This window comes from Toxorhynchites rutilus, chromosome 2 (genome assembly GCF_029784135.1).
Source record: "Toxorhynchites rutilus septentrionalis strain SRP chromosome 2, ASM2978413v1, whole genome shotgun sequence".
Lineage (NCBI taxonomy): Eukaryota > Metazoa > Arthropoda > Insecta > Diptera > Culicidae > Toxorhynchites > Toxorhynchites rutilus.
In genome coordinates, this window is record NC_073745.1 from 159,603,196 (window position 1) to 159,725,091 (window position 121,896).

At 39.5% G+C, this 121,896-nt stretch overlaps 1 protein-coding gene across 13 annotated transcripts; it reads right to left on the reverse strand.

Annotated features, from left to right (window-relative positions):
* Window positions 1–14,019: 14,019 nt before the first annotated feature.
* LOC129769663 (potassium channel subfamily K member 18) lies at window positions 14,020–109,120 on the reverse strand. Of its 13 annotated transcripts, none has more exons than XM_055772064.1 (11): window positions 108,955–109,120; window positions 79,145–79,247; window positions 78,401–79,065; window positions 77,867–78,014; window positions 76,378–76,535; window positions 55,420–55,521; window positions 55,104–55,234; window positions 36,631–36,767; window positions 36,425–36,548; window positions 17,307–17,411; window positions 14,020–14,552 (listed from the first exon to the last, which is right to left on the reverse strand). In XM_055772064.1, the coding sequence occupies exons 3-11, from the start codon at window positions 78,537–78,539 to the stop codon at window positions 14,448–14,450; spliced, it is 1,149 nt and encodes a 382-aa protein (XP_055628039.1). In that variant the 5' UTR covers window positions 78,540–79,065; window positions 79,145–79,247; window positions 108,955–109,120; the 3' UTR covers window positions 14,020–14,447. The 13 variants fall into 13 exon arrangements, with proteins under 13 accessions (XP_055628039.1, XP_055628042.1, XP_055628041.1 ...); XM_055772067.1 differs by having other exon boundaries at window positions 78,401–79,062; window positions 79,145–79,264; XM_055772066.1 differs by having other exon boundaries at window positions 79,145–79,264.
* Window positions 109,121–121,896: the final 12,776 nt, after the last annotated feature.

Below are 121,896 nucleotides of genomic sequence, written 5' to 3' on the forward strand. Positions count from 1 at the left end.
TTCCTGAAGCAGAAACACCCCCTATATAATTTCCTATTCGACAGATGTAAACGTTCCCACCGACCAGCGTTCGTTTTTCAGCTAACCAAAACGAAGAAAACTTTTATTTCTACAAAAACGCAATGATACTTTCGTTGTCGATGGTCACTTAAGTGAAAACAAAGGAACTTTTCAACAAGGATTTACTCTCAGACATTCAAATAGTACTGCCGTTTAAATAGTAGAAGTCAAACAAATAAATGGTTTGTACACCTAAAATTAACATTTTCATTTGAGCAAAAATCGGTCAAAAATATTTTGCAAAAATCGAAGATGAACCAAAACACGTGTAGGAAAAGCAGTTGTCAAAAATTAACTGAACTTTCAAAATAGCCGTACTTGTCATATTGTCATATAGAGATATGAGTACTGTTACGGTTTAAAAATAAAAATAAACCGCCACAAAAAAACGAACTATTGAATCTATGGTAAGAATGGAAGAGTGAGTTCTAATCCCTTAATCTTACTAACACTTACTCACATCCCATGACTTCCTACCTACATGTAAGGCATTGCATGCTGCATCGCGAATTCAAAAAATAAAGAATCTTTGTAAAAAAATTAACAATCCTTAACAATGATTCCTCACAATCGACAGAGAGATCTTTAGTCTAAAGGACGATAAAAGGAGCTTAAGATTCATATGGAGAGAGAGAGAGAGAAAGCGGATAGAGAGATAGGAAGGAGGAGAGAGGTAAAAGAGGGATTCGAGCCGTAAAGGAAGATTTGGAAGGCTCGAATCGGTCTTAACTCACGGACCGTCGAAGAAATTATACCGAAAAATCGACAAAATTAAAGTTGTACTTTTTGAGTGAAGTGCGAGTGACAATAAGGGAAGAAGGAGTTGCACGTCCTAGGAACCGCACAAGCCGGGCGACCTTCACCCTCCTCGTTGGATTCAAACGACGGAAGAGGTACCTCGGAGAAAACGCCGGTGGTCAGCGAGCCCCCAACGTTATCGCTGCTCCACACGTATACGGGTGAGTCGGTCGAACGTTTCGGAGGTTGCAGTGCGGTGAGGTCTGGTCGAGCCTAGCCCCCGCTCATCGTCACTTGGACCGATGAGACCGATCCCCGTGTGCGGGCACCGTGAGTAGAATAAATAAACCCACAGAAACCCTCTCTCTGTTATCAACCAACATACTCACCTGAATTCAACCTGTTCCTGTTCGGCCGCAACGATTTTCTAACCTACTAACCTGAAAAGAAAGAAAAAAATATATAATAAATTTAAAAAAATATACTTACCATTCTGTTCTTATTACGATCATATTCTCATCATATTCTCATCATATCCATCACCAACAGCTTCCGTTGTATTCGTGAGTCCACCTCGTTCCTAGGTAAGAGCCGACCCTGAGGTAATTATACAAACCAGTACCACTGAGCTAGCCATAACTTACAATTGGCGATCCGCGTAAAGAAAATATTCTGAATCCATCTGATTCAGAATATTTTTAACCAGTTCGGGGGAGACTCACGAATATTGCTTAATCTTCGTGATTGAATTCAGTTTTCAGTTGAGTGTAAAGAGGAAAAGATCAGTTCGATCGTTTCGCGAAAAGGCAGAAGAAAAAACTGCTATCGGAAAAGGCAGAAGCAATCCGGTGAAATATATTGTTTTCAGGCAAAGTGCTACGCTAATACGAGTCAAATTGCGTGGTTCGATACGATATTACGATTTTATGCATTTTTAAGCATTGTGAAAACTTGTGAGAAGCAGTAGAAATCGCATTCAGTTGCATAGCGAGATAAAAGTGATTTTTCTTTGGTGTGTTTCTAAAATACCCAGATCAGCGTGATCAGTGTGAGTTAATTTTCAATATTTTGCCTCCGTATAGTGAATTATAGCGATGGAGAGCAATAAAAAGATCGAAGGCCTTGGTGATTTACAGTCAAATTTTAGTGATCTTCGAGTCGAGTTTTTGAACGAAGATGAATTAAATTATGAGTTACGGATAAGAGCAATAGTTTGTGAAGATGGCGCCCAAATGGTTAGAAAACGAGGAAATCTCAGAGAAGCTTTAAAGCACGAGCGACAATCGAATACAGTATGGCAGGTAAAGTACAAGTTTGATCCCGAAATCGATTATTCTAACTGTGTTGAAAAATTTAACCAAGTGGTTAGCAGTTTGACTGGGGCACAAACAGCTCCTCCGCATTGTCAGTCAACGTTATTGCATTTAGGTGTACGAATTGGTAGATTATTCCCACACGTAGATGAAGTGAATCAGAGCAACTTGAATAGAATGCTCGAAAAAGTTTGTGAAATGTTAAATAATTTCTATTACGACAAGCGTGACCGTCAAAGGACACTGAGTTTGGGAAGTGATGTGATCTTAGCAGATTTCCTAACAATTCCGGTAACTACAGCAAATTCACTTCCAAATATAAACGTTGCTCATGTACCCGTACAGAATCCACCAGGTGAAAATGAAAATGTAATCGCGTTATTAGATCCCGAGGATGATGATCTAATACAGTGTTTGCAAAGATTAGGTTGCATTGATCTTTCCAATAGTTCAGGTGATGTGAAAAAGGATGTTCGAGATGCCATGTTAGCGTTCGAACATGAACATTATTTGTTGAGAACCTACAAACAGAAAAACCAAGCGAAGCTTATTGCTCAACCGATATCCACAATACCTACAACACAAGCGGTCAGTGTAACCACTACTTCTAATACTCGAATAGTGAATTCACCCACTACTCTGGTGAATGTCTTGAGTGATCCTAGAGTAACGACATCAGTTAGCGTTCAGAATTCTCCAATAGCGAATACGTTTCATCAGCTTAGCATTCCTGCAACCACAGCAAATATTTCATTTCCAATAGTTTCGATTCCGTTCACAGCACCCAATCACTTCGGCAGTTATATACCTGTGACTTCTGTGTATGGTTATCCCACTCCAAACTCTAACGCTTTTTGTTTGGCAAATTCAAATCACACAGGAAATTATCATAATATGTATGGATCGAATTTGGCGGGATTTTACAATCCACATTATCAACATTTTCCATATTACCCACCGCAGGTACCGCAGACTATGCCTATGTCGATTAGTTCGGCCACACCGCAAGTGTTTTCTGATTTACCGATTTTGAACCCAAACCCAGTTGTTCCAACAACACTGATTCCGAATATTCATCCGATTCCATCATCTTTGCCTCGTATGCCGATTTCATCTCAGTCATCGTATAGCCACAAATCGTTGCCTGTTTCCAAATGGAAAATAGACAAATAAGTGGGAACAGATCAAGGCAGCAATTTAAATGAGTTCTTGGTGTTGCCTGTTTCCAAATGGAAAATAGACAAATACGTGGGAACAGATCAAGGCAGCAATTTAAATGAGTTCTTGGTGTTGGTCCAGCAGCTTTCGCTCGCTGAGAGAATCTCAGAGCAAGAGTTGTTTGACTCTGCCTTCCACTTGTTTACTGGTCCAGCTTTGAACTGGTTCATGTCTGTGAGTTCCAAGGGTCATCTGAGAGACTGGACTCACATGGTTGAAGAATTGAGGAGAACTTTTGTTCATCCGGAGTTGGATTCTCTAGTGCGGTCAAAAATATACCAACGTCGACAACAAAGAAACGAGTACTTCCAAGATTATTATTACGACATGGAAAAGCTCTTTAGGTCAATGACAACACAGATGAGTGACTTTGAAAAGCTTGATGTGTTGAAACGTAATATGCGGGGCGACTACAAGAAATATTTATTGTGGAAACCCACTGAGAACCTACAACAATTAGTTGATGCAGGTCGTCAGATTGATTATTCAAATTTTTCCCTTTACAACAAAATGTTTGGCTCTGAAAAGTCAACCAATGTTGTGCATGAAACTAAACCTGTAAAGCAGGATAATAGAGATCCAAATAACTCACGACCGTATAATAATAAGCAGTCAGAGTTTAGGAAACCAAAACCTCCGTTCAACAATGATACTCCACACAATTATAAGAACAATAACAAACAAAATAAGGATCAATTTAAATCAAATACGAAACCAAAAGTTTCGTATGATAATGATTTTGATTCGAAAGCTCCAGTAGGTCAAGAAGATCCTTTAGAAGGAAATTCAAATAACATTCGTTCGTTATCCAGATTGATTGCAACTCATAGACCGCCGGGAATTAATCAGTGTATTTTTTGTAGATTCACCAACCACACCATTGATGAGTGTAGGTCAATTAGAGGTCTTTTTTGTAGAATGTGTGGATTTAAAGGGTTCGACACCCAGCACTGTCCGTATTGTTTGGAAAACGGTTTTCAGACGATCGAAAGTCACCAATCCTCAACTTCGTAGTCGTAAATTCATTGGATCCCCCTCTGAATATTGAAACCTAGCAATGAATTAAATATATTCTGAAATTGTCAGATTCCGAAATTACGAATTATTTCGAATTCAGTTTCTAATTATAATAGGGCGTATGCTATTTTTAAATTTTTCTAGCTGCAAAACGTCAATATGGTCTTAGGAACCATCATTATTCAAAACATCTTGAACCAGTTCAGATTAAATTTGGCCATCATAAATAAGAGGCATAATAAAAATATAAAACAACCGAGCACAGTTTAGAATTGCAATGCTAAATATGCTCGGATAAAATCAAAACATAGTTCCTCATTATACGAAATCGAGGACTTGACGAGAAATTATCTCATGTAAAACCCGGTTATTTTATCAAATAACGTGGGTAAAATTTGTTGCGTTTAGCATTTGGGGGTCTGTCTGAACAATTAAAACGTTCATGACTAACATAGAATCCACAACTCTTCAAATTCATTGAGTTTTCACTCATGAATAAGTTATGGCCTTTAGACAATTGTGTCTAAAGCAGCATTTTTCCAATTTAGAATAATTAGGTTCTAGATTATATCGATTGTACAGTTAGTAGTAAGATAGGATTAGGTCTGAATGCGAGTTTGTATGAATGGGATAGGATTAGTAAAGGGTACCCGAATGAATGTGATGATGAATGAGTGAAGTTTTTCGGTTAGGTAAATTGGATAGAAATTTCTGGAGCAATAGATATACTCCAAAGATGTTCCTCACATGTTGAGGGAGTACTAAAATTTTCTTTGCTGTAAAGCAAATTCAGAAACTGGTATTCACAATGCATGAAAATGTCGAAATGGTATCGTATCGTGAATTAAGCTGAAAAAAAAATAGTTATAAATATTTCGAGTCTTAGTATCCATTGATTTCTGATAAATTGAAAATAAATCATGAAGATTGACGGAAAATTGGAAAAAAAATTACTTTTCATAATTTTTTTTCTCCTAAGAGTGGGATAATTGTTACGGTTTAAAAATAAAAATAAACCGCCACAAAAAAACGAACCATTGAATCTATGGTAAGAATGGAAGAGTGAGTTCAAATCCCTTAATCTTACTAACACTTACTCACATCCCATGACTTCCTACCTACATGTAAGGCATTGCATGCTGCATCGCGAATTCAAAAAATAAAGAATCTTTGTAAAAAAATTAACAATCCTTAACAATGATTCCTCACAATCGACAGAGAGATCTTTAGTCCTAAAGGACGATAAAAGGAGCTTAAGATTCATATGGAGAGAGAGAGAGAGAAAGCGGAAAAGGAGATAGGAAGGAGGAGAGAGGTAAAAGAGGGATTCGAGCCGTAAAGGAAGATATCGAAGGCTCAAATCGGTCTTAACTCACGGACCGTCGAAGAAATTATACCGAAAAATCGACAAAATTAAAGTTGTACTTTTTGAGTGAAGTGCGAGTGACAATAAGGGAAGAAGGAGTTGCACGTCCTAGGAACCGCACAAGCCGGGCGACCTTCACCCTCCTCGCTGGATTCAAACGACGGAAGAGGTACCTCGGAGAAAACGCCGGTGGTCAGCGAGCCCCCAACGTTATCGCTGCTCCACACGTATACGGGTGAGTCGGTCGAACGTTTCGGAGGTTGCAGTGCGGTGAGGTCTGGTCGAGCCTAGCCCCCGCTCATCGTCACTTGGACCGATGATACCGATCCCCGTGTGCGGGCACCGTGAGTAGAATAAATAAACCCACAGAAACCCTCTCTCTATTATCAACCAACATACTCACCTGAATTCAACCTGTTCCTGTTCGGCCGCAACAATTTTCTAACCTACTAACCTGAAAAGAAAAAAAAAAATATATAATAAATTTAAAAAAATATACTTACCATTCTGTTCTTATTACGATCATATTCTCATCATATTCTCATCATATCCATCACCAACAGCTTCCGTTGTATTCGTGAGTCCACCTCGTTCCTAGGTAAGAGCCGACCCTGAGGTAATTATACAAACCAGTACCACTGAGCTAGCCATAACTTACAGTACCAACATAATGCCACAAAAAATCTAGAATCGAATATACGTAAACCGCGTAAATTTGAAAATCGTGATACTTTTTGAACAGACCTCGTATTTTACCTTCGTCCTAAAATTGAATCCATTGTAGCAGATATGGAATCCGATCTAGCGGCTCTCATGGAATATTTTAGCGGCAATCATCTCACATCAAACTTTACTAAAACAAAGTATATAGATTTTCATTTGCCACGCACAAAAATATGTCAACATCAAAAGTCTCTCAGAAACTTGTCATTTGAGAAGGTCACAATTCGTTATTCGAAAGTCGTGATACTTTTTGAACAGCCCTCGTAAAGCTGAATCATCTGAAAAAAAATCTTGGTATACCATGAAGTTTCAAATTTCCTAAATCATTTCTGGATATCAAATAGAGTAAAGGACCTATATTGCTTCCTTGAGGAACTCCCATGCTAATTGGGCGTAAGTCACTGCGAACACCGTTAAACATAACGAACTGTTTTCGATCCGATAAGTAGCTTTTCATCAAATCATTAGCAACTCCTCTTATACCATATCTTTCAAGCTTTTTCAGCAAGATTTCATGATCTGTCAAAAGCTTTTTTAAGATCGATAAATAAGCCACCTATGATCATTTTCTGATCAATGTTACAGATCAATTCATCAACGAGTTCGATAATAGTAGCCATTGTTCCACAGCCTTCCCGGGAACCATATTGATATTTGTACATAGCATTGTTGGTACGCAAGAAGTTTACAAGCCGTGAAGTTAACAGTTTCTCCAAAATTTTGTTGAAAACAGGTAATGTTGAAATCGGTCGATAGTTCGAAGGATCGCAGGAGTCTCCGGATTTAAATACTGGATTTAAATAACTCTGGCGATTTTCAAGGCGGTTGGATAAAATCCAGTTACGATTAGTTTATTAAAAACAAATTAATGATCTCAGAAAATTGGTCTATCTTTGCTTTTATCAGTTCAGCAGGAAAATTATAATAGCCTTTGCTTTTTTTTAACGTTCATTGTTTATTCATTGTTTATTCATTACTATCAACAGGCCTGAACATGAGTGCCCTAATGATATCTAATAAATTTATAACTTAAAATACTTAATCTACTTACAACTATGCCTAACTGGAAAGAGCGGTCAAGAATGCCTTTCTTAAATTTGCGCGAGATAAGTGAAAGTCATAAGATAAGTAACAGCGGTTTAATACACGAGACATACTCGCTACGGGTTCGTTGTAACCGTAGTTTGTGCGAGAGTGAGGAAGGCAGAGAAATGTATGTGAACGCAGGTTACGAGGGCGTATATTAAAATCGATCGACTGAAGAAGATCAGCACAATCGGAAATTAGATCGGATATAAAAGTTGCCTTCGCTACATCTCGTAACGTAAGCTCAACAAATCGAGTCCGATCAATTTACAACGAAATGTGATAAAATTATCGATGGTGGAATTCTCAATTGCCCTTCTCTCATGTAACAATTCAGCTCCGGGGTCGGACAAGATTAAATTCAACTTGTTGAAGAATCTTCCCGACTTGGCAAAACAGCGTTTGCTGAACTTGTTCAACAAGTTTCTGGAGCTGAATATTGTCCCGCATGACTGGAGACAAGTGAGAGTGATAGCCATACGGAAACCCAACAAGCCGGCTAGCGATCACAACTCGTATAGGCCGATTTCAATGTTATCCTGTATTCGTAAATTGTTAGAGAGAATGATTCTACTTCGTTTGGACAAGTGGGTCGAAACGAACAATTTGCTGTCAAATACGCAGTTTGGCTTCCGCCGAGGTAAAGGGACAAATGATTGTCTCGCGCTGCTATCTTCTGAACTCCAAATCGCATTTGCTCGCAAAGAACAAATGGCTTCCGTTTTTCTCGATATCAAAGAGGCATTTGATTCAGTTTCCATGGAAATTCTCTCAGAGAAGCTTCATAATCGTGGACTTTCACCAATTCTCAACAATTTCCTGTACAATTTACTGTCAGAAAAGCACATGATTTTCTCTCATGGCAGCTCGAAATCTTCTCGTTACAGTTTTATGGGCCTACCACAAGGCTCCTGCCTAAGCCCCCTCTTGTACAATTTTTACGTCAATGATATGGATGATTGTCTAACTAGAAACTGCACGCTGAGACAACTTGCAGACGATGGAGTTATTTCCATCACGGGTACTAATCCCGTCGTTCTGCAAAAGTCGTTGCAAGATACCCTGAACAATCTGTTCACGTGGGCCCTCAAGCTGGGTATCGAATTCTCTACGGAGAAAACTGAAATGGTCGTTTTTTCTAGGAAGCACGAACCCACCCAATTCCAGCTTCACCTATTCGGCAAAACGATCCAACACTCTATGTTTTTCAAATACCTGGGTGTATATTTTGATTCTAAGTGTACCTGGGGGAGACACATGGCGTATTTGAAACAGAAATGCCAGCAAAGAATCAATTTTCTCCAAACAATTACCGGAACATGGTGGGGTGCCCATCCAGGAGACCTCATTCAGTTGTACAAAACAACGATATTATCAGTGTTAGAATATGGCAGTTTTTGCTTCCGATCAGCTGCCAGGATTCATATTCACAAGCTGGAGAGAATACAATATCGTTGCTTGCGTATAGCCATGGAGTGTTTGCATTCGACGCATACGATGAGTCTCGAAGTTTTGGCAGGAGTACCCCCGCTTACTCTTCGGTTCACAGAATTATCCTACAGATTTCTCATCCGTTGCAAGATCATGAATCCATTGGTGATTGATAACTTCGAAAATCTACTCCAACTGACTTCTCAGTCAAGTTTTATGTCTTTATATCATGAGTACCTTACCCACGACGTGCACCCTTCACAAGGCATCTCCAACCAAGTTTGCTTCCCTTACTTCTGCAATTCCTCTGTCATTTTTGATCTGTCCATGCGACAAAAAATCCATGGAATCCCAGATCACCTACGCTCCGATTACATTCCGCCGATATTTTCGGCAGAATATGGGAAAGTTGGATCTAATAAAATGTTCTTTACTGACGGTTCATTTATAAACGGGTCCACTGGCTTCGGCATCTTCAATGAAAATTCCAGTGCCTCTTTCAAACTCAAAGATCCTTGTGCCGTGTATGTCGCTGAACTGGGTGCGATATATTACGCATTAGGGATCATTGAAACATTGCCCATCGACCACTATTTTATTTTTTCAGACAGTCTCAGCTCAATAGAGGCAATCCGCTCAATGAAAGTTGATAAACGCTCATCTTATTTCCTAACAAGAATAAGACAACTATTGAGTGTTTTGGTCGAAAAATTATTCAAGATTACCTTAGCATGGGTTCCCTCTCATTGCTCGATTCCGGGGAATGAGAAAGCGGACTCGCTAGCTAAGGTGGGCGCTTTAGAAGGCACACTTTTTGAAAGGCAAATTGCTTATAATGAATTTTTCCACATTCCTCGTCAGTATACGCTCGTAAGTTGGCAGCGCATGTGGAGTGTTGATGAGTTCGGTCGTTGGTTACACACGATTATCCCTAAGGTCTCGACGAGTGCATGGTTCAAGGGATTGAATGTAGGTCGTGATTTCATTCGCGTGATATCTCGGATATCACGCGAATGAAATCACGATATCCCCGTCCGGGATATCTTAGGTAGCCGGGATCCTGATCTTCTGCTTCATCTATACCTGTTCCTCAGAAACGCGGATGTCAACGTTTAATGATGTTTCCTTCGTTGTGCCCCCGTTTCATATCCCTCCTATCCGATCGATAAACTTTTACTTAGTCGCGGCAATACATACACACACTCTTTACAGATGCACGGGCCGAAGGTTGTGCAGTCCACTGATGATTCAACAAGAGCCAAAGGTTGTACTGCTCATGACAACTCTACACGAGCTGATGATTGCGCCGGCTAGTGACCATTGTATCCTGGATTCCTCGAGTCGAGAAAGACGCACCACGCTAGATATGGGGTACAGACTAGGGGGGCGTTGTTGATTAATGGTCAGCTGCATCCCAATAGGAAGTATCCCGTGTCGGGCACACGTACAGAGCATCGAAGACTGCAACATACCAATTATGAGAACACATGTAATACTAACCTCGAGCCAACCGCGAGTAATCGGTTACATATTACTAACATAGTTGTAAGACAAAAATTGTCAAAATATTGGACTCCCGGCCCCGTCAGGCTAACGCCACATGTGCCTTAATAAAATATATATTTTGGGGAAAAAAAAAATACAACGATCCTCATAGCTGGGTAAGTTCGAAGGATCGCTCCTGGGCAAGGTGCGTAGGGTGAAACGGCCGAATTTCCGCTGGATCACCTTAAGTCGCTGGACACTATTTTGGTAGTAGGGAGACCATACTATGGTAGCACTAACGAACAAAAAAACGGAATCGCAAAGATATATGCATTAATGGTTAGGAAATATTTTTACGCATCTATCAAAATAAATAAAATTTAATTTTTCTTGGTTAAAACAATTGAATAGTTGTGAAATATCAAGCATTATCCAAACGCGCTAAACACCACGTCTTGATTGGCCCGATTTGTGAGCCACAAATTGAACCGACCGAAATTAGCAACCCGAGTAACAGCGGAATATAATTTGATTACAAGCGAAGCATTTCGTCGTAAATTACAGAAAATTGAAAGAATTCTTATTTTCCTATACATCTGCCAATTAATTATGCTTAATTATCTATGTTGTCAATAACGAGCAACTAATGTATAGGCACATTATTTATATATCAATGTGAATCCGGCACGCGTGAATCATTCGTTCTACGGACGATATGGATAGAGAGAATATTGCAATTTAAGCTCCGCCCGTTTTCAATTTATTGAGTATAAACAATGAATTTGCGATTTCGGATCACAGCATTCACGGCTCATCACTCATCCAGCTAGCGATCGGACGGTAGGGAGGCTTTCCAAATAATCATTCTAAAAATCGGGAGTTTATTTTGGTTGTTTTTTTTTTTCAATTGGCCTTAACGATATTACGATTGATCTTGGGAATTTTGAAACATCTATGATTCAAAACTCATCAAGTCACACTCTCACTCCAGCTAATAGACTGGAGAATTTCTTAATGCTGATGTATCACACAGCGTTTTAACTCGATGCAAAGGGAGAATTGTAGAATGGAAGATAGATATCGCACACAGTGGTGCAATTTTGTTGGGTGGAGACATCGTATCGATTTTCATAGCGTCTAGCGGACATTGCTTCTGTATTTTTGCATCACATCAATTTTGCATCCGTGCTGAGGTGTAAGATTAAAATTTCAAAAATGAGAGCATTACGTTTGGGCTGCAAGGTTTGGATAGTTAATATCTCTTTGCCGGCTGAATGAAGTGGTATGAAAATGAATCAATTCAAAAGATAAAAATATGAGTGATGTTTGTTACTTATTGACCCAAAAACTTGTTTCAATAGCTTAAAAACTGCTTTGAAAGCAAACTATTGGAATTCAAAAATTCCTATATTTACAGATTTTTGGGATTTCAATAGTTTCCAAGTCCATTTCAGTTAAGATTGACCAGCAGTTGATGCTTGTCATCGGCTGGCAGTGAAAGCACTACAAGTATTGTGCTCGTTCTGGTCAACCTCAGTTTCTATTTTACTACTGTGTTGAATGGACGTGCAAATTTTTTCACCTTAGAATGTGCACGAAACAAGTGTAGTGCAAAGCTTGCAAAAACGGTCAGAAGCATAGCAGAAGAGAACTATTGAATAGAACGAACCGCGTCGGTTTCCATACTGTTAGTTTGAGATTGTTTGTGTATGATTAGATCACACGTACAAATTGTTAATTTGATGCCGTATCAAATAGACAACGGCGGTGGGGACAAATAGATAATCGCTTGGGGCCGCACTGCGTCTACCAGGAGAAGAATGTTCGCGGTACTTATTAAGTGCATTACGTGCATTGGTAATCATGTATTCCTCTCACCAGAATAAGAATGAAGTATAATTCAATCATCTTCAGCTGCTTCTACAAAACCACCAATCGACCCCTTTCAGAACCACCAAAACTTTCGACTGAAGAATGATTTTAATAATTTAAGAATGTGTTCGAATTTATTGGTGATGATGATGACGATGTTATGAATTGCAGAGGCTTTAAAATTTATCAGTTCATTTGCCCTTAGCCTTGGAAAAGGCCAATTTGGAAAGCTGAAATAAACACTCGTATTTGTGAAAGCCTCGCTCCCACTGCCTGGATGACTCATAAACCGTGAATGACTTTTACTGGATGGACAGTGTAAATTTCGTGAATTCAAGCGTTGTTTCCAGGCTCAAAAGTGGCATCAAATCATCAGCCGGCTATGAAGAAGGTATTTTTCAGTGCTGAGAGCTGTGTTCTTTGGTGGAAAACAGGATGTGATTTTTTTCCGCAACGGTTGCTGTCGCCACTACCACTACAACACAACCGATTCGGTTCGGATTTTCTGTTACCGTTCTGCGCGTTTTTGAGGGCGTTGTTTTTGGGAGCGTTGAAGACATAATTTTACTATAGAATAATTAAATTAAATTTTTAAATTCGCTTAAATTTGCGTTTTATTGCTTCGTGAAGTGTTCGTAGCCGTCACCCAGTGAAAGCATTTATTCACCGGCCATTGCCAATGCTACCAAAAAATTTGTTCTCGTCAGCAATAATTTCGTAGTCCTACGTTAATAATAAAATCGTGCCTCGGACAACAAAATTTTTTGTTTCTTTTAGCTTTTGCGACCCGCGACACCATAATTAACGTGTGTTTGTGGCTCCCTATGATAAAAAAGATTAATATAACTGGTCTAGAGGTTGGGTATTCTTCTTATTGAGTTATATAATATCATTTTTATATAACACATAACACAAAAACACATTGTTTAAAAAATGTATATCTTATGTTCACGAAAAAAAAATAGATCTTGTTGATCTTTCGTGATCTTACATGTTATGCATCAATGCTCTTTCAAGGGATTTATTCCAATTAACTCCGAACAGTACGACACTCATACCAAAATTTAATACGATTACATAGGGTTTAATGGACAGCCCTTGGTTTAGTTCTACGTCTCTTCGGTTATGTCCCCGACATTATTCACCCGTCTTTTTTAAATCTAATCCTAAGTGAACAGATGGAAAAGGTTCACCACGTTGCTTTTCATACCATCAGATGAAGCGTTTTATTTATTTTTTATTAAACCACATCACATTGTTCTTTATGCTTTGCCCAAGGTTGATAATAATGACGGTGGAACAAATATGTAATCGCCTGTGGCCAAAGTATGTGGCAGCTGTGAAAAATATTGCTGCTATAGTTCCTAATTTTAATTTCTAGAAGAAGAAGAAGATGCATGCATTGCGCACTGACGGAATGTATCGCGACATATAGCCAGTTTGTGTATCGTTTACGCGACAGCTAGTATGAATTATGAATCGACTATCTTTAAATACTTCTATAAGCCACGTGGCTTTTCATTTGCTAGTTGCTACTAAAAAAATTAGAGGAAAATAAAATCAAATTTAGATGTGTTCTTAAATAACATTCGAAGTGATACACAAGCGATTGGATAAAATAATTCTGTAGTTCTACGGCAACAATGCGGTCGTGTTCTGGATATACTCAAGGACTGTGATATTTCGTACTGTATTTTAAACAACATGTGCTGACATTCTTAGTTTTGTTTTCTTCCTTTGGAATGTTTAACAAATGTTTGGATTCGAATTTACTTCATACGTTAATAACTAAACTCTAAAATTACTCACTCTCAAAATGTAATTGGCGAATAAAAAAAAATCGAACGAAGATTATTTACATCGAGAAATAAGTAAAAAAGTATACAGCTATCGCGCATTGTCTTTAACCGCTCTATCATCTAAATAGCCTAGAATATAGCAGTAGACGAATTCACGTAGAACGTGATTCCCGTGTTGATTCCAGCAGCCTTCTCGACATCAAGAGCACATATCCCACGCACGGAATTGTGTTGATTTATTTGTCACACTAGCACCAACATCAAATCTCATTGATTTGTTATTTATGCACCTCTCTGTCTCTCTCTCTCTCTCTCTCTCTCTCTCTCTCTCTCTCTCTTTCAGCTCTCGAAATCCTCCTCGTTGACTTGTGGTGCGGCTTTCCGACACTGGAGGCATCCACGGACGCATTTCTTTAGTGATCGTATTTTGTAGATTACTTGTTCCTGTGAAAAAGACCATATCATCAGTCAAAAGGACAGGTAATGAAATTCGGCTATATCTGGCGAATGATAACGGAAATATAGTCACGTATACTGATTGAGCTAAGGGAATCAGAAACATGAGGTTGTCTTTTTTGCGATATATCATGGCTTATTGCTATGTTCTCGGGGATGCACATCGTAATTCCAACTATAATAAAGATTTTATGGAGGATTCTTTACCAAATATGTTAGAGCTGCAACCTTACTCTTGTGAATACTACATTTGGTAAATTGACAGGTTGTCTTATTTGACAACATAAATATTACACTAGAGACCAAACCACAGGAGGTAAATTCAATGAGATCATGTAGAATTACTTTTCACCATAGTTTTATCAAATGTGCTGGCCACATAAAAAAGATTTACGTTGCGAAGAAAAGACAAAATCTTGTGAAAACGCGCTTTGATAACAACTTTTACTTTGAAAAATATTACTTTATTCAACCCTCACATGCACCATTTTCAATAGTTTGCACTCTATTTCTCGGGGACACCGTTGCTGTTGACTGGCGAAAATATTTCACTTCCATGGCTGGATGCATTTTCCCCTTCGGTAAAGGGTGGGCGAAAGGAATTGATTTGCATCCATTCTCATCAGCAGGTGAGCTTCGGTTGGAAGTGATATGGCAGCGAGAGAGAACAAAGAAAATAGCGCTTGCATGCACGAATAACTCTTGAAATCCCTACTGTGGAATAAAATAGGAGGGAATGAATCAGGAACTGATGCATTATCGGCTGCATGTGCTCTAAACTTTGTTGGCGAAGTGAACCAAATCAAGGATGTTTGGTATTTTTGTTCAATTCCTCAGAAGGTTCAATCTTTGGTGCGCAGTAATTTCTAAAACTTTGTTTTGAGCCACAAGAATGCAGCGATTTAGGATTTGCAATATAAGTTAAAAAATCAATTCGTTGTTGTTAGAAATTTTTGTTGAGAAACTTTTGAAACAAGAAGATTATGAGCCGGTTTACTGGATCGTTCTAAGATTCAATAGACATGCTGAGAAGCGAGCAATACGGCATATGATAGTATATAAATGATGCCGTGGAAATAACTGCAGCTTCATCATTAACCCATCTAGACATTTTACGGTATCCTTGCCTCAAATGCTTGTTCGAATCAATTTAATTGACCTGCCAAGTTTTGATGCTTCTATAAGAAGTAAATCATTATTCTTAAGATCTGAATGCATCGTCTGTAATGAATGGTGATCTGAAGGAGAACAAAGTGTGTGAGATCGCACTTCTCACTTCTGTGTAATGAAATATGTTTCCACGACATTTTCCGTATGTTGTGATGATTATATGTACACTTAAATATAGAACTAGATTGAAGGGGTTCAAAACCTGGAAAGCAGATGGTGTTGTTAGTTCCAGAGTAGAGACTAAATTAAATTTGTAGAAGTATTGGGAAAGCACGGATCAAAATTTGGCATGAAGTACAGGGTGGGCTATTTAAAGTGGAAGGATTTGTTTTTGCAATAGCAAAGTAAAGAAGTGGAATTTAAAATTTTTTTTTTTTGAAATTCATTTATTTTGGTCCAAAGAGATTTGTTCTAACTACTTTTTGATTATGATATCTCGTAAATGACCGCCTCTGGCCTTGACCGCAAAATGTGCCCTTTTTTCGGCATTTTCCATCACTTTGCCCAATGTTTCGGCCGATATGGCAGCAATTTCTTGTCGGATATTGTCTTTCAGCGCAGCCAGGGTCCTTGGTTTACCAGTGTATACCTATATCCCCATAAAAAAAAAGTCAGGAGGCGTCAAATCAGGTGATCTCGGTGGCCAGTCATAATCGCCGTTTTTCGATATTAATCTTCCGGGGAACATTTCGCGCATTAATTTGGTCGTGGCAGCCGCTGTATGGCATGTAGCGCCGTCCTGTTGGAACCAGTAATTGTCCAATTCATTTTCACGAACAAATGGCAATAAAAAATCGGTTATCATTGTCCGATAACGCTCCCTATTCACGGTTACCGTTACTCCATTTTCGTTTTCAAAGAAGTACGGGCCGATGACTTTATCGGCATAAATGCCACACCACACAGTAACTTTTTGGTCGTAAAGAGGTTGCGTTTCGATGAATTGAGGGTTTTCAGTAGCATAAAACCGACAATTTTGTTTATTCACTCCTCCATTCAAGTTGAAATGCGCCTCATCAGACATTATGATTTTTTGCCAAAAGCCACAATTGAGAAGTTATTTTGAATGTACAGCTGAACAATTTCAGCGCGTTGTTTAGGTGTGTATTGTTCCATGGTTAAAATTGTACTGAAATGACGCTTCCAACGCGGTATGACATTTGTTAATCTGACATCTCTGTCAAAAGTTATGGGGTTGCCAGATGCTTCCACTTTAAATGGCCCACCCTGTACTAGTAAATTGTTTTCTGGTTTTTCAGAAGTTATCCAAGTGATCAAAATATACTCATTTTAACCGCAAGAAAGTGAGCATTGACGATTTTTTTTATATACTATCTGTTTTTGCTGTTCCATAATCTGCGCTTGAATTGTGAGTGCATCACTACAGGTGTACACATTTCAACAAAAGTTTTCACAAAATAGTGTTATTGAATCGTTGCAATGCGTTAATACTTTATGAAGAAAATAAATGCCAATAACCATTAAAGAGATGACAAATAACTGCTGGAGTATCCAGCTACGTAGCTACATGGTACTTTTCGCTGGATCGAGGGGAGAAAAGATAGAACTCACCTGCATCAGATTAAAGCACATGGCTATCAGTGCCATACCAAGCAGTAGATAAATCGCACAGAGTATGAAACTGATTTCCATCTTCGTATCACCTTTCGTTTGCAGCTGTCGGGAAGGGAAGAAAATAAGAAGAAAAAAAAAGGTGAAATGGAGTTCTGTATCTGATAGCATGAGATCTTGTGTAAATGAAGCACTAGAGGAAGCATACGTAAGAAACACGACAGGTGGACCATCTTTGTTTTCACAAACACTGAATAAATATAAAACGAGAATGCTTGATGAATGTATGTGTCTCACTTGCAAGTTTCCAATTAAAATTAATGTGTTGTTTACGATAGCTGATGATGTTGGATTGTTCAGTCAATTTTGTATGTTATTGACATAGTCGGCGATTGTGCGTGAATCTCAGACACTATTTGGCTCAATATCCGCCACATGCGTGGGGGTATCTGATAGAATCGATTGTCATTTGGATACTAACGAATGCGATTTTGAACATGGTCATTTTATGGGTAGTTCTCAACAATGATATGTTTATGCATGCATTCTGTATTCTTTAGAATAACCATCATATTATTCGTTGAAATCTAATAAAATTAGCACGTAGTACTCCGGACAGTGTAATAAGCTTCAATAAATAAAGTGCAGTATCGGACCTTTTTTTTGTAGAGATTCCACGATGTCGGGACCATTTTTATTTTCAATGCCTTTTTATACAGAAACGAACCGTAACCGCAAACCTCACGTTCATACGCTTGGAGCACACGAGGGTTGCGCATCAACGCTCAGATTATGTTTTCCGTACAACAATTGGTAAAAAAATATAAAAAAATATATATAGGCAACCCGATCCGATGAGGATCATTTTTCGCACAAAACCAGATGTGCATAACACATAATTTCTAGGAGAACCTCAACATATTTTTATTCGAAGTAATCGCCGTTTGATTCTACGCAATGAGCTCATATCTCAGGCAAATTTTGGATTCATTTTGAATGTTTGACGTAGAACTACGTCTAACAGGAATATATGGGGGATAACATGAAAATCGTAACACTAAACAAACACAATAATGAATGATTTCGAATGCTTATAACTCGACCTTTTCTTAATACAAAAAGGTATTTCAATCTTCCAGTCACAACCGTTTTGCTCCTGACGCTAAATGTGTTCAAATTCCAAATTCCATCTACTGTCATACCGAAAAAAAATCCTTTGTCAATTTTTTGACAAACATTATATGGGACATTTTTTGAAACGTTGATTTGCATGGGAAAATACCCTATGCAAAATATTAGCTCAATCGGACTTCATATTCTAGTCCAGGGTCGATATCGACCCCCTGTGGTCGATGGTTTTGTTGATGGTTGCTTTGCTTTTCTTAAATTTTCCGTCAATTTCATCTTTGACGCCTCTCCTTGAGCCGATACATAGTTCTTTACTTTCAAAATAGAGTCCATCATTGTGGAAGCCAACCGATTTCAGAACTTGGTTTTGTTGGCATTGTGAAGCGAGAATATTCACTCAACACACGCTGATGAATGTGGAACCAACAAAATGTGGAACTTCAGCAGGAATGGAGAAGTAAGGTGAGCTTTAATATGGTTCAATATTCTTAAATATCAAGCTTCATGACTCAACGATAAAAAAAAAACAAAGTTTATCAGTAAGAAGGTAGACAGGGAAAATGAACTGTAATTAATTTAACATTTAAATTTGAATTTGAAAATATATCTATAAATTCTGTATCTTTGCAGAAAATCTGTAATTCTGTACCTGAAATTTGACGAAAAATGTGTAGAATACAATACATATATTCTGTATATGTGGCAACCCTGAGAATGACTAATATCTTAGTAGAAAATATTATTGCTGTACAGGCTGGAGAGTGATCATTTCAAGTGTTCGGAATATGAGTCTGTTCGGAATATGAGCCAAAACTGTATATGTTTATTTAGTTCTATGATGAAAACTAAACAGTTTTAAAAATCAGGTTAAAAAAACCAGAGGTGCAAGATCGTGTAATCAACAAAAAAAAAATAATAAATAGAAAATGGTGTTCAAGACAAGACCGCATTGGGAATAACTCGATTTTTTTTGCGCAGACAGGTCAAACTGTGCTATTAGAATGGCGGATGAAATTGACGAAGTTCGCTAGTCGGTTCGATTTTGCAGAATGATTCCTCGCCGTTCAAGCCTAGCCAGGTATTATACTTAGCAATTTTTGTAAATGTGCGTGCAGATCTTGCCTTTTTGTTGACATTTCCGCTTGAACCTCCGATTTGCGATGCCATTTCGGAGTAATTTCAGAAATAACTAATTAAGCAAGGCTCTGTACATTTTTATTGGGATACTAGCTGACCCGGCAAACTTCGTCCCGCCCAAAATTTGTGTTTTGTTATCAATACCTTCAAATATCCACGTTTTCTTACTATGAGCAAGTTCATGAATCCAATCGCAGAACTGTTCATTGATTGATCTTTTAATCGATCCCGTTGAATTTACCTTTTACTATAAAATTCCAAGTATTTCTAACAAAACTCATCATTTTAATATCGGCTTATTTTAAGACACAATACTCGTTCAAGATTTTTCAATCACATGTTTCTCCGTTACATGGAATAAATGTTTTATACAGAAAATATGATAGAATAAAGACAACCCTAAATCGTTAAATTCCTTCCTCGAGTTCTGCTCTTATCAACACATCCGGCGGTCCTATTTTTGGTATAGATAGAAGAAGATATAGGAGTGCGTTTCATCAGACTAAAATCCATTTCCAGTTTCGAACAAAGATCAATTTCGCTAGCACAAACATCAAATGGACTAACAGCCCCAGTCACTATGTGATTGTAGAACATATGGTAATACAATTTTCCGAACTTTCCCATTTTCCTTCAGAGTTTTCCGAAAATTTTCAATTGTCATGTTTGGTTGGAATATGCCCTTCCCCCTTAGAGAAGAGGGAGGAGTATCCAACCACTGTAGTAACATTTATTGCACCCTAAAACCGCCACATGCCAAATTTGGTTTCATTTGCTTGAATAAGTCTCGAGTAATGCAGAAATTTGTGTATCATTTGTATGGCAGCCCCTTCTTAGAGAGGGGGGTGGAGAGTCTAACCACTATAGAATCATTTATTGCCCCCTAAAACCTTCTTCTTCTTCTTCAATGGCACTAACGTTCCTAGAGGAACTTCGCCGTCTCAACGTAGTATTACTTGCGTCATTTTTATTAGTACTTAGTTGAGATTTCTATGCCAAGTAACACGCCTTGAATGCATTCTGAGTGGCAAGCTCTAGAATACGCGTGATCACAGTGCAAGTCGGAGGAAATTTCTTTGACGAAAAATTCCCCCGACCAGAACGGGAATCGAACCCGAACACCCGGCATGTTAGTTGTGACGCTAACCACTCGGCCAAGGGAGCACCCCCTAAACCCCCTAAAACCTCCATATGCCAAATTTCGTTTGATTTGCTTGATTAATTCCCGAGTAATGTAGAAATTTGTTTTAATTTGTACGGCAGCCCCCCCTTAGAGAAGCGGGAGGGGTCTCAAACTATCACGAAAACCTTCCTCGGCCCCAAAAACCCCTACATACCAAGACAGACAGACAGACAGACAGAAATCCATTTTTATATTGGGTTGGGGAAAAAGAAATGTCGTATATTGTCAATATATGGCAACACTTGAACATATCTTGTGTTGTACTTATCGCATCGGGTCATACTATACGGCTATTTAAAGACGATAATCTGTGCTACAAGTGTCGTTTTGACAATGTTGTGATTGTCCTTTTCAGTCTCAAGTTATAACGCGTCAAAGATGGAGTCCACCAAGCAAGATATTCGCCATATTTTACGCCATACGACATTTCTTTTTCCCCAACCCAATATATAGATGGAAAATGAACAGCCACAACATTCCTGACAATTCAATGGCAATGAATAAATGTGAATGAAGTCTCATAATTCGAACTTTTAAGAAAGCTCAGATAGAACAGAATGAATATGAATGAACACATATGTAAATTTGTTTGACGTCGAATGAATGACAGCAGTGTCGAAAAACGAAATAAACGCGTTACGCTGATGAAAATATATTTCCAATATTTCTTAACAAGTTCAATATTTCCAAGCCCTGATGAGGACTGATACCAGAGGAGAATCGATCGATGCTCCATCAATGGTTGGTCGTCATCGGGGTTTTACAGCTCACTCAAAGTTACAACTGCGTAAGGTACTGGACATTCACTGCGTGATTCACAGACAGCATTTAGTAGCAAAAAATCTGAGCCCTAGATCGCATCAATCTTTACTATATGTTATGAGTGCTATCAAAAATCTTCGAAGCAATTCTTTGAACACTCGTTTCGCAGACAGGCTCGCTCAGCTACGATGAAATATTTACTCGGTTACTTCTACACGCTGGAGTTTGCTGACTACCAAGAGTCTCTTGCATAGCAAGATCAGCTTTTTTGAATTTGTGTTTCAGCTGAAACAATATCAATAATGTCGGTCTTTCTGACAAAACCTTCAAAACAAAATTTGAGCAGAAGAGAATATTCACAGTTTCCGCATTTGTCAAAATAGGATAGGATTTCAAAGAAATTTGGCTATGGGGGTCTAAGGTATGACTTAATTCTGGAAAAGGGGTCTCTTGCCCAAATGAGTTTGAGAACCCCTGTTCTAGTCGAAGATGTCAAAATTTGAATTCTTTGAAACCCGAAAAATCACTCCAAGAGAGTGGATTTTTGACAAAAACAAATCAAGATGACATTTGCACGTGTAATATTTTTTTTCATAGATGACTGGTTTATTGGTTTTAATTTGATATGTCGATCATAATTTTTTTTAAAAGTCATTTTTGGAAAATTGAAAAATTATAACCACAAAAACGAAAAAGACATCTTGCTGATTTTTGTATATATTATGTAAAAAACCTCAGCTTTCTAGAAAAAATACAGAAAAATATAGCGCCCTTGGTCCCGAGACCATGTAAACTTTAAAAAAGAACAAACACAACCAATAATTGCGAAAACAAGACCCTTTTTTTTCAAGGTTGATTTTTTTTAAAAAAAAGACTAGTTCATTGGTTTTGATTTGATATGTCGATCATCTGAATCGATGCAGTGGTTCTAAAGTTAGGAATGTTATAAAAATATCATTTTCGAAACAAAGGGGAAAAAGTTGATTATTGTAAATGTGCACTCTAATGATTAGCATGGAATGGTTGATTCACCTTTCGATATTTTTGAATATATTATTTTTATTGAAAAACTTTTTCAATTCAACAAATTTTAATATATAGTGGTGCGATGTCGAACTCTCATGAAGATATGCTATTTTAAAAAATTATAAAATTTTTATATTTTGATAAATCGTAACAATTTAAGAAAAGTTATATGAAAATGGAATCCACTTTCGATTCAACATGAAAATTTATATAGAGCAATTACAAATGAAATCGACAAATAACAAAACATGAGTATTTTTGATTCGAATGAAAGCTTGTATTCCGTTTGTGCTGGAGGAAATATGAGTTTTCCACAGCATTTGGAAAATTTTGATTCAAGTGTATTTTTTGTAAAGGGTGTGTCGATTTTAGTAGGACAAATCTAAATGATAATTTATATCTAAAAAACTATGAGTTGTACCGAAACAGTGTCTTAAAAAGAGTTATGGAGTATTGATGTTCAATGGTGAAAAGAATATACACTGAGAAAACAAATAGTATTCTTTTTTTATTAACGAAAAAAGCTTTAATTTGCAATATCTAAAATATGTATTTTTTTTTCATATGAAATAGACGTCATGTAGAAAATTTAAAAAATCAGTCCAAGATAGTAAAACTATGTTCGACAAACTTTGTGGAACATCGATTTTTTATGAATTTTCGAAGCTTCGAATTTTTGTATGTTAACAATAATTTTTTACCTTCGGCTTAAGCTTCGAGTAACCGGTCATGTGCTGTGAGCGTCTCCGTTAAAGCAATGTTTTCGGTTACCGTTGGCTGTTATTTTTTTTATCGCCCGGGTGTGCTTTTTTCGCGCGTTTTCGCACTGTTCGAGTTATCGTAAAACGCAGTGTGAACTCGGAATTAGTGAGAAAAGCAGAATCATCAAAGCCTGCCAAGGCCAGCCGGCTTTCAGTTTTCGCCGATTTGTCGCCATCGCAATCGAAGTCGGACATCGGTGCTCAGTTGCACGCACACAATACCAGCGCGATTCGCTGCTCACTTACAGCAGTGTGAAGGAGAGCATCACTTCTTAGTGGTGTGTGATAGTGCCGAGCGCTCAAGCGCTCCGATTGAGAAGCAAGCAGCGGTTGCCAGTTCATCAGCACTGGGGTGCATTGTGAATGGCAGAAGGAGGGGGAGGATCTCCAGATATGGAGATCTCTGATGATGACTCCCCTCTGGTTGAAAAAACTAATAAAGGAACAACGAAGACACTTAAACGCGTTCCTACATCAGAGGATGTTTCGTCCGGGGACGAGTCTGCTAACTCTAGCAAGCCACCCACCTAAAAAACCTGCAAATATCTCCTCTCCAACCCCCCTCGCTCCTACCCCAGCTCAGATTTCGCCTCCCCATCCTGTTGTCCCCGATCCCCTTCAATCCTCGTCATCTCCTTCTCCTCCTGTTGTCTTCTCTCCACGTGTCAAGGTCTATCCTGAAGATGCACCTGGAACTGGTCCGTGGGTTGTTTTCTTCAGGCCTAAGCCAAACGGAAAAGCACTTAATGTTATTCAGATCATGAAAGATCTGGCAAGATACTCCTCCGTGACAGAAATTTCGAAGGTTAGACCGACCAAACTGCGTGTTGTCGTAGCTGATTGGAAAGACGCAAACGGTATTGTCGTCGACCAGAGGTTTACCCTGGAATATCGTGTCTACGTGCCTTCCCATGACGTAGAAATCTCGGGGGTGATAACCGAAACGGGTCTGACGTGCGAATCAATTATGGAAGGAGATGGCAGATTTAAAAAGCTGCTTTTGATTAGGGTTAAAATCTTAGAATGCCGACAACTCGGCAAAGTCTCCCAGGAAGGGAAAGAATCGAAATTTACGCCGTCCGACTCGTTTAGAGTCACTTTTGCTGGCTCCGCCCTCCCTGACTACGTTATGGTGGACAAATTGAGGCTACCGCTGCGACTCTTCGTGCCAAAGCCCATGACTTGCTTGAAATGCAAATCAGTTGGTCACACAGCAGCTTACTGCGCCAACAAGGAGCGCTGTGCCACTTGCGGAGAGCAACATGTGGACAAATCCTGCAGTGCGATTGAGCAAAAGTGTCCATATTGCGGAGGAACTCCGCACGTGCTCTCGGCTTGTGAAACTTACAAGAGTCGCTGGGAGAAGCAGAAGCGCTCTTTAAAGGAACGCTCGAAGCGCACTTTTGCGGAAATTTTGAAGGGCGCTTCTCCATTGGTCCAACAGCAACAACCTTTAACCGCAAACAATGTCTTCGCTTCGCTGCCAGTTGACGAAATGGAAGCGGATACAGCTAACGAGGGCACACCGTACATCTTCCAAGGGAATCCCCGGCGCAAAAATGTGACCACTCCCAAAGTTCAAGGACAAGCCCCTCCGGTTATACCCTCTGTTAGCATGCCTAAAAAATCGAGTGCAGCGGACAAGCAAAATCAGGTTCCTCCTGGCTTCCGTGGGAATAATTCACCTTCGAACGACCCAGCACTCGAAGGGACATCAAAAACCCCAACTGTCCCTATTTTACCGTCAAGTTCAACTTCCCAATCGGGATTTATAAAGTTGACTGACCTTGTGGCTCAAATCTTCACATGCTTTAATGTTTTTTTTTTTTTTTTTTTTTATAGAGGTGAGGAACGCTCTTCCAGCATTATCTGGGAAGGGATAACCCAGACGTCGAGTGGGGATCGCACCCACAAAAACCAAGCCCTCTACTCGTAGCCTCATTCCCCCCGGGACCACATCTAGGCGACTACTTCAGGGGGCGGCTGTGCTCATGCACTTCACGAGTTTTCAACGCTAACTAGCGTTGATCCTTCCCTTTTTCTCTATACATCTCATTTACTTTTCCGTTGTACTCCGCCACGCACATCCGCAGCACAGGCTTCTTTTACCCGTCGAGACGTGTACCGATTAGGAATTGCCCTCCAACTTGACGCGCAACCCGTCACAGTCACCCTCGCGGGGTTTCTCACCTGTCGAGACGTGAACCGATTAGGAAGCGCCCTCCATCTTGACGCGCGCCCCGTCACAGCCACCCTCGCAGAATTTCTCTTCCCAACGGAGCGCCGATTAGGCAGTGCCCTCCAACATAACGCGCACTCCGTCACAGCAACTCTCGTGGGGGTACCCACCGATTTGATGATGCTCTCCTAGGCTCTCGCTCCGCCGAAACGACCCTCGCAATGTTCCTCTCTCAATCCACCAACAGGCATTGCCAGCATTTTCTTGACCCTGCTCTCCAGATTCCGCTTTCCCGTCGAGACGTGTACCGATTAGGAATTGCCCTCCAGCTTGACGCGCAACCCGTCACAGTCACCCTCGCGGGGTTTCTCACCTGTCGAGACGTGAACCGATTAGGAAGCGCCCTCCAACTTGACGCGCGCCCCGTCACAGCCACCCTCGCAGGATTTCTCTCCCAACGGAGCGCCGATTAGGCAGTGCCCTCCAACATAACGCGCACTCCGTCACAACGACTCTCGTGGGGTACTACACTTTGCAACAGCCCTCGCATTTGTTCCTCTTCTATGGTCAGGGGTTATTACTACGCTGGTCGGCCCTCCACATCCGCTGTAGCTCGGACATGATGTGTATGATTACACTGTTCACAGCGTTCCAGGTGCCCTCGTCGCGACACATTTTCTCTACTATGTTCCCGGCATGAAGGGCAGGCAGCCCCTCGCGTCTTGCGGTGAACCTGGGACACACAAATACCACGTGTTCTGGTGTTTCCTCCACATCTTCACACTCCGGACAGAGTGGCGACGTTGCGTGCCCGAACCGGTGCAAATATTGCCTGAAGCAGCCATGTCCAGACAGGAACTGTGTCAGATGAAAATTCACCTCCCCGTGCTTCCTGTTCAGCCAGGTCGATAGTACCGGTATGAGCCCATACGTCCACCTGCCTTTCTCCGCCGTGTCCCATTCCTGCTGCCACTTCAAGAGTGATTCTACTCTCGCTGTTTTCCGGATACCCCTGATTTCCTTTCGTCTGTAGCACTCTCTGTCTTCCGCCAGAGTGATGCCAATAGGGATCATGCCGGCGATAACGCAGACTGCCTCCAACGAGATCGTCCTATACGCGCTCGCAACTCGCATCGCCATGAGCCGAAACGTACGGTCCAGTTTTCTACGATTCCGGTGGGTTTCGAGAGCCGCCGACCAGGCTGGTGCTCCGTACCGCAGTATGGACGAGGATACAGCAGCCAGGAGACGCCTTTTGCTACTGCAAGGTCCTGCGTTATTCGGCATTATTCTCGCTATCGCGCTAATGGACTTCTCTGCTTTTTCGCAGACTCAGTCGACGTGGTTGTTGAAATTCAGCCGGTCGTCGATCATAACTCCCAAGTATTTCAACCTACACTTAGAAGTTATCACGTGTTCCCCGACTGTGATTTCCGCTCGCTGCACGGCTTTGCAGTTACTCACCAACAATACTTCCGTTTTATTATGAGCAATCTGCAGTTTCGCTGCTTGCATCCAGTTCCCTACTGAGACGATGGACTCGGTTGCAAGCATCTTCACCTCTTCGAGTGTCTCACCTGCCACTGTGAGAGCGATATCATCCGCGAAGCCCACGATCTCCACGCCTTTGGGAAGATTCAGATTCAGTACTCCGTTATATATTACGTTCCAGAGCGTTGGGCCCAGGATAGAGCCTTGTGGTACTCCGGCCGTTATATTCAACGTTGTCTGCCCCGTGCTCGTCTCGTAGACTAGGACGCGGTTCTGGAAGTAGCTTCCTAGAATTCTGCACAGGTACCCAGGAACCTTCATACAGTGTAGGGACTCGGCAATGGCTTCCCAGCTAGCGCTGTTGAAAGCATTCCTCACGTCGATCGTTACTATAGCACAATGTCGGTCGCCCTTCCGCTTTTGCTGTGACGCCTTCTCTGCCTTTTCAACCACTGTCCGGATAGCATCAATGGTGGACCTACCTTTCCGGAATCCAAACTGCATCTTTGACAGACCATGGTCACTCTCCGTACATTTCGTCAGTCTGTTGAGGATAATCCTTTCCAAGAGTTTCCCAAGAGTATCCAGCAGGCATATAGGCCTATAGGATGTTGGTACCCCCGGGGGCTTTCCTGGTTTTGGCAGCAACACTAACTTTTGGATCTTCCATTTCTTAGGAAAGTGACCATCATCCAGGCATTTCTGTAGCACTATCCTGAAAATGTCCGGGAACGCCTGAATCGCCGTTTTCAAGGCCGCGTTGGGGATTCCGTCGGGGCCGGGCGCTTTGTTTACCTGCAGTCTCTTCGCCACTGCTACCAGTTCTTCACTGGAAACTTGAGAACGTTCGGTAGCTATTTCGGCGTACGGTGTCGGTGGCCATATCGTAGGATCATGCATCGGAAATAAACCCTCCACAATGACCTTCAGCTTCTCGGGACACGATTCGACGGGCGTCACAGGTCCTCTGATCTTCGCCATCACGACTCGATACGCGTTGCCCCATGGGTTGGCATCTGCATCTCGGCACAGCTCCTTGAAACAGTTCGCTTTGCTCAGTGTAATTCCCCGTTTCAAGGCGGCTCTAGCTGCTCGGTACACCGTATTTCGTTCCTCTCTATCAGCGCTATTTCGTGCTCTCTGAACGCGTCTTCTGGCTTGAAGACAGCTAGCGCGAAGGTTGCGAAGAGAGTCGTTCCACCAGTAAGCTGGGAGTCTTCCATTTTTTGGTACAACTTTCCTCGGCATGGTAGTGTCGCATGCTCTCACCAGTAGATCTGTCAACTTTTCTGCGTTCCAATCTGAAGCTCCGCTAGCTAGACGAAGTGCTTCGACGAAAAGGTCATTGTCGAAAGCATTCGTCTTCCACTTCCGCTCACCGCTTGTTGTCCTCCGAACTAGCACGTGGTTTCGTTGACCGATTCTGTACCGGATCGCCTGGTGATCACTGTGCGTATACGACTCGCACACTTTCCACTCCGTACTCGCCAACAGCGACGGACTGCAAAAAGTAACGTCGATGATGGATTCGCGCCCATCTTTCCGGAAAGTGCTAGTGGTACCTTCGTTCAGTAACGTTACTTCCAGTTTTGCTAGAGCTTCCAGTAGACTGTACCCTCTGATGTTGGTGCATCTACTTCCCCACTCCACCGCCCACGCGTTGAAGTCGCCTCCAATGACGATCGGTGTTCTACCGATTAGTTCCTCGGTCATTGCGTCTAGCATCTGGTGGAATTGCTCAGTTGTCCATCTCGGGGGTGCGTAGCAACTACACATGAAGATTCCATTAATTTTGGCGATTACGAAACCTTCATGTGAACCTCCAACCACTTCCTGGATAGGATATCTGCCCATCACCTGTATTGCAGCAATCCCTAAGCTATCCGTCGCCCAGCTGCCATTATCACGGGGTACTCGGTACGGCTCCGCTATGATTGCAACGTCGTATTTTGTCTCTGTTGTCGACTGCCACAACAGTTGCTGAGCTGTGTTGCAATGGTTCAGATTGATCTGAATTATCTCCGTTACTGCGATTCTGCTAACGCCTTCTTATACGAGGGACACTTGAAGCTTCCTGTCGCATGGTCGCTGCCGTTCTCTGGTTTGCAGAGCAGGCATTTCGGTTGCTTCGTGCAGTCTCTCGCAACATGCCCTTTCTCACCGCATCTCCTGCACAGTTCAGACCTGTCGGGGCCTGTGCAGCTTCTTGCCTGATGTCCAAAGCCCATGCACTGGAAGCATCTCTCCATCCGCTTGGCCACCCGGGGCACCATCTTCAGCGAGCAAACCGACCAGCCAACTTTTATTTTGGTCGTTTCTACCATCTTATTGGCTGCGACTGTTGAGAGCCGTATCGACGCCGTCTGCGTGCCACCATACGCCTTCCTTCCTGGTGTATTGTCCAGCTTACACTGTTCTATTAACTCGCGCCTTAACTCCTCGTCTGTCGTGATTTCGTCGAGATTTCTGCATTCGACCACTGGGATTCCTGGGATAGAGCCCTCACCTTCGCCTCCTCACCGAGCGACTTCGCAACCAGTTCCTTGAAGGCTGAACTTTTGACCGCCGGATCCCTCTTGAGCTCGAAGAGCATCTCTCCTTTCTGGGTGCGCCTGGTTTTCACCACATTCTCTCCCAGTTCTTTCAACTCCGGATCGTCTCTCACTTTCCGCAGGAGTGATGCGTAAGTCACTCCTTCCTTCACCTCGACGATCAGAGCATCTCCCTTACTTCGCTCGCGTCTGGGCTTGGTTTTTTTTGTCTCCTGCACACCTTTCTTCTTTTCTTTTTTCTTCTTCCGTTTCTCCGTCTGTTTTTCGACAGTTCGCCATCCACTGCCTTCACCTTCCTTTTTGTTTTCCAGGTTGTCATTTTTAACCTTCTTCAGGTCTTCTTCATCCCTTGGGGTATCCCTCTTCCTTTTGTCCGATCGTGGGTTTCGTGGCGTCTTAGGCGTCTCCTGTATCTCGACGGACATCTTCTCCCTTGCTTCAGCGAGTGCTTTTTCAACAACCTCTGCTCGCGTGATCATCTCCTTCTGTTCGCGGTCAGCAGCCGTAACGGCGGATTTGATGCTTGTGACTAAATGTTTGATCTTAGTATGGACATTGTTTTTGTCCTTAATGAACTCGTAGAGCTCGTTCACTTTTTTCTTGACCTCCATCAAGCTTGACCTCCCGACCTGCAGCTCTTCTAAAGAAGTGGTGGTGTTGGCTTTATGCGTTAGCACTTGAATCAGGCTAGTCTCTCCTTGTTGTGGATGCTGTTGGTGTCCTATAGGATTCGCTATGGCTGCCTGGTTGCGAATTGGTGATCTTTGGAGCTTACCGCTCCTTGCGAACACGCTCGCCTCTCCCGTTGGTGTGTCTTCATTACCGTCGTTTCGTCTGTTAAATTGTTCGATGGTATTCATGTCTGTTGGGTCCCAACTTCGGGCCGCTATCTCCGCTCGTTGTACATAGTCGCTATCAGTGATCCCATGGTTGTCTATGCAAGCAGTGAGGCCATGCAGGGGTTGACACGGTCCTTCATAGGGACCGTGTTCAGAGCCAGATCAGCGCAAGTCAGGAATGTGACATCTGACGCCTAGTACCTAGTGCCTGAGCCTAGACGAGCATCGAACGTACCCGAAGACTTGCCAAGTTGTTACCGGGACGGGGGCAATCGCACTATTAGCCTACACGCCGTTTCAGGAAGGTGTCACCCTTCCTTACTCAGGGAACAGGATAGCACGACTGTCAGCCTTTTGCGTCGTGTTGAAATCGTTTCCGTATCGTGTCCGTTTTCTATGTCGTAACCAGTATGTCGTAATCAGGATCTTACTGGCGTCAATCCTGATGTGCTTGGCACTCCTTTCGTGGCTCCTGTACACGGTATTTCCCCCGTGCAATCTCCAATAGGCTTTACCGCGCCCTTACTCGCGTTGTCACCCGATTAGTCGCCTCATACGACAGGGACAGGGACCAAGACCCGAAGTGCTATTCTAGGCCGGCAACTCCACGGCTTTAATGTTCCCGACTCCATCAGAACCATTGTCATATCAATGCTTCCAGTATTAAAGACAATTTTGCAACAATTGATGCAAACATGGTCCCTCCTTGCAATGATTATCTCTCTTGATGTCTAATTCAAATAGAGAGGTCGGAGATATCACTGTTTTACAGTGGAATTGTCGTAGTCTTATCCCTAAATTGGATACATTCAAATTTTTAATTCATAAGTTCAATTGTGATGTTTTTGCTCTGTCCGAAACTTGGCTTTCTTCGCGAGATGATCTCTCTTTCCACGATTTTAATATTATACGTTTGGACCGTGATGACAGATACGGAGGGGTGCTATTGGGGATCAATAAGTGCCACTCATTTTTTCGAATTGACCTTCCACCTATTGGAGGGATTGAAGCTGTTACTTGTCATGCAAACATCAGAGGAAAAGACCTCTGTATTGTCAGCTTGTATTGGCCTCCGAGAGCTGCGGTTAGCCGCAAGCAACTTGTTGACATGTGCTCACTCCTTCCTGAGCCACGATTGATCTTGGGAGACTTCAACTCTCACGGAACTGCCTGGGGGGAACAGTACGACGACAATCGTTCACTGTTGATATATGATCTTTGTAACAGCTTCAATATGACACTTTTGAACACTGGGGAAACAACACGTGTACCTAAACCTCCTGCTAACCCAAGTGCTCTTGACCTCTCGCTCTGCTCGAATTCACTATCGTTAGATTGCAAGTGGAAGGTATTCCAGGACCCCAACGGTAGTGATCACTTGCCAATCAAAATTTCCATCACCAATGGGTTGAATTCTTCTGAATCAATAAACATGGCATACGACCTCACAAGACACATTGACTGGAAAAAATATGCGGACGCGATTGCTCTAGCCATCAATTCCAGAGATGGTTTGCCTCCATTGGAGGAGTATAACTTCATTTCTCGTTTGATCTATGACAGCGCGGTTCGCGCTCAAACGAAACCCATCCCAGGCTCCACTATTCGTCGAAGGCCTCCCAATCCATGGTGGGATAGCCAATGTTCCAAGCTTTATCAGGATAAATCGAACGCATTCAAAGCTTTTCGGAAACGTGGAACCATTGAAAATTTTCAATCGTATTTGGACCTTGAAAATCAATTTAAAAACTTGATCAAAGGGAAAAAACGTGCTTATTGGCGAAATTTCGTGGGAGGTTTGTCACGAGAAACGTCAATGAAAAAATTATGGAAAGTGGCTCGAAACATGAGAAATCGCTCTTCAACGAATGAAAGCGAAGAATATTCACATCGATGGATTTTTAATTTTGCACGAAAGGTTTGTCCCGATTCCGCTCCCGTGCAAAAAATTGTTCGAAATATACCACAAGATAGGTGCGATCTTGATTATGAGTTTTCGATGGTAGAATTCTCTCTTGCTCTCCTTTCTTGTAACAATTCGGCTCCAGGAACGGATAGAATTAAGTTCAACTTGCTGAAAAACCTCCCTGATGTGGCGAAACATCGCTTGTTGAATTTATTCAATCGATTCCTGGAGCATAATGTTGTTCCAGATGATTGGAGACAAGTACGTGTTATAGCTATTCAAAAACCCGGAAAACCCGCGTCCGACTTCAATTCGTACCGCCCAATAGCAATGCTGTCTTGTATACGGAAATTGTTGGAGAAAATGATCTTGTTTCGCCTTGATCGATGGGTTGAAACGAACGGCCTACTCTCAGATACACAATATGGGTTCCGCAGGGGCAAGGGGACGAATGATTGTCTTGCGTTGCTTTCTTCAGAAATTCAAATGGCTTACGCCGGAAAAAAACAAATGGCTTCAGTATTCTTGGACATAAAGGGGGCCTTTGATTCTGTTTCAATAGAGGTTTTGATAGACAAATTACACTCTCGGGGTCTGCCGCCTCTATTGAATAATATGTTATATAACTTGCTTTGTGAGAAGCATTTGAACTTTTCTCACGGAGATTCGGCAGTAAGTCGGGTCTCTTACATGGGCCTCCCCCAGGGCTCATGTTTAAGCCCCCTTTTGTACAACTTCTATGTAAGCGACATCGACAATTGCCTTACACAAAATTGCAGCCTAAGACAACTTGCAGATGATGGAGTGGTCTCTGTCGTAGGATCAACAGAATCCGACCTACAAGAACCCTTACAAGATACTTTGAACAATTTTTCAACCTGGGCCATTGGGCTAGGGATCGAATTCTCCACGGAGAAAACAGAGATGGTGGTTTTTTCTAGGAAGCATAGACCAGCAAAACCAAAGCTTCAACTTTTGGGTAAACCGATTACTCATGCTATGTCATTCAAGTATCTTGGGGTCTGGTTCGACTCCAAATGTACTTGGGGGGCCCATATTAGGTATCTGAGTAAAAAATGCCAACAAAGAATAAATTTTCTCCGTACAATTACCGGCACATGGTGGGGAGCCCATCCCGAAGATCTTATAATGTTGTATAGAACAACTATTCTCTCAGTGATGGAGTATGGCAGTTTCTGTTTTCAATCAGCTGCCAAAACACACTTAATTAAACTCGAGTGAATTCAGTATCTTTGTCTCCGTATTGCGTTGGGATGTATGCCCTCAACGCATACCATGAGTCTCGAGGTTTTGGCAGGCCTACTCCCACTAAAAGATCGCTTCAATTTATTATCTCTTCGGTTCTTCATCCGGTGTAAGGTCATGAACCCATTGGTGATCGGAAATTTTGAGCGGCTGATCGAGTTAAATTTTCACTCCGGATTCATGAGTTCATATCATGAATTCATCTCCATGCAGGTTGATCCTTCTTCGTATATTCCCAACCGTGTTTGTTTCCCTGACTACATCAATTCCTCTGTGCATTTTGATCTGTCCATGAAGCAAGATATCCATGGATATTCAGATTACCAACGATCTTCGATGAAAAATATAGGGGTATCAATTGTGATAATATGTACTTTACTGATGGGTCCACTATAAATGAGTCCACAGGATTTGGAGTGTTCAACAAATTTTTTAGCACCTCACACAGTCTTCAGTATCCTTGCTCAGTGTATATTGCTGAATTGGCAGCAATTCATTGGGCGCTGGACAGCGTCGCCTCACGACCTGTTGAACACTATTACATTGTAATGGATAGTCTTAGCTCTGTCGAAGCTATCCGTTCAGTGAGGCCGGAAAAGCACTCGCCGTACTTCCTTGAGAGAATACGAGAAATTTTGAGTCCTTTATCCAGACGCTGTTATGTCATTACCTTTGTGTGGGCCCCTTCTCATTGCTCAATTCCGGGTAATGAGAGGGCTGACTCATTAGCAAAGGTAGGTGCGATTGAAGGCGATATTTATCAGCGTCAAATCGCCTTCAATGAATTTTACTCTTTAGTCCGTAAAAATACCATCGCTAACTGGCAACGCAAATGGAACGAAGATGAATTGGGCCGGTGGCTTCACTCGATTATCCCTAAGGTTAGCCTCAAACCATGGTTCAAAAGTCTGGAAGTCTGAGTCGGGACTTTATTCGCACCTTCTCCCGACTCATGTCCAATCACTGTTCGTTAGACGCGCTACTCTTTCGTTTCAATCTGGCCGGCAGCAATATCTGCGTTTGTGGCCGAGGTTACCACGACATCGAACACGTTGTTTGGTCGTGTGAGGTGTATCTTGTTGCCAGATCGAATTTAGAGAACTCCCTTCGGGCTAGAGGAAGGCAGCCCAATGTGCCGGTGAGAGATGTGTTGGCTCGGTTAGACCTTGATTACATGTCCTAAATATATGTTTTCCTTAAATCTATCGATTTAAGGAAAACATATATTTGTGTGATTATCCTTATATCCTTATACCCTCCATTTCTTCCTTTGTGAGTAATTGGTCCGCTTGCTATAAACAGGAGAATGAAATGTAATTTCACAACAGATGTACGAATAGATTTAAGAATTGAGTGTGTGTGATTATCAACATTGTAATAATTTCCTTATACCCCATCCTATTCCTGAGAAAAATATGTCACCCTTTTAATCTCGAGTCCACCGCGAGTAATCGGTTTCCCACATTACTAACCATAGATTTAAGAAAATTGTTCATATATATAGTTTTAAAAATATATTTAAGATTTCGGCTCCTTTAAACTTATGTAACTGAGCCTGTAAAAATAAACGAATTTATAAAAAAAACAATAATTTTTAAACACAAATTAAGAATCCTCATGTGATTATAAACAAAAATCAATCCTAAGTGTAGCCATACTCGAGATATTTAATAAAATATTTCTAATTTATTATCTGTTATATAGTTTATGTTTGTTTAATATGTTTGTCGTGTAATACCGTCATGTTCATGAAATTTTATCAACTTGCTTATAATTTCGAACAACTTTCCCGAATACATCATTATGTTAAAAATATAAGTTCAGGAGTTACGTTGAATAACATTTGAAGACATGTGAGTTAACACAAAACATAACGATATTAAAAAACCTTTTTTCTTACCTCAATGCAAACTTTTAACATATTATTCGTGTTGCACAATCGAAACACGAACAGTTTTGGAAGTACAATTGAGATCCCAACAACACAAATACACCTAGTTGATTCAACCGGACGTTATGGGTATAAAAATAATGAGCTTGTTCACGTTATACCTATCAAGGTACCTTCAAGATACCTTTGTATACAGCTATTCCATGCCAAACCGATATAGAGGTTCTCAGATTTTCGAGAAAAGTAGTAGATTTGTTCTTTATCGCAAAATATGAGACCCTTTTTTTCATTTTTCCGTTAAGTTGCCATTTCCATTTTAGGGCGGTCCGAAAAATCAATTTTTTCGCCTATTTTCCAAAAATGATTTTTGGCCACGCCAATTATGCAACGAGCTATATATGATATGCCGATCATCTGTGTCGGTTCAGTGGTTCAAAAGTTATGAATTTTCGAAGAAAGTCATTTTTGGAAAAAAGGTTAGTGGTTCTATGAAACCATTCCTTAGATGCAAACTGAGAGCATCAATCTTCAATCTAGGAAACATAGGAAACAGCAATAGATAGCAAAAAGATTAGATACTTCACAATAAACATTCTCCTGGTTAAATTGGGCAAAAAGTTTATCAGTTGTGACTTAACATAATACAGTTTGAGTCATTCTTCATCATGATGATCTTTCCTTCAGTGCAAAGATTACTTCCAAGCAAACACCTTAGAAGAATTGACAATGTTGAATAAAATTGGTTGTGAAATACACAAAAAAAATATTAAAAAATAGTAACGTATATAGATAAACTAAAATTAACGAAGAACCGACGTAAATAATTACATGATGTTTTCGAGTCAAAGACAGTCAAATGTGAATTGAAATTCTTAAAAAAAATGAAATGAGATAAGACATAATCTGAAATTTATGTCATCATATTGTTGGAGGTGTCATGATCCAAAAATCACGATCCCCAGTTTCAGTGGCATGTTGCATGCCGTATTGTACTCACCGAGGCACCAGGAACAATATCTCCAAAACCAATGCTACTGAGTGATATGAAACAGAAATAGCTACCATCTAGAATATCCCAGTTTTCCCAGTCAGCGAACAGTCGAGCCCCAAAAAATATATACCTAAAAAAAAACAAAAAAAACAGAATAGATAAAACACGTCTATTTAGGAGCTCTGGAAAAATAAAACCTAAAAAATCCTCACCCGATCATTATCATTATACAAATAGTAATTGGAACGGTTACAGTGTGCGTCTCGGCAGTGATTTCCTCCTCGATTTCATCCTCCACATTGGAAGTGGTGATGGTGGCTGTGTCGAATCCGTTATCACCCAGCTCCGACTGATTGACGATGGATTTAACCCCATTGGGAACGAGTGATGGTAGAATGCAAAAACGGAAAAAGAGAGAAAAAAAGAGAAATAAGAGGGGAAATTCTGTGAAAAATAGCACCGAAAATATAAATTTATTGTCACACTTTGTTTCACTCTATTGCTGGGCGCACCACGGAGGAAAACATTCGCTCTTGGTAACCCATTTCTCACGCCATTGTTACCATTCACAACATAAATTAAAATGTGTGCATTTTCACTGGCACTGTGGAGCGATGGAGCAGTAAAATGCAACGCAGCGTAGAGTTTTCCGAAGCGAGAAGCGGGTGATATTGTCCAACAACAATGGAAACGGACGAAACACCGGATAGCAGGCGGAATAATGGGAGGAAGCAGAATACAATCCTTCTCAACACCTTCGTTAGATTCCTTGCCATTAATATTCAGTGCATGTTTGTGTACTATTTCATCCTCCACCTCAGAAACAGAATCAGGGCCAAAGGAATGGCATATCGTCGTTCGGTAACGTAACAGCTACAACAACAACAACAACAAAAAAACACAACGCTCCGCCGGAGACAAATTGGTAGAAGCACGGTTGATCAATTTCGAGATAATTTACTAAATCGTGGAGTAGTGGAACAGTGTGACAAATGCTGATCAACAAGTCGGGGTAACGCTTGAATGGTTTGAGCTTTAGGATATTGTAGGTGATTCAAACTTTTCCGAAATATTTCTGATCTATTCGAGCTAACCTGTCCAATCTCAAATTATATCCAGTATAGATAGATATACAGAGCTTGAAGAAAACAAATTATTAATCAATCCAACACGTTTCTGGATGAGATTACAAGATCTTATGCATAATTATAACCATCTACAGCCTTCATCTAACACGAAGCAAGGAGATTAAGGAGTAGTTGAACTATTTGCACATAATATCATCGCTTATGTTAAACAGAGAAGGTAGATGTGGAGCGTGCATGCTCGGAAGAAAAAAGTAAAGGTCGTTTACTCATCGTCTCCACTGTCTTCTAAAATGTGGGGAAGCGTTATACCTAAGATGGCATGGTGACAGGGGACCAATGCGAGGCGAAAGTAGACTTTTACCCTACAATGACCATCGGAAATAGTTATTTTGTTCATACTTTGTCTACTGATGAAAGGCTTTATTTTTATCAGTAGACTGCTCCATATTTCAAGTAGATAATGGTGCGATGATTGTAGTTACTAAAAAACCCGTGCCAATTGTTCTACTGACAACTTTAACGGAGTGAAATAATTTACGTGACGTGACAACGTTTTGTCTCACTAAACACAGTTTTTTTCTCGTTTTCATGTATAAATCACACGATTTCCAAATAGTAAACGAAATCAAAAAAAAAATTGAGGAAATATTTTACAGTTGAATTCGCCCAATACTTTTGTGACGTGACAACACCTGTCTTTTTGCGGTTTCCGGCTTTTGAACATCAATGTTGTTTTTTTCCGTTTCAAAACATACAAATAAACTTTGTTCTATGATTTGCCAGGAAAAAAAAGGAAGATTCCTGTAAATTCAGTTGTTCAAAAAACTCGCAAGAACTTTGCAAAAAGCGGCATGCATTTTGTGATGTGACAACGCGCTCTGTGCGAAAAAACAGTCTCCACAAAGAGATCTTGTCATGTCACACAATCAATAAGTTATATTTATTGAATGAGAATTTCACCGTAATGTAGCAAGCTATATACTATTTTTTATGTTTTTTATTATTTTAATTACTTCTCACTTTCATCTGAGATTTCCCCTTATCCTTCAAAAAGCCTGAACCTATAGTGACTATTTTCTGGCTCTCTTAATTTTAGCGTTTCAGCGCCATTTTGCTTCAAAAACAGAGAAGAAATATTTTTAATCTGTATGCAAAATGAGTTCAACGTTCTGAAACACTTTGTGAAACATTACGAAATAATGCATTTTTTATTACTCACTAGCTGACCCGGCAAACTTCGTCCCGCCTGAATTTTATTTTTCGTTAACACATCCACGTTTTCTTACTAAGCGCACGTTCATGGGTCCAATCGCAGAACTGTTCATTGATTGATCGTCTAATCTACCATTCATAATTATTTTTTACTATAAAATGTCAGTACTTGTATCAAAACTCGACATTTTAATATCAGATTATTTTCAGACACAATTCTCGTGCGAGATTTTTCATACACTTGCAAATAACATGTTTCTCCGTTACATGGAATAAATGTTTGATACAGAAAATATGATAGAATAAAGACAGCCCTAAATCTGACAATTCCTCTCTCGAGTTTTGCTCTTATCAACATATTCAGCGATACTTTTTTATTGGTGTAGATAGAAGAAGATATAGGAGTGCGTTTCATCACATTAAAATCCATTTCCAGTTTCGAACAAAGATTAATTTCGAAATTAAATAATTTAATATTTTTGGTTGAAATATGTGTAATATTTTTATGGGATCCCATCTCCATTCCAGAGGAAGGAGGGGTGTCATAACATCATAGAAACATTCCCCCCACCCCTCAGAAAGGTGGGAGGAGTGTTGAACCACTTTAGAAATTTTTCTTGCCCCTAAAACCTCCACATGCAAAATTTGGTTCAGTTTGCTTGATTAGTTCTTGAATTATGCAGAAATATATGTTTCATTTATATGGCAGAGAGAGGGGAGGAGAGTCTATTCACCATGGAAACGTTTCGTGTCCCCTAAAACATCCGCATGACAAATTTGGTTCCATTTGCTTCATCAGTTTTCGGATTATGCAGAAATTTGTCTTTCATTTGTGTGGCAGCTCCCCCTTGGAGGGAGGAGTGGAGAGTCTAACCATCATAGAAACATTTATTGCACCCTAAAACCTCCACATGCCAAATTTGGTTTCATTTGCTTGATTAATTCCCGAGTAATGCAGAAATTTGTATTTTATTTGTATGGCAGACCCCCCCCCCTTAGAAAGGGGGGTGGAGTGTCTAACTGCCATAGTAACATTTATTGCACCCTAAAACCTCAATGTGCCTAATTTGGTTTCATTTGCTTGATTAATTCTCGAGTAATGCAGAAATTTGTGTTTCACTACCTGTTACCTATACTATATGGGACCTCCTCCAGTTTTTACATCGTTTAAAATGACATCGGAATATGATATTCGACTTCCGCTGGTAAGACACCTGCAGCCAAAACCCAAATCATATAGGTTTTCCATACTTTTTTTTGTCATTCCATACTATACCAGCGAATCGGAAGTCCAAACAAGATTAAATTGTTGACAAAATATAGAAGGAAGTTCATTTGTATTTTTTGAAACGGAACTGAAAATACAACATTAAAAAGTCGGAAACAACAAAAAATCAGGTACCGTGACTTTCAAAAAGTATTTGACAAGCCAATCTATATATTTAAAAATGGAGTGATGTCTGTCTTTCTTTCTGTCTTTCTGTTTTTCTGTCTGTCTGATTCTTCTGGACTCGGAAACTACTGAACCGATCGACATGAAAATTAGTAAGTAGGGGTTTTTGGGGTCGGGGAAGGTTCTTATGATAGTTCGACACTCCTCCCCCCTCTCTAAGGGGGGCTGCCATACAAATGAATCACAAATTTCTGCATTAATCGAGAATTAACCAAGCATATGAAACCAAATTCGGCATGTGGGGGTTTTAGGGTGCAATAAATGATTCTATGGTGGTTAGAGACTCCTCCCCTTCCCTTAGGGAAACTGTCATACAAATGAAACAAAAATTTCTGCAATACTCGAGAATTAATCAAGCATATGAAACCAAATTCGGCATGTGGAGGTTTTGGGATGCAATAAATGATTCAATGGTGATTAGAGACTCCTCCCTCCTCTCCTAGAGAGGGCTGCCATACAAATGAAACACAAATTTCTACATTACTCGGGAACTAATCAAGAAATTGGAACTAAATTTGGCATGTTGATGTTTTAGGGTGCAATATATGATTCTATGGTGGTTAGAGAGTGCTGCTATACAAATGAAACATTTCCGCATAATTCAAAAACTATTCAAGCAAACGGAACCAAATTTTGAAAGGAGAGGGGATCCCATGAAAATAATACACATATTTCAACCAAATATATTCCAACCAAACATGACAATTGAAAATTTTCGGAAAACTCTGAAGGAAAATGGGAAAATTCGAAAAATTTAATTCGCATTTGTTCTACAACTACATATTGACAAGCGTTGTTAGTCCATTTGATGTTTGCGGTAACGAAATTGATCTTCGTTCGAAAGTAAAAATGGATTTTAATGTGATAAAACGCACTCCTATATCGTCTTCTATCTATCTAAATAAAAATGGATCGCCGAATGTGTTAATAAGAGCAAAACTCGAAAAAAGAAATTTTCCGGGTTAGGGCTGTCTTCATTCTATTATATTTTCTGTATCAAACATTTATTCCATCTAAAGGATGAACATATTATTTGTAAGTGGATGAAAAATTTTGCACGAGAATTGTGTCTGAAAATAATCTGATATTATAATGTCGAGTTTTGGTAGAAGTACTGACATTTCATAGTAAAAATAATTTATTTTAAGGCGTAGATTAGAATATCAATCAATGAACAGTTCTGCAATGGGACCCATGAACGTGCGCTCAGTAAGAAGACGTGGATGTGATAACGAAAAATAAATTTTGGGCGGGACGAAGTTTGCCGGGTCTGCTAGTCTAACTATAAAATATTCTCCAACTGATGATTCTTGTAGGAACGTTTTCTAATTTTACTATAACATCATTTAATTGTGTGTAATTTATACATTAAAACTTGAAAAAAGTGATTGTAGTGAGTCAAAATGAAGTCACGTCACGCTAGGGTGAATCGTATACTTTGCCCGACGTGACAACAATTTCTTGAGACAGTTGATACTGCTCTATTTGTGGACCGATCTTAACCAAATTTTATGGGTTGTTGACCCCCATTGTTTGCTCTGAGAAACCCAAGTATGAAAATGTTTGAACTTAGGTTCATCTGATAAACTAAAAAAATGCTCTATTTTGGAATTTTCGCAAATTCACCGTGATGTGTGGGTCTTTCAGCAGAATAACGCATCATCAAAAAAAAAAAAAAGAAATGAAAATATCAGCTTATTTATCTAATCTTAACCCAATTGAGAATTTATGGGGAATGATCGTTCGAAGAGTAGATGCAGCCAACAAGGAGTATGAGAGTGTTAGATAGTTTTCTCGTCTTGGAACGAGATACAAATTTCAACAAGTCGCAGCTTCAGGTACTTATCACTCCTACGCCGCGCACCAAATGGTTCAGTGTTAGCGTTTCCTTTGCATAATGTTTCAGGCCAGTGTATGTCAATGGTCGAGATTTAATCAAATCTACCGCATCTACCAACTTATTCGGGAGTACTACGTCCGTCATTTGACGACCATCATGTAACGTACTCAACACCATCTTGATAAAGCTTGCATCGTATGCAAGCTTTTGGAATACGCTTGAGTTCCGCTCGGAGGTTCAGAATCCAAAATTATGGCGTATTTCATTTACATCCGTTTTCTGATGATGATGATGCTCCAACAGTTTAACTGCAACCGGATGTCATTTAGGGAGAATAATTGGAAAACGTAACTCGAGCTGTCGTTGTTTCTGGTTCATCATTTCTGCAGAGTTTTTGTCTCATCCCTGTATGCTTCCGCTTGTGCGAATCGCCATAAACATGGTCCGGCTTTCTAGAATTCATCTCGTTGCAAAGGGACCAACGCAGCTGCAAATTTAATCTGTTTTTCTTGACAAAGTTGGTCATCGGAACCGCTTCGATGGCTTCGATTGTTGTTAATGCTTACAGTAACCATTTGAATCCAGGTTGTGTCCCCGACTCACCCACCGCCATTCATCGAGCTTTGTGAGACTAAGGGATTCCTCTGTTCGGAAAGCAACGGTTTCACTATATCGTCACTGACCCGAGTGGATCCTAAAAGGTACTGTCCTCGAATATATAAGCCGCTGTTTCTCTTCTATAGATTGGTTCTCGATTATGGAATTCAACAGTCTGAAACCTAGCACTGCGGCTTGCAATTCCAGGCCCAGAATTGATGCCTGCTTCGAGGGTGCAACCTTAGAACTTTTCATCAATACACGGAAATATACAACAGCATCTTATGCATTCTCACTAGCATCGAATAGAACGTGAAGTTGCAACGTAATGAAGTTCACAGATCACCCGTGAAGTGATAACGAGGCATTGGCACTCGCTCGATGGCTGGAAGCCGAACGACCCAACGATTCCATTATTCGATACACTCGTCCTTGATGTATACAACCGTTCACTGCGCGACCTTGCATTCCCGGCTGCATGGAAACGAGCTTCTATTGTTCCGATCCATAAATCCGGGAACTGCACTTACGTCAGCAATTATCGATACTGAGCTGTCTGAGCAAGGTCATCGAAAACTAGTGCACAAAGTATTATTCAACGTGTCATCTCCAATCACCTCCTATAGCTAGCATGGCTTCATGAAACATCAGAGTACCACAACTAACTAGTTGTGTTACGTCTCCGTTCTGTCTCGTGAAATTGAACTCAGACGGCAAGTGGATTTGGTTTATATTGATTTTTCGAAGGCATCCGACACATATCATTGTCATCAACAGAATGAATCACTTGGGCTTTCCCGATTAGTTTACGAAGTAGCTTTGGTCATACTTGTCGGTTCGTTCCACGTACTCTTAATCTGCAAAATCTAGACCATTCAATATCACGTCTGGCGTATCTCAGGATAGCGTCCTTGGTTCCCTGACCTTCAACCTCTTTGCCTGTCTTCACTGTTCACTTCATCTAGCTTTCTTTTACCGACGATCTGAAATTTTATCGGAGCATCACACCGCCCCTGGTTCATGTCGCATCGCAAGAAGATATAAACACTTTGTTGACATGGTTCGGCGATAACGACATGCATGTCAACTGTAAGAAGTACAAGATTATTTCCTTCAGTCGCTGTTACAACCTTGCTTATCTTAAATATTTCATGGAAACGGATTCGCTTGACCGGGTCAAATCCATCTGTGATCTGGGAGTGATCATTGACACCAAACTCAGGTTCAAATTAACACGTAGGAATTACGACAGCCAAAACTTTCTCTACTATTGGATTTATACGTCAACACTTCTCCGATTTCCTCGATATAATCTTCTTTGGTGCGCAGTATTCTGGAATATGCTGCTATTATCTGGTGCCCATATTACAAATCGAATGATCTCATCAACTTTTCTTCATACTCCGACCGTTGGCAATTGATCGACTAGGAGATCATATCCAGCAGGCGCATATTTGCCTTGCTACGAGGTAATATTGACTGCTCAGAACTTCTGGAACAAATCCTCGACGCTTCCGCAGTTCCTCTCTGCATACACTTCCCCGTCACAGCACCATCCATGGCTACAACAATCCGTTCTACTAGTGTCTTCGTGCATTCAATAAAGTTACTGACGAGTTTAATCTGGATCTGTACAAAGCAAATTTAATTTTAAAATTAAGTCAAATGTCAAGTGTCAAATAACGACAAACATACTTGAAGAAGATCTGATTTATTGAAATTAAATATACATTGTTAAAAAGAAAACACCTAGGAGCTCAAAACTCCGAAGAAATCTTTGATTACTTTGATCGCTGAGGCTGATTTGCCGTGCTGAGGTTTTTGGATACAAATGGAATCGAAAGAGTAGGGGCTAGAGGGCTTGAACCATGACTTAGAATTGAAACTCTCAGAATTGGCAATGTACAGCATCACTTTCTATTCAAACTTATGTTTAAACTTATATCTTATGTTCGAAGACATAGTAGAACTATCCATGGAATAGCATCGATTGTTTCCGGGAATGTGCGTTTTCGAAAATGCCGAAAATCACATTCGTACTTCCAAAACATTTTCCAGATTTTTTTTGTCAGCCAGCGGCATTGCGATTTCTGGGTCGAAAACTGTTTCTCATTGTATTCCGGGGCTCTTATCTCTTTTCGGCAATTTATTCTGGCTCTTTTCAATGTTTTGCAGATGTATTGGTGAGAACAGTTGAACTTATGACTCAGTGAATTCTTGTTGTTGAAGCCCCGAGAAAGCGAACGAAGTCCTTTGCGTCCATAACTTTGGCTGGTTTCCACTACCTTGCTTACGAGTAGCTGTTGAAGGTCTACGGATATGATAAACAGTCGTAGCTACAACATTTTCGCTTTTGAAATGTTTTTTTTGACGTAGGACTACGTCTAACCGGAAGATATAGGGGGTGAAATGAAAATCTAGGCACTGAACAAGTAGGAAAAAATGCAAGATTTGGAACGCTTATAACTCGAGCATTTTTCAATAGATCGCAAAGATTTTTGCATCAATTGATAGGAAATATATCTACGCATCTATCATAACGAATAACATTTCACTTTTCTTGAGATAAATAATTGAATAATTGTGAAATATCAAGCGTTGTCAAAATGCACTATGTGCCCATTTTTGATTGGTCCATTTTGTGCTCCTCAAATCGTACCGACCAAAACGGGCAACCAGAGCAGCAGCGAAATAGAATGAAGCACGATTGGGAAGGAAAAAGAAAAAAATGAACGAAACATTGGTCGCAGTCTCACACATGCGTAACTCTCGAGCCAGCCAGTCAGCTTAAAAATCCCCGCTCCGCTGCCGTAACGATCATTCTCATTCAAACCGTACACCACATCGGTTCGCATCACAACACATCAACAAACCAACCCAAGCAGCCATGTCTGGACATGGTAAAGGAGGAAAAGTGAAGGGAAAGGCAAAATCCCGCTCGAACCGTGTTGATCTGGAGTTCCCCGCAAGGGTAGATAGGCCGAGCGCGTTAGTACCAGTGCACCAGTCCACCTAGCCGGCGTTATATAGTTTCGGCCGCCGAAGTGATCGAGTTAGCTGGCAAAGCTGCTCGCGACGATAAGAAAACCCGCATTCGGAACAGAACACATTCGGTTCGGTGGACATCAAGACAACAGGCAGTTGCAGCGAGTGGCGAGTAGCAAACGCAATCGCAAAACGGCAGCTGGTAGCAGAAGAAAAAAGTTTGTTCTTTATACAAACTGCTTTGGTGGCAAATCCAGAACAAGGCGGCATCGAGGGCGTTCGAAATGGTTTTTTTTCAAAACCACGAGTACAAAGTTTTCTAAATTGGAACCATTCCATAAAACACGGCGCTTATCAGGGCCATTAAACCTTTCAAAAAAGAGTTTACGAAATACAGTTCAATGCATTCTAAAGTAATATCCAAAATAATAATAAAACACAAATTGATTTTTTCATAATTTGTTTGCCAAGATCTGATGAGTATGTGAATTTGGCAGTTGTTCTGAGCTTATTGATAGTTGGGGACTTTCCTGATTATTCAATTTTCACCAATTCTTAAATTGTTTCCAGATTGAAAGTACAGTAATTTACAATTAGTTCGACATTTAGCTAATTGGACGGACATGTAATGCGACATATTTAGTTGAACATTTTTGTAAACATAGAGTTCGGGGTCCAAATTATGACCACATTGAAAGTCGACACTGTATCACTGTCATCGCAAATGTTCAATTACAGGTTAAAATTACCTCCAATCCGACACTGAATGGTGGTAATGCGACGTACCATTGAATGTAATTTACTGTACAATATGCCACAAGCTGGATGGGAAGAAATTTTCCAACTGTGAAAGCTGTGGCGAGTGGCAAATGCAATTGCTAAACAGAAAGGTTTAGCCGAACAAGATGGGGATATCGAGTGATAACAAAACAATAAACTCTTTAGATTGAAGATAATTTTGTGATCCTGAAAAGGACCTTTTTTAGCCTGCATGTGAATCCAACGAGCGAACAAATCGTAATGAATGTATTTTTTTGCCATCGCTGCCTTTTAACGCTCATTCGTTCGTCTCGTTGGACTCGCCCCTTTGGCTGAGTCTGCCGATTGGTCTCTATCCTGTGAGTGTGTACCGCTAGAGTACAAAACGCGCGGACCCCAAAAAATATCTCATTTTCTTTCAAACCGTAAATCAGTGTGGTTGTATGGCATCGTTTCACATCACATCGCATCAACGGATTGATGCCGGAGCACCAGTATACCTAATAGCGGTTATAGAATTTCGGCCGCCGGAGTGCTCGAGTTGGCTTGCGAAGCTGCTCACGACAATAAGAAAACCAGCCTACAGAACAGAGCACATTCGGTTCGGTGGCAACAACTAGTTTCAGCGAGTGGCAAACGCAATCGCAAAACGGCAGCAGGTAGAAGAAGGAAAAAGTTTGTTTATACAGACTGCTTTGGTGGCAAAACCAGCCACCGTAAAACACGGCGCTTTTCAGGGCCATTAAACCTTTCAAAGAAGAGTTATTAAAAGTTTTTCACAATACCAATGCATTCTAAAGTGACATAATATGACATATAATATAAACTGATTTATTTTGGTTATGCTTGTTCTTGAACTTATTGGTGGTTGGGGTCTTTTAAATTGATCATTCAGTTTTCACAAACCCATGCATGGTTTCCGAATTAAAAGTGGCTTCACATTGTATGCAGGATGGCATTAACGAATTTTCTCGGTAGCAAGAACTGCTTTCTTTGGTTGATAACTGATGTTGAAAATTGACTGACGTTACATCTGCATTGTATAGAAAAATAACTAAGGAGCAACATGATGAGCTATGTATTTCCTGCTGCTCTGTTCTTATTTTAAAGGACTTTAATCCGAAGGTCATCCGTCCCTGTATTTACTGTTGGTTTTTCAGAACGCTTATAGCTCGTTTATTTCTCGACAGATCGTAGAGTTCGTCTCCAAAACCTCAGTTCTGTTTTCATTTTTATTTACTTTGTTTGCGGAGACTACAAATATTACAATTCATTCGTCTCCGAAACCACAGTTTAATGTACAGTAATGTGCTCAATAGTGAAATATATGATAGTGAATGAGCTGATGACCACCTATGCATTCCCTATCACAGCCATCCTTTTGATTGTACGATATGTTCATACGCTCGGCATTGAACATTTAATAAGTACAAAGCCTTCAGAAAAAAATCAAGAATCAATTTTGTAAAAAAAACGCAAAAACACAACACCAAAGGTTCTTTTCAGAACCCCCAACATGTTCATAAAAAGTAAACAGTAAAGAAATCCATTTTTTCAGGTAGATAGGTAGGTATTCACGTAGGAGAAGAAAATAAAACAATATATTTAAAATATATATTTAGCAAAAGCTGTCCCCTTTGTATAGTCCTACGTCACTCCGGTTATGTCCCCGACATTACCCACCCGTCTTTTTTTTTTTATAAATTCGTTTATTTTTACAGGCTCAGTTACATAAGTTTAAAGGAGCCGAAATCTTAAATATATTTTTCAAACTATATATATGAACAATTTTCTTAAATCTATGGTTAGTAATGTGGGAAACCGATTACTCGTTGTGGACTCGAGATTAAAAGGGTGACATTTTCTCAGGAAAAGGATGGGGTATAAGGAAATTATTACAATGTTGATAATCACACACACTCAATTCTTAAATCTATTCGTACATCAGTTGTGAATTTACATTTCATTCTTCTGTTTATAGCAAGCGGACCAATTACTCACAAAGGAAGAAATGGAGGGTATAAGGATATAAGGATAATCACACACGAACATCGATAGATTTAAGGAAAACATATATTTGGGACATGTAATCAAGGTCTAACCGAGCCAACACATCTCTCACCGGCACATTGGGCTGCCTTCCTCTAGCCCGAAGGGAGTTCTCTAAATTCGATCTGGCAACAAGATACACCTCACACGACCAAACAACGTGTTCGATGTCGTGGTAACCTCGGCCACAAACGCAGATATTGCTGCCGGCCAGATTGAAACGAAAGAGTAGCGCGTCTAACGAACAGTGATTGGACATGAGTCGGGAGAAGGTGCGAATAAAGTCCCGACTCAAGTCCAGACTTTTGAACCATGGTTTGAGGCTAACCTTAGGGATAATCGAGTGAAGCCACCGGCCCAATTCATCTTCGTTCCATTTGCGTTGCCAGTTATCGATGGTATTTTTACGGACTAAAGAGTAAAATTCATTGAAGGCGATTTGACGCTGATAAATATCGCCTTTAATCGCACCTACCTTTGCTAATGAGTCAGCCCTCTCATTACCCGGAATTGAGCAATGAGAAGGGACCCACACAAAGGTAATGACATAACAGCGTCTGGATAAAGCACTCAAAATTTTTCGTATTCTCTCAAGGAAGTACGGCGAGTGCTTTTCCGGCCTCACTGAACGGATAGCTTCGACAGAGCTAAGACTATCCGTTACAATGTAATAGTGTTCAACAGGTCGTGAGGCGACGCTGTCCAGCGCCCAATGAATTGCTGCCAATTCAGCAATATACACTGAGCAAGGATACTGAAGACTGTGTGAGGTGCTAAAAAATTCGTTGAACACTCCAAATCCTGTGGACTCATTTATAGTGGACCCATCAGTAAAGTACATATTATCACAATTGATACCCCTATATTTTTCATCGAAGATCGTTGGAGCGATCCTCGATCGTTGGTAATCTGAATATCCATGGATATCTTGCTTCATGGACAGATCAAAATGCACAGAGGAATTGATGTAGTCAGGGAAACAAACACGGTTGGGAATATACGAAGAAGAATCAACCTGCATGGAGATGAATTCATGATATGAACTCATGAATCCGGAGTGAAAATTTAGCTCGATCAGCCGCTCAAAATTTCCGATCACCAATGGGTTCATGACCTTACACCGGATGAAGAACCGAAGAGATAATAAATTGAAGCGATCTTTTAGTGGGAGTAGGCCTGCCAAAACCTCGAGACTCATGGTATACGTTGAGGGCATACATCCCAACGCAATACGGAGACAAAGATACTGAATTCGCTCGAGTTTAATTAAGTGTGTTTTGGCAGCTGATTGAAAACAGAAACTGCCATACTCCATCACTGAGAGAATAGTTGTTCTATACAACATTATAAGATCTTCGGGATGGGCTCCCCACCAGGTGCCGGTAATTGTACGGAGAAAATTTATTCTTTGTTGGCATTTTTTACTCAGATACCTAATATGGGCCCCCCAAGTACATTTGGAGTCGAACCAGACCCCCAAGATACTTGAATGACATAGCATGAGTGATCGGTTTACCCAAAAGTTGAAGCTTTGGTTTTGCTGGTCTATGCTTCCTAGAAAAAACCACCATCTCTGTTTCCTCCGTGGAGAATTCGATCCCTAGCCCAATGGCCCAGGTTGAAAAATTGTTCAAAGTATCTTGTAAGGGTTCTTGTAGGTCGGATTCTGTTGATCCTACGACAGAGACCACTCCATCATCTGCAAGTTGTCTTAGGCTGCAATTTTGTGTAAGGCAATTGTCGATGTCGCTTACATAGAAGTTGTACAAAAGGATGCTTAAACATGAGCCCTGGGGGAGGCCCATGTAAGAGACCCGACTTACTGCCGAATCTCCGTGAGAAAAGTTCAAATGCTTCTCACAAAGCAAGTTATATAACATATTATTCAATAGAGGCGGCAGACCCCGAGAGTGTAATTTGTCTGTCAAAACCTCTATTGAAACAGAATCAAAGGCCCCCTTTATGTCCAAGAATACTGAAGCCATTTGTTTTTTTCCGGCGTAAGCCATTTGAATTTCTGAAGAAAGCAACGCAAGACAATCATTCGTCCCCTTGCCCCTGCGGAACCCATATTGTGTATCTGAGAGTAGGCCATTCGTTTCAACCCATCGATCAAGGCGAAACAAGATCATTTTCTCCAACAATTTCCGTATACAAGACAGCATTGCTATTGGGCGGTACGAATTGAAGTCGGACGCGGGTTTTCCGGGTTTTTGAATAGCTATAACACGTACTTGTCTCCAATCATCTGGAACAACATTATGCTCCAGGAATCGATTGAATAAATTCAACAAGCGATGTTTCGCCACATCAGGGAGGTTTTTCAGCAAGTTGAACTTAATTCTATCCGATCCCGGAGTTTGAAATGTTGTATCGTATACTTTTTTCAGAGATTTCTTCGACGGCATTTTGAGCAAAACTGAGCAATCATATACGAAACAAAACAATACTTGCAGAAACAGGAGAGAGAGCTAACATATACGCACTCTCCTATCGCCCTGAGATCGTTTGTTGTTGAGCTTAAGTGCCTCGAAACAATTTCAAATTTTCAGTTGCCACTCGTTAAAAACGTTGCAAGTTAATCCTCATATTTAACGACAAAAGGTTCTCTGAGAAAGTAAGTACGGACAAAGTAAGATCGGACAAAAAAATCTTATTAATTACCAGCGGATTTTATTTAACCCAAATTTATTGATTATTGTTCAGAATTCAGTTACCGCGGTGACTCAGATTACCTGTGTTGCAACCATTGCTTTTCCGTCAGGTGCAGTTTTGCATTTACTGTTGGTGAAACCAAAAATTCATTTGCAAAAGCCAGAGTCGTTTTTCCGGATGATTGGAAATCATCAGGAAATTTCTTATGTATTGGAAAGCACTCCGAATGGGTCGTGCAGTTTTCTATTTTGGTGCTTCCACCCATGATTACATGACTGTGGGAGGAAGTGCTACTGTTTGTTGCAGAAGTTGAACCCGTGTGTGATTTGAGGGGATAAATTTGAAATCTTCAGAAGCAGGAAATCAATTGCGGGTGTCGGAGCTATTCATTATAGGGATCAGGAGAAATGAAAACATCAATTCTATTAATTATCAGGGTAACCTAAATATAAGAGTGTTGAATTAAAATTTATATAACAAACATTGCAACGACGATGGATCCTATGTGCTTTTAATAAGGGATTTATGCCAACTTATACATTTGGCAGCATTCGAACTATTACAAAACATATTTGTAAGAGCTATCATTTTTGAGTTACATCGATTAATGCGCAAAAACATTTTCTTTCTTTCCACAATACAGTCTAGGCCAGGGGTTCTCAAAGTGGTCAATATCGACCACTTGGGGTCGATATTGGTTTCTCAGGGGTCGACATGAACGAAAATTGATTTTGGGGGTCAACGAGGTCTAAGGATTGATTCCCATTAATTAACACAAGTTCTTGTTTGAAACTTTCAAGATACAGTATAAGTTGTGTTTCGTGATCCAACTTTATTTCTAATGGAAAGTATTATTGTTGTACTTTTCAAAAACTCAACAAATAGGTGAGCGCGCATAAGTTCGTATAAAATGAAAAATTTGACAAGTGCATTTGGCATTTGCATTCTGAATTTGTTGGAACATGAATAAACTCATTTACTAGTTCAACACAAGAGATTACATTAGTAGAAATAGAAAGAAAGGCACCAGGTTCATCTTATAACACAGTTTTTTTAAAATTATCATTACGTGCAGTTTTAATTTTTTTTTTTCAAAAAATTATTGCCTACTTATTGTAGATTTTTCCAGATTAAAAAAAAAATCTGCAATCACATTTGACTTTATTGAGTTGGTTTGGAAAGCTAGTTTTACTGAAACAGTTATTCAAAATGCATCACTGATTTCACCAAACAGATTGTGAGGCCAGATTGGGCTGGCTTTCTCAGAGTACCGATAAGCAAGCTGGTTTCTACAAAGTATGTAGCAAAGACATAAAGTGCCTTGGAGGATTGAATGATTTCTTGAAGCATGTTAACACAAAAGCGACTGCTGAACTAGCTATTGGAAGGATGGTATACTGTTCGTGAATGATTGCATACCAAATTTGTTTGACTGGCTATGAGGCTGATGAACCAAAGACCATGACTTCACCAGGCAACTCACTTGGCGCTTTACTTAAAAGAGATTTCCATCGCTTTCCATGATGAAGTGTATTCGCTATAGTTCTGCCTTAGGCTGTCCATATGCGTGTAAACACATTCCAGATGAAATTGAGTAAACTAGCTGTCTTAGCTGCAGTCTAGTGAGTGCGATGAGATTCAGGAAACTCTTTAATCAAATTGCTGCATCCATGCGCGACTAGATGGATTTCACTGGAAGCAGTGGTGCAATGAGTGCTTGTCAGATATGAACCACTCCCAATCTACTTTGGATTTGTGAAACTATTAATCATATTTTCTATTTTATTTTTCACAAATTATTTCATGCAAACACTAAAAGATCTGAATAAAGTTACGTTTGATCAACAAAATTATGAAAGCTTGTAGAGCTGACTATGCTGGACTCGTCCAATATCATCAGAAAAAAAAAACATCAAACCATCCTACCGCTTACTGAAAATTTTTCTAATGTAGTTCCCAGAGAAATGATTCAGCCTATTAATGAGGAATTCAGAGAGCTGCGCAACGTATATTTTTAAGACTATTCTCCGAATGATCGAACCAATGTAGTTATGTTTTGGGCTAAAATTCTAGTCACAACTATCCGTGGTGGTGAAGAAAGTGGTTTGGTGCACATGCAACCATCAAGTTTATGTATAATGCATCGATATATGATAAGAAGGAATAACTGTTAAACCATGTTTAACACATCAGATGTAAAAATGTTGATTGAAGTGTTGAATTATAAGGACTTCAAACTTTTGCAGTTCCAGTTCTGAGGGCCCTTGCGCACAATCTCAATAAAAAACATAATCCTTACATGAGGAAAAACACATTATCTTTGATAAAAAATAAACAGTTGAAAAAATGGTGCCAATATAGTTGCCCCTGCCCGTTGACCCCAAAAACACTGCTTACCGCTGCCTTGTAGGCTTATTTTATTGTGCCTTTGATTGTACAAAAATTGAAACAATATCTCTAATGCAGCGAAAAAAATTGTTTTATATAGAATTTCAAAGAAAAAATATAAAATTTGAATTTTTCATCAATTACATCTTTTTTTTTATTGAAGAAACTACATGAACTTAGACAGTAGATCCTAAATATTTAGAACGCTTACAGTGAATAACTTATCAACTTGTTGCATGTTCAACGAATGTTAACAGAATTTTTTTATGAAGTCTTTGGTTAAGCAAAATATTGAAATAAGATTCCAAGAGAATAAAAAAAAATTCTGTGGGTGGCAATATAGTTGTTACGGTCTTATAACAGATTAACCAACCGCAAAGTCTTTAAATTAGTAAGAATGTTGTATGGATACGACAGAAACTATAAATTGATTTCTGTTTAAAAAATTCGACTATAGGGATCTAAGGTATCACTTTATCCTGGAAAAGGGTTCTATTGTCTAAAACAGTTTGAGAACCCCTGGTCTAAACCAATTTAGGAAAAAAAAGAGTATGCAAAAATAATTCATTAATGAATCCTCTGATCATCCAAATTAATCCTATCAAACTACTGTCTACTGTTTGTCTCTTCTATCTTCGCTGCAATTTAATTTTGAACACATCATGTTTGATCTTCAATTGGGCAGAGCGACGTGATTTGTATAAAAATATATGAAAAATCGGAGCGGAAGTGAAAGGGATAGCAGTTGAGTTCCTTAGAACGTCGATATGCGTAATTTCTGATAATTTCCAGTAGTAAATAGAAAGAAAACACGAGGTAATTATGATAATTTTGAAATTCCAAATGTATCTTCTGTACGTCGATATGTCGAATGTAATTAATGTCCTGTCTTGAACATTCAGTTCCTGTTCGAAAAATTACGTAAGACACAAATTGACTCGATACATACATTCTTGTCAGACAATCATTTTGTCTAAATGATGGTTATGTCAAATAATCGTGTCACGGTTTCCTGCTGTGGTGCTCACGATTAATCAAGATCCTGTGGTAGAAGGAATACTAGTCACCGATCACGTATATCCAGCACTTCATCACAGCAAAGTAATAAAAAAAGGAAACGCGATTTGAGCTGCGCCAGAACTCTAACTGTTCGATGAAACACAAACCACAGGCAGAAAATTGCTCGTTCTCGCAAAAAGGTGCAACTAAAGCGGGGCGAACAAGAAACCACTTTCAAAAACACATAATCTGAATCACCGTACAAAATAAATTTAAATTTTCAATTACACAGCAGAGAGGTGGTACCAGAGCAGACCCATCTTTTTACCTCAGAAGCAGTTTCGGTGCCGAAGGACAAGACAAGCAACAATGTTTATTTCTTGTGCTTCTGCATCCATACGGAGGTTCCATCTCGTTTTGGAGTGTCGAATTGTAGTCTGCAGCAGCAGCAGAGGCAGCAGCCAAGCCGCACGAAACGAAATGCGGTGTAGGGGAGCAACAGTGTTAAATATGTTTCTGTCAGGTGCAGGACAGGTGTATGCGGATGAAGCAAAATTAATAAAATTGTTTATCCGGCATTGCATTACATGGCGAAGATCGGTTCCAGCAGCGGTCGCCATCTGGCTGGGTCAGCTATGGTAATGCAGTCGCAGCACTTACCTGGTAGTCACGTTCTTCAGTCCTTGCTCTACGCCTGGCTCTGAGAGCGCGTCGTCGGGCCACTCCCGGACACACCCGGCACAGACAAAATTTGGCGTAAATCCATTTGAACGATTTCGCCAAAATATCACCTGCCGCACGAGGATAATTTTTAGCGGAATTCCAACGTAAAACCGTTGAAAGCAGACACCGAGTAAGAAAAGAGAAAAATGAAATATTAGGTACGAGTTTAGCTCTGTTGAAATCGGAAGGCTAGCTTTGTCATGTTTTTTTTGCGGTGCTTTGCATGTTGGTTTTGTGAATGAAAACAACTTACCTATGTTGGAAAGATAGAGAAGAAACAGTGGCATTCCTATGATTGCGTAGAATATCGTTGCAATTTTTCCCCACTCCGTTCTAGGTACAATGTTTCCGTAACCTGTTGGGGGGAATGAAAAAAAAAATGTTGCAAAAGGTGAATTGATGCTTGGTAAATTCAACTCAGCAAAACTAGTGTCGAAAGAAATGAGAAAGTAGAAAAATAATGTCTAGATTCGTAAAGTTATTTTTCTGCTTCGGAAACAAACTTTGTTACGCTTGCAGCTTACTTCAAGGTGCAATAATCATGAATGTAATCCGAAAAGGATAGTTTACTTGAAAAGATTTGATTTGAATTGCAGTGAAAATCATTTATTTTATTGCGCAGCATAATTATGTACAATCAGAAGAATTTAAAAATAACAAAGTGGGATGATTAGTAGATAATTTCCCTTGCGCTAACTCAGAAATCATTACTGCGAACCATCACAGGTTCCGCAGTTTAGATATACCATTTATTTTATTATTTTATTATTCGAATTGTTTGCTATATAATCATCATTATCATTTTTACAAGTATAGCAGCATCACTTTTTATTGGTATTGATTGATATCTTGCATATCGGAATCGGTTTTTCTCGAACATTCCGTTAAATAATGGTTTCAAAATTTATAGAAGATGTGACATTGTTATTTAAATCCAATTATGAGCGCCTCTTCTTGGTCTAGTGGTCTGGCGTGTAGCAAAAGAAAATCTTATAATCTTATAAAAGTTTGTTTTATAATAAAATTAAATAGGGGAAATTCGGGAAAGACGTACAGGATGGGAAAGATGGACACCTATGTATGAATGATAAATTACATTTTTATTTTTAACTAACTGACCCGGCAAACTTCGTCCCGCCCAAAATTTATATTTAGTTGTCACATTCCTTTTACTATAAAATTCCTAGTACTTCTACCAAAACTCGTCATTATAATATCATATTATTTTCAGACACTATCCAACCACTTGCAAATAACATGTTTCTCCGTTACATGGAATAAATGTTTGATACAGAAAATATGATAGAATAAAGACAGCCCTAAATCGGACAATTCTTTTCTCGAGTCTCATCAACACATTCGGTGATCCTTTTTTTATTTATATCGATATCAGAAGATGTGAGTGTGTCAGAATGGAATGTGTTTTATCACTTTAAAAAAAATTCAATTGTCATGATTGGTTGGAATATGTTTGGTTGAAATATGTGTATTAATTTTAAGGGACCCCCTCTCCATTTCAGAGGAGGGAGGGGTGTCATACCATCATAAAAACATTTCTCATATTCAAAACCTTCACATGTCACATTTGGCTCCAATTGATTGATTAGTTTTTGAGTTATGCAGAAATTTGTGTTTCATTTGTATGGTAGCTTCCCCTTAGAGAGGAGGGAGGAATGTCGAACCATCGTAGAAACGTTTATCGATCTCTAAATATGCTAAGTTCAATTCCATTTGTTTGATTAATTCTCGAGTTGTTCAGCACCCTGTGTCAAACCATGATAAAAAACATTTATTGCTCCCTAAAATCTACATATGCCAAATTTGGTTCCATTTGCTTGATTAATTCTCGAGTTATGTAGAAATTTATGTTTCATTTTCATGGCAGACCTCCCTTAGAGAGGTGGGAAGAGAGTTGGACCACCTTAGAAATGTTTCTTGCCCTCTAAAACCTCCGCATGCCAAATTCGGCACCATTTGCTTGATTAGTTTTCGAGTTAGGCAGAAATTTGTGCTTCATTCGTATGGCAGCCCCCCTTAGAGAGGAAGGAGAAGTGTCGATTTACCATAGAAACATTTGTTGCACCTTAAAACCTCCATATGCTTAATTTTATTTCGTTTACTTGATTAATTCTCGATAAATGCAGAAATTTGAGTTCCATTTTTATGGCAGCCCCCAAGCCAGTTTAAGGCAAACAGAACCCGGAACAATAAAGCAGTTCAATAACTCTGTCATTGTTGAAATTCGACCATATGCGTTAAAGGATTTTTTTTATCAAATATGATCGTCTGTGTGAGAGAGAGAAAGAGAGAAAGAAAGATATAGAGATAGAGATAGAAGATCTCCTACCGATCTCATCAATGGTACCATGAGCCATGCTTCATCATCCTCGGGTATCTTGCATACAAACTCCGGTCAACTACTACCACATTCCGACGTTTTTCGTATGGTGGAAATCCGAAACGCAGCGAAGGATCTTGGCTAGTGTGGAACCATTCTAACTCATATACCGAAAAATGTAAACTTAAAGAAAACCCCAAACAACTATCTCTCCACAACTTGTGACTTTCAACACTTTTGGCTGGTTCGTCACTTTTACTTCCATTTATGGAAGAATGTCGGGAGAATTGAACTCGTGACCTTTGTGTGAGAGGTATGGATGTTACCACTACGCCAGATCGCCTCCTCCTTCCTCGTCATCTAAAACCCAAATATCATCAAAATTAGTTCATTACCTCTCGCGTCCACACTATTTTGTTTAAGGGGGTTCAAAACAAGGTCGAAACAGTTTTCCCGAGGTCCCAAGTCGACAATGAGAAATAAAAAAAAAATAGGTAAGCCAACCGGTCAGTAGCGGACCGTTTTGACTAGGGACTTGGGCGGGACAAGAGTCGCTAACTTTGTGTCATAAGATTCTTACGCTCATACTGAGTACCAGGGTTGCCATAATAATATCTGTGGGGTGGTCTGAAAAAAGTTTTCATCTTAGATTTCTCAGAAAATCTGTATTGAATTTCAGTCATTTCATGCCAAACTGATATAGCGGTTCTCAGATTTTCGTGAAAAGTGGAAGTTTTGTTCTTTATCGCAAAATATTAACCCGTATTTTCTAATTTTTATATTAGGGTCCCATTTCAATTTTAGGATGGTTTGAAAAATCGACTTTTTCACAATTTTTCTAAAAATGTATTTTAAAAAAAAATTATAACTTTTGAGCTACTGGACCGATTCAGATGATCGACATATAAAATTAAAGTCAATTAGTTTTTTTTTTTTTATAAATTCGTTTATTTTTACAGGCTCAGTTACATAAGTTTAAAGGAGCCGAAATCTTAAATATATTTTTAAAACTATATATATGAACAATTTTCTTAAATCTATGGTTAGTAATGTGGGAAACCGATTACTCGTGGTGGACTCGAGATTAAAAGGGTGACATTTTCTCAGGAAAAGGATGGGGTATAAGGAAATTATTACAATGTTGATAATCACACACACTCAATTCTTAAATCTATTCGTACATCAGTTGTGAATTTACATTTCATTCTTCTGTTTATAGCAAGCGGACCAATTACTCACAAAGGAAGAAATGGAGGGTATAAGGATATAAGGATAATCACACACGAACATCGATAGATTTAAGGAAAACATATATTTGGGACATGTAATCAAGGTCTAACCGGGCCAACACATCTCTCACCGGCACATTGGGCTGCCTTCCTCTAGCCCGAAGGGAGTTCTCTAAATTCGATCTGGCAATAAGATACACCTCACACGACCAAACAACGTGTTCGATGTCGTGGTAACCTCGGCCACAAACGCAGATATTGCTGCCGGCCAGATTGAAACGAAAGAGTAGCGCGTCTAACGAACAGTGATTGGACATGAGTCGGGAGAAGGTGCGAATAAAGTCCCGACTCAAGTCCAGACTTTTGAACCATGGTTTGAGGCTAACCTTAGGGATAATCGAGTGAAGCCACCGGCCCAATTCATCTTCGTTCCATTTGCGTTGCCAGTTAGCGATGGTATTTTTACGGACTAAAGAGTAAAATTCATTGAAGGCGATTTGACGCTGATAAATATCGCCTTCAATCGCACCTACCTTTGCTAATGAGTCAGCCCTCTCATTACCCGGAATTGAGCAATGAGAAGGGACCCACACAAAGGTAATGACATAACAGCGTCTGGATAAAGCACTCAAAATTTTTCGTATTCTCTCAAGGAAGTACGGCGAGTGCTTTTCCGGCCTCACTGAACGGATAGCTTCGACAGAGCTAAGACTATCCGTTACAATGTAATAGTGTTCAACAGGTCGTGAGGCGACGCTGTCCAGCGCCCAATGAATTGCTGCCAATTCAGCAATATACACTGAGCAAGGATTCTGAAGACTGTGTGAGGTGCTAAAAAATTCGTTGAACACTCCAAATCCTGTGGACTCATTTATAGTGGACCCATCAGTAAAGTACATATTATCACAATTGATACCCCTATATTTTTCATCGAAGATCGTTGGAGCGATCCTCGATCGTTGGTAATCTGAATATCCATGGATATCTTGCTTCATGGACAGATCAAAATGCACAGAGGAATTGATGTAGTCAGGGAAACAAACACGGTTGGGAATATACGAAGAAGGATCAACCTGCATGGAGATGAATTCATGATATGAACTCATGAATCCGGAGTGAAAATTTAGCTCGATCAGCCGCTCAAAATTTCCGATCACCAATGGGTTCATGACCTTACACCGGATGAAGAACCGAAGAGATAATAAATTGAAGCGATCTTTTAGTGGGAGTAGGCCTGCCAAAACCTCGAGACTCATGGTATACGTTGAGGGCATACATCCCAACGCAATACGGAGACAAAGATACTGAATTCGCTCGAGTTTAATTAAGTGTGTTTTGGCAGCTGATTGAAAACAGAAACTGCCATACTCCATCACTGAGAGAATAGTTGTTCTATACAACATTATAAGATCTTCGGGATGGGCTCCCCACCAGGTGCCGGTAATTGTACGGAGAAAATTTATTCTTTGTTGGCATTTTTTACTCAGATACCTAATATGGGCCCCCCAAGTACATTTGGAGTCGAACCAGACCCCAAGATACTTGAATGACATAGCATGAGTGATCGGTTTACCCAAAAGTTGAAGCTTTGGTTTTGCTGGTCTATGCTTCCTAGAAAAAACCACCATCTCTGTTTTCTCCGTGGAGAATTCGATCCCTAGCCCAATGGCCCAGGTTGAAAAATTGTTCAAAGTATCTTGTAAGGGTTCTTGTAGGTCGGATTCTGTTGATCCTACGACAGAGACCACTCCATCATCTGCAAGTTGTCTTAGGCTGCAATTTTGTGTAAGGCAATTGTCGATGTCGCTTACATAGAAGTTGTACAAAAGGGGGCTTAAACATGAGCCCTGGGGGAGGCCCATGTAAGAGACCCGACTTACTGCCGAATCTCCGTGAGAAAAGTTCATATGCTTCTCACAAAGCAAGTTATATAACATATTATTCAATAGAGGCGGCAGACCCCGAGAGTGTGATTTGTCTGTCAAAACCTCTATTGAAACAGAATCAAAGGCCCCCTTTATGTCCAAGAATACTGAAGCCATTTGTTTTTTTCCGGCGTAAGCCATTTGAATTTCTGAAGAAAGCAACGCAAGACAATCATTCGTCCCCTTGCCCCTGCGGAACCCATATTGTGTATCTGAGAGTAGGCCATTCGTTTCAACCCATCGATCAAGGCGAAACAAGATCATTTTCTCCAACAATTTCCGTATACAAGACAGCATTGCTATTGGGCGGTACGAATTGAAGTCGGACGCGGGTTTTCCGGGTTTTTGAATAGCTATAACTCGTACTTGTCTCCAATCATCTGGAACAATATTATGCTCCAGAAACCGATTGAATAAATTCAACAAGCGATGTTTCGCCACATCAGGGAGGTTTTTCAGCAAGTTGAACTTAATTCTATCCGATCCCGGAGCAGAATTGTTACATGAAAGCAGAGCAAGAGAGAATTCTACCATCGAAAACTCGGAATCAAGATCGCACCTATCTTGTGGTATATCTCGAACAATTTTTTGCACAGGAGCGGAATCAGGACAAACCTTCCGTGCAAAATTCAAAATCCATCGATGTGAATATTCCTCGCTTTCATTGGATGAAGAGCGATTTCTCATGTTTCGAGCCACTTTCCATAATTTTTTCATTGACGTTTCTCGTGACAAACCTCCCACGAAATTTCGCCAATAAGCACGTTTTTTCCCTTTGATCAAGTTTTTAAATTGATTTTCAAGGTCCAAATACGTCTGAAAATTTTCAGGGGTTCCACGTTTCCGAAAAGCTTTGAATGCGTTCGATTTATCCTGATAAAGCTTGGAACATTGGCTATCCCACCATGGATTGGGAGGCCTTCGACGAATAGTGGAGCCTGGGATGGGTTTCGTTTGAGCGCGAACCGCGCTGTCATAGATCAAACGAGAAAGGAAGTTATACTCCTCCAATGGAGGTAAACCATCTCTGGAATTGATGGCTAGAGCAATCACGTCCGCATATTTTTTCCAGTCAATGTGTCTTGTGAGGTCATATGCCATGTTTATAGATTCAGAAAAATTCGACCCAATGGTGATGGAAATTTTGATTGGCAAGTGATCACTACCGTTGGGGTCCTGGATTACATTCCACTTGCAATCTAACGATAGTGAATTCGAGCAAAGCGAGAGGTCATAAAGTCAATTAGTTATTAAAAATATTATACTTGAAAAAAATTGAATATTGATTTTGTAATTATTGATTGTATTTGTTTTTTTTATAGCTAACATGGTCTCGTGACCAGAGGCGATATTTTTTTTAAATATTTTTTCCTGAAAGCTGAAGAACTAGGTAACGAAAACAAAATCCGATTTTTTTTCCAAGTGTAATATTTTTAAACACGTTCGACACCCAATGCGCCGTTTTTGAGTTTCTCGCGGAGCCCAACTTGCGGATGAATTATTAAATGAAGATCAAACTTAGTTTGTAGACATCTTTTAAATGATCTAGTGAAATTTTTTACTATTTGAAGACGAATTGACAACAAAAGCACATACCAAAGTCATATAATACGGGTTTCGCAAAAAACTGCAGTACAAACCATCCGTACAATTTTTATATTATATTAATATGGTTATGATTTTATTATTTTTCTCCATATCCTATAGTTAATTTTAGGTGTCTATTCTGTCAAATTCCTTTTGAAAATCCTATTCAATTTGAACGAGGAAAGTGTCACCCATAGCTGGGTGACGGGGCGACGAAAGTTTTAAGCAAGATTGGAGTACAATGTTTCACTCTCAATGTTCCTTATCATATGGCCATAATCGGTCTAATATCAGGCGAACGATCGCTTGACTTTGCGATCAGTTAGATATTTCTTCGCCTTTATTCAGCAGATAAAGTTATTATTTCCTAGCTAAAATATTCCAAAGTGGTTTGATCATCGTTCGAATCAATTGTGCTATGTCATAGTTCTTCCAGTTGCTGCGCACCAGAAATTGTTACTCTTATTTTCATTATTTCACAACTATCCAGATTTCACATAATGTTTTGGGCAGAGCTGTATTTACGTAGGATTGCGGTAATGGATCCACGTTTCATCTATTGTAACAAAACGTTGAAAGGAATCCACTCGATTACGCTTCAACAACACCAAACCGGTTGTTGAATCATCAACGCGCCACTGTTCTTGGTCGACGGTCAGCAAACGCGGCACCCATGGCGCGGATAGCTTTTTCGTGCCGAAAATGTCGTGCAAAATGTATTCCACTCTTTTTTGTGGAATGTCTGCAGCCTCAGCTAACTCTCGAAACTTCACTCTTTGCGATGATCGTTCAAAGCGAGTCGATACACTTGTTTTACGATTTCGGGATTCGTAGTCTCTTTTGGCCTTTCAGAGCGAGGTGCATCTGCGGTGCTTATATGGCCATTTTAAATTCACTAAAGCATCGATAAACTGTTGTTCCCGAAGAAGCAGAAGTCGAATATCATTCTGCCTACCACTGCATTGATTGTTCAGAAGTTTTTCCCATAAAAAACAATGTTTGATCAAAATACGACGTATATCCGAAGTATTAAATGTCAGCAATTGTTGCCGTTGGTCACGATAAACTATAATAACGACAATTCTTCCAGTTTCGTGGCAGTGGTAGATCTTGTCAAACCGATTGTTTGCCCTCTGTGCTGAGCGAAGACCTTCTTAGTTCTCGGAAAATTGGTTTGAAAATAAGGTCGAAATTAAATGGGAAGAAAATAGAAAAAGATGGTAAAAAGAGAAAGAAGCGAAGTGAAAACATTATGTTGTCAGGCTTCCAGGTATATCTAGAATCTTCCATACTTTTATAAATTATTCAGACATCCAGACTACCTTTTGTCTAGTCCAGACTGTTAATGATTTGTATAGATTTCGTTAAATTAGATGAACTTTTAACAATTACCCAATGACATACCAAATGGAACTAAACATATAAATCATGACATTTATAGCAACCTAAGCTGTAGTCCCTCGCGAAGCAATAAATTTGATGAGACCCAGGGTCTTCTGTAAAAATGCCTCTGAGAATGTTACACCCTTACGCAATAAGATGGCTGTTATTAGAAGCATTTGCTCAGAGAGTTCTTGGTAGCTTTGATACTCTACGCATCTATTTTAGTTTCGTGACAAATGTAGATTATTGACGACTTCTGTATAGTGCTTCTAATTGTAGTATTTCAATAAATGATAAATATACCGTTCCATGTGTATCAGGTATGTAAAAACATCAAAAATTGCTATACAACAATTATAGCAATACAATTATACAATTCGCATCATTACAGTCGAAATGTGTGGTCGAATTGTGGAAAATTCGGTCCAACGAACAGTGGGGCCGTTCTGAAAAAAGACGGTCAAAAATCTTTTCTCGTCTTACCTTACATTTTAGAGCTTGGGTGTCTTCAGAAAAATTGTTCAGAATGTTGATTCGAATAATTTGGCGGTTTCATTAAACTCTTACTAAGTTACAGTAAACATTAAAAAAAGCTAACTTTTTATACTTACGAGATAGTTCAGTTATGTCTTCAGCAACATTGTAGAACTATAAATTTTATGAAACATTGCTGAAGATACATAATATCTATCTATCAGTCCTTCAGAGATATAACTATTTTTCTGGGGAGACTATCTCACAACTAGTTTTTCAACTTAAGTTATGCCTAAATCACGTTATATCAACTCACTATGTTCCACAAAGTTTTAGATAACATGAAAATACATAACTTTGCTGAAGACACTATTAGCGTTAAATGACACCATTGCGATGTATAGTGGTTACAAAGCAAAAATATGTCACTTTTAATCATTATTTTTTTTCGAAAATGTGCACGTTTGTGCATCAATACTCAACGTCATTTTGTTCGTCAGGGTTTGAAGTACTCGGAAAACTACTTTTTGAACTCGGGAACTCTCGGGAACGTTACTTTTTATAGCAATTTTTACAGCACAAATTACTCAATTTTACTCTGTTTTCTTCATACTTTATCAACTATTGATGTTTATTTGCATTATATTAATATATGAATCAATTTTTGATTCTATCTCTTTATCAGACCTTAAATTTGTGTCTCCCCAGAAAAAAAGTAATATCTCTGAAGGACTGTTAGATAGATATTATATATCTTCAGCAAAGTTTCATAAAATTTATAGTTTCACAATGTTGCTTAAGACATAACTCAACTATCTCGTAAGTATAAAAAGTTATTTTTTTTAAATTTTTACTGTAACTTAGTAAGAGTTTAAATGAAACCGCCAAATTATTCGAATCAACATTCTGAACAACTTTTGAAGACACCCATGCTCTAAAATGTAACGTAAGACGAGAAGAGATTTCTGACCGTCTTTTTTCAGAACGGCCCCACTGTGCATCGGATCGATCGCTGCAAACTCTATAATTAAGAACTTTATCGTGTTCTTAATTATAGAAAATTATTTATTTTTTGAATATCATTATTATAATTAATATTATTTACTTTCAGTTCTCTATGTATATTTAACTATATATGTGATACACAATATCACAGATATTATCTGTGTAGGTTCACTCGAAGAATGAATACATTCAATGAAGTTAAATAATTCTGAGCTTTATGGTACCAAAACAGTAAAGTAACAACTTGAAACTTAATATAATTTTCTGGATAAATGGAATCAGGCCTGTTGGATTTTCATTAGTATCCGTCACTGTGAAATGTACAATATGAGCATTATAACGAGCATAATTATTAAATGAAGAAATATGAAAAGGTGGAACATGTTGATGCTGCCATAAATTACTCTTCTTCAGATTGCACGAAAATCCCCCCTCTCCCAAATTGGCCTGTAGCTCTTGTGTACATTTTCCGAACAACTTATAATTCCACTCATGTATTACCTTCTCCCGTGGGTATGAAATAATGTCTCAAAGATACCATGAGAGAGAAAAAAAAACAAAAAAAAATATATGTATACACCTTAAATCATCGCTCGGGGAACGAAGGCGGTTGCTACATCCACCTATTGTAAGCGTTCAACACAAGTGGGATCAGAACATTGCAGAATGCCCCAAGATGGAAAAACAAAACACTTGTAACCGCTTGTTTCACGCTATTCATCATTCGGCGGTTACCTATGTGTCGGCATGGTCCCGCTTCTACAGGGCGTATGATGAACTGCGATCCTATTCACTATGACCCAACTGCAGTGGGTCGAAAAACGAGAAAAATGTTCTCTCGATGCTGCTGGAGTCTTGTTAAACACACTCATACACACAAGACAAGGGATTAGAGGTGTTTTGCCGCATGCTTCTGGGGTGGGAGCTCGCGCCCAAGGAGTGTGATGTTGTCCAGGAAATGATTCCGCCACCATCTAATATGTAAATGTTCCAACTAGTACTGTTAAATGTATTCGAAAATTGATAGTTTAGTGCGAACAATGTTGATAATTTTCGTGGTATCGTTTCAAGTACCGGTGTTGTCGGCGGTTAAGTTTGCCGATCCATTGAACTTGACTAGTAGTTATATCATGATTCAAATTTGTGGTTTCATGTAGCACATTTTACGTCATTGATGAATACATTCTTTGAAAGTTATCTGTAAATTCTCACAGTGCAATCTCATACCTTATTTATAAAGGACAACACTGGATAGGGCTGTCCTTGGATGTGTCGATATAAAAAAAATCAATGTTGCAAAAAAAGCGAGAGGATAAAACGGAAATGCTTCAAAGCGAAAACAGAAGTAGTAGTTTTTCTTCCAACTGAATGCGATGGAATTTTCGATCTTTTCCAGACGGTCTCGCTATTAACCGAAGTGAGACTGCCGTGGCCATCGCTTAAAGTGTTGCAGGAATCTTGATGTTCGAAATTCTGAAGCCAGCTACAGTTGAATGCATAATGCAGCATGCTAATGAAAATGATATGCAAAAATCGTTACAAAAATTACCTGTAGCCACCCCAAGCTCTAACACATTTCTATGTAGTCTATCGTAGACTGTTGACTGCATTTCCTTGTAATGGACCCTGGTGCTTTGGGAAAACAAAACTTGTTTAGGATTCTTCGGTTATGGACAATTCATGAAGGAATATTGAGGATATCAAGCTACCGAAAGTTAAACATTTAATGTTTCATATTCTTCAACAGTCTTACATAAAGAAGATGCACAAGTATAAAACCGTTTTTCAAAGAGTACACATATTTATTGCATTAATATGAAACGGTCTGTTTTATTCAAAGTGTTTTCCATCGATAGATATACGTTTTGTTCGTCACTTCGGCAATTTGTGGATACCAGCCTAAGAGGACTGTTCCTCTTTGAAAGTAAACAGTAATTTCTTTGAAAGCAAACAGTAATTTCGTCGAGTAATTTCCCCACATTTTTGTAATAATAGAAGCGATGCAAATAGGTGGTAATCAGGAAAAACCAAATCTGGTAAATGAGCCGCATTTGGAAGAACTTCCCAACCAACTCGATCATTTCCTTGATCTGTTTTGCAGTGTGTGATGGGATTCCGGTCATTTTTCATCCGAAGCTCGGTTAAAATTGATCATTTGTTGTCGGTAGCATTTAGTATTGAAGGTTTCGCCAGGTTTAAGTAGCTCATTGTAGATTAAATTCTTCTGATCCCACCAACCATAGAACATTGTCTTTCGTCTATAGCGATGCGGTCATGCAACCGATGATGATAGTTCCTCTGGACCTACCCAATATCCTTCTCATTTTGGATTCTCACTAAATAATAGATAAATCCAAAATTTTTGTGATTTTATTGTTTCCCTGCTGTCTACTGAACGCTCACGTGGAACCCATTTTCCTATCTTCTGAATCTCTCTCATGGCCTTCAAACGTGTTGAGATGGCTTCTTGAAACATATTGATATGTTATTTATTGTTATTGTTGCGCACAAAATAACATAGACTAATCCTCGATATTTTTGTAGATATGAATCCAAAAGCAGACGATCGTTAGTTTTTGTTTACCGAAAATTGAAGCTTTGACCATTAATGGAACAGATGCTGATCCTTGCGACATTTACCCGAATGCAACATATACCTGAATGTAACATTTACCTGAAAGTAGCATTTATCCATATGTACTTTTTACAGCTATATTCGATTAGAAGGTAATACTTTAATCCTGATAAGCGTTATTAAAAATAACAAATTCACATTCACACACACACGGTAGAAACACGTAAATTGCGTGAGTTAACTAAAATCGAAAAAGAGAGAGAGAGAGAGAGAGAGAGAGAGAGAGACAGAGATAGACGTTGTGTATTATATTTTTCAAAGTTTCACTTTTATATTAATTAAATTATAAATTTTGTATGAATGATGGACATTCAAATTCGATTATAAACATTATCCAGTCATTTGGATCACGTAGCCCACACGGGTAGAATAAAGTTGTCAATTTAAAGCAGTCGTCATGAAATTCATAAAATTAAATATTGAAAAGATCCAAAAAAAACTAAACAAAACGACAGATAATTCGTTGGAAGGGGTAAAATGAACAGTATTATAACACAACGAGATTTTAAGACATTCCCGAGAAACAAGGTCACTCGAATACCATTCTTATGGATAGAACGTTTACACGAACGGATCTTTGCTTTGAGATATATCATTCATATTTCAATGCAAAAAAATACCGCGTAAAAGTATGCCGTCCGACGCTCGCTAACGCTCCGAACTAAAGAATTGTCTCCTATGTTTCAAACTAACCGGACAATTAGTGAAACACAGGTTTGCTTGTGAGTGGCAGCTGCTTCCATCGGCGGGTCGGTGGCCGACTCAGATTGCGACACTTCGGAGGCTTGAGGCCGCCTCGTTTCCTTATCCTCATCCGCAATATATTGGCTTCTGAATAAATTTTATTACGACAAAATAAATTCATAATAATAATTGCGCCGCGATGGTTAATATTGCGGTTAATACGTAAGCACGATTGATTTTCTTATTATTTTTTTTTTCACATTTCAAGGCGTTTTTGTTTTTGCTTTTTTATGTGAAAATCACCTGCATAATTTTCGAAATATTCCATAGCCCGTGTTCATTTCTAAATGATCTTTTAGTCTTAAAGGCCAATACGGGAAGCAAAGAATACGGCATGTTAATTGTGCCTACACTAATTTCTAAGAATGACACAGCGAAGTCTCCAGCATCATTTCAAATTTCTTCGTTGCTATTGTTGATTTTACTTCGTATTTTTTGTTCCTCTCTCATGTAGTTTCGATTTAATCTTATTTATAAACAGGAAATTCGACAAAACCCATTATCTGATTTGTCGAAATTTTCCTTCTGCATTCGGGTAATTGTTACATTCGGGTAAAGGTTACATTCGATTAGATTTCGCATTCGGGTATATGTTACATTCGGGTAGATGTCGGGTAAACTCGCGTAAATGAACTGTGCTCCACGCTGGGAGCATAGTGCCTTCGTTAGAAGCTTCCATCCTGGGTGATCCGCAGCTCTCGCCTTGGCCCGTGTCCAAGTCAAATTTGGGTTGACTCCTCTAATCTCGTCTGTGTGGCTCCGTCGTCAGGAACCTCTCGGTCTGCCTCTGCTGTTGTGCTTGCGGGTTCCAATATAGCCCATGTCTTTAAGTTTCAGTGCCATTTTTGTGTAATGTCTCTCCGACCCACCGCTACTTACGTTCCTGGATCTCTGTCAAAATCGGCATGTGATAGCAACGACGATTGAGCTCTTCATTATATATCTCAGGCATCGGTTCACGAAGACCTGAAGCTTCCGCGCGTTCTCTGCTGATACGCCCACGTCTCACATACGTAAAGCAGAACAGATTTTACATTGGAATCAAAAATTTTGGTATGGTGACTGATCTGGTTTGACCTCCATGTCTTCCTCAGCCTCGCAAAGGCAGCCCTCGCCTTCTTGATCCGCGGGCATATATCGTTGTTCGTACCACCATCTGACGCAATCTGGCTACCAAGATATTGGAAACTCCCGACCTTCTCCACTGCTTTGCCTGGTACTGTAAACCTGAAAGGCGTGACCGTGTTGACATTTAAAGCTTTCGTCTTGCTGATATTAATTTTTAAGCCAGCCGCGGAAGAGCATGCGGCCAGGTCGTCAAGCTTACTTTGCATATCAGAGCGCTGCGTCGATAATAGTGCAATGTCATCAGCAAAAGCAAAGTCGTTGAGGTGCTCCATCCTAATAGGCTCCCAAAGGAATCCTCGGTTCGGTTCACGGTCGATGGTGCCCACCATGGCTTCGTCGATGACGAATAGTAGTGAAAGTAAACGGCCTTGCCTAACACCAACCGCTACCCGGATTGGATCAGACAAGAGTCCATTGTGCAAGGCTCACGCAAAGGCCTCGTACTGCACCGATACTAGATTGACTAGTTGATCCGGAACTCCCTTGCGTCTCAGGGCATTTCATAAGTTATCGTGGTTGAGGATCTTTCTTCTCCTTGACCCGGTTGAGGTTTACTTTGCACAGGACTTTGAGAACTACGCACAGCAGCACGATGCCTCGCCAGTTGACGCATTCAGTCAGGTCCCCTTTCTTTGGAACCTTGATAAGGATGCCCAAAATGTTGCAATTTTCTGGACATTTACGACTAAATGATGCAAGACTTTTGTTGATATTTAGTGCGGGGTCTGCTTTCAGCCTATCGGCTGATATGCGATCGACCTTCGGAGCTTTGTTGGATTTCGTACTTCTGATTGCTGCTTCTATCTCTCGCAATGACGACGTCTCTGTGTTGACGCGGGAAATGCGTCTCATAAAAGGCGGCTCACGCTGAAGTGTTGTCGCTCTTCGTCACTCTATCGCGACTTTGGTGTAGCTTCTATCCTCTATCTTCATCCAGGTGCCATTCTTCTCTCCGGGCACATAGTTCACCCAGGTGATTCTCGCTGGTTGCGACGAAGGCGTTCTTGACGGCGATCCACTGGTTCTCGACGCTGCAACCAACAGGAACATCCTCGGCTTGAGTCCCAAGTTCATTCGCAAAGGACCTTTTCACGTTAAGATCTTCTATTCGGCGTTCTTCCCTCCATTGAACTGCTACACGTAGACAGATTTCTCTAATGAGAAGATGGTGGTCAGAAGCGGGAGTTTATTCCGTACGTCAAACAGGCTCCATCTAAACACTCGACTGAGGCAGATGTGGTCAATTTGGTTTTCGGTGTAACCATCACTTGAGACCCACGTAACTCTGTTTATTTTTTTTCTTTATTATAGTGATTTTCAACACAATTCGGCTGGTTCGTCACTTTTACTTCCATTTTTGGAAGAATGTCGGGAGTGAGAATTGAACTCGTGATCTCTGCGTGAGAGGTATGGATGTTACCGCTACGCCAGATCGCCTCCACACGTAACTCTGTGTGCTGGTCGATGGGAAATAAACGTGCCCCCAATCACCATGTCGTTGTTGTCACGAAACTCTGCAAGCAGTTCGCCGTTTTCGCTCATCTCGTCTAGATCGTGGCGTCCAATGCCGCGCTCATAGTCCATGTTGTCGGAACCTATCTTCGCGTAGCAGTCGCCCATCAGGATCTTGATGTCACCTTTCGGAATCTTGTCCACGATGGCATTGGATAGTAACTCTGGATTATTGTAAGGACTCGCACGCGTGTTCTAAATCTGGTTACGATCACCCTGCCGCTTCTAGGCTCTCACTTCAAGAGTGCCGCGTGAGCCCGCGCCCTGGGCAGGAAGCCAACTCCACGGTGGTATGGAGCGTTGTCACAATGTATGCCAGAGTACAGTAGTACCTGTCCCGAAGGTAGCCGGTGTTCTCCAAAGTTCGGCCAAATGACTTCACACAGCCCTAAGATCTCGAGCATCATGTGCCTCTCCTGCTGCGCTAGGGTCAGAATATTTTCTGTTCCAATTCGTGTCCGTTGTTTCATCCTAAAAATCGTTGCCGTCAATTCAGTCCATAATCTTCTAACATGGGTGTCCGTAATACCGTTTTGTCTCATATTCCGAACAGTCTCAAATTCCGAACACTTTAATTCCAAATTTAAATTTACGAAACTTTTGTGTTATACATTATTGAATAATGTAAACACAGACATTCTTTGAGGTATAGGCTTCATTTTGACATCATTCACAGGTATCGATACAGCCTATGGTTTATAATATTAGACATTTGCGAAAACGTGATAGTCTAAACCAACGATAAAATGTTTGGGTTAGTAAATTCTGTAATTCTGGAAAACAAGCATCGCAAATTTTTCAGTTTTTATAGTTTTTTCAACTATTTTGTTTGTTGTTTTCATGTCAAGTGCTAGAGAATGTAAGAACCTACAATAACAGGGTGAAAAAAATTATATGTTATGCAGAAATCTTCATCAAAATTTATATTGAAGTAGTGTTCAGAATATGAATCAAGTTTCTACGCATGATTCAAATTGCGGACACTTCTTTTTTAAATGTGAATTTACTGAACTTTAATGTTACAAATAACTCAATGATCAAATTTTTTAGCTTTACACCATGAAAATGTATTTGTAAACCAATTTTATTGTAGTCAAATGAAAAAGGAGGCTCTATTGTATCCAAAAATCAAATAATTTCGCCAAAGGGTACCATTTTGAGTAATAAGACACTATTCAATGGCCATCAAAGCTTAAGTGTTCGGAATTTGAGACAAAACGGTAGGTTGTTGACTTCGGGTGCAGTGGGTTACTAGCCCAAGGACCCTATCCTCAACGACGGGTTTGCAATCTTAGCTATAGCTTCGGGGGAAAAGCATTTCGTATTCAGCCGCTGGATGTCAGGCAGATGCTGTTTGAGCCGCACCTCCATGGTGAACGGTTACGGCTAATGAAAAACTAAAAAAATATGTGTCTAATATTTTTTAGTAAGTAATAAAATTACCAATGTTCTCGAAAATATGGGAACCACTAAATCGATCTGGAATGGATTGGCTGATATGAGCTATTCATATAATTTTATTTCAGAACTTAAAAAAACTCTTTTGAAGAGAAAAAAATGTTCTAAACAAAATTCAACGCATTTTTGTTTGTTTGATATTTTCTTTAAATTTTTTAGATCTTATAGTTTTCAGAGTTAGATTTTTTTCTCAAAAAAGTGACAAAATTACAAAGATTTCTAATCCAAAAACTTCCACTTGGGCCGCATTTTTTCACACATTTTTTCGAGAATTAAAAAAAGTTTCTGAAAAAAAATAAATTTATTTTTCTGGCAAACTTCTCACTTCTTAACTAGGCGAACCTAACCAGAATATTCACCTGCCCCCGGGCTTCAGAATGCCAGAGGGGAACTAGGCTCTGCGGAATGCACGTATCTTCATGCTCGTGCTGTTTCAGTCCTGACCTAGGAATTGTCGGACAATCGCGCAGGTGCTAAGGATGACCGACTTTTGGATGCCGGCCAATTCCTTCTCGATGTTCAACACCTTTAGCGCTTCCAGAAGTGTCTTCGGGATAATTCCAGTTCCAGAGAGAACGACTGGAACAAGTCTTGGGACCTCTCTTAGCCCCCACAGTTCCTTGAGCTCCACGGCCAATGGTCGGTACTTGTAAGTTTTGCGACCGTGGGTCTCCTCCAGATTTTGGTTCAGTGGAATAGCGACATCGATGATGGTGACTTTGCGGTCGCTTTTGTCGTAAATCATTATATCTGGGCGGTTGTGGTGGATCGAGAGGTCGGTCAGAACAGTGCGATCCCAGTACAACTTGAAACGGTCGTTTTCCAGGACAGGTAAAGGCAAGTATCGGTAGTTAGGTACGTTGTCTTCCAGTAGACCACATTAGAGGGCCAGTTGTCGATGAACAATGCGGCCCACGTTGTTGTGGCGCTCGGTGTAGGCTGCGTTGGTCAAAACGGGACAGCCTCCCAAATTTCATCAACGTCTTGATGCCAGACGCACCACCTTCAGTCGGCATTATCCTTTCCTGGATGGTTATCATGTCGGCTTCAACTACTGAAGAGAGTTCACCACGCGTTAGCCACATATTAGATGCGGCCTTGAGAACGTTTGGCCGGTCCAGTTGATGGGTTGGGCACCATGCACTGTCTTCTGCTTCTAAGCTGCAATCTTCTCCTCCACTGTCTGCAGATTGCAGTTGAATTGGTACTCCGCTCACGCCAAGTGCTGAGCGCTGTATCCTCTGTCAGCGGCACAGACAGCCTGGTATAGCGCGTTTTGGTTGGCGCGTTGGGCAACACACAGTGCAGATATGTCGACTATTCCAAGTCCTCCTTCTTTGCGTGTTAGTGAAGCTCTCTCCAGTGTCGATTGAGGATGGTGCATTCCGGCCTCTTCGAATGCTTCCTCATCCTCTTCTCAAGGTCTTCTAGGTCAATTTTACTCCATTTGACTACACCAAAACTGAAGGTCAGCAGGGGAACCGCGAGTGTGTTGATCGCGCGTACCTTGTTCCCCGCGTTGAGGAAAGTCCTCAGGATACAGTTCACCCGACTCAAGAACGTCTTGATGTCGGAGTGGCGAATCCCGGTGAGTTGCCGGAATCCAAGGTTTTTGCAAGATTCGCCCCTAACCATGTCTTGTATAAACTCGCCATAATAGACCTCGTAGCCTCCAGATTCGGTGAGTTGTCCTTTCAGTAGATGGACACAGTGGCACTTGTCGAGGCCGAACTCCATTCAGATGTCCCTGCTGCTATCTTAGACAACCCGGATAGCTACACCTAGACGCTGACGTGAATCAGCGTAGACCTTGAGATTGTTCATGTAACAGGTATGGGTACCTCTTCGTGGGCGCCGTCGCCATACCCTATTTTATAGCCATGACCGTTCCTATTGAGCTTCCTACTGAGGGGGTTCAGTGCCAGACAAAATCAAAGCGGGCTGAAAGAACGCGATCTCGTTATCTCTGAACATCCGATTTTGTTCCTGACGCTTTGCAGAGTCAGAGTAAGGTTTCAGCCGTGTAGTTGAGACGCTCAATTGCTATACCAGTGTGTCGAGTTTTTCCGTCAGCTGGTGAGCTCCCAGCTGGCAAAGTTCAGTAGGCCGCACAATCACAGCAACTTGGTGACATAACTTCACCGATCTGCTGCCTGTTTTGTACGCCATCGGCCTTCCAATTGCGGCGCGCTTGTTTAGGATCCGTTGCTCCAATCTCCTTTGTCATGCAGGCTCACGCCTTTCACGGAGATGTTGGAGCAGTCCGCCTCTTGGCCTTATCTTCTTCTTCTTCTTCAATGGCACTAACGTTCCTAGAGGAACTTCGCCGTCTCAACGTAGTATTACTTGCGTCATTTTTATTAGTACTTAGTTGAGATTTCTATGCCAAATAACACGCCTTGAATGCATTTTGAGTGGCAAGCTCTAGAATACGCGTGATCACAGAGCAAGTCGGAGGAAATTTCTTTGACGAAAAATTCCCCCGACCAGAACGGGAATCGAACCCGAACACCCGGCATGTTAGTTATGACGCTAACCACTCGGCCAAGGGAGCAGAGCTCTTGGCCTTATACGGTATCCTAAACTTTAAGCGGTCGCCACAGCAGCACAGTAAACTTTCAGTTGCAGGTCCTCCATGTTCTCAGCATCAACCAAGTGCAACGGAAGAACGTGCTCGTTCATGAGCTTTACTGAACTTGTCAGCCTGCGAGAATGTTGCAACTTCGGGATTTTGGGGCGCGACAAAGGGTCTCGACACGTCTCGTAGGCGCAGCATTTCATGGGTGATGTCGATGGCTGCTGTTTCCGTGTGGCGGTAGCTCTTCGGATTGAACCCGGTCCGCTCTTGCACATCACCCTCCAGCCGCTGGCCGCTCGCTCTTACGCCCGTTCCAGGACCAGCTCCAGTTTGGGGACCCTCCTCGGGTGATCGCATTCTTATTACTCTTTGTGGTCGTAGCTCCATTTTCTGGGTGTATCTCCTATGCCTGGGAGACATCGGGGTAGCAAGGTATATTAGAGTCTCACCTGTCAGAGGAACCTTTTCGGGGCGCCGACCCTAACATGGAGACAGACGCACCCCTAAGCCTCCAACGACCCGGGAGGCCTTCCCCGGAAGAGATATAGCGCTCTGACTTGCTCGTTTTAAAGTTGGAAATTGTTGTAAAAATTTAAGAAAAAAAAACATTATCCCTTTTCAAAAATTAGTTTTTTTTGAGCTACAAGTTCTTCCAATGACCAATATCTTTATACACACAACGCTTCACTGGAATCTGAGAAGGTGCTGTCAATTCCTAAAACGAGGTGGCTTGAAATTCGTCTATATAACTTACTTTCGTGGATAAACGAGGTTCTATTGTATCTTTCACTTGCTATTAAACTTGTTCGGATGTTACGAATTTTCGATAATGAGAATAGTCTGCAGTTTTTTCCGATCGCTCTAATCAAAGATTATATAATCTGAGGGCTACATAAAGAATTTAGATCTAAAATTTTCGATCAGTCAATTGAAATTTTTGGTAGATTATTAGATGGAACAGTTTATGATATTTTAATTGAAATTGCATTAAGTTGCTAAAAATATCAGTGGTAAAAACTCGAATGCAAAGGGTTATTATTATTTTACAGATTATTGTTGCTGTTTTGCACAGTGTACACTTTCGCTGATTCACGAGCTAGCCGGAATGCTTATGCTCATGCGATTGGTTTTGGATGCAAACTGATAAAAATCAACTCCAAAAGCGGAATGATACAGTATAATAGGACAAATAAGAGAAACAAACAAAGCACTTACCGATTGTAGTGATAACTGTGAGGGAGTATAGAAATCCTCCGGAGAAGGACCACTGCTTCACCATCGTTTCGCTTTCCAGCGTGATGTCACTACCCTGCCAGCCTCTGCGAGCCCAAAGGACAATCTTCTCCTGGTATGCCCGTATTTCTTCTCCTACTCTAGAAGGAAAGAATGAAACCAATGGGAGAAAAGAAAACAGAGTGTACGGAAATGAATTTTCTAAGAAGAGCAATCGATAATTGAATTAGGGCTTTGTCAGAATTCATTTTTGTTGGTGAGGAAGCTGAGGAAGTCATAAAGTGGAGTGAGTTCACCCAGGGCATAGATTCCGATCGGTTGGGAAGATTTAGCGGAAAGGAGAGACCATCCGCAAAATCCACTCCACTCCCCTCGCCTAGATTTCGACAGAAGCCAATTTTCTAATGCTAAGATTTATAACTTTGTAGAATTGGGATAACAATTCTGTCGGTTTCCAATCTCCCTGTCACTTGTAAAACCATAGACAAGCCATCATATTTTAGTGATCTTATTCAATTAATTCTCTTTAGGTAGATTTTGCGTTCGCGGGAATTTAATATCACAAATTCAAGTGTAGGAAGAATGGAAGATTATTTATGCAATATTCTCTTCGTCATTTACTAGAGACAGAACAATTCAATTTTGTATCGAACTTCAATGGTGAATCAAATGATGTAAAATATTTCAACATCGGTACCTTAGACCAGTAAATTCTACAAAACAATAATTTGGACTCATGTAAAACTTTCTTCAATTTTCGGAAACCACTGCAATTCGTAGTCATACGATCACTACTTTTTTAGATGAAGAAGGAAGATGAACAAAAAGGATGCTTCTTCTATTGAATCAATCAGGTTAACCATTATTCTAATTGTCCTAATGTTTGTCGACATTGCATACTTTTTCTGGGTATCCACAATTATGCTAAAATATAGATCATTGTTTCAGCATTCAACCCATTAATTCGCTGAAATATGAATAAATAAGTGCTAATGAACGGGAAACATGACACTTTCGTGTCTGTGACTGTGTTTCATGGAATGCTCTGGTCGAGTAGCATCCATTAATGATTTATCATTCGGCGGGATTGGTCCGTCTGATTCGAGGCTCTTTTGGTTGCTTCCTTTTGGGACCCAAATCAAAAGGAGATGAGTCGAAAGCGAAGCGAACATTAATTAATGTCAGGAAGGAAGCAGAGCGTGGTGTGACGCTTTGTTCGAGTTAAAACGAAGATGAACCAGGTCAATTGAACGGATCCGTATAAATGGTTTTAAATTGATCGAACTTTAGCTTCCCAGGGAAGGCAAAGTTGAATCAGAGCCGTCTTTCGGGAATATTGTGTCATTTGAGCCATACTCGTTGACAAGGCAGCCGCGGGGAGGGGTGGGAGGTGATTTCTAACGGAAGGACCGAGCAGTTTGAAAAGGATTGCGGACGATAAGACACGGGACAGTGAATGAAAATTACTCACCTTTCCTCGAACATGGTTTTGTTGAACACATTTATTTCACAGCAGGATATCTGCCACAGTCGCATGGCAGTCTCGTTTCTTCTGGACGGTATTTGAGCAAACCTTTCTAAAGCTTCATTATCTTCGATCGCGATGAACATGAACGCACCTGTAATTGAAGTATAAATATTAGATGAGCTCGAACTGGGAACGTATGGTACGCCGTTTAGTTGAAATGTTGGTTTCGAGGGTGAAACTCTACAGCATCATTCTACATTAGGTTGCAGGATAACATGAATGTGGCTAAAAAGTACCGGTTTTGATTTAGTGAGAGAATATGACGCAACGGTTGGACATCAGCCGTCTTGGGTAATTTTGGTTTTGCCTCAATTTATAACATGCATCTTGGTGAGAGGACGGATGTTGTTGTCGTAGTAATCAAACAAATAAAATATTTTAATAAATTTCGTAACAAACGGTCATTTTGTCCTCTTTGTCACTAAGACACAGCCATTTGTTAGGGAATGCTAATCTTATCTCTCTACGCACACTTACCGGCGATCATATAGAGGACGACTAAAAAAATAATCCCGACATTACTGAACATAAATGCAGTGAAACTTCGACAGTGATCCTTAAACCGTTCGGCAAATGGTGGTTTCTGCCGTCGACGGATCGAACGCTTTCGCTCCATAGCTGCTGGCTTGTCCTCTGCACACCAGCTTCCGGCCCTGTCGGTGCAAACTACTCAAGATCCGTGTCGATCCAGTGCAAAGGCGCGGTGTGGACGTAAGTTGTTTTCTACTTTGTCGACTAATTTCCGCTCAATGCTAACTTTTCTTCTTAGAAAAGTAAACCGCCACAACGGGATGGTTTGGCACTGTTGTTTGGGGCTGCACTCCCGGTGCACCACCGTAAAACTATCGCCCACTGGCTTGTACAGCAGAAATAACTCATTAAAACTATTTTATTAGAATGGAGATAATTGTATTATGCCTGTTGCTGCTTCCGCCGCTGTTTTCGTTCATCTTTATCACATTTTCATTTTGCTTTACCCCACTCGATTGCTTCTGATGGTTGTCTGGCAAAACTATTTTTTTCTTCAATTAAATAACGCCGTAGAGCTAAAATATTCTGTCACTTTGAGGATGTGATTTATATTCATCTCGAATTTTTCTCTCTCACCACCGTTCGTACACATTCACAATTTCATCACTCTGCTAGGAAGAAGAAAACGAGGGAAAGAAAACACAACACAATTGAAGTTTATTTTTCTTTGTGGTTCTTTTACACTTTTACATTAACACTTTTCGTTCTTGTTCGTTGCTCGATGAACCGTTGGTAAAAGTTTGACTAGTTATTCCGCCGAAATCGCGCACTTTTCGCGGTATCCTGTCCTGTGCTACAAATCACAATTATCTTTCGAACATTAATCATTGGAGGGATTTCGCGTCAACTCGTATAAGGGATGAGCTTTTAGGAGTTCATCCATTGTGGATGCGTGGATTATCTATATATATAAAAATAGACTTCTGTCTGTCTGTCTGTCTGTCTGATTTTTATGGACTCGGAAACTGCTGAACCGATCGACAAAAAAATTGGTATGTGAGGGTTTTTGGGGCCGGGGAAGGTTTTCGTGATAGTTTGAGATCCCTCCCCCTACTATGGCCTGCTTTACAAATGAAACACAGATTTCTGCATTACTCGAGAATTAATCAAGCAAATGGAGTCAAGCACGAAACGTTTATATGGTGAATAGAATGTGCCCCTCTCTAATGGGAGAAAAGGGGAGAGATCTGTCTTTATTCTATTTATTCATGTAACGGAGAAACATGTTATTTGCAAGTGGTTGGAAAAATTTGAACGAGAATTGTGTCTGAAAATAATCTGATATTGTAATGATGAGTTTTGGTAGAAGTACTAGGATCTTTTTAGTAAAAGGTAAATTCAACGGGGTCGATTAGAAGATCAATCAACGAACAGTTCTGCGATTGGACTCATGAACTTGCGCTTAGTAATAAAACGTGAATGTTTGAAGGTATTGATAACAAAAAACAACACAGGGGTCTTCGTAGCCTAATTGGTTGCGTATCCGCTACTAAGTGAACGATCATGAGCTCATAACTCAGGACCCCTCAACTGAGTCATGAAACTAACTATCGAACTAATCGTGTTCCCGCTCGAGAACGGGTCGTTTGGTTTAAGCTGTCTGTTTTGTTGTGTTCATTTTCACCCAAGGAAAGTTTATACGGCGAGAAAAATTGGAAAAGTGAAGAAATATTAGAAAAAAATTATTTCTCATATCCTCTACATATAGTATTGGGTGATATTAATCCAATTAAAATTCGCATTGGGTTGAATAAACACTCAGAAAATAAAAGTTATAAGATAAAATTACGTTTTCCATTTCAAATATGTTTTATCTATATTAAAGTAATATGTTTATACTGATGAGAAAAATTGATAATTGTGTTCGCAATTGGTAATTATCTTATATTAGATTGGTAAGTTTTTTTTCTTTGTTTCATCCATACATAACACAAGAGGCATCTCGTCTAGGATCACAGAGAGCGGTTTACATCATATCTCGTTTCATTTCGATATCTTTTATCTAAAACGCACCATCTAACAACTGTTCACCATCCTTCTGTCATCATCACTCGGTAAACACTGGTGGAGTAAACAACCAATACCCAACAACTAAACAAAGCGGCCCTTTTCAGGAGGCTACCAAATCATTATCAAAGAGTTTAACGATGTAACTCTTCAAACATATCCGAAATCAACAGATAGCCTAACGGAATCCTAAGTCAACTATGCGGTCGTGTCTCGGACACAACCCTCCTATGACTTTTCGGAAATCGATATAACAAAAAAGGAAACTCCTGAATAAAATTTGTCTTATGATTGATTTTAAGACAGGTGTCCTACTTTGAAAACGATTTTTTAAAACAGGTATATTTTTACATGAATGGCAGCACGCTCTGTTCGGCAAATCATCTATATATTGTATATTTTAGGGAGAAAAGTTACCATTCTTAGAGTTTTGTTCTTATATATTAGGCTGTCAAAAAAGTCCTGCGGTATTTTTTTTGAATGTTCATTTGTTCATAAAATTAGTTACAATCATCTGTTTTAAGTCAAATATGCGCCGTTTTGTTCGATGACTTGTTCCCAATGAGATGCCAACTTCATAATACCCCTGTTATAGAAGCTCGCTTCCTTATTGGCAAAAAACTCGGATAGCCAATTTTCACAGGCCTCTTTTGTGGCTAACTTCTGACTACCTAGCTCGTTCGCCATGGACAAAAACAGGTGGTAGTCACTTGGTGCAAGGTCCGGACTATACGGCGGATGCAAAAGAACCTCCCATCCGAGCTCCCGGAGCTTCTGGTGCGTAACTAAAGAAGTGTGTGGCCTGGCGTTGTCCTGATGGAAGACAATGCGGCCTCTGTTTATCAAAGTTGGCCTCTTCTTCATGAGTGCTACCTTCAAGCGGTCCAGTTGTTTGCAGTACAGGTCCGAATTGAGCGTTTGGCAATAGGGAAGCAGCTCATAATAGATTATTCCTTGACAATCCCACCAAACACACAGCAGAACCTTCCTGGCCGTTAATGAGGGCTTGGCCACCGTCTGCGCCGCTTCAGCGGTCTTCGACCACGACCGTTTGCGCTTCACGTTGTCGTAAGTGACCAACTTTTCATCGCCAGTCACCATCCGCTTCAGAAACGGGTCGATTTTGTTGCGATTCAGCAGCGATTCACATGCGTCGATACGGTCAAAGATGTTTTTTTGTGTCAACGTGTGTGGCACCTATACATCGAGCTTCATTGTGAATCCAAGCTTCTTCAAATGGTTAATAACGGTTTGAGGACTTATCCCCAGCTCTTGGCCGATGCTACGGCTGCTACTATGCCGGTCTTTCTCGGCTAATTCAGTGATTTTGTCGCAATTTTCGACGACAGGCCTTCCGGAGCGTGGCGCATCTTCGACGATCTCTACACCAGAACGAAAACGTTGAAACCATCGTTGTGCGGTGGAAATGGAAACTGTATCGGATCAATAAACGGCACAAATTTTATTGGCAGCTTGAGATGCATTTTTGCCTTTGTCATAGTAGTACTGTAAAATATGTCGGATTTTCTCTTTATTTTGCTCCATATTTGCGACACTATAACTCACGAACGACTTAACCAAACAAAACACTGTCAAGGACTATATTATAGCGCGCAAAAATACCTTTCCAACAAGTTATAGTATGACTCGATACAATGAATACAACTAGAACTACGCGCTTACAACGACACCTCGCGGAAATACCGCAGGACTTTTTTGACAGTCTAATATAAAACAAAGGTTCGGTACGTACGTATAACTCATCATCACAAGAGAACGAACAGCCGGATTTTTTACTCATTTCGTTGTGTTTATCTTCACTCAAATTGGAATGAATTGGAGAATATTGCAAAATCACTAGACATGTACTACACTTGTGCTAGATTTTGTTGTTGTTTTTTTTTTGAATATTTTTCAGTTCATTCCTTCGCCTAGTTCAATTTTACGAAAAGGGACAGGCGAAAAATATGTTTAAATTAACGAAATGTACAAAATTGTTATAATTTTTGAACAAAACACCGTAATTCGGCACAACAATTTATTTGTGGGAGTTCCTCCCTTCCTTTTTTGTTTTATAGAGGCTTTTGTATATGATAAAATAAATGTAGCCTGTCAACCCACTTTGACCCATATGTTCTGCAGTGAGAAATTTTTCCCATTGAAATTCTTTTTCTTCAATATGAATTCGCGTTGACGGCATTAAGCTTCGTGTTCCGTTATTGTGAAGCGAAAATGACAACGGATTAAGCACATTTCCAAATAAATTTTTTTAATGAAAATAAACTTTTCCATTTCAAATATGTTCTTCTTGGATGACACCAACATTCCCATTGGAACTTTTGCAATCACAACGTAGGAATAACTTGTATCATTTTTATTAGTAGTACTTATCTGAGATTAGTATGCCGGATAACACGCCATGAATGTATTCGGGAGTGGCAAGCTCCAGAATACGCGGGACCACAGTGCATGTCGGAAAAGATTATATTGACGAAAAATCCACTGACCAGAACGGGAATCGAATCCGAGTCTCTGGCATGATAATGCGGGACGATAACCACTAGACCACGGGAGCACACCTATCGAATATTTTTTTTTTTTGTAATATGCTTTACGCTTTCTATTACCGTAAACCTGCAAATACATACCTCCCTTAGAGATATCTATTTCGAGCATCGAGGGTCGTATGCGTAAGCTACAGGGCATTCGTCAATAAACGATTCAATCTTTTTCTGTTCTGCAATGCGTTATTTTTTATTGCTGAGTTCTCTCTTGCCAAGTTCATAGGTAAATACAACACTTAGGCGACGAGTATAAAAATGACGAGCTCATTTGGTAAGTATTTCAGTCTGCGTCTACCATCTACGCAGAATTGCCAACCTTCCAGTTTTTCCTGTATATTGCCAGTTTTTTTAAACCATGACAGCGAAACAGACAGTTTTTTTTATTTTTATAGTTTTGTCCAGTTTTTTTTCGGAATTTTCAAGTTTTTCACTCTCCAAAATTATATTCTTTTCTTCTAATTTTGTGAGAATCCTACTCCGCTTCACTCACATCGGAGACCTATCCATATTTTCATACATCTAGTATAAGTACACAGAAGTACGGTACGGTATTTTCTCACTAATTTGCCTCTCTTTTATTGATATTCAGTTCAATCAGCAAAATTATGTCAGTTTGAATAATGTTTATGTAGATGTCGCGACTGACATATTGATCAATGAATATTTGTCAGTAGGGGAAAAGGGGGGAATTTGGACCACCTAAGCAAATCGCCTAATATTTCCAAACCAATACGATCTAAATAAAAAATGTCACATTGTATACTGAGCTACACTTGTTTTCTCTCAATCAATCATGTTTCATTATTATATCAAGCTTCAAATTACCAAATATATCATATAATGAAAGAGATGATTTTTGGACATTAAAATTTGATTTGTGATTTGGGTGATTTGGACCGTCTGTGGGGTAATTTGGTCCAGTGTGTGTTTCATCGAAAAAAACATACTTATGTTCTTGTAAAGTATTTTGGGATAATGTTACAATCAGTAAAAGTGTTCTGGGATCGATACCAGGTGTCTCGGTCAGATTCCAGACCAGAAAAATTGGATTGAGACCATCTCGAATTATGCATGGATCTTTTCACTGTTGTTCGAGCATTCTCAAACACTTTCGATGCTTGGTCAAAGAAAATCCATTCTTGATGACCTGCGTTGCTCTTTAAAGCTCCTCCTTCTTCCAACGTTGTCTGCCATCCTCTTTTTGTAATTCAGCGGCATCTGGAATCAATTAGACCAAAGAAAAGCCCCAAACCTGTAGGACCAATTCACCCCACACAACATGCAAAGATTGAAATGCAATGAATTTCATTTACAGTTTCGCTGCATCAAATTGTTCCTCTTCTGTAGGCGAACAGAACTTTACTACACAATAAACGAAAAGTTTGTTTAATCAGCGGGAAAAACCTTAGCACCTGGATCGAAAAACTCACATTTTTTGGCAATCAATGTGCTTACTGTGTTCATGCTACCACTTCCTTCCACCTGTCGAATTTTACTAACGTTTTTTTACGTTAGGTACATACGGTTCAACAATAAAAGGAGATAACATTATAAAAAATCCGAGTTGAGACGTACTTTTTGAGACAAAGGGGTGGTCTAAATCACCCCATATGTCCAACTCACCCCGTGTTACCCTATGTACAATTTCACACAACGCCGTAGCTAATTTCGAGATCAATTCGACAGAGTGCCGCATTTCTCAGCAACCGTTGAGCGATTGATTTTAGTATACAATTTCAACGAATCAAAATTAGGAAGTAGAACAGGAACAAAAACTATGCGAATTCTAGCTTTCAAAAATTTACTTCTACATAACTTTTGAAGGCTAGAATGAAGGAAAATGAAGCAAAGTCAGGATAAGTAAGACTGACACAAAATGGGAAACAGAAATATAATGTTAAAATGTATAATCACAAACAGGAAAACCAAAAATGCTACTTACTGACACAGTCTCTCTATATCGTAATTTTTATTTCGATTTTGTTTAACATAAACAAAATTGACAAAAAAAATCGATTCTTCCAGCCTTTCCTATTGTTTTTTTTTCGGATTTTTGCAGCTTTTCCAAAAAATTGGTGGGTATTTCTGAGGACAGCATAAAGAATTACGTGAACGCTTAAAACGGAATTCATTTATCCTGATAGCAGACGAGTCTACTGACGTTTCATCGAAAAAGTCGTTAGGGTTGATCGCACGCACGTTCTTTTGAAAAGAAAATACACTTCCACGACTTGATTGAGGTTATCGAAACTAAGGAACACCTGCCCAGATTTGTTCACACTAATGTGTGTTTATGTGCATGAAATTTCATTAGATTTCATTAGGAAGTGTTTTATTATACGTATACTAGCTGACCCGGCAAACTTCGTCCCGCCCAAAATTTGTTTTTTGTTATTTACATTTTCTTACTATGAGCAAGTTCATGAGTCCAATCGCAGAACTGTTCATTGATTGATCTTCTAATCGACCCCGTTGAATTTACCTTTTAACTATAAAATTCCTAATATTTCTAACAAAACTCATCATTATAATATTAGATTATTTTCAGACACAATTCTCGTTCAAGATTTTTCAACCACTTGCAAATAACATGTTTCTCTGTTACATGGAATAAATGTTTTATACTGAAAATATGATAGAATAAAGACAGCCCTAAATCGGACAATTCCTTCCTCGAGTTCTGCTCTACAACACATTCGGCGTTACTTTTTTTTATTGGTATAGATAGAAGAAGATATAGGAGTGCGTTTCAACACATTAAAATCCATTTCCAGTTTCGAACAAAGACCAATTTCGCTAGCGCAAACATCAAATGGACTAGCACTTGTCACAATGTAATTGTAGCACTTGTCACTATGTAATTCAGAGTTTTCCGAAAATATTTTGTCAATTGTCATGTTTGGTTGGAATATTTTTGGTTGAAATATGTGTAATATTTTTATCCATTCCAGAGGAGGGAGGGTTGTCTAAGCACCATAGAAACATTTATTGCATCCTAAAACCTCCACATGCCAAATTTGGTTTCGTTTGTTTGATTAATTCTCGAGTAATTCAGAAATTTGTGTTTCATTTGTATGGCAGCCCCCCCTTAGAGAGAAACCTTCCCCGGCCCAAAAAACCCCTACATACTAATTTTCATGTTGATCGGTTTCGTAGTTTCCGAGTCCATAAGAATCAGACAGACAGACAGACAGACAGAAATCCATTTTCATATATACAGATATCGACAACGAGTTTAGAGAGATCCAAAACCTGCATTTTACTGATTTCATTGTAAACGAACGCAAGGATGATTCTTTCTTTTAGGGTAAAATTTTGTCACTAAAAGAAAATGACTATAATTGTGCTCATTCCAGATTGAGAAATATTATTCCCGCATTTCTGATTCTGCCGCTTTACTCAGCAACCGTTGAACGATTGGTTTCAGAATACAATTTGAACAAATCAAAACTAAGAAATAGAACAGGAACATAAACTATGCGAGGAATTCTAGTTTCCAAAAATTATGTAGACATGCATAAATATATTTTTTTTAATTTTTCAATTTTTTTCCAGTTCTCTCCAGTTTTTTTCAAAAAATAGGTTGGCAACTCTGATTGTGATATTAATTTTATAGTTATATCATCAGGGCATTAAACATTTCAGGATATTATAACGAAGTGTCCGAAATATGATTCAGAACCGTATGTGACATACTTTCTGATAAAGAATCCATTAAATATAGAAGTAGCCCTACGTTAGAAGCTTCGGACTGCTTTGTCTGATAGCGCAATTTATCGAATACTGAAACCATCCTCGCAAAAAGCAATAATATTGACTTTTTCGGCGCTCGATAAATAGGAGCCACAAGGCGTTTCAAAACTTAAGGAAATCGACTAAGGAAAAACAAAGCAGTTCATCTTCGTTCATTCAAATATGCTGTTTTTCCCTAGCGTTAGTAATGGGTTCTGAGCTTGGCGAAGTTTTTTCAAGCCAGAAACAATTCACAAAGATACATCTCTAATGGGTTCAATACCCCAGTCAATGACATGATACGCCTTATTTATTACCTTCCGGTCGAGAATTCGACTGCTCAAAAACGAGAGACACGTGCTTTCTGCCGCGTTGATTAAATGTAAATATTTATATTGTTCATCGATTGACCCGCAATCCGAACACAGTCAGACAGACGAGTTCCAATCGATGATTGTCCAACAGTTGGGATCAGTTCAACAGCGAGTTTCGCACAAACGGAAAATCGGTATTTTGTTGTTAGGTGCCTCCGCCCTAAAGTGATAGAAACAGAAATTCGCAAAGCAAAAATGAAACTCGAATCATGTTTCTTTCCTGCTGCCGTCGCAGCAGATAGGACACGGGAAAGCTGCTGGAAAATTAATTATCAAAAGTGTATTCCTGTTCGGGCCTAGATCAGCTACTTGGTATGCAAACGTGTCATGTCTGACATAAGGATGGGATCCATTCGTTTAGTCGTGATGTTTGCTTTATACCAAGGAGGGCGAATTGCGTACATATGCTCCGGGTTGAAGTTTTTTTTATGCGGAAAACCTACGTATGAAGCAGATATGACTATCATACTGATTTTGGTTGTATCATCAAATTGACATTACCCATATTGTTGTACACCTTAAATAATTTCTAATGTTTGTTTTGGATTTTCCGCTTCCATGCGTTGAAGTATAAACTTTAATTCACTTAGATTTTCTTTAACACCGAATCAACGCCAATGTCGCGCATTCAGTCCAAAGACTAGTGAATATTTCTCAGCCTTCAACCCTGAATCTAATAACTGGAGGCAAACAAGGCCACATTGGTCATTACCGCCTTCCAAAAAGAGCCATTCTAATTGTCAAGTGCCAAAGATGCAGATGTATTCTATTACGGCTCCATGGATATCCCCAATTCTGGTCCAGGACGGGTTCGACATGACGACGCTGGACGCTGCTGACATGTGGTGTATATTCTGTCCGACAGAACGCATATCTGTGACATCGGAAAGAGTGTTCATCACATGTCTACAGTGTTACGATATGCGTGCTATTCATGTCATGGATGTATTAGGAGCTTTTCTTATCAGAGGACAAACAAGGATAGAGATTGGGACGGATGATATCATGCTTTCTTGAGCTCGGAGACCTTTCATTTCATTGCAGAGATAGCACCGTAAATACATAAACGAAAATAGAGAAATTAAAACACGACTTGAGAATGGGAAATATCTCTGCAGGTCGCAGAGGACATGATGAAGTTGATATTCGTGATACATGTGCAGTTGTCAGCCATATATCAATTTCATGAGCGATAGTTATTGATATTTTCTGATTTGGAATTTTTCATAATTTATTTTCGAGCAAATTGAAAAAAAATATTGTTTTCATAGTTGCTCTATTGCCCTACCACCATGAATAATTGAAAAGCTAATTTGAGAATGGCAAAACTATTTGTCAAATCATGAGAGACGTTTCTCTTGATCAAAAATTGATTCTATCTAATTTACTAAAATCATTCTTGGGAAGAACTTTTTTATTAATGTTATAAAATATGACCACTCTGGGCGATTACAGTTTTAATTTTAAAGAATCCCTCATTTGGCATTTTAAATAACATTACAGCTAACATTGATGTGCGATGTCATAAAATTATATCGTATCCAATGTAAAATAGTAATCTAGCTTCTAAATTACGACAACAATGATACAACCCAAATTACCGGAGAGCAACTCAATTTCATTTGTTGTTATTCTTTCGCTTTATAATCCCGTGACTAATCTTCCAATCATCCTCTTAGAATTCATTGAAACTTTGAGGATGTAGGGGTATTGTCTACTAAATATATTTTTTTATATGTTAGTCTTGACTGTCTTCTGGAAAGAGTGAAAATATTTTATGCCCTTTTTTATAAAACAACCAGCAAACCAGACGGATTTTGTCCCGTCCAATGCTATATTTTTTTACTTTTTTCCGAAATTGTTTTTTTCTCGTACATTCGCGATCAATAACAAAAGACGCCTCTTGAATTCCAATAAATGAATGAATTCAAAGATTTCCGAATTCAATTCAATTCAAAAAAGCCCACCTTTTATCTATTTCACGGTTAATTGCACAATGCTGATCTGTTCTTCCCAACGGAATAAATTAGAAGAAATTTGGAACGACAACATCGATCCGGGTGGCTTCCGTGGCCGAGTGTTAAGCGTCACACATTACCATGCCAGGGGTTCCGGTTCGATTTTCGTTTTGACCGGGAGTTTTTGAGTCCCGGAATTGAAAAATGATTGATGCAAAACTCTCGTAAATCTACCAGGAAATGATTGAGCAATAATTATGAAGAACAAGAAGAATATTTTATCTTCAATTTCGACCAATCAGATTGAGGTATTTCTGTTTGGATAATGGTTGAGATTCCGCAATTGTTCGATAGCTAAATTCATGACACATATTATTTCATTCAATTAAAAAAAAATTATGAAGTACCGAAATGGATTGACGCAAAAATTTCATCAATCCATCATGGAATGACTGAGCAATAAGCATTCGAAAGTGGACATTTTTCACGATATGATCGATTTTCATTTTTCAATTAGTACCCCCAATATGTTCCCGAAAGACGTAATCCTACGTCAAATCTACGATTCGGTTGTTTGGAAACAACCATTGGGCACTCGCCAAGAAATTATTATTTCCGAAAAGTGGCAGTAAAGTAACAAGTGCATGATTCCGGATATAAGGTCAATTGTGATTTGACATTGCATCAGCACACACAAACCTGGTGTCTTCCAATGAAACTACAACGTAACATTGGCATATCACATTGATGGGCTAAATAACACAAAAACAGTTCACCGGCGTTAATCGTGCATTCATATTGACCAATTCAAAGTGTTTCCGTGGCCGAGTGGTTAGCGTCCCACATTATCATGCCGGGGTTCGGATTCGATTCCCGTTTTGGTCGGGGGAATTTTTTGTCAAAGAAATTTCCTCTGTCTGTCTGATTCTTATGAAATCGGAAACTACTGAACAGATCGTCATGAAAATTGGTATGTAGGGGTTTTGGGGCCGGGGAAGGTTTTAATGATAGTTTGAGACCCCTTCCCTCTCTCTAAGGGGAGCTGCCATACAAATGAAACACAAATTTATGCATTGTTCGAGAATTATTCAAGCAAACGAAACCAAATTAGGTATATGGAGGATTTAGGGTACAATAAATGATTCTATGGTGGTTAGACACTCTTCCCCCCCTCTCTAAGGGGGACTCCCATACAGATGAAACACAAATTTCTGCGTAACTCGAGAACTAATCAAGCAAACGAATCCAATTTGGCATGTGAAGGGTTTAGGATGCAATAAATGTTTCTATGATGGTTCGACAGTCCTCCCCCTCTCTTAGGGCGGGGGCTCTCACAAATGAAAAATAAATTTCTGCATAACTCGAAAACTAATCAAGCAAATGGAGCCAAATTTGGCATGTGAAGATTTTAGGGATCACAAAACGTTTCTATGGTGTATAGACACTTCTCCTCCCTCTCTAAGGGGAGAAGAGGCAGGGGCCTGTCTTTATTCTATCATATTTTCTGTATCAAACATTTATTCCATGTAACGGAGAAACATGTTATTTGCAAGTGGTTGAAAAATCTTGAATGAGAATTGTGTCTGAAAATAATCTGATATTATAATGATGAGTTTTGGTAGAAGTACTAGGAATTATATAGTAAAAGGTAAATTCAACGGGGTCGATAAGAAGATCCATCAATGAACAATTCTGCGATTGGACTCATGAACTTGCGTTTAGTAAGAAAACGTGAATGTTTGAAGGTATTGATAACAAAAAACAAATTTTGGGCTGGACGAAGTTTGCCAGGTCAGCTAGTAGAATATAAATATAAAAGTTTTCAACATAAAATTCAATTTTAGAGTAAGATTTTTTAACAGCGTATTTGAAATGTTATTTTCCTAAATGGTTCATTCATTTTCCAAAACTATATCAAACAACATATTTTAATCAGATATTTGAATTTTGAGTTACAATTTTTTGATAGAAAGATCATGGATTTTGAATAACTTTTTTAAAAAATCAGTCGTGACTTAATTTGGTCATATTATAATAAAAAATTTGAGTCGCTTCCATCATGTGTACCTGGAAAAAATCCAATAAAATTGGAAAAAAGCTGGAAATTTTTTATTTTATTCTTTCTCATTTTTTTATAATAAGAAGAAAAAATAGGGTATACAGTGACAGTGTCAGTATGCAGCATTGGTACTTACGTATTACCGCCAGCGTTGTTTTCATTGTGAATTTATTTTTCGTAATGAAATTTATTGTGAGACCAATATAATTGAGCTAAACTCTCATCAAACAATTGGTGAAAACAGGTTTGCTTGCAAGGGGCCGCCGCTTCTGACAGTAGGTCGGCGGCCGATTCGGGTTGCGGCACCTCAACTAATTGGGAAAAGCAAAAATTATTGTCATTCCTTTTCAGTGACAAAATTTTACCCCACAAGAAAGAAGCATCCGTTTACAGTGAAGAAACGTTCGTTTACAGTGAAGTCAGTTAAATCCAGGATTCGGATATCCCTAAATCGATGTTCAGAATAATTTTCGAACGCAACTATTCGGAAGACTTTGTAGAAGGACAACAATTTACATATGCTTCCTTTCTATAACACTAATTGGATCTATATCCGTCATGTTGATAATTTAAAGATCATTGAAATTAAATCGTTTAAGAACTTGATTGTAATGTAAAATGCAATGTAAAAACTTCTCGGAACGGTCTTAAATTCAGCTACGGCGTTTTCTGAAATTTTACATGCGGACAAATATTTATTGATCAGCATTTCTGTCGTGGCACCTACATAAACGCTATCCCAACTGACATGATTTTCCTGATTGTAGGGGAAATGGGGGGATTTTTGACCCCTCAGCAAATCGCCTACGGTTTGAATAAAAAAAATTCACATTGTACACTTAGCTAAGCTTGTTTTCTCTCAATCAATAGTGTTTAATCATTATATCAAGCTTCAAACTACCAAATGTATCATAAAATAAAAGAGATGATATTTGGACATTAAAATTTGATGTGATTTATAATAATAGCATACTTATGTTTATGTAAAATATTTTGGGATAATGTTACAAATCCACGTACAAATCCAATGTTACAAATCCACGATCGAAAAACTCTTTTTTTCTGACAATCAAAGTGCTTGATGTGTTCATGCTGCCGTTTTCCTCCACCTGGTAAATTCTACCAAAGTTTTCTTACGTTAGGTACGTAGGGTTCAACAATAGAAGGAGATGACATTATGAAAAATCCAAGTTGAGCCGTAGTTTTTGAGATAAAGGGGTGGTCTGAATCACCCCGTAGGTCCAGCTCACCCCGTATTACCCTACGTAGATCAGATTGGTTATATTTTACATATAGCCTGACTTATGAAAAAAATATCCAAAAGTGTCCTGAATAATCTTGAAATGCTCGAATGCAAAGTAGCACCTACATAAACATTATCCAAACTGACATAATTTTGCTGATTTAACTGAATATCAATTTAAGAAAGGCAAGTTAGTGAGAAAACACCGTATCGTACTTATGTGTGCTTATACGAGATATACAAAGTTATGGATAGAGAAAGACGATAATCGCCATAAAGGGCTTCGATGGGAGTGAAGCGGAGTAGGATTCTCACAACTGGAAGAAAAGAATATTATTTTGGGGAGAAAAATGCTCGAAAATGCCGGAAAAATACAAAAAGCTAGATAAAACTGTGAAAATTTTAAATAAGCTGGAGGTTTTTTGCCTTTGTCTGTTTTGCTGGTATTCTTGAAAAAAAAAACTGGCAATATACAGGAAAAACTGGAAGGTTGGCCACCCTGCATATAACTACTATTTTAATCACGATTTAAACAAATTTGGAAAAAACAACACGTATACATTTATTACTTCCAGCATAACATGTGCGAGTAACCATTTTTCCCCCACAGGTAACCACTTTACCCCCTCACTGAAAAAAATCGATTTTTCAACTTTTTCTATAATAATGAAAAATTTACTATTTACAATTTCCATAATAACAACCACTTGCTACCTTGAACAACAATACATTGAGCTACAATATTTTCCGAAAAACGAAAATTGTAGTGGTATGTGGACACAGGAAATGTTTATGTTCGTTAGGGTGACCACTTTCCCACACAAAGATGGTTCAACTAGTCGAGTTAGGATTCGCACCCATATTAGGTTTAGTCAAAAAGTATTCAACAGAGACTTTGCATTACTGTTGAGTTTGTTGAGTTGAGATATAATGAACAATTGGAACTTTACAATAAATTGAAGCGTAGAAAGTTTTATGGAGCTAAAGAGTGGAAGAATTCGACAGACTTAAATTTGGTGCACTTCTTTAGAATGTGCATTTGAAATACATAAATAACCCTAATTATTTAGATGTGTGCGTGTAGAATGATTTCTTTTTTATTTGACGTTTGCCCTGCAGTGCTCAGAGTGGCGTCCATGCAAGAGGATCAACGCATGAAAAATTTCGCTCACGCAACGCTTCTCGCATGCGAAGTTGGCAAGAACGAACATCAAACAGTTTCCGTGACAGAAGTTTTTCACAGCGACTGAATGGGGTAGATGTGGCAGATGTGGTTGTATGGCAGCCCCCATACAAATGTTTCCAAAACAAGGATGTATCCATTAACACTAAACCTACCGATCTTTCATGTACAGGTCGGACTCGATTATCCGGAGTATTGATTTATTTTTCACTCCGGAAAATCGAATCCTCCGGATAATCGAGTCAAAAAAAAAAAAATTTTCTCTCGGTAAACATAATATAGTTATGATTTGCACTTCTTTATTGAACGGTTTCATCTAGGTTTTGACCCGTTTGTATGTTTGTGACTTTGTAACTTTGTAACTTTGTCTGTAGCGCTGTACCACATTAATAGAAATTCAGCCCTCTTCCTGTTGACCGATTGATCTGAAATTTGGAACACATCTTTATTTCTGGTGTCATTATAAAACTGCGTATTCCATGATCTTGAAAATCCAAGATGGCGGCCGCTACAAAATGGCGATCATGTACATATTTTCTCAAAATCCCATCAATATGGGTTTTCCCAAAACTCCATCAATATGGGTATAAAACGAAAGGGCTTGACTAGTAGAACACAGTTATTTATGAAAAATGTAATTCCAAGATGGCGACCGCTACAAAATGGCGGATTACACATTTTCTCAGAACCCGTCAATATGTACAGGGTTTTCCATTTCGGACTTCCGAAAGTATACAGCCCTGCGCTGACAACCGTTTGACATAGCTGTCAACCAAAGCGTCATATCCTTAGTTGAATGTCTGCCATTTTACAATACGGATCGTTTTAGCATCGCACAACGTGTTAATTTTGTTAAATTATACTATAAAAATGATGAAAAACCGGCAAATGTTTTTCGAGCATTACGGACGGATTTTAGTCGTCATGGACGGCCTACAGAGCACACAATCGCTAATGTAGTGAGTAAATTCGAACAAACTGGATCCGTAGCGGATATTGTGAAACCTGTGCATCATCGTAATGTGCGTTCGGCCGAAAATATTGCTGCTGTTGCTGCCAGTGTGGAGGATGACCCGAATGTTTCGATTCCACGGCGTGCTCAGCAATTGGGCGTTGTCAAACACATTATTGTGGCGAATTTTGCATTTGGACTTGCACCTACATCCATATAAAGTCCAACTGGTACAAAAATTAGAGCGTGGTGACCATGGATTGCGTCGGGCATACGTCGATTGGGTGAACGAACAACAGCAGCAAAATGCTGAATTTTCGCATCAAATTTTCTTCAGCGATGAGGCACATTTCGAGCTCGGTGGCTATGTGAACACCCAAAATTTCCGTATATGGGACTCAGAAAATCCACACGTGATTGTTGAAAGGCCATTGCATCCGCCAAAAGTCACTGTTTGGTGCGCATTATGGTCTGGTGGAGTCATCGGGCCGTATTTCTTTGAAAATGAGGACGGCGAGACGGTAACTGTGAATTCGTTCGCAATATGGTGGCCATATTGCGAACGAAATTTGGGGGACGCATAATTTCGCGTTTTGGTGATGCCAATTGGCCGTCCAGATTATGCGATTTGAACCCGTTAGACTTTTTTTTGTGGGGTTATGCGAAAGACCGTGTCTATGCCAACTCTCCGCAAACCCTTGAACATTTGAAAGACAACATTCGTGAAGTTATGACCGAGATACCGCCCCATATGTGCCGAAAAGTCATCGAAAATTACCTGTTCCGGATCAAGGTGTGCGAGGAAGCCCTAGGTGGACATTTGAATGATGTTGTATTTCACACATAATGGCATAAACCAAACTTTAATTTGAAATAAAAGTTTCATCTAAATTCGAATTCTAAGTGTGTTTTATTTCAATTTATTTTCGGAATTTAAAGTTGGAAAACCCTGTATATCAAATGAAAGGGATTGATTAGTAGAATACAGTTATTTAGGAAAATGCAAATCTAAATCGGCTGCCATCACAAAATTTTTTTTTTTTTAAAACCTAATCAATATGGGTATCAAAAGAAAGTTCTCGACTAGTAGAACATAGCAGATCATGAAAAATCCAATTTCAAGATGGGCGCAGTCCTCAAACAACTAATTACGTTTTTAAATGATTCCATTCAGCTTGACCTGTTTGTATGTATGTTTGAATGTTTGTAGGGTTGTCCCACATTAATAAAAAATTGACGTTCCTGTTGACTGATTGATCTGAAATTTAGAAGACACCTTCAATTCTACTGTCATTATAAAACTCCGTATCCATGATCTTGAAAAATTCAATTTGGCCGTCTATTAAAATGGCTGAATGACTTGACTTGGAGAATACACTACACAATGAACAACATAAATTCGAAAGGGTCGCCGCCACAAAAACAAGACACAAGAGAGGAGTAAACACTGAAAAATACGTTCGATGAATGTTTCAAGAAAAGTAGTGTAGGCCCTAACATGCAATGTAATTTGCAAGAAAAAAATGACTGAAAGTTTAAAATGGGTAATTTGACCCCTCGTAGTAGGTTTTGTGTTCAACCATGCAAACAAGACTATAGAAGAGTGATTCTCGTGAAACATTTGAGACGCCAAAGATTTCAAAGACCGGGACTTTTAAAGGCGCCAACATCACATACTAATCGTATTAGAAAGCGATGAATTATACCGTGAAAGCCGAGACCAACATATCATTGTAAGGAGGTGAAATTGTTTTGGTAAGATTCAAGTTATTTCACTGTTTTCATTTTGCTTCTGTCCAACTGCAGGTTTCTCTGGCCAATACAACTAGTGAAAGTATCATCCTCATGAACTCCGAAACATGATTAACTTCTTCAGTGGACATCTGATCAAATGAACAACTGAAGAATGGTTACACAACACATTTGTACATCAATAAATCAATTTTTCTTTTTTGTTTTCAAAAAAATTCAAACTTTTTCATTCTAGATCTGACTAACAAACCATATTTGCGTGTCCTCTCGTATGCTTTATTTGCAAGTCATTGACATTTTCCGATCAATCAAAATCCACACGACAAGCATGTCATCTCCTTGTCACTCGAAACGTATATAGAGCGTAATAAACATACATCTTGAGCGACATTTTTATGAGCGTGCACTTTCCTTCGCGGGTCACTTAAAACTCACATCATGAGCTGTTCCGCAAACCATAAAATGGTAACGGACTACAGCAGCGAACAACTGTGGCGAAAAGCTTTTTTCCGCGAAAATGTCACCCGAAAATGAAATATTATCTTCGTCGTTTGAAATCTCATCAGTGATGTCAGTTGTAAGGTTAAGCAGACAGTTACACTTACTTCTTCGTAAATGGCAGTAAAACAGATATCAAATTGTCGTACTCTTTGGATGGGTTTGGTGGCACGAAAAGAACAGCGTGTACTGTACGAACATAAGATTTTATTTTTGTCCCAGACAAACATGCGCGAGCGAAGTGAAGCTGGTCCATAATTAAATGTCGATGTCTATCTAATCAAACGAGAGCAGATATACGCGGCAAATATTTGTGCCATTTGTAACAGTTGCTTGGTATTTTCTCGAAGCTTTCAACGATCCTTCCCTCGGAGCTATGGCTTTGCTCAGGTTCGCGTAAACACAGCAAGACAAGACATTTCCACTTCTCCGGCGGCGGCAGCAGCAGCAGCATCAGCAGCCAGTGTCGACAAAAGGAACAGCTGCGTATTTTCTTTTTATGTTATTCTGAAAAATATGATTCTTTTTATTCGAGGTAGTTTTTACTCCTTCTGACCTCCATCCGGATTCTTTCTCTCCTGGAGTGTATGGCATTTGACTGTGCGAATATATGTTGCTTTTTGATATATGACGCAGATGGCATACTGACATAACATCAGGGGTGTATACTCTGTATATGGTCCATTAGCAGCTAACAGAAATGGTTTTGTTGTGAATACAGCTAACTTTACTGTTCCAATATAATGATTACAACCGAAGCATAATCGATTATCATCGAAACCATACCAATATTGGATCTCATGAAATCAATATCATCGGTTGACACAACAGAACAGCATCTAGGAATAGGTCATTGAACCATTACGGTGAAGATTTACGATATTTTTTTTGTTATCACAGTTATGAATTAACACTTTTTGATAATAAACCTTCATTTGTTCGTTGATCGTCTAGCAATTCAAATTGAACAAAACCAATACATATGCTGGCAGTCTCAATCATCCTAATAAAGACGAATATACGCTAAATTTTATAACTATAGAACTATTTTTTTGTTTACAGAGCTCGGTTGAAATAATGTTTACGAGTATAGTGATGGATATAATAAGGGGCTGTTTACATACCACGTGAACAGAAAAAGCTTTATTTTAGTCATTCGCAGTGCATCTTTTCTAAATTCGGTTGCTTTGCCGGCTCGAAGAGCCGCGATGATATGGGTGCAATAGTAACAATCTCAATCTCGCTGTCCAAATTATTAAAAGATTGTGTTGTCTTATGAAGGTTTGCCTCATTGCCTCAGTGGTCAATTTCTGATACCGTTCACTTGGCTGATCCGTAGATTCTTGATTCCACAAAATTTAGTTCATTTTTGCAAATATTCTTTGAATTGCTCGACCGTGGCGGATATTCTAAGCAATAATGATATACACCCGATTTTTTTACGCGGGGGATACGTACCTCGTAAAAAAACCGCGTAAAATAAACCGCGTTAATTGGAAAATCCGCGTAAAAAACCGCGTTAATTGGAAAATCCGCGTAAAAAAACCCATTAATTGGAAAATACGCGTAAAAAAAACCGCGCAAAAAAAACCGTGTAAAAAAACCTGCGTGTACCCCACTTTACAGAACGCAAAACTAGAATCTCGATAACCAATAAACCTGCAGTAGCTTCGTAATTGTAGGTTCATCTTTGAGTGATTTTTCTGTACAACTTATTGAGAAATATTGGGTAGTCCGGAAAGTTCATGCCGAATTCAAGGAAAAAAAATGGGTGGGTTATATCTATGATATAACCGCAAAGTTTGACGTGGGACTACCTTGGCTTAGCAAACATTTGTTTGTATTGATTATTGAATGATTTCCGGATTCAATTGAATTCAATATATTTGCTTTGAGAGTAAAAAGATTTATGAAATGCCATGTAAGGTCATTTTATGCATTGTGATAGATTATGTTCTTCATTAAAAGAAAATGTAATGGCAGTGTTTTTACGTTTGGTGTGATGCCTAGGACAAAATATCTGAACGGAAATGATTATTTTATTTTACATTTCCCTCTGAAGTTTGCATCTCTCAAATGTACGTGCTTCTCGAACCGCAAATTTGCTTGATTTGATGAACTACAGGCACTCAGTTACGATTTTGACATATGCGTCGAACGCATATTGTTTAATCAATAGGCGTTCTCGCAGCAAATGGTTATCAACATTTTGCGTAGAAATTCAGTGAGCAGAAGATATGAACGTATATCCTGTCCGTGTTAGGAAAACACTTTTCGGAGTGCAAACTTCAACTTCTACTTTTTATACTATAAAGACTTTAAACTTGAAAGTTCATTAACCTCTAGGGTCTGCACGATTTCCCTAGGTTCCTAAGTTTAGAAGACCATGTTAGGGAAACATGCAGTTTGTGTTAGGCGAACACATTTCAGTCGGAACAAAAATGCCCCTGAGTTACATGTATTTGAAATGCCTTCCGAAATGCCCCCGGCTTACTTGTATTTGCAATGCCAATTTCCCCACGCTCCATGAACTTGAAGTCTGTGTTGGCAAACACATTTCAGTCGTATTTACAATGCCAAATTCTCCACGCTCCATGGATTTGAAGTCTGTGTTAGGGAAACACATTTCAGTTGAAACAAAAATACCCCCGACTTACATGTATTTGTAATGTCGATTTTCCTCAGGCACCTTGGTTTTGAAGTCTGTGTTAGGGAACGCATTTCGGTGAGAACAAATGTCCCCTTACCAGTGATGGTAAAAAATCACATTCAACGATCAATAAATGAATAAAGGGTGTGTCACATCAAATTGCATCACGGAAAAAACGCTGTAGAAATTCGCCCAGTAGACCGATCCTTTTGAAAATTTTAGACAGTAAAATAAAAACTATTAAACAACTTTTGGCATTTTCTTTTTATTCATACTTCGAGCCCAAGTCCGTATGCTCGCACCTTCCTCTTTATCCCGTCCATAAGGTTCTGTACAACGTCAGGTTGTAGTTTTTTTTGAACAGAAATCCATTTTCTCTTGAAGTCCGCCTCCGATTTGACAACTTTTGGGTTCTTCCGGAGGTCCTGCTTCATAATCGCCCAATATTTCTCTATTGGGGGAAGCTCCGGCGCGTTGGGCGGGTTCATTTCCTTTGGCACGAAGGTGACCCCGTTGGCTTCGTACCACTCCAACACGTCCTTTGAATAGTGGCACGAAGCGAGATCCGGCCAGAAGATGGTCGGGCCCTCGTGCTGCTTCAACAGTGGTAGTAAGCGCTTCTGTAGGCACTCCTTAAGGTAAACCTGCCCGTTTACCGTGCCGGTCATCACGAAGGGGGAGCTCCGCTTTCCGCAAGAGCAGATCGCTTGCCACACCATATACTTTTTGGCAAACTTGGATAGTTTCTGCTTGCGAATCTCCTCCGGAACGCTGAAATTGTCTTCTGCGGAGAAGAACAACAGGCCCGGCAGCTGACGAAAGTCCGCTTTGACGTAGGTTTCGTCGTCCAGGCAATGCGGCTTTGTCAGCATTTCGGTGTACAGCTTCCGGGCTCGCGTCTTCCCCACCATGTTTTGCCTTTCGTCGCGGTTAGGAGCCTTCTGAACCTTGTATGTACGCAGGCCCTCCCGCTGCTTGGTCCGCTGGACGAATGAACTTGACAAATTCAACTTATTGGCGACATCCCGGACCGAACTTCTCGGATCACGTCTAAACTGCTTAACTACGCGCTTGTGATCTTTTTCACTGACGGAGCATCCATTTTTGCCGTTCTTCACCTTCCGGTCAATGGTTAGGTTCTCGAAGTATCGTTTTAGTACTCTGCTGACCGTGGATTGGACGATTCCCAGCATCTCACCGATGTCCCGATGTGACAACTCCGGATTCTCGAAATGAGTGCGCAGGATTAATTCACGACGCTCTTTTTCGTTCGACGACATTTTTCCAAATTTACGAAAAATTGACAGTGAAGCATGGCCAACGTGATCTATACACTCTTATCTGATTATAAGCGAAAGCTGAAGATATAATTCCTAAAAATTAAATTTCTACAGCGTTTTTTCCGTGATGCAATTTGATGTGACACACCCTTTAGATGGCAACCCTGACTCTCGAGAATCTTCTTAACACAGCTTTCTTAATAGTCTTCAGGCGCCCTAGATTGGAATTGAACCATAGTGGATGGACAGGAACTATCTTTTGTTTCTTCGCAACAAATTGGTACATGAGATAGATTCGCAGCAGTTGCTTCAACATCCTGTTGAATCAATTGTTCGTCCCAATTCAAAGGGTCAAGGATATGGTTTAATGATGTGAGGTCGGCGTACTGATAACCGAGGTTGTCGCATTTGATTCTGTATTTTTTTTAAATCTGTTTATCTGTCTGTTGGGCAAAAAATTCTGTATCAAATACTAACGGAAAATATGAAGGAAACATTTGTTTTCATTTTGAATTTATTTTTCTTATTTATGGGTTATTAAAGTCGTATCAATACAACAAAGTGAATTATAAAAACGTTTTCTCATTATCCTCTAAATTGTATGATATATGATGTACCAGGGCCATGGAGTCAGAGTCGAAACCGGAAAATTTTTGCCGACTCCGACTTTTAGTTAAATGACCTAATAAAATCAAAATTTTTAAATCATTAAACAGAATTTTATTTCAAAAAATATGCGAACTAAATGGCAACAATACATTGCTAAAATACCGTAGAACAGCGAAATTATCCATTTTAACGATACACCCGACCAGGGACAAACAAAGACAAAGGTTGGATTGTATCTGTGAAATTATAATAGGAGTACAACAGGAGTGAATTGTGAAGAAAGAAAAAATAATTGTTCACATCTTCATTTACGTCGTTAATTCATGAGCGAAGGCTGTGGTTATGGGATACAAGAAATTTTTTATCATTGCTTCTGTAGGAAAGGTAAAGTGTTGATTTTTTAATTTGTGACGATCACTTCATAGACACAATCAAAATTAAAAATATGTGAAAAAAGAATCGGTTTTGTTCTTATCAATTTCCTATTCACCGTAGGAAGGCTGTTCTCTGCTTTGAAAATTGTGAAGTTAGATCTTCGAGCCTCCATGAAGGAAGATTTGTCTGGCGCAATTCTGTTTTTACGAGCATTCTAAATTTTGCTGTTGATTTTAATTGCCTAATTAGAGAAAAAAAGTAAATAAAACGATCTATTGAAAAACGTGTATTAGAATTTTTTCCAGTAGGATTTGGAGTCGGAGTCGGTTTAAATAATTGTGAGGAGTCGGAGTCGGGAAATGTTTCTTCGACTCCACAGCCCTGGTTTATACATCAAATTTTAAAATTTTCCGTAATATTCATTTCTGACGCTCCTCCTTTAGTCGATACATAGTTCTTTGCTTTTAAAATAGAGTCCATCATTGTGGGAGCCAATCGATTTCTGAACTTTGTTTTTTTGGCATTGTAAAGCAAAAAAAAAATTCGCTCAACATACGCTGATGAATGTGGAATTATCCAAAAGTGTCTTACAGACGACCTTAGTAATAGATACAAAAAATTCTCATCAAGCCTTTTCACGTCCAACAGCTTCAACCAAATTATATCTGAGTCACTGAGTAATCTGAATTCGTTATTCAAGCCTTGTTTATTACCTAATTCAACGAATTAAGGAAATTGGTGCATGAAATCATTAGGGTTTGGTAGCTTGAGAAAAGTTTGAGGATAGATATTTGTTTTACGAATTCAATATAGAAGTTTCGGACAAATCGATTTGAAGGTCGACTTCCTAGCTGCATTATATTTCTTCAGAAAGATTCAGGACAACATTTTTACAAATCGATGTATCTTCATGACTAAATGAAAAAAAAGTAAGAAGATATATAAAAAAATGCACTGAAATAAATTAAATATTTAAAATTGAATAAAAAAATCTGTAAAATTTTGTATTTTTGCTATATATCTGTAATTCTGTGTATACAGATTCTTTTTGTGATACAGAATATTCTATATATGTGGCAACTCTGTTGATTAGGCGTCGTGCACAAATTACGTAATGCTAAAAATCCGGATTTTGGACCACCTCCCCCCTACGTAACGCAATTTCCTATCTCTAATACACAGAAAGTAACGCAACCTCGACCCCCTCACCCCCCCCCCCCCCCCCCTTATCAAGATACGTAATTTGTGCACGACGCTTTATGAAACGATTTAACAAAAATATGACCATGGTTTGTCCGGTTTTAGAAATAACTATTTTTGAATGAAGGAATTCGAATTTCCAAGTAGATGTTGCATTTCTCATAGCTTTTACTGTCTTCATATTGATTAATTCATAATTTAGGCTTTCTTCAGAATATTGCCTTTTCTTGGGCATTTTAAAGGTGAACATCACTCAACACAGAGAAACTCTCAGTCAAAATTAGATCAGTCCTCCTAAAACATATATTTGCAGAATACTTTTTCACAGAAACTAACTGGAAATTTAGTTCGTATTAAAAAAATTGCATGAACTCAGAGGCTATGAGTTCATGCACATTTTGCAAGTCTGATTAAATAGGCAATAGCTTTTTTCCCTTGAAAAGGTCGATGCTATCTACACCGATTTTTCAGCTGCCTTCGATAAACTGAACCATGAAATCTTGAGCGAAACTCGAACGTCTCGGTTGTTCTAGAGCTCTCCTCGGCTGGCTCAATTCCTATCTGGTTGGCCGCTCAATGTCTGTCAGGATCGGTGACACTATATCGGAGCCATTCTCAGTCACATCGGGTGTTCCACAGGGCAGCCACATTGGACCTTTCCTATTTTTAACTGTACCTGAATGATGTGAACCTTATACTGAAATATTTCAAGCTCTCATACACTGACGACTATAAACTTTACTACGTAATAACCTGTCCAGAAGACGCATATTTCCGTCAACAGGAACTTAATAATTTCTCCGAATGGTGCTCAACTAACCGGATGAGTCTGAATGCCGACAAATGCTCTGTCATTTCATTTGCTCGTAAACGCTCCCAATATTACTTCAATTATACCATCGACAATACGTCTCTCAAACATGAAACCACCGTTAAAGATTTAGGTATTCTCCTAGATTCACGCCTAACCTTCAAAGATCACATAGGTTATATAAACCCTAAGGCCTCAAGAAGTCTTGGCTTCATCTTTCGCGCTGCAAAACAATTCACTGATCTCCACTGCCTAAAAGTTCTTTATTGCTTGTTGGTTCGATCCTCCCTGGAGTATGCAGCAGTTGTATGGGCCCTACACTACCAAAACGGTATATAGTGGTAGACATTCGTTTAGCCGCACCCTATTTTTTCTCAATATTTTTAAAAATAAGTCAATTCTTTGTACAGTTTTGCTCATAAAGGACGATTATTGTTTATTTTCATCGAATTTATTCTAAAAAAAAGTATAAATTCACTTTTTGTTTTCTAAGTAATTCAAATATGTGGAATCAGGGTGGACATTCGTTTAGTCGTATCCTAAAATTTCAATAAAAGAAAATTTGTGTGGCAAATTTCGAGTCCAATCGGTAGCTAATATTTAGTATGTCCACCTCCATTTCGGATCACTTTGAAAACTCGATTTGGCATCGAGTCAGACAGCTTTTGAAGTGTTGCCATATTGGTTATAACCCAACATTCCTGAATTACTGCCTTGGGACTGGAAATGTTGTCAAATTGTCATCCGTTTGCATAGACCATCCATAGGTTCTCTATGAGATTGCAATCGACTGCCAGCAGGTCATTCAAGAAGCGGGGTGTCCGCCTCGGCAAACCATGCCTTCGATTGCTTGGAAACGTGGATCTATGCATAATCCTGCTGAATAAACGACATCCTCGGTAGCGTTATTCTCAATATGGCCAATCAAAAAAAATGAACTGCACATCTAATATCTAATTAATAATATCTTGTAAATTGAACATTCCCAAGTATTTTTTCTATAAAAGACAGATAAAGGCTTGGTGATTATGCGAAAACCTGATTGTTATGCCCTGCGGCTAAACGTATGTCTCGGGAAAAAACGACGTTTGAATGTTTATATCCACCGATGTCACCTTGTGTGTGTGTGTGTGTGTGTGTGATTGTGACGCACGTCCTTTCAATAAAAGTGGCTTAAATATACAATCACTACAGCAAATAAGTATTCCGATAAAAAGAACATTTCTATTTGTTTTTCAAGTGTTTCAAGTTTTTTTTCAAGTGCGGCTAAACGAATGTTTATCACTGTACACAAGTAGAGGCAATTCAACGCAAATTTATCCGCTTTGCTCTTAGACGATTGCCTTGGAATGATCCCTTCGATCGCCCAAGATATGAAGATCGCTGCCAGCTAATCGATCTGGATCTTCTTATGAACCGAAGAAATGTTACTAAGGCTTGCTTAGTGTCTGATGTCTTGCAATCTCACATCGACTGCTCTGCTTTGCTAGACTTGTTTAATTTCGATGTTCGACGTCGTACCCTTCGGTCGCACGATTTCCTACGAATTCCGAAATTTCGCACCAACTACGGCCACAATGAGTCAACTAGTAGTAGAGTAGTGCGAGGCAAAGGTGCGCACGGGGCAAAAGTGTGCATTGGCCTTTTTGAAGCAAACGAGCATAAAAATTCTACAACAGTGTATTCGTTTGATACATTATTATAACATTTCATGAAAGTGGCAAAAAGTTATGAGGTAAAAAGAGTTTTGCATTGTTTTGATCAAATTTTTGTCAGTTTTGGAGATGACGATTTACTTACCTAAAATAACTGGAAAGTTCTACACTGTCAAGGAAATCTTCATTCTATAGTAGATGATAGTGCGTATTCGTTTTTGTGAAAAATTCGATTAGTTCAAAAATTGCCTTTTGGACAAAGGTGCGCGGTGGATTTAGGGTAAATGTTCGTACTAGCGTTTTGCTCTGAAAAAAAATATGTAAAATGTTTTCAACAAATTTTTTAACGGGACCCACAAGAAGAAAACTGGTTTGAACAAATGCACTCCAGAAATGCTTAAATGGCCCGACAGAGGCTTCGGGAAGGAATCTCGAAGCGTCGGATTGCGGCAGACCTCGGTATTTCTGAATCAGCTCTGAGGAAGAGGCTCATATCAGAAAGTGATTTACGATTTGAATCTTCTTTTTTATTGACATTTCTACTTCTGCTGGGATGTGTCAGCGAGTACCTAGGGCGGTTCAGATAGGTATTTACGAGTGAGCAGTCTGAGGATCTGGCGGACCACTGCAGGGCACTGGACAAAGCTTTCTATAGTATGACTCTCAAAGATTTACGGCGTCTGGCGTTTGTTTTTACAACCAACCAGTACGAATTCAACCAACCATTTCACAATAAACTTCAAATGAATATTTTTTTTTTCTTTCTATAACTCTATCATTGTTGAAATTCGAACATATGCGTAGGAGGATTATTTTTCATCAAATATGATCGTCTAATCTGGATAAATTTATTTTTTTTCATGTGAAAAAGGTGCTTTCTGACTTTAAGGGGATGAATCAAATTTCAAATTCCTCTTTTATTTTCAAAAAACAAAAAATACATGCAAAAAAAAAATAAATTCAAATAAAATTTTTTTTTGACTCGATTATATACAGGATTCGATTATATACAGTGAAAAGAAATCAAAAACTGTCTCGATTATACCGCGCTGGACTCGATTATACTGCGCTGTATATCAATTATGGGTGGGACGAAGTTTGCCGGGTCAGCTAGTTTGTTAATAAAAACGAATTCTGTTTCAAATGTCGGACATTTTCGGATATCTTATATTGTCAGTCTTCTCCCTCTCAAAAATTTCCACGTGATATGTTCGACCATGACACCCACTCTTCTCCACAAAAAAAAACAACCATAGAACACCCTCCTCCTGCCTACTGGACGGTGCCTACACTCTTTAATAATGATGCTTCTCCCGCTTCTGATGATAAACCGTTTATTTGTGGTATAAGTTATCTCAGAAGTTCAATTCAATAAGTGCGCATTTGTCTTTTTGTATTAAAATAGGTATTTGTCCAATTACAAACACAACTCGAGAAATGCTTGTACTACGTTTCGAAGGTAATATATATAGTTACAATTTGGTAAGCAAACGGAATTTTATTTGCTTTTATTCAAGAGTTATTGCACGACAACAGTTAGGTGCGCACCTTTGCCCCGCATTACTCTATGTGTAGCGCATTTTATACGTAGGGACTGAACCTTTGTACTAAGCATAAGATAACAGCGTAGACTACATGGTGATTCACTATTCAACTATCACGGCCCGAATAGTAAGGCAACCAAGATCTAGCCATTTAGAACCAATAGATCGTTTTCGACATGGGCTATGTAGGATGTCAGCTTGCTCACAACGAGTACATAACTATTGATATGCTCGAGATCAACCTTCGAGCCACCAAAACACGATCGAGCGGATTGAGAACAATGGTTTGCTTTATGATGCGCAATACAAATTAGCATTTTTTCGATCATACACCCTGTATTTGAAGAAATTCAAGAATTTCAATATAGTATATTTTTCAATGCAGCGCGGATGTCAAATTATTTTTATTGTCTAGAAATTCTTCATTTCCAGAGAGTTTTAAGTTTGAATATTGTTGTATCACAAAAACAATTACTCGATAAACGGATTCGCGTACAATTGATTTTGTTCAATTGAATAACTGAAATATTGATGTAACTCGCTGGCTTTGTGCTGTGTTCGTGAATATAGATTATCACGTATAATTCGATGATACTTGATTCTCGGGTTGGATTTGGAATAACGCTGCGCTAGTATCACACTCATTGACCCCTAGAAACCAATTAGCGTTTTACTGGATTAGCATTGCCTATATTCGAACTAATCAGCATGAGGACAGATCCACCCCTCTTCGCCCTCTTCCACCCCTGCTTAAGGAAACTACAGCCCAATCAGTGGTATCCACGTGTTCCCGGATGGATTTGTGTGTCGCTGTATAATTTTCACATCCAGTAGCGGGTTATTTGTGGAGAGGTGCTATCGCCGCTTGAATACACACAATTCAAAAACATATAATTCAAATCACACACACACCGGGTGGTAGCGCACTTTGCCACACTCAACTGGTTTCCCAGGCTCCTAACAGTCGGAATACTCGGTCTTCCCATAATGCCGCACCATATTTCGTCATTGCAATACATACTCCGCACTTACTTGGAAATTAAACCAACTCTTATCAATTTATAGCCTGACAAGTGCGCAATTATCCAAAACTGCTGTTGTGAATTATAGCCTCGTGGCATGGAAGCTTTCGGTTGACTCACGATGGGGTTATTCAGCGGTATGAGATAGCTTTGCTAATATTGTAGATAAAATAAGATTTGGGACTGTTTCACATTTGAGATGATACTTGATATCAAATAATCTGTTATTTTCAAAATAATTCGCGTACTAACACTAAGAGAATTGACTTCTTCTATTTCAGTGAATTTTATGTTGTTCAAATCATACTGACTGAGCACAAAAAATGAAATTGATGAATTGTTTCACTAAAATTCACGATTTATCTCGTTGGAATATAATGTCACGACGAAGCACAATGCACAGTTAGATTATGTTCAGTTGTTTTCGACGAAGTAAACGTCATTTTGCGAACTCGATGTGTTGTTGAATTCTTTGAATTTCTCTATGCCATAAGATGTGACACCACCTTCATGGTCTATCTAATTCTCATCACACTTTCTTCATGATCGTATAAACTAGTACACATTTGTTCATTTTCTAGTAGTAATACACGTAACATCCATTTTGTCCTCATTATTCGATTGTTGATATTGAAGACCTCCTTGTTTCATGATCATGTCGCACAATTTGTACATCATAACCATCTGCTCTCATCACTAAAGCCACAATATTGCAATTCGTATCATTATCACACACTAATTTTGTAGCATGTCATTTAGCTACATAATCAGTTTTCTTAAATTTTTCTAAATGCACGAATAACACGTTTTCTCTGTGTTCGAATATCGATACACACATTGCACTAAATAGCTGGCTCTATACTTTCTCCTCCACATTTTCCACAACCTGTCGCCCATCATTAGCAGCCAATTTTGAAATGGACCTGCTGTGGCGTAAGCCATCTATGGATGATTTTTGTATAATATTCACGTACAATTCAATACAATTTTGTATGAAATTACACTCATGCGGCACCTTTTTAGAGTTCCAACCTGATAGAAACCCGTATCCCGCGAACGAAACAGCGAAGTTTTTCAACGGTGGAACCGCCACTCGAAGGCGAATGAAAGATAAATATATCTCAGAACAAAGAGCACAAAATATACACGTTCGAAATATTTCCACTTTTCCCCGTGAAAACGTGCGTCATTCCTTACTCGACGAATTTTATGACAAAACTGTATAGAATTTTCAATCTGAGCCGCAAACAGCGTAAACTCTGAAGGTTTGTTGGTTGGTTCTCACTCTCATTCCCCAACACCAGGACTTGTGCTCTCGTTTGGACCAAGGGGCACGTAGCGACAATAACAGTCAACGGGATCCGACAATCCAACCAAAAACATACCGCCGCCTCGAAAACGTTCTTTCCTCAATGGACCACTTTGCGCACCATTCGTCCGCCTTTTTCCCCGACTAAACCATGCAACGTGATCGCCGCTCGACTCGGCTGTGGAAAACTCAAGATCTCACCATACAGAAAACTGAGATGGTGATGGTGGCGTTCGGAGGAATCCGCTGCGAATAAAGATCAACTCATAGGCGCGGGCGAAAGTAAATTGAGTGCGCGCATCGTTTCGTTCATCGTCTCACACGTGTTCGAAATAACGCCATCGAGCCAACAGACATTATGGACCGTGAGCTGCGTGGAGCTGTGTGGAAAACTGTACGAGATTTGATAGAAACAAAAGATATTGGAGCATCACGCGTTGATGTTAACGATGATGCCAGCTCTATCTTTGATGTACATATGGAACAATACTCGCCACATGGTCCCAAAAATGCAAAATTAAATTAACCCATCCAATTCTCGACACTTATTGCATCGGGGAAAATACTTATACCATTCCTGTGTTTTTTGTTTTGTTTTCTATTTTTGAATTTTATTCAAATTGAATGAAAAACATCGCCCGAGTTCATTTACCTTTTTCGTCGCTGTGATTCATACATTTCCCGCACAGTGTGCCAATGGGCTGAGGTTCGATGTAAATATTCGCAAATTTACTAGGATTGAAAAATAACAAAAGATATCTCTGAACATCCCGAATTTTATGCTTTGTAAGGTATAACTTGAAACAACAATCAATAAATTAAATACTTATAACTAATAGTTGCCTAAATTAAAAATTTAAAAAATTGAGATTGATGGAATATAGGAAGTTTGGAAACATTATAAAAACATTATAAAGCGTGGTAAAGGGTGTACTGTTTAAAATCCGCACACACTCAAATTGCTCTAACTTTTGATCAGTTGTGTAAAATTTATTAAAAATATTGTCTAGATATAGCTTAATGTGTTTTGTTTACACTCTTTGAGTTAATTTCATCAAGTGCACAAAAGTTCTCAAAATGGCGACGAAAGAACAGTGCGTGCACGAAAATGTTTCGTACGAGTACCTCGAGAGTAAGGATCTGTCACATCGTGCTATCGGAAAAAAAGATGGAAATCGCGAATTCTACGGTGTCTGGTATTATAAAACTGTTCATAGGACATCTCACTGTTGATCGGAAGTGAGATCCGGAAAAAGCCGTCAGGTCAACGAGAAATATCACAAGTCACAGTCACAGTCACAAGTCTCACAGGAAGTGAGATCCGGAAAAAGCCGTTAGGTCAACGAGAAAGATCACAGTCCCCAAACCATGAAGAGAAACAGAATACGGTCGCAAAAATCCGTGCCCGGAAGTTGTACGACCAGACGTTAACGAAACCACACTGCTGCGTAATGGATGACGAGATATGTCTAACCGTCCTGTACTCGCGTGCAAAATCATAACACGTATACTCGCGCACGGTGTCACAGACCGAAAATTAAACTTCTCTGTAATGTTGCAGTTGTGTATTTTTCAGGATTTATTGACATTTATTTGAAGAAGAGGGTATTGAATGAACAAACTTAAAAAAAGTTTTCTTCGTCTTAATTATGTTTTAATAGTCATCTTCAGCCTCCTCAAAACATATTTTCGATACTCCAACACAAATAACGAAATTAAAATTTTTCACTGTTATTAATTAAAAGTAAGCAACTGAATGTAATTCATGGAAGTATAAAGAATTATAAAATAACATAAAAACGTATTAATCGATTGTGGTTTCATTGGAGTAAGAATCGGAACATAAAGGGTGTGTCACATCAAATTGCATCACGGAAAAAACGCTGTAGAAATTCGCCCAGTAGACCGATCGTTTTGAAAATTTTAGACAGTAAAATAAAAACTATTAAAAAAAAAACTATTAGAAAATGGATTTCTGTTCAAAAAAAAAACAACCTGACGTTGTACAGAACCTTATGGACGGGGTAAAGAGGAAGGTGCGAGCATACGGGCTTGGGCTCGAAGTATGAATAAAAAGAAAATGCAACTTTTGGCATTTTCTTTTTATTCATACTTCGAGCCCAAGCCCGTATGCTCGCACCTTCCTCTTTACCCCGTCCATAAGGTTCTGTACAACGTCAGGTTGTAGTTTTTTTTTGAACAGAAATCCATTTTCTCTTGAAGTCCGCCTCCGATTTAACAACTTTTGGGTTCTTCCGGAGGGCCTGCTTCATAATCGCCCAATATTTCTCTATTGGGCGAAGCTCCGGCGCGTTGGGCGGGTTAATTTCCTTTGGCACGAAGGTGACCCCGTTGGCTTCGTACCACTCCAAAACGTCCTTGGAATAGTGGCACGAAGCGAGATCCGGCCAGAAGATGGTCGGGCCCTCGTGCTGCTTCAATAGTGGTAGTAAGCGCTTCTGTAGGCACTCCTTAAGGTAAACCTGCCCGTTTACCGTGCCGGTCATCACGAAGGGGGCGCTCCGCTTTCCGCAAGAGCAGATCGCTTGCCACACCATGTACTTTTTGGCAAACTTGGATAGTTTCTGTATGCGAATCTCCTCCGGAACGCTGAATTTGTCCTCTGCGGAGAAGAACAACAGGTCCGGCAGCTGACGAAAGTCCGCTTCGACGTAGGTTTCGTCGTCCATTACCAGGCAATGCGGCTTCGTCAGCATTTCGGTGTACAGCTTCCGGGCTCGCGTCTTCCCCACCATGTTTTGCCTTTCGTCGCGGTTAGGAGCCTTCTGAACCTTGTATGTACGCAGGCCCTCACGCTGCTTGGTCCGCTGGACGAATGAACTTGACAAATTCAGCTTATTGGCGACATCCCGGACCGAACTTCTCGGATCACGTCTAAAGTGCTTAACTACGCGCTTGTGATCTTTTTCACTGACGGAGCATCCATTTTTGACGTTCTTCACCTTCCGGTCGATGGTTAGGTTCTCGAAGTATCGTTTTAGTACTCTGCTGACCGTGGATTGGACGATTCCCAGCATCTTACCGATGTCCCGATGTGACAACTCCGGATTCTCGAAATGAGTGCGCAGGATTAATTCACGACGCTCTTTTTCGTTCGACGACATTTTTCCAAATTTACGAAAAATTGGCAGTGAAGCATGGCCAACGTGATCTATACACTCTTATCTGATTATAAGCGAAAGCTGAAGATATAATTTTCCTAAAAATTTAATTTCTACAGCGTTTTTTCCGTGATGCAATTTGATGTGACACACCCTTTAGCATAACTGCATGTTCGAAACATACATATTTTTTACATTTCATGCAGTTGTTGCGTGTTTTTCGGGTCTTTTATCGAAATGAAGAATGTATAACGACCTTCTAGATAATTACCAGATAATGAAGGTTCTGGAATATGAAGTTTGTATATTCTTCGTCTCTGTATTCTTGGTAAACTAAGAATTAATGCCTTTTTTAGATGGGGCATAAAAAATGATTTAAAATGATTTCTAGGAACTTCCTTTTCTTTTTCTTGTCGATATTATCCATTATAAAAAAAATATCCCCGAAACTCTAACTGTTAAAAATTACCATAAGCCATCGATTAGTTTATAGTTTACTGTTTACAATTCTTCCACAAGTGAAATTCGTTCACAAGTGTGTATATGTATGACCAATATATTTAGCGAATAACTATATGAAAGCCAAACATTTATATTTTGCTTTTGAACGTATGCATCTAACTACGAATAGTTAATCTATGGATCCGTTCAATCCAATTACAAAAGAGACTGAAATCAAATAAGAATAATCCGGTAATGATCTTATGCATTATATTCAATAAATATTCCACGCCATTAACATTTTTTTTTTTTTTTTTTATCTGTATTATAGTGACTTTCAACTCATTTGGCTGGTTCGTCACTTTTACTTCCATTTTTGGAAGAATGTCGGGAGTGAGAATTGAACTCGTGACCTTCCATTAACATTAATTTATACATTTCATTCAACAATATTCTAGAACAGGGGTTTTCAAATGGTGCTCCGCGGGAAATTTGTGCTCCGCTAAGTTATAGCAAATGCTCCCGCCTGAAAACCCACCTTGAAAAAAACAATTCTTTAATTTCATTTTACTGGGCATATAGAGATTTATATTGTTACTCCGGGTCAGATGTCGTGTAACAGCGACTCGGAACCGAAATAGAGTTGTTTCCAGTTGGGTAATGTCAATGCAAATAAGATTTGTTTTATTGATTGAAAAATGCAGGTGCTCCGTCAAATTATTTTGCTATAAAAAGTGCTCTGCCATAAAAAAAATGTGAAAACCCCTGTTCTAGAATATGAAAAAGGCACATGTCCAAAAAACTCCTATACTCGCGTCGGTGTGTCAGACCAAAAGTGTGAAAAAAGTGGCACACGTCCCCTTTGTACCAACACATGCGATACGCTAAACGATGACGAACGACGAATAACGAAGCTAGAGAGAATCGCAAAGTCGTAGTGTTGATATTTTCTGAGAAATGAACGAATTATTGATTTCTCGGTCTGACAGACCAAAGCGCGAGTATAGGAGTGTTAAAGGCGGACTTCAACCTGATTCCAGGAAACCTGTATGTGTATGCCAAGGATAAGTTGGATGTTCCCGAGAACCTTCGGATACTGAGGATGCCGAAGTTCACCAAGAAGTTCTTAATTTGACAAGCGATTTGTACTTGCGGGAAGCGTAGTACATCTTTCGTTTCGTTTCGAATATACAGGTGTATTTGGAAGAGTGTCTCCAAAAGCGGCTTCTCCCTCTCCTGACAGGCTCACGACGGTCCGACGATCTTCTGGCCGGATTTGGCATCATGCCACTACACGAAGGACGTGCTAGATTAGTATTAATTGATATTGATTGGTTTATATGATGTCGATTTCATGCCGGAAGATCAGAACCCCCCAAACACTCCGGAACAGCGTCCAATAGAAAAATACTGGGCCATTATGAAAGGGTACCTTCTACAACGACATAAAGTAGTGAAGAATGTAGAAGAAATGAAGAAAGCATGGGTTTATATGCGAAAAACTGTCGATTCTGTGGTCTGTGATATAAAAGTGAAATAAATTGACCCTTTGCGGTCGTTTGTGTGCTTTCAGCATAAAGTGTACTAATCTTAAACTTCAAGCAACAATATATCAGTTCATACTTTTCTAAACGAATTTTAATGTCTAGTGAATTTGTTCACGGATCAAAACGGTGCTTCTATGAATAAAAGATAACGATACTCCCACAAAAAATAACGGTTACACATGCTTGAAGTCCGTGCTGCCGTGGCCGAGTGGTTAGCGTCACACCTAGGGTGCGGGTTCGATTCCCGTTCTGGAGAGGGGAATTTTTCGTCCGACTTGTACTGTGGTCACACGTATTCTAGAGTTTGCCACTCATGCATTAAAGGCGTGTTATTTGGCATAGAAATCTCAACTAAGTATTAATAAAAATGACGCAAGTAATACCACGTTGAGACTGTGAAGTTCCACTAGGAACGTTAGTGATATTTAAGAAGAGGAAGGCATGCTTGAAGATAGGAGAAATTGAGTGAGAGAAAGAGAAAAAGAGAGAGAAAGACCGAGAAAGAGAGAGAGAGAGAGAGAGAGAGAGAGAGAGAGAGAGAGAAACCAACAGTTTCGGCAGTATCTACAGCAGCAATAGCAAAAAAGCAATAGTTTCGGCACGAGAATGTGCCGAAAATCAGGAGAAACTGGAATGGGAAGCAGAGATCAAAAGGACAAATTTTACCAATTTTTCATGCTTTCACCTAAACACCTGAAATCATTGTTCGTAGTAACACATGAGCTGCGAAAGTTATGGAAGAAAACAGTAAAGCAACTGAGCTCCATGGTTTGTGCGTAATCCTCTTTGCGAAGAAAGTGGACATCGTTAAGTACGTTGAACGGAAACCTGGTTCCGGTCGTTCGACGGTGCTACGCGATCGAAAACTGCAGTTGAAGATAAATCAGAAGATGGAAAAAAGGTGGCTACATCATTTCGGGCTTTGGGCCGGTAGGTTGGAGCAACGAACCAGACAGTGAAAAACACAAATTCCCACAAATTCCCATGTTCCTAAGTTTTGTGACTAAGAGTCCCCGCACACTGCAGATTTTTTTTTCATTCGATAGTTTGGTCGGGTTGGGTTGCTAGTGCGCGAAACCGAGCGAACCAAACAGTCGGGTTAGTTGAGAGTGCGCACACTAACCAACTGTCGGTCGAATATTCTCGAAAGACTGTATTTAGGGGGGGGGGCTGGTTTTGCAACACAAAGTACCTGCTGGAAGTTGCCTCCTCATCCGGGCGAGGATGGCGTGTTTTTACCGGACGTGACCTCCGCCCATTATGTGAAGAAGTCGCTGGTGGAGATGAAAAGCTTAAAGATAGATGTTGTTCCGGAGTCTACCCACTCTCCGAACGTCCTCAAGATGTGTCCCATCAAACATTTCTTGCCAAATCTGAAGCGAAGGGTCTACTCCAACAATTTCGTGGTGAAAACGGACAAAACCAAGAAAAAACTGAAAATGCCAACCAGGTATGGGCAAAATCGCATCTCGTGTGATCACAATCGCATATCGTGTGATCTTTCCAAAGGAGTATTCATTCATTGAATGTTGTTTTCCACTCTTTGTTTTGTTATGTTCACTATCAGTCCCGAATGAAGATGGTCGGGGAGTGTAGAATGATTCATCGTGCAATCTCACGATTGCTTGCTGCATTCTTTTCGCCATGATTATTCCAAGCAGATACAAGAGTTATTCATAATTAGGTGTGGAGAAATGAGCGAATTAACTTTTCCATACTTGCTCACACCGTGTAACCCTAGCGTCACATGATGACGGTAGCAGCAAAGTGAGATGAACTGCATGTATGACTTTCAGACGAGGAAGAAAACATGGAATAATCAAGGCTGGAAACACGGAATAAATATGAAGGAAAGAGAAAATAATACATGGAAAGGTTTATATATCGACGTTGTGTAAATGTTCCGAAGTGTAACATTCGACATTCGTAGTAGACCTCCTGGTCTTCACAATGACAACTCCATTCCTGGTGGATACTTGTTGAATCCGACTTACCTTCTTAAACTTTAAAGCTTCCGCACAGATTGTTCTGGCATGTTGGGTTAGACTCCCGTTGACGAAGATGCGGGTTGAATTATCGAATCCAATGTTGCTCAAGTTTAGAGTTCCCAAATTAAGATACTTGCGGTAGAACTCAGCACGTTCATTGAGTTGACAAGCAATTGACGGAGTAGATCCAGGAGAGACGGATTGTCTTGCTAACCGTTTCATACTGACCAGAGGAATTTCAGAATTGCCATACGAAAGACTTTGGGATTTTCTGAAATATTTCCTTGAGGCTTTCATTTGTGTGAAAGGAGTCCCGGAAAAGATCAGATCATGTGATATCTCCGTTCTTTCTAAACACTCGGTTGTCAGTGAAAGGTCATACCGAACAGCAGTAATTTCTCCAGACAGTTCGTCAGCTTTCGATGAACATTCATTCCTGGCAGTATTCAATTGTTGTTCGATGTTGTCGATGCGTTTCCCAAGGTCGATGGCACATGATTCAATCTTTTTCTCAATCCTGTCATTAGATTGGTCAATTATAACCTTCAATTTCAACCACAGACCATTGAGACATTCAATTTCATCGGTCTCCTTATCGCGAATTTTTCTGCTTAATCTATCTTCAACCAGAAAAATCTCTAGTTCTCAATCAGTTCAAATAACCTATTCGGGTTCGTAACGACCAAGCTGTGTCATGTTGTAGTGTGTATCTCGTTCTAAGCAGAGGATACTGCTCGTTTAAGCTCTTCAAATCACTCATACTGCTTGTAAGCTGCATCTACTATTCATCCAATCACTCATCATAAGTTCCTGACAGGGTTTTGATTTGGTGAACAAGCTGACCAGCCCGGAATCTGAAGCCCCTATTCATTAAACCATGCCATGACCTTCCGGATTTTATGAATAGGTGCCAAATTACCCAATTATCACATTGTTTTTGATGCAAAAATAGCAGTTAATTATCCTAAAATACTTTGTTGCACTTCTAACTGTTCATTCGCGTTGATGGTAAACTATCTAAACCAGGCCTTTTTGGGAAAATTCTCCCCAAACCATCAAACTGGCGCCTGTAAAGTTACGAGCAGTGTTGCCACATTGAAATCTGTACCAGAGGGGTTAAAACTTTTACTCATCGGTGCTTTTTTTTCCAAAAATCTGTACCAACGAAAATATTCCCAAAATAATTTATTAGCATTAAAGAAATACTTATTTATTTACTACAAATACTACATTTGCATTTGCAAGTCATTCGCGTGTTTGATGACGTATACACATGGTTTTTTTTATTCTACACATGTCATCTTTGGCAGATGTTCACTATCAGTCCCGAATGAAGATGGTCGGGGAGTGTAGAATGATTCATCGTGCAATCTCACGATTGCTTGCTGCATTCTTTTCGCCATGATTATTCCAAGCAGATACAAGAGTTATTCATAATTAGGTGTGGAGAAATGAGCGAATTAACTTTTCCATACTTGCTCACACCGTGTAACCCTAGCGTCACATGATGACGGTAGCAGCAAAGTGAGATGAACTGCATGTATGACTTTCAGACGAGGAAGAAAACATGGAATAATCAAGGGTCGTGTATTTGGCAAACTATACGAAAAGCTTTCATATGCTTTCATTTAAATGTGTCTGTTTGACCAATCCTTTGATCTCAAAATAGCGTTCATCGTTTCGTTGCTGAGTCAATTTCAAAGCTTTTTTTTTTATTGTATTCAGAAAAAAATTTGTTTCATTGGACATTGAAACAACGTTAGATCCAACGTTCAGGTTTTTCAGCCTGGAACAAACGATTCAATCTGTTGATCTGGGGCAAAACATACGTCGGGAATCCTTCCATACGATCCTTGTAAGGAAATTTTGTCCTTGTACCGTACAGAATCTATACCAAAAACAACGAAGAAATCTGTACAATTTCAGATAAATCTGTACGTGTGGCAAAACTGGGTACGAGCTGAAACATTAATTAACACGTTCCGTGAATCCGTAAAGCACAATGTTAATAATTATGAGATGACTCTTCTGGTTGGAAATATTGTTAATCCAAAACTATGCTGATGGAATTGGACTTTGGCTTGTATTTCGATGATGTTCTACATATGAACAATATGGCTCTACGAAAGAACATTGTGCAAAAATTTGAAAATAAGTTTTGTAACATAAAAAGTGAATAGATGATTTAAATGACGTAGGATTACGTTTTTCGGGAACATATTGGAGTACAAATTGAAAATCGAAAATCGAGCACATCGTGAAAACTGTCCAATTTCAAACGCTTATCGCTCAGTCATTTCATGATGGATTGATGAAATTTTTGCGTCAATCGATTTCGGTACTTCATAATATTTTTTTATATTGAAGAAAATAATATATGTCATGAAACTAACTATCGAATAGTTGAAAAATCTCAACCCCAATCCTAACGGAAATACCCACTTCTGATTGGTCGAATTAACGATACATGCGGCGAGTCTCTAACAGAGACATCAAAACCAAGCTGCCTGGGGGAAATAGGCATTGCAAATACATAAATGTAGTGGGAGCTTTTGTTCCTACCGAAATGTATTCCCTAACAGAGATATCGAATCCAAGATGCTCAGGGGAAATCGGCATTGCAAATCGGGGGCATTTTTATATTGCAAGTAAGGTAATTCTAGCAAATAAAATTTGAATTTTGAACTTTCATGTTGGTTGTTTCGTGAAATTTTATATCAATGACCGATCGTGTATTGTGAAAAGTTTTGCACAAGTGTAAATGTAAAATTGTATATGGTAGCAATTGTGTTAAAAATGGCTAGAAATATGAAACGATTTATGTTGATCTTTCAATTTTCATAAATAAAAACCAGGGTGTGTTACCGCTCGAGAACGGGTCGTTTGGTTTAAGCTGTCTGTTTTGTTGTGTTCTTTTTCACCCAAGGGAAGTTTATACGGCGAGAAAAATTGGAACAGTGAAGAAATATTAGAAAAAGTGATTTCCCATATGCTCTACATATAGCATAGTATATGTGTTGTTAGTCCAATTAAAATTCGCATTGGGTTGAATAAACACTCAGAAACTAAAAATTATAGCCCATACTGAAATCATGACATGAACAATCACATCCAAATGTCATACTCATTCCAAAGTTTGGGAATACTATACAGAAGAACCGAAAAACAAACATTCTCCAACAGCTGCTGGCACCATAAGTTTATGGTCTTTCATTCAGGCACTCGTCAACCATTCAACAGAAGTAATATGTTCAAGAATGAATAATTTCATCAACACGTTAACTTGTCAACGATCTTTGATTAACATATCAGCAAACGATGATGTTGTGGAGGGCTGTACAGTTGGCTCTAGATAGAAGAAGTTAACCATATGCGAATACGCCTAATCACAACTAACTAGAAGGGAAATTTTGTAATGAAGATTCACTAAATTTTCATCCAATGGATATTCACTCACTCGTTTGAAGTACGTGCTGTGGTTGTTGTTGCTGTCAGATGACTATATTCTATACATCCTAGTTACGATTTCGTTTATATGACAGCGTTGAAATTCCGCACATTATGCAAAATTCTTCGACCGTGCGAACATATCAGCAGATGATGAACTGAGGAGTACCTGTTCCAATCTAGAGCTCTATCGAACTGATTCTCTGCACCGTGGTAATTAAAACGAACCATAAACATTAGGTCGGAACTCCTAACTTTGCCGCGACATCTCCGCCGGTTCTGGTTCGTTAGTCGCGTGAAGAAATCATGAAGAGCGTACCGTATTCCACCCACAACATGCGGGGGAACGTGACACGGAATATGACGCGACAGGATTCGTAAAAAAATGAAAGCATCAGGGAGAAAGTAACAGAATGACTGATGACCGTGCAGTTTTCAGAATGAGAAGCTCGACACTGACCGAAGCGAAAGCGACAACAAGCGAAACGAGGTAGTGACACGAGTGGGTGGTAGGAGCGAGTGGCGTTGGACATCTTCTTCGTCACATTGCACAGACCAAATTTTGTGACTGGCCAGCACCATCCAGTACTACTAAAACATTCGTCGACAGCATGACATCAACCGAAGGTTGTTGTTGTTTCAAAATTAATGGCGAAATTTTTGAACGTATCTACGAGATGGATGCTGTTTCGCTTCTTTACACAATTTATATCTAGTTTCTTGCCATGTCGTTTTCTAGATAATTAGACAAGATATTTTGTTTTTTCTGCACTTTTCCTTCGATGTTGGCAGTGGCAACACGTTTCCTATTTCTCTGTGAGGTCTGGCGACCGGTTTAACTTATTTTATTGGTACATGCATAATATCGCAGAAACGACGTTACGCTCTGAATGGCTTCTTTTTCTTCTGCAATTGCATCTCTATAGATAATGACAGATTTTATGAAGGCACACTTTAACGCTTGGTCGGGAATTGACATTTCGCTAATTGGAAAATATTCCATCCTAGTTTTCAACAATTCCCAACATATGAGCATGTATTTGGCTCGTTATTATAAGAGCCTAACAATTGTGTGAAGAACATACTGATTTTCTCATTTTGACATATTTGTAAATGTATCGAATAACACAGATCTTGAAAAATATTCAAATATAATCAGTTAATGACGATAGGAGTGTTTTCATTTTTATTTATCCGAAGTGGAAAATCATCTGCTTGGTTTGCTCCACTAGAGCATTCAATCTAGTTTAGCGCACCTGTGTCAAATCAGGTATTCTAATGGTTCCAAACATATAAATGAAATTGTCTTTTTCATTATTTACAGCAGTTTCACAGGATATTTTCACAGATTCAGATGCTTTAAAGGTTTATAATGTCACCTACTGCGCTCCTCATTTGGGCTAACTTTCCATCAACCACGTATTCAGACCTTTTCTGGATTATAACACTCACAAATATTGTAAACATCATGCTTGCACACCATTAATCAAGGCATCTAGATGACCTCAATTCTGATCATGGCTCGTCTGATGCACTGATATTGGTTTGTTCACATGATTACTATGACTCGCTGCAGTTTGTTTATATTGTCTTAGAGGCGAATGAACTGAAAAGTTTAAAACCTCTATAATTCATCTCGTTCGTTCGTTATATTGTCCTTCGTGCGTAATTGAAATAAAGTTTTTCTGTATTGAGTGCTGTTCACCTTTAAAATGCAAAGAAAAGGCAATATTCTGGAAGCCTAAATATTTTGTTTTATTAATCCGTTTATTTTTACAGGCTCAGTTACATAGGTTTAAAGGATCCAGACGCTTAACTATATTTTTACTAAAATATATTAGCATGTTTCCTTCATTCTATGGTTAATAAAAAAGAGAACCGATTATTCGCTTGAAGCGCCCGAGCGGTCCAAGGCACTTTTCAAACTCTCTAAGAATAAAAACACCTTATTGCTTTGGGCTCTGAATCAAACTCCTCTTTTATTTCTCTCATTCATCTTAACGAAAGGAATTAGGATAGTCCTACCGGCTGAAATACTCAGGTAAGGTTAGTCTATTCTATTACCTACTCTGTTTATTTGTACCTATCTCATGACTCATGGGATTTTCCATGTGTATCCT

Coding starts and splice junctions, on each gene's coding strand:
- LOC129769663 (XM_055772057.1), bottom strand. CDS start 78,539: ATGGAGCGAAAGCGTTCGATCCGTCGACGGCAGAAACCACCATTTGCC. Junction 36,768..55,103: donor CTGAAGAACGTGACTACCAG/GTAAGTGCTGCG, acceptor ATCGTCAATCAG/TCGGAGCTGGGTGATAACGG. Junction 14,553..17,306: donor TGTGCTTTAATCTGATGCAG/GTGAGTTCTATC, acceptor TCTTTTTCACAG/GAACAAGTAATCTACAAAAT.